General features: G+C 52.5%; 3 protein-coding genes across 3 annotated transcripts in view; 2 read left to right on the top strand and 1 right to left on the bottom strand.

Annotated features, from left to right (window-relative positions):
* Positions 1-46816, top strand: part of LOC140741642 (neurexophilin-2) — a 494901-nt gene extending 448085 nt beyond the window's left edge. The window contains exon 3 of the mRNA XM_073071926.1: positions 43996-46816. Within this exon, the coding sequence (XP_072928027.1) occupies positions 43996-44700 (705 nt within the window). The 3' untranslated portion in view covers positions 44701-46816. The remainder of the gene's footprint in view (positions 1-43995) is intronic.
* Positions 46817-75687: 28871 nt separating this feature from the next.
* On the top strand, positions 75688-124128 carry shmt2 (serine hydroxymethyltransferase 2 (mitochondrial)). The gene is made up of 12 exons (XM_073071234.1): positions 75688-75834; positions 102573-102776; positions 103311-103390; positions 103681-103881; positions 104108-104189; positions 104580-104702; positions 112955-113094; positions 116255-116420; positions 117658-117757; positions 119133-119288; positions 120875-120982; positions 123661-124128. The coding sequence occupies exons 1-12, from the start codon at positions 75781-75783 to the stop codon at positions 123786-123788; spliced, it is 1542 nt and encodes a 513-aa protein (XP_072927335.1). The 5' UTR covers positions 75688-75780; the 3' UTR covers positions 123789-124128.
* Positions 124129-124255: 127 nt separating this feature from the next.
* On the bottom strand, positions 124256-128044 carry LOC140741251 (NADH dehydrogenase [ubiquinone] 1 alpha subcomplex subunit 4-like 2). Its single transcript, XM_073071235.1, has 4 exons — positions 127867-128044; positions 127211-127299; positions 126384-126444; positions 124256-124506 (listed from the first exon to the last, which is right to left on the bottom strand). Exons 1-4 carry the CDS (start codon positions 127906-127908, stop codon positions 124450-124452), a joined length of 249 nt encoding a protein of 82 aa, XP_072927336.1. The 5' UTR covers positions 127909-128044; the 3' UTR covers positions 124256-124449.
* Positions 128045-144179: the final 16135 nt, after the last annotated feature.

Raw genomic sequence — 144179 nt, 5'->3', positions numbered from 1 at the left:
TGTCCTATCACACACTCCCAGCGTCAGACACAGAGAGAAACTCTCTCCACACCATCCCATCACACACTGCCGGGGTCAGACACAAAGTGAAGCTCCCTCCATAATGTCCCGTCACACTCTCCCAGGGTCAGACACAGAGTGAATCTCCCTCCAAACTGTCCCGTCACACTCTCCCAGGGTCAGACACACATTCAATCTACCTCCACACTGTCCCATCACACACCCGGGGTCAGACACAGAGTGAATCTCCCTCCAACCATCCCATCACACACTCCCAGGGTCAGACAATGAGTGAAGCTCCCTCCACACTGTCCTATCACACACTCCCAGGGTCAGTCACAGAGTGAAACTCCCTCCACACCGTCCCAACACACACTCCCGGGGTCAGACACAGAGTGAATGTCCCTCCACACTGTCCCATCCCACACTCCCAGGGTCAGACACAGAGTGATTCTCCCTCCACACCGTCCCATCACACACTCCCAGGGTCAGACACAGAGTGAATGTCCCTCCACACTGTCCCAACCGACACTCCCAGGGTCAGACACAGAGTGAAACTCCCTCCACACCATCCCATCAAACATTCCCGGTGTCAGTCACAGAGTGAAACTCCCTCCACACTGTCCCATCAGTAACTCGGGGTCAGATAGAGTGAATCTTCCTCCACACTGTCCTATCACATACTCCCAGCGTCAGACACAGAGAGAAACTCTCTCCACACCATCCCATCACACACTGCCGGGGTCAGACACAAAGTGAAGCTGCCTCCATAATGTCCCGTCACACTCTCCCAGGGTCAGACACAGAGTGAATCTCCCTCCAAACTGTCCCGTCACACTCTCCCAGGGTCAGACACACATTCAATCTACCTCCACACTGTCCCATCACACTCTCCCGGGGTCAGACACAGATTGAATCTCCCTCCAACCATCCCAACACACACTCCAAGGGTCAGACACAGAGTGAAGCTCCCTCCACACCATCCCATCACACACTCCCGGAGTCAGAAACAGAGTGAATCTCCCCCCCACACTGTCCCATCACACACTCCCGAGGTCAGACACAGAGTGAATCTTCCTCCACACTGTCCCATCAAACACTCCCGGGGTCAGACACAGAGTGAATCTCCCTCCACACTGTCACATCACACACTCCCGGGGTCAGACACAGAGTGAATTTCCCTCGACACTGTCCCATCACTCCCTCCCAGGGTCAGAAACAGAGTCAATGTCCCTCCATACTGTCCCATCACTCACTCCCAGGGTCAGAATTAGAGTCAATGCCCCTCCATACTGTCCCATCACACACTCCCAGGGTCAGACAGAGAGTGAATCTCCCTCCATCTATCCCAAAACTCACTCCTAGGGTCAGACACAGAGTGAATCTCCCTTCACACCGTCCCACCACACACACCCGGGGTCAGACACAGAGTGAATCTCCCTCCACACTGTCCCATCACACACTCCCAGGGTCAGACACAGAGTGAATTTCCCTCCACACTGTCCCATCACATACACCCAGGGTGAGAAACTGAGTGAATCTCCCTCCACAACGTCCCATCACACACTCCCAGGATCAGACACAGAGTGAATCTCCCTCCAGACGGTCCCATCGCACAACCGGGGTCAGACAGAGTCAATCACACTCCACACTGTCCCATCACATACTCCCAGGGTGAGACACAGAGTGAATCTCCCTCCACAACGTCCCATCACACACTCCCAGGGTCAGACACAGAGTGAATCTCCCTCCAACCATCCCATCACACAATCACGACGTCAGACACAGACTGAATCTCCCTCCAACCATCCCATCACACACTCCCGGGGTCAGACACAGAGTGAGTATCTCTCCACACCATCCCGTCACACACTCCTGGGGTCAGAAAAAGAGCGAATCTCCCTCCAACCATCCCAACACAAACTCCCAGGGTCAGACACAGTGTGAATATCCCTCCACACTGTCCCAACCGACACGCCCAGGATCAGACACAGAGTGAATCTCCCTCCACACCGTCCCATCACACACTCACAGGGTCAGACACAGAGTGAATCTCCCTCCACACTGTCCCATCACACACTCCCAGGGTCAGACACAGAGTGAATCTCCCTCCACACAGTCCCATCGCACAACCGGGGTCAGACAGAGTCAAACACCCTCCACACTGTCCCATCACATACACCCAGGGTGAGAAACAGAGTGAATCTCCCTCCACAACGTCCCATCACACACTCCCTCCACAACGTCCCATCACACACTCCCAGGATCAGACACAGAGTGAATCTCCCTCCAGACGGTCCCATCGCACAACCGGGGTCAGACAGAGTCAATCACACTCCACACTGTCCCATCACATACTCCCAGGGTGAGACACAGAGTGAATCTCCCTCCACAACGTCCCATCACACACTCCCAGGGTCAGACACAGAGTGAATCTCCCTCCAACCATCCCATCACACAATCACGACGTCAGACACAGACTGAATCTCCCTCCAACCATCCCATCACACACTCCCGGGGTCAGACACAGAGTGAGTATCTCTCCACACCATCCCGTCACACACTCCTGGGGTCAGAAAAAGAGCGAATCTCCCTCCAACCATCCCAACACAAACTCCCAGGGTCAGACACAGTGTGAATATCCCTCCACACTGTCCCAACCGACACGCCCAGGATCAGACACAGAGTGAATCTCCCTCCACACTGTCCCATCACACACTCCCAGGGTCAGACACAGAGTGAATCTCCCTCCACACGATCCCATCACACACTCCTGGGGTCAGACCCAGAGTGAATCTCCCTCCACACTGTCCCATCACACAGTCCCAGGGTCAGACACAGAGTGAAACTCTCTCCACACCATCTATCACAAACTCCCAGGGTCAGACACAGTGTGAATCTCCCTCCACACTGTCCCAATCGACACTCCCAGGATCAGACACAGAGTGAAACTCTCTCCACACCATCTATCACACACTCCCAGGGTAAGACACAGAGCGAAACTCTCTCCACACCATCCTATCACACACTCCCAGGGTCAGACACAGAGTGAATCTCCCTCCAACCATCCCAACACAAACTCCCAGGGTCAGACACAGTGTGAATCTCCCTCCACACTGTCCCAACCGACACTCCAAGGGTCAGACACAGAGTGAAACTCTCTCCACACCATCTATCACACACTCCCAGGGTCAGACACAGAGTGAAACTCTGTCCACACCATCCTATCACACACTACCAGGGTCAGACACAGAGTGAATCTCCCTCCAACCATCCCAACCGACACTCCCAGGATCAGACGCAGAGTGAATCTCCCTCCACACTTTTCCCTCACTCACCCCGAGGGTCAGACAAAGAGTCAATCTCCCTCCACACTGTCCCATCCCACACCCCCAGGGTCAGACACAGAGTCAATCTCCCTCCACACTGTCCCATCACACACCCACGGTCAAACACAGAGTGAAACTCTCTCCACACCATCTTATCACACACTTCCGGGGTCAGACACAGAGTGAATCTCCCTCCACACTGTCCAATCACACATTCCCAGGGTCAGACGCAGAGTGAAACTTACTCCAACCATCCCATCACACACTCCCGGTGTCAGACGCAGAGTGAATCTCCCTCCAACCTTCCCAACACACACTCCTAGGGTCAGACACAGAGTGAATCTCCCTCCGCACCGTCCCATCACACATTCCTGCGGGCAGACACAGAGTGAATCTCCCTCCACACTGTCCCATCGCACACTCCAGGGGTCAGACACAGAGTGAATCTCCCTCCACACTGTCCCATCACACACTCCCAGGGTCAGACACAGAGTGAATCTCCCTCCACACTGTCCCATCAACACTCACAGCATCAGACACAGAGTGAATCTCCCTCCACACTGTCCCATCACACACTCCCAGGGTCAGACACAGAGTGAATTTCCCTCGACACTGTCCCATCACACACTCCAGGGTCAGACACAGAGTGAATCTCCCTCCACACTGTCCCATCACACACCCACGGTCAAACACAGAGTGAAACTCTCTCCACACCATCCTATCACACACTTCCCGGGTCAGACACAAATGAAGCTTTATCCATTCTGTCCCATCACACATTCCCGGTGTCAGACGCAGAGTGAATCTCCCTCCAACCATCCCAACACACACTCGTAGGGTCAGACACAGAGTGAAGGTCCCTCCTCACTGTCCCATTACACACTCCCAGGGTCAGACACAGAGTTAAACTCTCTCCACACTGTCCCATCACACACTCCTGGGGTCAGACACAGATTGAATCTCCCTCCAACCATCCCAACACACACTCCAAGGGTCAGACACAGAGTGAAGCTCCCTCCACACCATCCCATCACACACTCCCGGGATCAGACACAGAGTGAATCTCCCTCCAACCATCCCAACACACACTCCTAGGGTAAGACACAGAGTGAAGCTCCCTCCATCTATCCCAAAACTCACTCCCAGGGTCAGACACAGAGTGAAACTCCCTCCATACTGTCCCATCACACACTCCCAGGGTCAGACACAGAGTGAAACTCCCTCCACACCATCCCATCAAACATTCCCGGTGTCAGTCACAGAGTGAAACGCCCTCCACACTGTCCCATCAGTAACTTGGGGTCAGATAGAGTGAATCTTCCTCCACACTGTCCTATCACACACTCCCAGCGTCAGACACAGAGAGAAACTCTCTCCACACCATCCCATCACACACTGCCGGGGTCAGACACAAAGTGAAGCTCCCTCCATAATGTCCCGTCACACTCTCCCAGGGTCAGACACAGAGTGAATCTCCCTCCAAACTGTCCCGTCACACTCTCCCAGGGTCAGACACACATTCAATCTACCTCCACACTGTCCCATCACACACCCGGGGTCAGACACAGAGTGAATCTCCCTCCAACCATCCCATCACACACTCCCAGGGTCAGACAATGAGTGAAGCTCCCTCCACACTGTCCTATCACACACTCCCAGGGTCAGTCACAGAGTGAAACTCCCTCCACACCGTCCCAACACACACTCCCGGGGTCAGACACAGAGTGAATGTCCCTCCACACTGTCCCATCCCACACTCCCAGGGTCAGACACAGAGTGATTCTCCCTCCACACCGTCCCATCACACACTCCCAGGGTCAGACACAGAGTGAATGTCCCTCCACACTGTCCCAACCGACACTCCCAGGGTCAGACACAGAGTGAAACTCCCTCCACACCATCCCATCAAACATTCCCGGTGTCAGTCACAGAGTGAAACTCCCTCCACACTGTCCCATCAGTAACTCGGGGTCAGATAGAGTGAATCTTCCTCCACACTGTCCTATCACATACTCCCAGCGTCAGACACAGAGAGAAACTCTCTCCACACCATCCCATCACACACTGCCGGGGTCAGACACAAAGTGAAGCTGCCTCCATAATGTCCCGTCACACTCTCCCAGGGTCAGACACAGAGTGAATCTCCCTCCAAACTGTCCCGTCACACTCTCCCAGGGTCAGACACACATTCAATCTACCTCCACACTGTCCCATCACACTCTCCCGGGGTCAGACACAGATTGAATCTCCCTCCAACCATCCCAACACACACTCCAAGGGTCAGACACAGAGTGAAGCTCCCTCCACACCATCCCATCACACACTCCCGGAGTCAGAAACAGAGTGAATCTCCCCCCCACACTGTCCCATCACACACTCCCGAGGTCAGACACAGAGTGAATCTTCCTCCACACTGTCCCATCAAACACTCCCGGGGTCAGACACAGAGTGAATCTCCCTCCACACTGTCACATCACACACTCCCGGGGTCAGACACAGAGTGAATTTCCCTCGACACTGTCCCATCACTCCCTCCCAGGGTCAGAAACAGAGTCAATGTCCCTCCATACTGTCCCATCACTCACTCCCAGGGTCAGAATTAGAGTCAATGCCCCTCCATACTGTCCCATCACACACTCCCAGGGTCAGACAGAGAGTGAATCTCCCTCCATCTATCCCAAAACTCACTCCTAGGGTCAGACACAGAGTGAATCTCCCTTCACACCGTCCCACCACACACACCCGGGGTCAGACACAGAGTGAATCTCCCTCCACACTGTCCCATCACACACTCCCAGGGTCAGACACAGAGTGAATTTCCCTCCACACTGTCCCATCACATACACCCAGGGTGAGAAACTGAGTGAATCTCCCTCCACAACGTCCCATCACACACTCCCAGGATCAGACACAGAGTGAATCTCCCTCCAGACGGTCCCATCGCACAACCGGGGTCAGACAGAGTCAATCACACTCCACACTGTCCCATCACATACTCCCAGGGTGAGACACAGAGTGAATCTCCCTCCACAACGTCCCATCACACACTCCCAGGGTCAGACACAGAGTGAATCTCCCTCCAACCATCCCATCACACAATCACGACGTCAGACACAGACTGAATCTCCCTCCAACCATCCCATCACACACTCCCGGGGTCAGACACAGAGTGAGTATCTCTCCACACCATCCCGTCACACACTCCTGGGGTCAGAAAAAGAGCGAATCTCCCTCCAACCATCCCAACACAAACTCCCAGGGTCAGACACAGTGTGAATATCCCTCCACACTGTCCCAACCGACACGCCCAGGATCAGACACAGAGTGAATCTCCCTCCACACTGTCCCATCACACACTCCCAGGGTCAGACACAGAGTGAATCTCCCTCCACACGATCCCATCACACACTCCTGGGGTCAGACCCAGAGTGAATCTCCCTCCACACTGTCCCATCACACAGTCCCAGGGTCAGACACAGAGTGAAACTCTCTCCACACCATCTATCACAAACTCCCAGGGTCAGACACAGTGTGAATCTCCCTCCACACTGTCCCAATCGACACTCCCAGGATCAGACACAGAGTGAAACTCTCTCCACACCATCTATCACACACTCCCAGGGTAAGACACAGAGCGAAACTCTCTCCACACCATCCTATCACACACTCCCAGGGTCAGACACAGAGTGAATCTCCCTCCAACCATCCCAACACAAACTCCCAGGGTCAGACACAGTGTGAATCTCCCTCCACACTGTCCCAACCGACACTCCAAGGGTCAGACACAGAGTGAAACTCTCTCCACACCATCTATCACACACTCCCAGGGTCAGACACAGAGTGAAACTCTGTCCACACCATCCTATCACACACTACCAGGGTCAGACACAGAGTGAATCTCCCTCCAACCATCCCAACCGACACTCCCAGGATCAGACGCAGAGTGAATCTCCCTCCACACTTTTCCCTCACTCACCCCGAGGGTCAGACAAAGAGTCAATCTCCCTCCACACTGTCCCATCCCACACCCCCAGGGTCAGACACAGAGTCAATCTCCCTCCACACTGTCCCATCACACACCCACGGTCAAACACAGAGTGAAACTCTCTCCACACCATCTTATCACACACTTCCGGGGTCAGACACAGAGTGAATCTCCCTCCACACTGTCCAATCACACATTCCCAGGGTCAGACGCAGAGTGAAACTTACTCCAACCATCCCATCACACACTCCCGGTGTCAGACGCAGAGTGAATCTCCCTCCAACCTTCCCAACACACACTCCTAGGGTCAGACACAGAGTGAATCTCCCTCCGCACCGTCCCATCACACATTCCTGCGGGCAGACACAGAGTGAATCTCCCTCCACACTGTCCCATCGCACACTCCAGGGGTCAGACACAGAGTGAATCTCCCTCCACACTGTCCCATCACACACTCCCAGGGTCAGACACAGAGTGAATCTCCCTCCACACTGTCCCATCAACACTCACAGCATCAGACACAGAGTGAATCTCCCTCCACACTGTCCCATCACACACTCCCAGGGTCAGACACAGAGTGAATTTCCCTCGACACTGTCCCATCACACACTCCAGGGTCAGACACAGAGTGAATCTCCCTCCACACTGTCCCATCACACACCCACGGTCAAACACAGAGTGAAACTCTCTCCACACCATCCTATCACACACTTCCCGGGTCAGACACAAATGAAGCTTTATCCATTCTGTCCCATCACACATTCCCGGTGTCAGACGCAGAGTGAATCTCCCTCCAACCATCCCAACACACACTCGTAGGGTCAGACACAGAGTGAAGGTCCCTCCTCACTGTCCAATCACACATTCCCAGGGTCAGACGCAGAGTGAAACTTACTCCAACCATCCCATCACACACTCCCGGTGTCAGACGCAGAGTGAATCTCCCTCCAACCTTCCCAACACACACTCCTAGGGTCAGACACAGAGTGAATCTCCCTCCGCACCGTCCCATCACACATTCCTGCGGGCAGACACAGAGTGAATCTCCCTCCACACTGTCCCATCGCACACTCCAGGGGTCAGACACAGAGTGAATCTCCCTCCACACTGTCCCATCACACACTCCCAGGGTCAGACACAGAGTGAATCTCCCTCCACACTGTCCCATCAACACTCACAGCATCAGACACAGAGTGAATCTCCCTCCACACTGTCCCATCACACACTCCCAGGGTCAGACACAGAGTGAATTTCCCTCGACACTGTCCCATCACACACTCCAGGGTCAGACACAGAGTGAATCTCCCTCCACACTGTCCCATCACACACCCACGGTCAAACACAGAGTGAAACTCTCTCCACACCATCCTATCACACACTTCCCGGGTCAGACACAAATGAAGCTTTATCCATTCTGTCCCATCACACATTCACGGTGTCAGACGCAGAGTGAATCTCCCTCCAACCATCCCAACACACACTCGTAGGGTCAGACACAGAGTGAAGGTCCCTCCTCACTGTCCCATTACACACTCCCAGGGTCAGACACAGAGTTAAACTCTCTCCACACTGTCCCATCACACACTCCTGGGGTCAGACACAGATTGAATCTCCCTCCAACCATCCCAACACACACTCCAAGGGTCAGACACAGAGTGAAGCTCCCTCCACACCATCCCATCACACACTCCCGGGATCAGACACAGAGTGAATCTCCCTCCAACCATCCCAACAAACACTCCTAGGGTAAGACACAGAGTGAAGCTCCCTCCATCTATCCCAAAACTCACTCCCAGGGTCAGACACAGAGTGAAACTCCCTCCATACTGTCCCATCACACACTCCCAGGGTCAGACACAGAGTGAAACTCCCTCCACACCATCCCATCAAACATTCCCGGTGTCAGTCACAGAGTGAAACGCCCTCCACACTGTCCCATCAGTAACTTGGGGTCAGATAGAGTGAATCTTCCTCCACACTGTCCTATCACACACTCCCAGCGTCAGACACAGAGAGAAACTCTCTCCACACCATCCCATCACACACTGCCGGGGTCAGACACAAAGTGAAGCTCCCTCCATAATGTCCCGTCACACTCTCCCAGGGTCAGACACAGAGTGAATCTCCCTCCAAACTGTCCCGTCACACTCTCCCAGGGTCAGACACACATTCAATCTACCTCCACACTGTCCCATCACACACCCGGGGTCAGACACAGAGTGAATCTCCCTCCAACCATCCCATCACACACTCCCAGGGTCAGACAATGAGTGAAGCTCCCTCCACACTGTCCTATCACACACTCCCAGGGTCAGTCACAGAGTGAAACTCCCTCCACACCGTCCCAACACACACTCCCGGGGTCAGACACAGAGTGAATGTCCCTCCACACTGTCCCATCCCACACTCCCAGGGTCAGACACAGAGTGATTCTCCCTCCACACCGTCCCATCACACACTCCCAGGGTCAGACACAGAGTGAATGTCCCTCCACACTGTCCCAACCGACACTCCCAGGGTCAGACACAGAGTGAAACTCCCTCCACACCATCCCATCAAACATTCCCGGTGTCAGTCACAGAGTGAAACTCCCTCCACACTGTCCCATCAGTAACTCGGGGTCAGATAGAGTGAATCTTCCTCCACACTGTCCTATCACATACTCCCAGCGTCAGACACAGAGAGAAACTCTCTCCACACCATCCCATCACACACTGCCGGGGTCAGACACAAAGTGAAGCTGCCTCCATAATGTCCCGTCACACTCTCCCAGGGTCAGACACAGAGTGAATCTCCCTCCAAACTGTCCCGTCACACTCTCCCAGGGTCAGACACACATTCAATCTACCTCCACACTGTCCCATCACACTCTCCCGGGGTCAGACACAGATTGAATCTCCCTCCAACCATCCCAACACACACTCCAAGGGTCAGACACAGAGTGAAGCTCCCTCCACACCATCCCATCACACACTCCCGGAGTCAGAAACAGAGTGAATCTCCCCCCCACACTGTCCCATCACACACTCCCGAGGTCAGACACAGAGTGAATCTTCCTCCACACTGTCCCATCAAACACTCCCGGGGTCAGACACAGAGTGAATCTCCCTCCACACTGTCACATCACACACTCCCGGGGTCAGACACAGAGTGAATTTCCCTCGACACTGTCCCATCACTCCCTCCCAGGGTCAGAAACAGAGTCAATGTCCCTCCATACTGTCCCATCACTCACTCCCAGGGTCAGAATTAGAGTCAATGCCCCTCCATACTGTCCCATCACACACTCCCAGGGTCAGACAGAGAGTGAATCTCCCTCCATCTATCCCAAAACTCACTCCTAGGGTCAGACACAGAGTGAATCTCCCTTCACACCGTCCCACCACACACACCCGGGGTCAGACACAGAGTGAATCTCCCTCCACACTGTCCCATCACACACTCCCAGGGTCAGACACAGAGTGAATTTCCCTCCACACTGTCCCATCACACACTCCAGGGTCAGACACAGAGTGAATCTCCCTCCACACTGTCCCATCACACACCCACGGTCAAACACAGAGTGAAACTCTCTCCACACCATCCTATCACACACTTCCCGGGTCAGACACAAATGAAGCTTTATCCATTCTGTCCCATCACACATTCCCGGTGTCAGACGCAGAGTGAATCTCCCTTCAACCATCCCAACACACACTCGTAGGGTCAGACACAGAGTGAAGGTCCCTCCTCACTGTCCCATTACACACTCCCAGGGTCAGACACAGAGTTAAACTCTCTCCACACTGTCCCATCACACTCTCCCGGGGTCAGACACAGATTGAATCTCCCTCCAACCATCCCAACACACACTCCAAGGGTCAGACACAGAGTGAAGCTCCCTCCACACTGTCCCATCACACACTCCCGGGATCAGACACAGAGTGAAGCTCCCTCCACACCATCCCATCACACACTCCCGGAGTCAGAAACAAAGTGAATCTCGCCCCCACACTGTCCCATCACACACTCCCGAGGTCAGACAGAGAGTGAATCTCCCTCCATCTATCCCAAAACTCACTCCTAGGGTCAGACACAGAGTGAATCTCCCTCCACACTGTCCCACCACACACTCCTGGGGTCAGACACTGAGTGAATCTCCCGCCACACCATCCCATCACACAGTCCCGGGGTCAGACACAGAGTGAAACTCCCTCCAACCATCCCATCAAACATTCCTGGTGTCAGTCACAGAGTGAAACGCCCTCCACACTGTCCCATCAGTAACTCGGGGTCAGATAGAGTGAATCTTCCTCCACACTGTCCTATCACACACTCCCAGCGTCAGACACAGAGAGAAACTCTCTCCACACCATCCCATCACACACTGCCGGGGTCAGACACAAAGTGAAGCTCCCTCCATAATGTCCCGTCACACTCTCCCAGGGTCAGACACACATTCAATCTACCTCCACACTGTCCCATCACACACCCGGGGTCAGACACAGATTGAATCTCCCTCCAACCATCCCAACACACACTCCAAGGGTCAGACACAGAGTGAAGCTCCCTCCACACCATCCCATCACACACTCCCGGAGTCAGAAACAGAGTGAATCTCGCCCCCACACTGTCCCATCACACACTCCCGAGGTCAGACAGAGAGTGAATCTCCCTCCATCTATCCCAAAACTCACTCCTAGGGTCAGACACAGAGTGAATCTCCCTCCACACTGTCACACCACACACTCCCGGGGTCAGACTCAGAGTGAATCTCCCTCCACACCGTCACATCACACACTCCCAGGGTCAGACACAGAGTGAATCTCCCTCCATACTGTCCCATCATACTCTCCTAGGGTCAGACACAGAGTGAATCTCCCTCCACACTGTCCCATCACACACTCCCAGGGTCAGACACAGAGAGAATCTCCCTCCATACCATCCCATCACACACTCCCAGGGTCAGACACAGAGTGAATCTCCCTCCACACTGTCCCATCCCACACTCCTAGGGTCAGACACAGAGTGAAACTCCCTCCACACTGTCCCATCACACACTCCGGGGGTCAGACTCAGAGTGAATCTTCCTCCACACCGTCCCATCACACACTCCCGGGGTCAGACTCAGAGTGAATCTCCCTCCACACTGTCCCAACCCACACTCCTGGGGTCAGACTCAGAGTGAATCTCCCTCCACACTGTCCCATCCCACACTCCTGGGGTCAGACTCAGAGTGAATCTCCCTCCACACTGTCCCATCCCACACTCCTAGGGTCAGACACAGAGTGAAACTCTCTCCACACCGTCCTATCACACGCTCCCGGGGTCAGAAACAGAGTGAATCTCCCTCCATACTGTCCCATGAAACACTCCCAGGGTCAGACACAGAGAGAATCTCCCTCCACACTTTTCCGTCACACACTCCCGGGGTTAGACACAAATTGAAGCTCCCTCCATACTGTCCCATCAGACATTCCCAATGTCAGACACAGAGTGAATCTCCCTCCACACCGTCCCATCACACACTCACAGGGTCAGACACAGAGTGAATCTCCCTCCACACTGTCCCATCACACACTCCCAGGGTCAGACACAGAGTGAATCTCCCTCCACACAGTCCCATCGCACAACCGGGGTCAGACAGAGTCAAACACCCTCCACACTGTCCCATCACATACTCCCAGGGTGAGAAACAGAGTGAATCTCCCTCCACAACGTCCCATCACACACTCCCAGGATCAGACACAGAGTGAATCTCCCTCCAGACGGTCCCATCGCACAACCGGGGTCAGACAGAGTCAATCACACTCCACACTGTCCCATCACATACTCCCAGGGTGAGACACAGAGTGAATCTCCCTCCACAACGTCCCATCACACACTCCCAGGGTCAGACACAGAGTGAATCTCCCTCCAACCATCCCATCACACAATCACGACGTCAGACACAGACTGAATCTCCCTCCAACCATCCCATCACACACTCCCGGGGTCAGACACAGAGTGAGTATCTCTCCACACCATCCCGTCACACACTCCTGGGGTCAGAAAAAGAGCGAATCTCCCTCCAACCATCCCAACACAAACTCCCAGGGTCAGACACAGAGTGAAGGTCCCTCCTCACTGTCCCATTACACACTCCCAGGATCAGACACAGAGTGAATCTCCCTCCACACTGTCCCATCACACACTCCCAGGGTCAGACACAGAGTGAATCTCCCTCCACACGATCCCATCACACACTCCTGGGGTCAGACCCAGAGTGAATCTCCCTCCACACTGTCCCATCACACAGTCCCAGGGTCAGACACAGAGTGAAACTCTCTCCACACCATCTATCACAAACTCCCAGGGTCAGACACAGTGTGAATCTCCCTCCACACTGTCCCAATCGACACTCCCAGGATCAGACACAGAGTGAAACTCTCTCCACACCATCTATCACACACTCCCAGGGTAAGACACAGAGCGAAACTCTCTCCACACCATCCTATCACACACTCCCAGGGTCAGACACAGAGTGAATCTCCCTCCAGCCATCCCAACACAAACTCCCAGGGTCAGACACAGTGTGAATCTCCCTCCACACTGTCCCAACCGACACTCCAAGGGTCAGACACAGAGTGAAACTCTCTCCACACCATCTATCACACACTCCCAGGGTCAGACACAGAGTGAAACTCTGTCCACACCATCCTATCACACACTACCAGGGTCAGACACAGAGTGAATCTCCCTCCAACCATCCCAACACAAACTCCCAGGGTCAGACACAGTGTGAATATCCCTCCACACTGTCCCAACCGACACTCCCAGGATCAGACGCAGAGTGAATCTCCCTCCACACTTTTCCCTCACTCACCCCGAGGGTCAGACAAAGAGTCAATCTCCCTCCACACTGTCCCATCCCACACCCCCAGGGTCAGACACAGAGTCAATCTCCCTCCACACTGTCCCATCACACACCCACGGTCAAACACAGAGTGAAACTCTCTCCACACCATCTTATCACACACTTCCGGGGTCAGACACAGAGTGAATCTCCCTCCACACTGTCCCATCGCACACTCCAGGGGTCAGACACAGAGTGAATCTCCCTCCACACTGTCCCATCACACACTCCCAGGGTCAGACACAGAGTGAATCTCCCTCCACACTGTCCCATCAACACTCACAGCATCAGACACAGAGTGAATCTCCCTCCACACTGTCCCATCACACACTCCCAGGGTCAGACACAGAGTGAATTTCCCTCGACACTGTCCCATCACACACTCCAGGGTCAGACACAGAGTGAATCTCCCTCCACACTGTCCCATCACACACCCACGGTCAAACACAGAGTGAAACTCTCTCCACACCATCCTATCACACACTTCCCGGGTCAGACACAAATGAAGCTTTATCCATTCTGTCCCATCACACATTCCCGGTGTCAGACGCAGAGTGAATCTCCCTCCAACCATCCCAACACACACTCGTAGGGTCAGACACAGAGTGAAGGTCCCTCCTCACTGTCCCATTACACACTCCCAGGGTCAGACACAGAGTTAAACTCTCTCCACACTGTCCCATCACACACTCCTGGGGTCAGACACAGATTGAATCTCCCTCCAACCATCCCAACACACACTCCAAGGGTCAGACACAGAGTGAAGCTCCCTCCACACCATCCCATCACACACTCCCGGGATCAGACACAGAGTGAATCTCCCTCCAACCATCCCAACACACACTCCTAGGGTAAGACACAGAGTGAAGCTCCCTCCATCTATCCCAAAACTCACTCCCAGGGTCAGACACAGAGTGAAACTCCCTCCATACTGTCCCATCACACACTCCCAGGGTCAGACACAGAGTGAAACTCCCTCCACACCATCCCATCAAACATTCCCGGTGTCAGTCACAGAGTGAAACGCCCTCCACACTGTCCCATCAGTAACTTGGGGTCAGATAGAGTGAATCTTCCTCCACACTGTCCTATCACACACTCCCAGCGTCAGACACAGAGAGAAACTCTCTCCACACCATCCCATCACACACTGCCGGGGTCAGACACAAAGTGAAGCTCCCTCCATAATGTCCCGTCACACTCTCCCAGGGTCAGACACACATTCAATCTACCTCCACACTGTCCCATCACACACCCGGGGTCAGACACAGAGTGAATCTCCCTCCAACCATCCCATCACACACTCCCAGGGTCAGACAATGAGTGAAGCTCCCTCCACACTGTCCTATCACACACTCCCAGGGTCAGTCACAGAGTGAAACTCCCTCCACACCGTCCCAACACACACTCCCGGGGTCAGACACAGAGTGAATGTCCCTCCACACTGTCCCATCACACACTCCAGGGTCAGACACAGAGTGAATTTCCCTCGACACTGTCCCATCACTCCCTCCCAGGGTCAGAAACAGAGTCAATGTCCCTCCATACTGTCCCATCACTCACTCCCAGGGTCAGAATTAGAGTCAATGCCCCTCCATACTGTCCCATCACACACTCCCAGGGTCAGACAGAGAGTGAATCTCCCTCCATCTATCCCAAAACTCACTCCTAGGGTCAGACACAGAGTGAATCTCCCTTCACACCGTCCCACCACACACACCCGGGGTCAGACACAGAGTGAATCTCCCTCCACACTGTCCCATCAACACTCACAGCATCAGACACAGAGTGAATCTCCCTCCACACTGTCCCATCACACACTCCCAGGGTCAGACACAGAGTGAATTTCCCTCGACACTGTCCCATCACACACTCCAGGGTCAGACACAGAGTGAATCTCCCTCCACACTGTCCCATCACACACCCACGGTCAAACACAGAGTGAAACTCTCTCCACACCATCCTATCACACACTTCCCGGGTCAGACACAAATGAAGCTTTATCCATTCTGTCCCATCACACATTCACGGTGTCAGACGCAGAGTGAATCTCCCTCCAACCATCCCAACACACACTCGTAGGGTCAGACACAGAGTGAAGGTCCCTCCTCACTGTCCCATTACACACTCCCAGGGTCAGACACAGAGTTAAACTCTCTCCACACTGTCCCATCACACACTCCTGGGGTCAGACACAGATTGAATCTCCCTCCAACCATCCCAACACACACTCCAAGGGTCAGACACAGAGTGAAGCTCCCTCCACACCATCCCATCACACACTCCCGGGATCAGACACAGAGTGAATCTCCCTCCAACCATCCCAACACACACTCCTAGGGTAAGACACAGAGTGAAGCTCCCTCCATCTATCCCAAAACTCACTCCCAGGGTCAGACACAGAGTGAAACTCCCTCCATACTGTCCCATCACACACTCCCAGGGTCAGACACAGAGTGAAACTCCCTCCACACCATCCCATCAAACATTCCCGGTGTCAGTCACAGAGTGAAACGCCCTCCACACTGTCCCATCAGTAACTTGGGGTCAGATAGAGTGAGTCTTCCTCCACACTGTCCTATCACACACTCCCAGCGTCAGACACAGAGAGAAACTCTCTCCACACCATCCCATCACACACTGCTGGGGTCAGACACAAAGTGAAGCTCCCTCCATAATGTCCCGTCACACTCTCCCAGGGTCAGACACAGAGTGAATCTCCCTCCAAACTGTCCCGTCACACTCTCCCAGGGTCAGACACACATTCAATCTACCTCCACACTGTCCCATCACACACCCGGGGTCAGACACAGAGTGAATCTCCCTCCAACCATCCCATCACACACTCCCAGGGTCAGACAATGAGTGAAGCTCCCTCCACACTGTCCTATCACACACTCCCAGGGTCAGTCACAGAGTGAAACTCCCTCCACACCGTCCCAACACACACTCCCGGGGTCAGACACAGAGTGAATGTCCCTCCACACTGTCCCATCCCACACTCCCAGGGTCAGACACAGAGTGATTCTCCCTCCACACCGTCCCATCACACACTCCCAGGGTCAGACACAGAGTGAATGTCCCTCCACACTGTCCCAACCGACACTCCCAGGGTCAGACACAGAGTGAAACTCCCTCCACACCATCCCATCAAACATTCCCGGTGTCAGTCACAGAGTGAAACTCCCTCCACACTGTCCCATCAGTAACTCGGGGTCAGATAGAGTGAATCTTCCTCCACACTGTCCTATCACATACTCCCAGCGTCAGACACAGAGAGAAACTCTCTCCACACCATCCCATCACACACTGCCGGGGTCAGACACAAAGTGAAGCTGCCTCCATAATGTCCCGTCACACTCTCCCAGGGTCAGACACAGAGTGAATCTCCCTCCAAACTGTCCCGTCACACTCTCCCAGGGTCAGACACACATTCAATCTACCTCCACACTGTCCCATCACACTCTCCCGGGGTCAGACACAGATTGAATCTCCCTCCAACCATCCCAACACACACTCCAAGGGTCAGACACAGAGTGAAGCTCCCTCCACACCATCCCATCACACACTCCCGGAGTCAGAAACAGAGTGAATCTCCCCCCCACACTGTCCCATCACACACTCCCGAGGTCAGACACAGAGTGAATCTTCCTCCACACTGTCCCATCAAACACTCCCGGGGTCAGACACAGAGTGAATCTCCCTCCACACTGTCACATCACACACTCCCGGGGTCAGACACAGAGTGAATTTCCCTCGACACTGTCCCATCACTCCCTCCCAGGGTCAGAAACAGAGTCAATGTCCCTCCATACTGTCCCATCACTCACTCCCAGGGTCAGAATTAGAGTCAATGCCCCTCCATACTGTCCCATCACACACTCCCAGGGTCAGACAGAGAGTGAATCTCCCTCCATCTATCCCAAAACTCACTCCTAGGGTCAGACACAGAGTGAATCTCCCTTCACACCGTCCCACCACACACACCCGGGGTCAGACACAGAGTGAATCTCCCTCCACACTGTCCCATCACACACTCCCAGGGTCAGACACAGAGTGAATTTCCCTCCACACTGTCCCATCACACACTCCAGGGTCAGACACAGAGTGAATCTCCCTCCACACTGTCCCATCACACACCCACGGTCAAACACAGAGTGAAACTCTCTCCACACCATCCTATCACACACTTCCCGGGTCAGACACAAATGAAGCTTTATCCATTCTGTCCCATCACACATTCCCGGTGTCAGACGCAGAGTGAATCTCCCTTCAACCATCCCAACACACACTCGTAGGGTCAGACACAGAGTGAAGGTCCCTCCTCACTGTCCCATTACACACTCCCAGGGTCAGACACAGAGTTAAACTCTCTCCACACTGTCCCATCACACTCTCCCGGGGTCAGACACAGATTGAATCTCCCTCCAACCATCCCAACACACACTCCAAGGGTCAGACACAGAGTGAAGCTCCCTCCACACTGTCCCATCACACACTCCCGGGATCAGACACAGAGTGAAGCTCCCTCCACACCATCCCATCACACACTCCCGGAGTCAGAAACAAAGTGAATCTCGCCCCCACACTGTCCCATCACACACTCCCGAGGTCAGACAGAGAGTGAATCTCCCTCCATCTATCCCAAAACTCACTCCTAGGGTCAGACACAGAGTGAATCTCCCTCCACACTGTCCCACCACACACTCCTGGGGTCAGACACTGAGTGAATCTCCCGCCACACCATCCCATCACACAGTCCCGGGGTCAGACACAGAGTGAAACTCCCTCCAACCATCCCATCAAACATTCCTGGTGTCAGTCACAGAGTGAAACGCCCTCCACACTGTCCCATCAGTAACTCGGGGTCAGATAGAGTGAATCTTCCTCCACACTGTCCTATCACACACTCCCAGCGTCAGACACAGAGAGAAACTCTCTCCACACCATCCCATCACACACTGCCGGGGTCAGACACAAAGTGAAGCTCCCTCCATAATGTCCCGTCACACTCTCCCAGGGTCAGACACACATTCAATCTACCTCCACACTGTCCCATCACACACCCGGGGTCAGACACAGATTGAATCTCCCTCCAACCATCCCAACACACACTCCAAGGGTCAGACACAGAGTGAAGCTCCCTCCACACCATCCCATCACACACTCCCGGAGTCAGAAACAGAGTGAATCTTGCCCACACACTGTCCCATCACACACTCCCGAGGTCAGACAGAGAGTGAATCTCCCTCCATCTATCCCAAAACTCACTCCTAGGGTCAGACACAGAGTGAATCTCCCTCCACACTGTCCCACCACACACTCCCGGGGTCAGACTCAGAGTGAATCTCCCTCCACACCGTCACATCACACACTCCCAGGGTCAGACACAGAGTGAATCTCCCTCCATACTGTCCCATCATACTCTCCTAGGGTCAGACACAGAGTGAATCTCCCTCCACACTGTCCCATCACACACTCCCAGGGTCAGACACAGAGAGAATCTCCCTCCATACCATCCCATCACACACTCCCAGGGTCAGACACAGAGTGAATCTCCCTCCACACTGTCCCATCCCACACTCCTAGGGTCAGACACAGAGTGAAACTCCCTCCACACTGTCCCATCACACACTCCGGGGGTCAGACTCAGAGTGAATCTTCCTCCACACCGTCCCATCACACACTCCCGGGGTCAGACTCAGAGTGAATCTCCCTCCACACTGTCCCAACCCACACTCCTGGGGTCAGACTCAGAGTGAATCTCCCTACACACTGTCCCATCCCACACTCCTGGGGTCAGACTCAGAGTGAATCTCCCTCCACACTGTCCCATCCCACACTCCTAGGGTCAGACACAGAGTGAAACTCTCTCCACACCGTCCTATCACACGCTCCCGGGGTCAGAAACAGAGTGAAACTCCCTCCATACTGTCCCATGAAACACTCCCAGGGTCAGACACAGAGAGAATCTCCCTCCACACTTTTCCGTCACACACTCCCGGGGTTAGACACAAATTGAAGCTCCCTCCATACTGTCCCATCAGACATTCCCAATGTCAGACACAGAGTGAATCTCCCTCCACACCGTCCCATCACACACTCACAGGGTCAGACACAGAGTGAATCTCCCTCCACACTGTCCCATCACACACTCCCAGGGTCAGACACAGAGTGAATCTCCCTCCACACAGTCCCATCGCACAACCGGGGTCAGACAGAGTCAAACACCCTCCACACTGTCCCATCACATACTCCCAGGGTGAGAAACAGAGTGAATCTCCCTCCACAACGTCCCATCACACACTCCCAGGATCAGACACAGAGTGAATCTCCCTCCAGACGGTCCCATCGCACAACCGGGGTCAGACAGAGTCAATCACACTCCACACTGTCCCATCACATACTCCCAGGGTGAGACACAGAGTGAATCTCCCTCCACAACGTCCCATCACACACTCCCAGGGTCAGACACCGAGTGAATCTCCCTCCAACCATCCCATCACACAATCACGACGTCAGACACAGACTGAATCTCCCTCCAACCATCCCATCACACACTCCCGGGGTCAGACACAGAGTGAGTATCTCTCCACACCATCCCGTCACACACTCCTGGGGTCAGAAAAAGAGCGAATCTCCCTCCAACCATCCCAACACAAACTCCCAGGGTCAGACACAGTGTGAATATCCCTCCACACTGTCCCAACCGACACGCCCAGGATCAGACACAGAGTGAATCTCCCTCCACACTGTCCCATCACACACTCCCAGGGTCAGACACAGAGTGAATCTCCCTCCACACGATCCCATCACACACTCCTGGGGTCAGACCCAGAGTGAATCTCCCTCCACACTGTCCCATCACACAGTCACAGGGTCAGACACAGAGTGAAACTCTCTCCACACCATCTATCACAAACTCCCAGGGTCAGACACAGTGTGAATCTCCCTCCACACTGTCCCAATCGACACTCCCAGGATCAGACACAGAGTGAAACTCTCTCCACACCATCTATCACACACTCCCAGGGTAAGACACAGAGCGAAACTCTCTCCACACCATCCTATCACACACTCCCAGGGTGAGACACAGAGTGAATCTCCCTCCAGCCATCCCAACACAAACTCCCAGGGTCAGACACAGTGTGAATCTCCCTCCACACTGTCCCAACCGACACTCCAAGGGTCAGACACAGAGTGAAACTCTCTCCACACCATCTATCACACACTCCCAGGGTCAGACACAGAGTGAAACTCTGTCCACACCATCCTATCACACACTACCAGGGTCAGACACAGAGTGAATCTCCCTCCAACCATCCCAACACAAACTCCCAGGGTCAGACACAGTGTGAATATCCCTCCACACTGTCCCAACCGACACTCCCAGGATCAGACGCAGAGTGAATCTCCCTCCACACTTTTCCCTCACTCACCCTGAGGGTCAGACAAGAGTCAATCTCCCTCCACACTGTCCCATCCCACACCCCCAGGGTCAGACACAGAGTCAATCTCCCTCCACACTGTCCCATCACACACCCACGGTCAAACACAGAGTGAAACTCTCTCCACACCATCTTATCACACACTTCCGGGGTCAGACACAGAGTGAATCTCCCTCCACACTGTCCAATCACACATTCCCAGGGTCAGACGCAGAGTGAAACTTACTCCAACCATCCCATCACACACTCCCGGTGTCAGACGCAGAGTGAATCTCCCTCCAACCTTCCCAACACACACTCCTAGGGTCAGACACAGAGTGAATCTCCCTCCGCACCGTCCCATCACACATTCCTGCGGGCAGACACAGAGTGAATCTCCCTCCACACTGTCCCATCGCACACTCCAGGGGTCAGACACAGAGTGAATCTCCCTCCACACTGTCCCATCACACACTCCCAGGGTCAGACACAGAGTGAATCTCCCTCCACACTGTCCCATCAACACTCACAGCATCAGACACAGAGTGAATCTCCCTCCACACTGTCCCATCACACACTCCCAGGGTCAGACACAGAGTGAATTTCCCTCCACACTGTCCCATCACACACTCCAGGGTCAGACACAGAGTGAATCTCCCTCCACACTGTCCCATCACACACCCACGGTCAAACACAGAGTGAAACTCTCTCCACACCATCCTATCACACACTTCCCGGGTCAGACACAAATGAAGCTTTATCCATTCTGTCCCATCACACATTCCCGGTGTCAGACGCAGAGTGAATCTCCCTCCAACCATCCCAACACACACTCGTAGGGTCAGACACAGAGTGAAGGTCCCTCCTCACTGTCCCATTACACACTCCCAGGGTCAGACACAGAGTTAAACTCTCTCCACACTGTCCCATCACACACTCCTGGGGTCAGACACAGATTGAATCTCCCTCCAACCATCCCAACACACACTCCAAGGGTCAGACACAGAGTGAAGCTCCCTCCACACCATCCCATCACACACTCCCGGGATCAGACACAGAGTGAATCTCCCTCCAACCATCCCAACACACACTCCTAGGGTAAGACACAGAGTGAAGCTCCCTCCATCTATCCCAAAACTCACTCCCAGGGTCAGACACAGAGTGAAACTCCCTCCATACTGTCCCATCACACACTCCCAGGGTCAGACACAGAGTGAAACTCCCTCCACACCATCCCATCAAACATTCCCGGTGTCAGTCACAGAGTGAAACGCCCTCCACACTGTCCCATCAGTAACTTGGGGTCAGATAGAGTGAATCTTCCTCCACACTGTCCTATCACACACTCCCAGCGTCAGACACAGAGAGAAACTCTCTCCACACCATCCCATCACACACTGCCGGGGTCAGACACAAAGTGAAGCTCCCTCCATAATGTCCCGTCACACTCTCCCAGGGTCAGACACACATTCAATCTACCTCCACACTGTCCCATCACACACCCGGGGTCAGACACAGATTGAATCTCCCTCCAACCATCCCAACACACACTCCAAGGGTCAGACACAGAGTGAAGCTCCCTCCACACCATCCCATCACACACTCCCGGAGTCAGAAACAGAGTGAATCTTGCCCACACACTGTCCCATCACACACTCCCGAGGTCAGACAGAGAGTGAATCTCCCTCCATCTATCCCAAAACTCACTCCTAGGGTCAGACACAGAGTGAATCTCCCTCCACACTGTCCCACCACACACTCCCGGGGTCAGACTCAGAGTGAATCTCCCTCCACACCGTCACATCACACACTCCCAGGGTCAGACACAGAGTGAATCTCCCTCCATACTGTCCCATCATACTCTCCTAGGGTCAGACACAGAGTGAATCTCCCTCCACACTGTCCCATCACACACTCCCAGGGTCAGACACAGAGAGAATCTCCCTCCATACCATCCCATCACACACTCCCAGGGTCAGACACAGAGTGAATCTCCCTCCACACTGTCCCATCCCACACTCCTAGGGTCAGACACAGAGTGAAACTCCCTCCACACTGTCCCATCACACACTCCGGGGGTCAGACTCAGAGTGAATCTTCCTCCACACCGTCCCATCACACACTCCCGGGGTCAGACTCAGAGTGAATCTCCCTCCACACTGTCCCAACCCACACTCCTGGGGTCAGACTCAGAGTGAATCTCCCTACACACTGTCCCATCCCACACTCCTGGGGTCAGACTCAGAGTGAATCTCCCTCCACACTGTCCCATCCCACACTCCTAGGGTCAGACACAGAGTGAAACTCTCTCCACACCGTCCTATCACACGCTCCCGGGGTCAGAAACAGAGTGAAACTCCCTCCATACTGTCCCATGAAACACTCCCAGGGTCAGACACAGAGAGAATCTCCCTCCACACTTTTCCGTCACACACTCCCGGGGTTAGACACAAATTGAAGCTCCCTCCATACTGTCCCATCAGACATTCCCAATGTCAGACACAGAGTGAATCTCCCTCCACACCGTCCCATCACACACTCACAGGGTCAGACACAGAGTGAATCTCCCTCCACACTGTCCCATCACACACTCCCAGGGTCAGACACAGAGTGAATCTCCCTCCACACAGTCCCATCGCACAACCGGGGTCAGACAGAGTCAAACACCCTCCACACTGTCCCATCACATACTCCCAGGGTGAGAAACAGAGTGAATCTCCCTCCACAACGTCCCATCACACACTCCCAGGATCAGACACAGAGTGAATCTCCCTCCAGACGGTCCCATCGCACAACCGGGGTCAGACAGAGTCAATCACACTCCACACTGTCCCATCACATACTCCCAGGGTGAGACACAGAGTGAATCTCCCTCCACAACGTCCCATCACACACTCCCAGGGTCAGACACAGAGTGAATCTCCCTCCAACCATCCCATCACACAATCACGACGTCAGACACAGACTGAATCTCCCTCCAACCATCCCATCACACACTCCCGGGGTCAGACACAGAGTGAGTATCTCTCCACACCATCCCGTCACACACTCCTGGGGTCAGAAAAAGAGCGAATCTCCCTCCAACCATCCCAACACAAACTCCCAGGGTCAGACACAGTGTGAATATCCCTCCACACTGTCCCAACCGACACGCCCAGGATCAGACACAGAGTGAATCTCCCTCCACACTGTCCCATCACACACTCCCAGGGTCAGACACAGAGTGAATCTCCCTCCACACGATCCCATCACACACTCCTGGGGTCAGACCCAGAGTGAATCTCCCTCCACACTGTCCCATCACACAGTCACAGGGTCAGACACAGAGTGAAACTCTCTCCACACCATCTATCACAAACTCCCAGGGTCAGACACAGTGTGAATCTCCCTCCACACTGTCCCAATCGACACTCCCAGGATCAGACACAGAGTGAAACTCTCTCCACACCATCTATCACACACTCCCAGGGTAAGACACAGAGCGAAACTCTCTCCACACCATCCTATCACACACTCCCAGGGTGAGACACAGAGTGAATCTCCCTCCAGCCATCCCAACACAAACTCCCAGGGTCAGACACAGTGTGAATCTCCCTCCACACTGTCCCAACCGACACTCCAAGGGTCAGACACAGAGTGAAACTCTCTCCACACCATCTATCACACACTCCCAGGGTCAGACACAGAGTGAAACTCTGTCCACACCATCCTATCACACACTACCAGGGTCAGACACAGAGTGAATCTCCCTCCAACCATCCCAACACAAACTCCCAGGGTCAGACACAGTGTGAATATCCCTCCACACTGTCCCAACCGACACTCCCAGGATCAGACGCAGAGTGAATCTCCCTCCACACTTTTCCCTCACTCACCCTGAGGGTCAGACAAGAGTCAATCTCCCTCCACACTGTCCCATCCCACACCCCCAGGGTCAGACACAGAGTCAATCTCCCTCCACACTGTCCCATCACACACCCACGGTCAAACACAGAGTGAAACTCTCTCCACACCATCTTATCACACACTTCCGGGGTCAGACACAGAGTGAATCTCCCTCCACACTGTCCAATCACACATTCCCAGGGTCAGACGCAGAGTGAAACTTACTCCAACCATCCCATCACACACTCCCGGTGTCAGACGCAGAGTGAATCTCCCTCCAACCTTCCCAACACACACTCCTAGGGTCAGACACAGAGTGAATCTCCCTCCGCACCGTCCCATCACACATTCCTGCGGGCAGACACAGAGTGAATCTCCCTCCACACTGTCCCATCGCACACTCCAGGGGTCAGACACAGAGTGAATCTCCCTCCACACTGTCCCATCACACACTCCCAGGGTCAGACACAGAGTGAATCTCCCTCCACACTGTCCCATCAACACTCACAGCATCAGACACAGAGTGAATCTCCCTCCACACTGTCCCATCACACACTCCCAGGGTCAGACACAGAGTGAATTTCCCTCCACACTGTCCCATCACACACTCCAGGGTCAGACACAGAGTGAATCTCCCTCCACACTGTCCCATCACACACCCACGGTCAAACACAGAGTGAAACTCTCTCCACACCATCCTATCACACACTTCCCGGGTCAGACACAAATGAAGCTTTATCCATTCTGTCCCATCACACATTCCCGGTGTCAGACGCAGAGTGAATCTCCCTCCAACCATCCCAACACACACTCGTAGGGTCAGACACAGAGTGAAGGTCCCTCCTCACTGTCCCATTACACACTCCCAGGGTCAGACACAGAGTTAAACTCTCTCCACACTGTCCCATCACACACTCCTGGGGTCAGACACAGATTGAATCTCCCTCCAACCATCCCAACACACACTCCAAGGGTCAGACACAGAGTGAAGCTCCCTCCACACCATCCCATCACACACTCCCGGGATCAGACACAGAGTGAATCTCCCTCCAACCATCCCAACACACACTCCTAGGGTAAGACACAGAGTGAAGCTCCCTCCATCTATCCCAAAACTCACTCCCAGGGTCAGACACAGAGTGAAACTCCCTCCATACTGTCCCATCACACACTCCCAGGGTCAGACACAGAGTGAAACTCCCTCCACACCATCCCATCAAACATTCCCGGTGTCAGTCACAGAGTGAAACGCCCTCCACACTGTCCCATCAGTAACTTGGGGTCAGATAGAGTGAATCTTCCTCCACACTGTCCTATCACACACTCCCAGCGTCAGACACAGAGAGAAACTCTCTCCACACCATCCCATCACACACTGCCGGGGTCAGACACAAAGTGAAGCTCCCTCCATAATGTCCCTTCACACTCTCCCAGGGTCAGACACAGAGTGAATCTCCCTCCAAACTGTCCCGTCACACTCTCCCAGGGTCAGACACACATTCAATCTACCTCCACACTGTCCCATCACACACCCGGGATCAGACACAGAGTGAATCTCCCTCCAACCATCCCATCACACACTCCCAGGGTCAGACAATGAGTGAAGCTCCCTCCACACTGTCCTATCACACACTCCCAGGGTCAGTCACAGAGTGAAACTCCCTCCACACCGTCCCAACACACACTCCCGGGGTCAGACACAGAGTGAATGTCCCTCCACACTGTCCCATCCCACACTCCCAGGGTCAGACACAGAGTGATTCTCCCTCCACACCGTCCCATCACACACTCCCGGGGTCAGACACAGAGTGAATGTCCCTCCACACTGTCCAAACCGACACTCCCAGGGTCAGACACAGAGTGAAACTCCCTCCACACCATCCCATCAAACATTCCCGGTGTCAGTCACAGAGTGAAACTCCCTCCACACTGTCCCATCAGTAACTCGGGGTCAGATAGAGTGAATCTTCCTCCACACTGTCCTATCACATACTCCCAGCGTCAGACACAGAGAGAAACTCTCTCCACACCATCCCATCACACACTGCCGGGGTCAGACACAAAGTGAAGCTGCCTCCATAATGTCCCGTCACACTCTCCCAGGGTCAGACACAGAGTGAATCTCCCTCCAAACTGTCCCGTCACACTCTCCCAGGGTCAGACACACATTCAATCTACCTCCACACTGTCCCATCACACTCTCCCGGGGTCAGACACAGATTGAATCTCCCTCCAACCATCCCAACACACACACCAAGGGTCAGACACAGAGTGAAGCTCCCTCCACACCATCCCATCACACACTCCCGGAGTCAGAAACAGAGTGAATCTCCCCCCCACACTGTCCAATCACACACTCCCGAGGTCAGACACAGAGTGAATCTTCCTCCACACTGTCCCATCAAACACTCCCGGGGTCAGACACAGAGTGAATCTCCCTCCACACTGTCACATCACACACTCCCGGGGTCAGACACAGAGTGAATTTCCCTCGACACTGTCCCATCACTCCCTCCCAGGGTCAGAAACAGAGTCAATGTCCCTCCATACTGTCCCATCACTCACTCCCAGGGTCAGAATTAGAGTCAATGCCCCTCCATACTGTCCCATCACACACTCCCAGGGTCAGACAGAGAGTGAATCTCCCTCCATCTATCCCAAAACTCACTCCTAGGGTCAGACACAGAGTGAATCTCCCTTCACACCGTCCCATCACACACACCCGGGGTCAGACACAGAGTGAATCTCCCTCCACACTGTCCCATCACACACTCCCAGGGTCAGACACAGAGTGAATTTCCCTCCACACTGTCCCATCACACACTCCAGGGTCAGACACAGAGTGAATCTCCCTCCACACTGTCCCATCACACACCCACGGTCAAACACAGAGTGAAACTCTCTCCACAGCATCCTATCACACACTTCCCGGGTCAGACACAAATGAAGCTTTATCCATTCTGTCCCATCACACATTCCCGGTGTCAGACGCAGAGTGAATCTCCCTCCAACCATCCCAACACACACTCGTACGGTCAGACACAGAGTGAAGGTCCCTCCTCACTGTCCCATTACACACTCCCAGGGTCAGACACAGAGTTAAACTCTCTCCACACTGTCCCATCACACTCTCCCGGGGTCAGACACAGATTGAATCTCCCTCCAACCATCCCAACACACACTCCAAGGGTCAGACACAGAGTGAAGCTCCCTCCACACTGTCCCATCACACACTCCCGGGATCAGACACAGAGTGAAGCTCCCTCCACACCATCCCATCACACACTCCCGGAGTCAGAAACAAAGTGAATCTCGCCCCCACACTGTCCCATCACACACTCCCGAGGTCAGACAGAGAGTGAATCTCCCTCCATCTATCCCAAAACTCACTCCTAGGGTCAGACACAGAGTGAATCTCCCTCCACACTGTCCCACCACACACTCCTGGGGTCAGACACTGAGTGAATCTCCCGCCACACCATCCCATCACACAGTCCCGGGGTCAGACACAGAGTGAATCTCCCTCCAACCATCCCAACACACACTCCTGGGGTCAGACACAGAGTGAAACTCCCTCCATACTGTCCCATCACACACTCCCAGGGTCAGACACAGAGTGAAACTCCCTCCACACCATCCCATCAAACATTCCTGGTGTCAGTCACAGAGTGAAACGCCCTCCACACTGTCCCATCAGTAACTCGGGGTCAGATAGAGTGAATCTTCCTCCACACTGTCCTATCACACACTCCCAGCGTCAGACACAGAGAGAAACTCTCTCCACACCATCCCATCACACACTGCCGGGGTCAGACACAAAGTGAAGCTCCCTCCATAATGTCCCGTCACACTCTCCCAGGGTCAGACACACATTCAATCTACCTCCACACTGTCCCATCCCACACCCGGGGTCAGACACAGATTGAATCTCCCTCCAACCATCCCAACACACACTCCAAGGGTCAGACACAGAGTGAAGCTCCCTCCACACCATCCCATCACACACTCCCAGGGTCAGACACAGAGTGAATCTCCCTCCACACTTTTCCATCACAAACTCCCAGGGTCAGACAGAGAGTGAATCTCCCTCCAACTATCCCAAAACTCACTCCTAGGGTCAGACACAGAGTGAATCTCCCGCCACACTGTCCCATCACACACTCACAGGGTCAGACACAGAGTGAATCTCCCTCCACACTGTCCCATCACACACTCCCAGGGTCAGACACAGAGTGAATCTCCCTCCACACTGTCCCATTACACACTCCCGGGGTCAGACACAGAGTGAATCTCCCTCCACACCGTCCCATCACACACTCCCAGGGTTAGTCAGAGAGTGAAACTCCCTCCACACTTTTCCATCACACACTCACAGTCAAACACAGAGTGAAACTCTCTCCACACCATCGTATCACATACTCCGGGGGTCAGACACAGAGTGAAGCTCCCTCCCAACCATCCCATCACACACTCCTGGGGTCAAACACAGAGGGAAACTCCCTCGACACTATACCATCTCACACTCCCGGGGTCAGACACAAAGTGAAGCTCCCTCCATCTATCCCAAAACTCACTCCTAGGGTCAGACACAGAGTGAATCTCCCTCCACACTGTCCCAACACACACTCCCGGGGTCAGACACTGAGTGAATCTCCCGCCACACCATCCCATCACACAGTCCCGGGGTCAGACACAGAGTGAATCTCCCTCCAACCATCCCAACACACACTGCTAGGGTAAGACACAGAGTGAAGCTCCCTCCATCTATCCCAAAACTCACTCCCAGGGTCAGACACAGAGTGAAACTCCCTCCATACTGTCCCATCACACACTCCCAGGGTCAGACACAGAGTGAAACTCCCTCCACACCATCCCATCAAACATTCCTGGTGTCAGTCACAGAGTTAAACGCCCTCCACACTGTCCCATCAGTAACTCGGGGTCAGATAGAGTGAATCTTCCTCCACACTGTCCTATCACACACTCCCAGCGTCAGACACAGAGAGAAACTCCCTCCACACTGTCCCATCACACACTCCCAGCGTCAGACACAGAGAGAAACTCTCTCCACACCATCCCATCACACACTGCCGGGGTCAGACACAAAGTGAAGCTCCCTCCATAATGTCCCGTCACACTCTCCCAGGGTCAGACACAGAGTGAATCTCCCTCCAAACTGTCCCGTCACACTCTCCCAGGGTCAGACACACATTCAATCTACCTCCACACTGTCCCATCACACACCCGGGGTCAGACAGATTCAATCTCCCTCCACACCATCCCATCACACACTCCCAGGGACAGACACAGAGTGAAGCTCCCTCCACACCATCCCATCACACACTCCCAGGGTCAGACACAAAGTGAATCTCCACACCATCCCATCACACACTCCCGGGATCAGACACAGACAGAATCAACCTCCAACCATCCCATCACAAACTCCCGGGTTCAGACACAGAGTGTAACTCCCTCCAGACTGTCCCATCACACACTCCTCGGGTCAGACACAGAGTGAATCTCCCTCCACACCATCCCATCACAACCTCCGGGGTCAGACACAGAGTGAATCTCCCTCCACACTTTTCCATCACAAACTCCCAGGGTCAGACAGAGAGTGAATCTCCCTCCAACTATCCCAAAACTCACTCCTAGGGTCAGACACAGAGTGAATCTCCCGCCACACTGTCCCATCACACACTCACAGGGTCAGACACAGAGTGAATCTCTCTCCACACTGTCCCATCACACACTCCCAGGGTCAGACACAGAGTCAATGTCCCTCCACACTGTCCCATCACACTCTCCCAGGATCAGACACAGAGTGAATCTCCCTCCACACTGTCCCATCACACACTCCCAGCATCAGACACAGAGAGAAACTCCCTCCACACTGTCCCATCACACACTCCCAGGGTCAGACACAGAGTGAATCTCCCTCCACACTGTCCCATTACACACTCCCGGGGTCAGACACAGAGTGAATCTCCCTCCACACCGTCCCATCACACACTCCCAGGGTTAGTCAGAGAGTGAAACTCCCTCCACACTTTTCCATCACACACTCACGGTCAAACACAGAGTGAAACTCTCTCCACACCATCGTATCACATACTCCGGGGGTCAGACACAGAGTGAAGCTCCCTCCCAACCATCCCATCACACACTCCTGGGGTCAAACACAGAGGGAAACTCCCTCCACACTATACCATCTCACACTCCCGGGGTCAGACACAGAGTGAAACTCCCTCCTCACCATCCCATCACACACTGCCGGGGTCAGACACAAAGTGAAGCTCCCTCCATAATGTCCCGTCACACTCTCCCAGGGTCAGACACAGAGTGAATCTCCCTCCAAACTGTCCCGTCACACACTCCCGGAGTCAGAAACAGAGTGAATCTCGCCCCCACACTGTCCCATCACACACTCCCGAGGTCAGACAGAGAGTGAATCTCCCTCCATCTATCCCAAAACTCACTCCTAGGGTCAGACACAGAGTGAATCTCCCTCCACACTGTCCCACCACACACTCCCGGGGTCAGACACTGAGTGAATCTCCCGCCACACCATCCCATCACACAGTCCCGGGGTCAGACACAGAGTGAATCTCCCTCCAACCATCCCAACACACACTGCTAGGGTAAGACACAGAGTGAAGCTCCCTCCATCTATCCCAAAACTCACTCCCAGGGTCAGACACAGAGTGAAACTCCCTCCATACTGTCCCATCACACACTCCCAGGGTCAGACACAGAGTGAAACTCCCTCCACACCATCCCATCAAACATTCCTGGTGTCAGTCACAGAGTTAAACGCCCTCCACACTGTCCCATCAGTAACTCGGGGTCAGATAGAGTGAATCTTCCTCCACACTGTCCTATCACACACTCCCAGCGTCAGACACAGAGAGAAACTCTCTCCACACCATCCCATCACACACTGCCGGGGTCAGACACAAAGTGAAGCTCCCTCCATAATGTCCCGTCACACTCTCCCAGGGTCAGACACAGAGTGAATCTCCCTCCAAACTGTCCCGTCACACTCTCCCAGGGTCAGACACACATTCAATCTACCTCCACACTGTCCCATCACACACCCGGGGTCAGACAGATTCAATCTCCCTCCACACCATCCCATCACACACTCCCAGGGACAGACACAGAGTGAAGCTCCCTCCACACCATCCCATCACACACTCCCAGGGTCAGACACAAAGTGAATCTCCACACCATCCCATCACACACTCCCGGGTTCAGACACAGAGTGTAACTCCCTCCAGACTGTCCCATCACACACTCCTCGGGTCAGACACAGAGTGAATCTACCTCCACACTGTCCCATCACACACTCCCGGGGTCAGACACAGAGTGTAACTCCCTCCAGACTGTCCCATCACACACTCCTCGGGTCAGACACAGAGTGAATCTACCTCCACACTGTCCCATCACACACTCCCGGGGTCAGACACAGAGTGAATCTCCCTCCACACTGTCCCATCACACACTCCCGGGGTCAGACACAGAGTGAATCTCCCTCCACACCATCCCATCACAACCTCCGGGGTCAGACACAGAGTGAATCTCCCTCCACACTTTTCCATCACAAACTCCCAGGGTCAGACAGAGAGTGAATCTCCCTCCAACTATCCCAAAACTCACTCCTAGGGTCAGACACAGAGTGAATCTCCCGCCACACTGTCCCATCACACACTCACAGGGTCAGACACAGAGTGAATCTCTCTCCACACTGTCCCATCACACACTCCCAGGGTCAGACACAGAGTCAATGTCCCTCCACACTGTCCCATCACACTCTCCCAGGATCAGACACAGAGTGAATCTCCCTCCACACTGTCCCATCACACACTCCCAGCATCAGACACAGAGAGAAACTCCCTCCACACTGTCCCATCACACACTCCCAGGGTCAGACACAGAGTGAATCTCCCTCCACACTGTCCCATTACACACTCCCGGGGTCAGACACAGAGTGAATCTCCCTCCACACCGTCCCATCACACACTCCCAGGGTTAGTCAGAGAGTGAAACTCCCTCCACACTTTTCCATCACACACTCACGGTCAAACACAGAGTGAAACTCTCTCCACACCATCGTATCACATACTCCGGGGGTCAGACACAGAGTGAAGCTCCCTCCCAACCATCCCATCACACACTCCTGGGGTCAAACACAGAGGGAAACTCCCTCCACACTATACCATCTCACACTCCCGGGGTCAGACACAGAGTGAAACTCCCTCCTCACCATCCCATCACACACTGCCGGGGTCAGACACAAAGTGAAGCTCCCTCCATAATGTCCCGTCACACTCTCCCAGGGTCAGACACAGAGTGAATCTCCCTCCAAACTGTCCCGTCACACACTCCCGGAGTCAGAAACAGAGTGAATCTCGCCCCCACACTGTCCCATCACACACTCCCGAGGTCAGACAGAGAGTGAATCTCCCTCCATCTATCCCAAAACTCACTCCTAGGGTCAGACACAGAGTGAATCTCCCTCCACACTGTCCCACCACACACTCCCGGGGTCAGACACTGAGTGAATCTCCCGCCACACCATCCCATCACACAGTCCCGGGGTCAGACACAGAGTGAATCTCCCTCCAACCATCCCAACACACACTGCTAGGGTAAGACACAGAGTGAAGCTCCCTCCATCTATCCCAAAACTCACTCCCAGGGTCAGACACAGAGTGAAACTCCCTCCATACTGTCCCATCACACACTCCCAGGGTCAGACACAGAGTGAAACTCCCTCCACACCATCCCATCAAACATTCCTGGTGTCAGTCACAGAGTTAAACGCCCTCCACACTGTCCCATCAGTAACTCGGGGTCAGATAGAGTGAATCTTCCTCCACACTGTCCTATCACACACTCCCAGCGTCAGACACAGAGAGAAACTCTCTCCACACCATCCCATCACACACTGCCGGGGTCAGACACAAAGTGAAGCTCCCTCCATAATGTCCCGTCACACTCTCCCAGGGTCAGACACACATTCAATCTACCTCCACACTGTCCCATCACACACCCGGGGTCAGACACAGATTGAATCTCCCTCCAACCATCCCAACACACACTCCAAGGGTCAGACACAGAGTGAAGCTCCCTCCACACCATCCCATCACACACTCCCGGAGTCAGAAACAGAGTGAATCTCGCCCCCACACTGTCCCATCACACACTCCCGAGGTCAGACAGAGAGTGAATCTCCCTCCATCTATCCCAAAACTCACTCCTAGGGTCAGACACAGAGTGAATCTCCCTCCACACTGTCCCACCACACACTCCCGGGGTCAGACACTGAGTGAATCTCCCGCCACACCATCCCATCACACAGTCCCGGGGTCAGACACAGAGTGAATCTCCCTCCAACCATCCCAACACACACTCCTAGGGTAAGACACAGAGTGAAGCTCCCTCCATACTGTCCCATCACACATTCCCGGTGTCAGACGCAGAGTGAATGTCCCTCCACACTGTCCCAACCGACACTCCCAGGGTCAGACACAGAGTGAAACTCCCTCCACACCATCCCATCAAACATTCCCGGTGTCAGTCACAGAGTGAAACTCCCTCCACACTGTCCCATCAGTAACTCGGGGTCAGATAGAGTGAATCTTCCTCCACACTGTCCTATCACACACTCCCAGCGTCAGACACAGAGAGAAACTCTCTCCACACCATCCCATCACACACTGCCGGGGTCAGACACAAAGTGAAGCTCCCTCCATAATGTCCCGTCACACTCTCCCAGGGTCAGACACAGAGTGAATCTCCCTCCAAACTGTCCCGTCACACTCTCCCAGGGTCAGACACACATTCAATCTACCTCCACACTGTCCCATCACACACCCGGGGTCAGACAGATTCAATCTCCCTCCACACCATCCCATCACACACTCCCAGGGACAGACACAGAGTGAAGCTCCCTCCACACCATCCCATCACACACTCCCAGGGTCAGACACAAAGTGAATCTCCACACCATCCCATCACACACTCCCGGGATCAGACACAGACAGAATCAACCTCCAACCATCCCATCACAAACTCCCGGGTTCAGACACAGAGTGTAACTCCCTCCAGACTGTCCCATCACACACTCCTCGGGTCAGACACAGAGTGAATCTACCTCCACACTGTCCCATCACACACTCCCGGGGTCAGACACAGAGTGAATCTCCCTCCACACTGTCCCATCACACACTCCCGGGGTCAGACACAGAGTGAATCTCCCTCCACACCATCCCATCACAACCTCCGGGGTCAGACACAGAGTGAATCTCCCTCCACACTTTTCCATCACAAACTCCCAGGGTCAGACAGAGAGTGAATCTCCCTCCAACTATCCCAAAACTCACTCCTAGGGTCAGACACAGAGTGAATCTCCCGCCACACTGTCCCATCACACACTCACAGGGTCAGACACAGAGTGAATCTCTCTCCACACTGTCCCATCACACACTCCCAGGGTCAGACACAGAGTCAATGTCCCTCCACACTGTCCCATCACACTCTCCCAGGATCAGACACAGAGTGAATCTCCCTCCACACTGTCCCATCACACACTCCCAGCATCAGACACAGAGAGAAACTCCCTCCACACTGTCCCATCACACACTCCCAGGGTCAGACACAGAGTGAATCTCCCTCCACACTGTCCCATTACACACTCCCGGGGTCAGACACAGAGTGAATCTCCCTCCACACCGTCCCATCACACACTCCCAGGGTTAGTCAGAGAGTGAAACTCCCTCCACACTTTTCCATCACACACTCACGGTCAAACACAGAGTGAAACTCTCTCCACACCATCGTATCACATACTCCGGGGGTCAGACACAGAGTGAAGCTCCCTCCCAACCATCCCATCACACACTCCTGGGGTCAAACACAGAGGGAAACTCCCTCCACACCATCCCATCACAGACTGCCGGGGTCAGACACAAAGTGAAGCTCCCTCCATAATGTTCCATCACACATTGCTGGTGTCAGACGCAGAGTGATTCTCCCTCCACACTGTCCCAACCGACACTCCCAGGGTCAGACACAAAGTGAAGCTCCCTCCATAATGTCCCATCACACACATCCGGTGTCAGAGACAGAGTGAATCTCCCTCCACACTGTCTCATCACACACTCCCGTGGTCAGACACAGAGTGAGTCTCTCTCCACACCATCCTATCACACATTCCCGGGGTCAGACACAGACAGAATTTACCTCCAACCATCCCATCACAAACTCCCGGGGTCAGACACAGAGTGTAACTCCCTCCACGCTGTCTCATCACACACTCCTCGGGTCAGACACAGAGTGAATCTCCCTCCAACCATCCCAACACACACTTCTAGGGTAAGACACAAAGTGAAGCTCCCTCCAACCATCCAGTCACACACTCCCAGGGTCAGACACAGAGTGAATCTCCCTCCAACCATCCCATCACACACTCCCAGGGTCAGACACAGAGTGAATCTCCCACCACACCATCCCATCACACACTCCCAGGGTCAGACACAGAGTGAATCTCCCGCCACACCATCCCATCACACAGTCCCGGGGTCAGACACAGAGTGAATCTCCCTCCAACCATCCCAAAACCTACTCCTAGGGTCAGACACAGAGTCAATATCCCTCCACACTGTCAATCACACACCCCCAGGGTCAGACACTGAGTGAATCTCCCGCCACACCATCCCATCACACACCCCCAGGGTCAGACACTGAGTGAATCTCCCGCCACACCATCCCATCACACAGTCCCGGGGTCAGACACAGAGTGAAGCTCCCTCCAACCATCCCATCACACACTCCCGGGGTCAGACACAGAGTGAATCTCCCTCCACACTGTCCCATCACACACTCCCAGGGTCAGACAGAGAGTGAATCACCCTCCACACTGTCCCATCACACACTCCCAGGGTCAGAAACAGAGTCAATGTCCCTCCATACTGTCTCATCACTCACTCCCAGGGTCAGATAGAGAGAGTGAATCTCCCTCCATCTATCCCAAAACTCACTCCTAGGGTCAGACACAGAGTGAATCTCCCTCCACACTGTCCCATCACACACTCCTAGGGTCAGACACAGAGTGAATCTCACTCCACACCGTCCCATCACACACTCCCGGGGTCAGACACAGAGTGAATCTCCCTCCGCACTGTCCCATCACACACTCCTGGAGTCAGACACAGAGTGGATCTCCCTCCACACTGTCCCATCACACACTCCCGGAGTCAGACACAGAGTGAATCTCCCTCCACACTGTCCCATCACACACTCACAGGGTCAGACACAGAGTGAATCTCCCTCCACACTGTCCCATCACACACTCACAGGGTCAGACACAGAGTGAATCTCCCTCAACACTGTCCCATCACACACTCCCGGAGTCAGACATAGAGTGAATCTCCCTCAACACTGTCCCATCACACACAAGCGGGGTCTGGTTAGCCTGACATCAGTGGTGGGAAAGATGCTGGAGTCAATTATAAAATAGGAAATTACAACACATTTGGATAGCAGTAGAAGGATCAGTCCAAGTCAGCATGGATTTATGAAGGGAAAATCATGCTTGACTAATCTTCTGGAGTTTTTTGAGGATATAACTATGAAAATGGACAAGGGAGAGCCAGTGGATGTAGTGCACCTGGACTTCCAGAAAGCTTTTGATAAAGTCCCACATAGGAGATTAGTGGGCAAAATTAGGGCACATGGTATTGGGGGCAGAGTACTGACATGGATTGAAAATTGGCTGGCTGACAGGAAACAAAGAGTAGGGATTAACGGGTCCCTTTCGGAATGGCAGGCTGCGACCAGTGGGGTACCGCAAGTTTCGGTGCTGGGACCGCAGCTGTTTACAATATACATTAATGATTTAGATGAAGGGATTAAAAGTAACATTAACAAATTTGCTGATGACACAAAGCTGGGTGGCAGTGTGAAATGTCAGGAGGATGTTATGAGAATGCAGGGTGACTTGGACAGGTTGGGTGAGTGGGCAAATGTATGGCAGATGCAGTTTAATGTGGATAAATGTGAGGTTATCCACTTTGGTGGCAAGAACAGGAAGGCAGATTACTATCTAAATGGAGTCAAGTTAGGAAAAGGGGAAGTACAACGAATTCTAGGTGTTCTTGTACGTCAGTCAATGAAAGCAAGCATGCAGGTACAGCAGGCAGTGAAGAAAGCTAATGGCATGCTGGCCTTTATAACAAGAGGAATTGAGTATAGGAGTAAAGAGGTCCTTCTGCAGCTGTACAGGGCCCTGGTGAGACCCCACCTGGAGTATTGTGTGCAGTTTTGGTCTCCAAATTTGAGGAAGGACATTCTTGCTATTGAGGGAGTGCAGCGTAGGTTCACAAGGTTAATTCCCGGAATGGCGGGACTGTCATATGTTGAAAGATTGGAGCGACTGGGCTTGTATACACTGGAATTTAGAAGGATGAGAGGGGATCTGATTGAAACATATAAGATTATTAAGGGATTGGACACACTGGAAGCAGGAAGCATGTTCCCACTGATGGGTGAGTCCAGAACTAGAGGCCACAGTTTAAGAATAAGGGGTAGGCCATTTAGAACAGAGATGCAGAAAAACTTTTTCACCCAGGGAGTGGTGGATATGTGGAATGCTCTGCCCCAGAAGGCAGTGGAGGCCAAGTCTCTGGATGCATTCAAGAGAGAGTTAGATAGAGCTCTTATAGATAGTGGGGTCAAGGGATATGGGGAGAGGGCAGGAACGGGGTACTGATTGTGTATGATCAGCCATGATCACAGTGAATGGCGGTGCTGGCTAGAAGGGCCAAATGGCCTACTCCTGCACCTACAGTCTATTGTCAGACACAGAGTGAATCTCCCTCCACCCCGTCCCAACACACACTCCTGGGTTCAGACACAGAGTGAAGTTCCCTCCACACCGTCCCATCACACACTCCCGGGGTCAGACACAGAGTGAAGCTCCCTCCACACCGTCCCATCACATACTCCCGGGGTCAGACACAGAGTGAAACTCCCTCCACACCATCCCATCACAGACTGCCGGGGTCAGACACAAAGTGAAGCTCCCTCCATAATGTTCCATCACACATTGCTGGTGTCAGACGCAGAGTGATTCTCCCTCCACACTGTCCCAACCGACACTCCCAGGGTCAGACACAAAGTGAAGCTCCCTCCATAATGTCCCATCACACACATCCGGTGTCAGAGACAGAGTGAATCTCCCTCCACACTGTCTCATCACACACTCCCGTGGTCAGACACAGAGTGAGTCTCTCTCCACACCATCCTATCACACATTCCCGGGGTCAGACACAGACAGAATTTACCTCCAACCATCCCATCACAAACTCCCGGGGTCAGACACAGAGTGTAACTCCCTCCACGCTGTCTCATCACACACTCCTCGGGTCAGACACAGAGTGAATCTCCCTCCAACCATCCCAACACACACTTCTAGGGTAAGACACAAAGTGAAGCTCCCTCCAACCATCCAGTCACACACTCCCAGGGTCAGACACAGAGTGAATCTCCCGCCACACCATCCCATCACACAGTCCCGGGGTCAGACACAGAGTGAATCTCCCTCCAACCATCCCAAAACCTACTCCTAGGGTCAGACACAGAGTCAATATCCCTCCACACTGTCAATCACACACCCCCAGGGTCAGACACTGAGTGAATCTCCCGCCACACCATCCCATCACACAGTCCCGGGGTCAGACACAGAGTGAATCTCCCTCCAACCATCCCAACACACACTCCTAGAGTAAGACACAGAGTGAAGCTCCCTCCAACCATCCCATCACAAACTCCCAGGGTCAGAAACAGAGTCAATGTCCCTCCATACTGTCCCATCACTCACTCCCAGGGTCAGATAGAGAGAGTGAATCTCCCTCCATCTATCCCAAAACTCACTCCTAGGGTCAGACACAGAGTGAATCTCCCTCCACACTGTCCCATCACACACTCCTAGGGTCAGACACAGAGTGAATTTGCCTCCACACTGTCCCATCACACACTCCTGGAGTCAGACACAGAGTGGATCTCCCTCCACACTGTCCCATCACACACTCACAGGGTCAGACACAGAGTGAATCTCCCTCCACACTGTCCCATCACACACTCACAGGGTCAGACACAGAGTGAATCTCCCTCAACACTGTCCCATCACACACTCCCGGAGTCAGACATAGAGTGAATCTACCTCCGCACTGTCCCATCACACACTCACAGTGTCAGAGACAGAGTGAATCTCCCTCAACACTGTCCCATCACACACAAGCGGGGTCTGGTTAGCCTGACATCAGTGGTGGGAAAGATGCTGGAGTCAATTATAAAATAGGAAATTACAACACATTTGGATAGCAGTAGAAGGATCAGTCCAAGTCAGCATGGATTTATGAAGGGAAAATCATGCTTGACTAATCTTCTGGAGTTTTTTGAGGATATAACTATGAAAATGGACAAGGGAGAGCCAGTGGATGTAGTGCACCTGGACTTCCAGAAAGCTTTTGATAAAGTCCCACATAGGAGATTAGTGGGCAAAATTAGGGCACATGGTATTGGGGGCAGAGTACTGACATGGATTGAAAATTGGCTGGCTGACAGGAAACAAAGAGTAGGGATTAACGGGTCCCTTTCGGAATGGCAGGCTGCGACCAGTGGGGTACCGCAAGTTTCGGTGCTGGGACCGCAGCTGTTTACAATATACATTAATGATTTAGATGAAGGGATTAAAAGTAACATTAACAAATTTGCTGATGACACAAAGCTGGGTGGCAGTGTGAAATGTCAGGAGGATGTTATGAGAATGCAGGGTGACTTGGACAGGTTGGGTGAGTGGGCAAATGTATGGCAGATGCAGTTTAATGTGGATAAATGTGAGGTTATCCACTTTGGTGGCAAGAACAGGAAGGCAGATTACTATCTAAATGGAGTCAAGTTAGGAAAAGGGGAAGTACAACGAATTCTAGGTGTTCTTGTACGTCAGTCAATGAAAGCAAGCATGCAGGTACAGCAGGCAGTGAAGAAAGCTAATGGCATGCTGGCCTTTATAACAAGAGGAATTGAGTATAGGAGTAAAGAGGTCCTTCTGCAGCTGTACAGGGCCCTGGTGAGACCCCACCTGGAGTATTGTGTGCAGTTTTGGTCTCCAAATTTGAGGAAGGACATTCTTGCTATTGAGGGAGTGCAGCGTAGGTTCACAAGGTTAATTCCCGGAATGGCGGGACTGTCATATGTTGAAAGATTGGAGCGACTGGGCTTGTATACACTGGAATTTAGAAGGATGAGAGGGGATCTGATTGAAACATATAAGATTATTAAGGGATTGGACACACTGGAAGCAGGAAGCATGTTCCCGCTGATGGGTGAGTCCAGAACTAGAGGCCACAGTTTAAGAATAAGGGGTAGGCCATTTAGAACAGAGATGCAGAAAAACTTTTTCACCCAGGGAGTGGTGGATATGTGGAATGCTCTGCCCCAGAAGGCAGTGGAGGCCAAGTCTCTGGATGCATTCAAGAGAGAGTTAGATAGAGCTCTTATAGATAGTGGGGTCAAGGGATATGGGGAGAGGGCAGGAACGGGGTACTGATTGTGTATGATCAGCCATGATCACAGTGAATGGCGGTGCTGGCTAGAAGGGCCAAATGGCCTACTCCTGCACCTACAGTCTATTGTCAGACACAGAGTGAATCTCCCTCCACCCCGTCCCAACACATACTCCTGGGTTCAGACACAGAGTGAAGTTCCCTCCACACCGTCCCATCACACACTCCCGGGGTCAGACACAGAGTGAAGCTCCCTCCACACCGTCCCATCACATACTCCCGGGGTCAGACACAGAGTGAAACTCCCTCCACACTGTCCCATCACACACTCCCGGGTTCAGACACAGAGTGAATCTCCCTCCACACTGTCTCATCACACACTCCCGGGGTCAGACACAGAGTGAATCTCCCTCCACACTGTCCCGTCACACACTCCCAGGGTCAGACACAGAGTGAATCTCCCTCCACACTGTCCCATCACACACTCCCAGGGTCAGACACAGAGTGAATCTCCCTCCACACTGTTCCATCACACACTCCCAGGGTCAGACACAGTGAATCTCCCTTTGCACTGTCCCATCACACACTCCCAGGGTCAGACACAGAGTGAAGCTCCTTCCACACTGTCCCATCACACTCTCCCAGGGTCAGACAGAGAGTGAATCTCCCTCCACACTGTCCCATCACACACTCCCGGGGTCAGACACAGAGTGAATCTCCCTCCACACTGTCCCATCACACACTCCCGGGTTCAGACACAGAGTGAATCTCCCTCCACACTGTCTCATCACACACTCCCGGGGTCAGACACAGAGTGAATCTCCCTCCACACTGTCCCGTCACACACTCCCAGGGTCAGACACAGAGTGAATCTCCCTCCACACTGTCCCATCACACACTCCCAGGGTCAGACACAGAGTGAATCTCCCTCCACACTGTTCCATCACACACTCCCAGGGTCAGACACAGTGAATCTCCCTTTGCACTGTCCCATCACACACTCCCAGGGTCAGACAGAGAGTGAATCTCCCTCCACACTGTCCCATCACACACTCCCGGGGTCAGACACAGAGTGAAGCTCCCTCCAACCTGTCCCATCACACACTCCCAGGGTGAGACACCGAATGAATCTCCCTCCATACCATCCCATCACACACTCCCAGGGTCAGATACAGAGTGAAGCTCCCTCCACACCGTCCCATCACACACTCCCAGGGTCAGACACAGTGAATCTCCTTCCACACTGTCCCATCACACACTCCCAGGGTCAGACACAGAGTGAATCTCCCTCCACACCGTCCCATCACACACTCCCAGGGTCAGACAGAGAGTGAATCTCCCTCCACACTGTCCCATCACACAATCCCAGGGTCAGATACAGAGTGAAGCTCCCTCCACGCTGTCCCATCACACACTCCCAGGGTCAGACACAGAGTGAAGCTCCCTCCACACCTCATGCATGGAGGTAAATGGATTGCTCTAATTTGTTGTGTGATGATGATGAATAATTTCCCACATAGTGATGAAGATTGGACCTGCTGTTTGATGTGTTCTAGATGTTGGGAGGCTGGGAATGTTTCTTTTACACCTGATGTTATTCTGTCTCTCCTCCCTTTTCCCTCTCTCTCCCTCTCTTTCATGCATCTCTTCATCCCCTATTTCTCTATGCCTTTGACCTTATTTCTGTCACTCCCTCCGTCTCCAACTCTTCATTTTTCCCACTCTTTCCCTGTCCCCCTCTTGTCCCTCCCCTTGCACTTCGCACTCTCCCTCATCCCACCCCCCTTCCTTGTCATTCCCTCCTCCCTTCCTGGCTTCTCCCTCTCCCTTTCCTCCCCTCTCCCCATCTCCCTATCATCCCTCTCTGTCCTCCCATCTCTGTCTCTCCCCTCCCTGCTCCCCTTCTGTCCATCACCTGCCCCAGCTCACCCCCACACAAAGCCAACTCTCACGGACCCTTGACCTCCTGGACCTGACCTCCGGCCCGCGGTCGCTCTCTCTCTCATACGGGGGAGGCAGCGTTGTCCTGCATCCTCCCTCCTCTGCCTCCCTGCGGGAGAGTCCAGGGGGCCCCTCCGTCTTGCCTGACTGGCCTCCATTGCCCCTCGACCCCCTCCCGCGCCGGCGGCGCCGCCTCCAACTGAAGCCCGGCCGGGGCCGCAAGCTATTTGGCTGGGGTGACTTCTACGTGAATGTGCGGACGGTGAAGTTCAGCGTGCTGCTGACCGGGAAGGTCGTGGACCACGTGAACGGCACCTTCAGTGTCTTCTTCCGGCACAACTCCTCCAGCCTGGGTAATGTCTCTGTTAGCATTGTGCCCCCGACTCGCCTGGTGGGTTTCAACCTCCTCCAGGAGACGGCACCGGAGCTGGCCGCCGTGGGTCACCGTCTCTTCAACTGCCGGGTGGAGTATGAGAAGACGGACCGGGCGCGCAAGACCCGCCCCTGCCTCTATGACCCCTCACGCCTCTGTTACTCGGAGCACACCCAGAGCCAGGCGTCCTGGATGTGCACCAAACCCTTCAAGGTCATCTGCATCTTTCTGGCCTTCTACAGCACCGACTACAAGCTGGTCCAGAAGGTTTGCCCTGACTATAACTTCCACAACGAGCTGCCCTACCTTGGCTGAGGAGGTGGCCGTCAAGTTCAAGTCTGCTCTGCCCCTTCGTTATCCCCTCTTCTCTTATCCTCAGCTTCCATCTTGTACAAAATGTCTATTGTTCATTTCCCTTCGTAGATGCTGCCTGACCCACTGAGCTCCTCCAGCATTTTTTGTGTCCTGCCCTACCCTCATCTTGCTGTACCCCATCGAGTACACACCTAGAGACATAAAATGCTTCTTGTACATCGACCCTTTCATTTCCGGGATTGTTCTGGTGATCCTCCTCTCGATGCTCTCCATGGACAGCACATCCTTCCGTAGATATGGGAAGCAAGACTCCTCAAAATATTCCAAATGTAGTCTGTCCAACTTTCCCAATTCAGTTCTCCCACTGTCTCACTGTAACCCCTCACCCCTTCACCAATTAAAAACCCATTCATATTCTTCTTCAGTACATCCAATGTCTCGGCCTCCACTGCCCCTGGTGGCAACAAATCCCACAGATTCACCATCTTCTGGTTGAAGAAATTCCTCCCCATCCCAGTTCCAAAGGGATGTCCCTACATTCTGAGGCTGTGACATTTGATCCTGGACTGTCCTACTGGTGGAGATTTCCTCTCCACATCTGCTCTCAGTATTTGGGAGGATTCAGTGGGACCTACCCCTCATCCTATTCCTGCTGCCCTCGTCCTCCTGGGTGGGAGAGATGTCAGAATAGCCTCTACAAGACACCATGGTGCATTTTGATGGTGGTGCACACTGCATTCACTGTGTGCCATTGGTGAACAGAGGGGTTGTTTAGATGGGGAGGTGGATGGGCTTCCATTTGAGCAGGATGCTTTGTCCCAGGTGGTGTTGAGCTTCTCACACTCCTGACCTGTAGACGGTGGAGAGGTAATGTGGTGGATGTGGAGTACGTGGACTAACTCCACCTGGGCAAGTGGGGAGTGTTCCATCACACTCCTGACCTGTAGACGGTGGAGAGTTAATGTGGTGGATGTGGAGTACATGGACTAACTCCACCCAGGCAAGTGGGGAGTGTTCCATCACACTCCTGACCTGTAGACAGTGGAGAGTTAATGTGGTGGATGTGGAGTACATGGACTAACTCCACCCAGGCAAGTGGGGAGTGTTCCATCACACTCCTGACCTGTAGACGGTGGAGAGGTAATGTGGTGGATGTGGAGTGTATGGACTAACTCCACCTGGGCAAGTGGAGAGTGTTCCATCACACTCCTGACCTGTCGACGGTGGAGAGGTAATGTGGTGGATGTGGAGTGTATGGACTAACTCCACCCAGGCAAGTGGGGAGTGTTCCATCACACTCCTGACCTGTAGGCAATGGAGAGGTAATGTGGTGGATGTGGAGTACATGGACATTGGAGAACTAATGTGGTGTCAAAAGGGCAGTCAGTCACCACAGGATCCTTTGTGTCTGACCTCCTCCTGCTGTCAGGAGGTCTGATTGGTCTGATTGGGTTTCTGGTCAATGGTGACCATCCAGGATGCTGAGGGAATGGGACAGGGCAATGGGAATGTCATTGAACTCTCAAGAGGAGGTAGCAAAATTGCTGGAGGTGAATGTTTCCTGACCGTGAGTGGACAAATGGGCACTAGGCAGTGTTAGTGTCATTTAGCCCGAGTCTGAATGTTTCCCGTGTCTTCCTACATGCCGGCACGAGCTGGAGTGTGAAAGGAACTGAACATAGTCCAATGGTCAGGGAAATGTCACTACTCCTGGAGAGAAGGTCACACATAAAAGATAAGCTCAGGAGACAGCCCACAGGGTCTCCCTTAACTCCAGCACACATTGAGAGGAGAGAGCTAGAAAGGGACCGGACTAAGCTGTCATCAGATCACACTTTACAGGAAAGAGGTCATTAAACTGGAAGGAGTGCAGAAAAGATTCATCAGTATGTTACGTGGCCTGAGTTGCAAAGAGAGATGATGTCGACTAGGATTTTATTCCCTGGAACAGAGGTGATTGAGAGGGGACCTGATAAAGGAAAATACGATCACGAGAGGCAGACTGGGTGAAAGTACACAGCACGGCTCTCCCTCCTCACCGACCCTCCGACAGCGGGGCGCCCCCTCCTCACCGTCCCCCCTACAGCACGGCACTCCCTCCTCACCGCCCCTCCCACAGCACGGCTCTCCCTCCTCACCGACCCTCCGACAGCGGGGCGCCCCCTCCTCACCGTCCCCCCTACAGCACGGCACTCCCTCCTCACCGCCCCTCCCACAGCACGGCTCTCCCTCCTCACTGCCCCTCCCACAACACGGCTCTCCCTCCTCACCTCCCCTCCCACAGCGGGGCGCTCCCTCCTCACCGCCCCTCCCACAGCACGGCTCTCCCTCCTCACCACCCCTCCCACAGCACGGCGCTCCCTCCGCACTGCCCCTCCCACAGCACGGCTCTCCCTCCTCATCGTCCCTCCCACAGCACGGCGCCCCCTCCTCACCGACCCTCCCACAGCACGGCGCTCCCTCCTCACCGCCCCTCCCACAGCGGGGCACTCCCTCATCATCGCCCCTCCCACAGCACGGCTCCCCTCCTCACCGCCCCTCCCACAACGGGGTGCCCCCTCCTCACCGCCCCTCCCACAGCACGGCGCCCCTCCTCACCGCCCCTCCCACAGCACGGCGCCCCCTCCTCACCGTCCCTCCCACAGCACGGCTCTCCCTCCTCACCATCACTCCCACAGCACGGCGCCCCCTCCTCACCGCCCCTCCCACAGCGGGGCGCTCCCTCCTCACCGCCCGTCCCACAGCACGGCTCCCCTCCTCACCGCCCCTCCCACAGCACGGCGCTCCCTCCTCACCGCCCCTCCCACAGCACGGCTCCCCTCCTCACCGCCCCTCCCACAGCACGGCGCTCCCTCCTCACCGCCCCTCCCACAGCACGGCGCTCCCTCCTCACCGACCCTCCCACAGCACGGCTCTCCCTCCTCACCACCCCTCCCTCAGCACATCACTCCCTCCTCACCGACCCTCCCACAGCACGGCGCCCCTCCTCACCGCCCCCCCTACAGCATGGCGCCCCCTCCTCACTGCCCCTCCCACAGCACGGTGCCCCCTCCTCACTGCCCCTCCCACAGCACGGTGCTCCCTCATCACCGCCCCTCCCACAGCGGGGCGCTCCCTCCTCACCGCCCCTCCCACAGCGGGGCGCTCCCTCCTCACCGCCCCTCCCACAGCACGGCTCTCCCTCCTCACCACCCCTCCCTCAGCACATCACTCCCTCCTCACTGCCCCTCCCACAGCACGGTGCCCCCTCCTCACCGCCCCTCCCACAGCACGGTGCTCCCTCCTCACCGCCCCTCCCACAACACGGCACTCCCTCCTCACCGCCCCTCCCACAGCACGGCTCTCCCTCCTCACCGTCCCTCCCACAGCACGGCGCTCCCTCCGCACCGCCCCTCCCACAACACGGCTCTCCCTCCTCACCGTCCCTCCCACAGCACGGTGCTCCCTCCTCACCGTCCCTCCCACAGCACGGCTCTCCCTCCTCACCGCCCCTCCCACAGCACGGCACTCCCTCCTCACCGTCCCTCCCACAGCACGGTGCTCCCTCCTCACCGCCCCTCCCACAGCACGGTGCTCCCTCCGCACCGCCCCTCCCACAACACGGCTCTCCCTCCTCACCGTCCCTCCCACAACACGGCTCTCCCTCCTCACCGCCCCTCCCACAGCACGGCGCCCCCTCCTCACCGACCCTCCCACAGCACGGCGCTCCCTCCTCACCGCCCGTCCCACAGCACGGTGCTCCCTCCTCACCACCCCTCCCTCAGCACATCACTCCCTCCTCACCGACCCTCCCACAGCACGGCGCCCCTCCTCACCGCCCCTCCCACAGCACGGCGCCCCCTCCTCACCGACCCTCCCACAGCACGGCGCTCCCTCCTCACCGCCCGTCCCACAACACGGCTCCCCTCCTCACCGCCCCTCCCACAGCACGGCTCTCCCTCCTCACCACCCCTCCCTCAGCACATCACTCCCTCCTCACCGACCCTCCCACAGCACGGCGCCCCTCCTCACCGCCCCTCCCACAACACGGCACTCCCTCCTCACCGCCCCTCCCACAACACGGCACTCCCTCCTCACCGCCCCTCCCACAACACGGCTCTCTCTCATCACCGCCCCTCCCACAGCGGGGCGCTCCCTCCTCACCGCCCCACCCACAACACGGCACTCCCTCCTCACCGCCCCTCCCACAGCACGGCGCTCCCTCCTCACCGCCCCTCCCACAGCACGGTACTCCCTCCTCACCGCCCCTCCCACAACACGGCGCCCCCTCCTCACCGACCCTCCCACAGCACGGCGCTCCCTCCTCACCTCCCCTCCCACAGCACGGCGCTCCCTCCTCACCTCCCCTCCCACAGCACGGCGCTCCCTCATCACCGCCCCTCCCACAGCACGGCGCTCCCTCCTCACCACACCTCCCACACCACGGTGCTCCCTCATCACCCCTTCCACAACGTGACGTACTGCCCTCAGCGACCCTCCAACAGCACGGAACTCCCTCTTCACCACCCCCTACAGTGCTCCCGCTGCACTGCCCCTTCACAATGCAGTGTTATCTGGCATCTCCCCTTTTCTCAGTCCCTGTATGTCACTATCTCTCTTTCTCCACGCTCTCCCTTGCTCCACATGTGTGTGTCTCTCTCCGGAGGTATATATACATTGTGTGTGTGTGTGTGTGTGTGTGTGTGTGTGTGTGTGTGTGTGTGTGTGTGTGTGTGTGTGTGTGTGTGTGTGTGTGTGTGTGTGTGTGTGTGTGTACATCTCTCTCCATGTCTCTGTATGTGTGTGTGTCTCTCTCTCTCTCTGTTTATGTGCATGTCTCTGTGAGTGATGTGTATACGTGTCGATCTTTGTGTCTGTGTCTATTTGAGTGATGTGTATACGTGTGAGTGTGTGTGTGTGTGTACGTAATCTGCTGATGCATGGATTCCAGCCTGCGCAATATTTCCGAAACACTGCCTGTGCTTTGCAATAAAACTTCTGTCCCAGGGAACGCGCTGATGAGTGCTGACAGTTACTTAATGAAACACAGTTTTCCCCTGAGACGCCAGCTTCATTACCACAGAGAATGCCGTTCCAAAAATTTCACCTCGGCTAGCAATACAGGACGGAGGGAGGGAGAGGTGGGAGGTTGGGAGAGATGGAGGTAGAGAGCAGTAGGGAGGGAGAGGTGGGAGAGGGGGAGAGAGAGCACATAGGGATGGAGAAGATGAAAGGAGGGAGGGAGAGAAGGAAGGTTGGAGAGGGAGGTGGGAGCGAGAAGAGGGCAGGGTGGAGGGAGTATGAGAGAGAGAGAGGCAGAGTGGTGGATGTTGTGTCAACAGAAAAACCCGCTTCCCACCATTTTACCCTGTCTCAGTCCTCCAAGCACCTCCATCCCGCTGTCCCCCACATGTCCTCGTCCCTTATTTACTTACTTGTCCATCTATCCCACGTGCACCGAAACACACAGTGAAATGCATCGTTTATGTTAAACAACCCCTGGGGTGTGCTGGGGGCAGCCCGCAAGTGTTGTCACACATTCCAGCGCCAACATAGCATACCCACAATGCTCAGCAGAACAACACAGAACACAACGAGCAACTAAACAGCAGTAAAAAAGCCCCTTCCCCACCCTCCCACTCACCCAGTCAGGACTCCAGCCCTATGACTGGCCACCTCTGGCCCTCCATCCCTCCACCCCTCCATTCACTCCATCCCTCTATCCACTCCATCAATTCCACCCCTCTGACTCCTCCATCCACTCCATGCCTCCATCAACTCCATCCCTCAGTCCCTCCGTCCCCTCCATCCATCCACCCCTCTGCCGACTCCACACCTTCATCCTCTACACTCTTCCATCCACTCTATCCCTTCATCCACTCCACCCTTCCATCCATCTACCCCTCTGTCCAATACACACCTCCATCCCCTCCACTCCTGCATACCTCTGTCCCCTCCATCCACTCCATACCTCCATCCCCTCTGTCCACTCCACCCCTCCATTCCCTCCGTCACCTCCATCAACTTCACCGTACCGTCCTCTCCATCCACCACACCCCTTCATCCACTCCACCCCTCAGTCACCTCCATTCATCTACTCCTCTGCCCACTCCACAACTCCATCCCCTCCATTCCATCTCTCTATCCCACCAACCACTCCATCCCTCCATCCCTCTGTCCTTTCCATCCACTCCAACCCTTCATCTCCTCCTTCCACTCTACTCCTCCAAACCTCCATCTCCTCTGTCCATTCCACCCCTACATGCACTCCATTCCATCCTTCCATCCCCTCCATCCACTCCACCCCTCTGTCCACTCCATCCACTCCACACCCTCCATCCACTCCATCCCTAAAATCCCTTCCATCTCTCCAATCATTTCCACTGTTCTACCTCCTGCATTCCTCTGTCCCTCCATCCCCTCCACCTCTTCCAATCTCAGATCCCCTCTCTCACCTACGCCCACCATGATGCACCCACCATGGAAGAAATAAATTCTGACTGTCTGCACCTCTCAAATTCCTATAAACCTCGATCAGATCTCCCCTCAGCCTCCGTCGCTCTAGAGAAAACAACCCAAGTTTGTCCAGCCTCTCCTCGTAGCTCACGCCCTCTAATCCAGACACATCCTGGTGAACTTCCTCTGCACCCTCTCCAAAGCCCCCACACCCTTCCTGTGATGGGGTGAGCGGAACTGAACGCAATACTCCAGATGGTTTTAGACATTACAACTCTGAGAAGAAAGATACCGGCTGTCTCCTCTATCTATGCCTCTCATAATCTTATAAACCTCTTTCAGGTCTCCCCTCGGCCTCCACTGCTCCACTGTGTTACGAGTCAGAAGTCTGCGAAGGTTAACTAGAGTAGGTTGTGTGTCGACAAAGGGGCCATGGGCAAATGGGAGACTTTTAAATGTGAGACAGTGTCAAGGTCTGTACATTCCTGTTCCTGAGTGAAGGGCAAAGCTGGTAGGAGTAGGGAACTCTGGATGACTAGGGATATGAAGGCACTGGCTATGAAAATGAAGGTACCATGGGTTAGCTACAGATCAAGTGAATCCCTGGAGGAGTATAGTGTACTCAAGAAGGAAACCCAGAGGGCAAAAAGGTATATGAGAGAACTTAGAACATACGTAGAACAGTGCCCTTCAGGCCATAATGTTTCGCTGGCCCTTTAACGTACCCCAAGATCAATCTAATCCTTCCTTTCTCCATAGCCCTACATTTTTCTATCACTCATGTGCTTATCTAAGAGTCTCTTAAATGTCTCTAATGTATCTGTCTGTACCAACACCTCCAGCAGGGCATTCCATGCACCTGTAACTCTCTGTGTAAAAAACCAACCTCCATTCCCCATTCTCATTGACTTCTCACCCCTTCTCTCCTCACCTGACCAATACCTCTCTCAGGTTCCCACCTCCTCCCCTTTGTCCCACAGTCCACTGTCCTCTCCTGTCAGATTCCTCCTTCTTCAGCCCTTCACCTCTTCCACCTGTCACCTCCCAGTTTCTTCCTTCATTCCCCCTTCCCCACCCACCTTGCACCTCACCTGGTCTCACTTACCTTGTATTCCTCTCCCCTCCCCCCACCTAATTCTGGATTCTGCTCCCCTTCCCTTCCACTCCTGATGAAGGGTCTCAGCCCGAAACGTAGCTTGTTTATTCCCCACCATAGATGCTGCCTGACCTGCTGAGGTCCTCCAGCATTTTGTGTGTGTTACTCTCTTCGACAACTTTGCTCAATGTGTCCAGCAGCTTGACAGGGGAAGCCTAATTATTGAGAAGCGCATTCCTCATAGGGAGAGTGACAGGACAGCTCGGGAAAGGGACCGCCAACACAGCGATTTAGCGGGCAATTTTTCCCTGAGCAGCAGACAGCATGTCCAAGAGATATAAAATAAAATGGGATTGGAAGGAAACTGACAGTGTCAGTAGAGTTGTTAAGAGTGGGGGTGGAGGGGAAGGTGAGAAATGAAGATAACCCAATTCTCACCGCCCCTCCCACAGCGCGGTGTTCCCTCCTCACCGTCCCTCCCACAGCACAACGATCCCTCCTCACTGCCATTCCTACAGCACGGTACTCCCTCCTCAGCACTCCTCCCACAGCGTGGCAATCGTTCCTCACCAGCGCTCCCTCCTCACCACCCCTCCCACAGAGTGGCACTCTCTCCTCACCATCCCTCCCCATTCACTGTTCATACAGCTCAGATCATTACACAGCGTATTGAGGTAGAATGCAGAATAAAGTGTCACAGTTACAGAGAGAGTGCAGAGCAGGCAGACAATGTGGTGCAAGGGCCATAACGAGGTAGATTGCGAAGTCAGGAGTACGTCTTATTGCAATAGAGAACCGTTTAATAGTCTGATAACACTGGGGTAGGAGGTGTACAAACCTGGTGGAACGTGTTTTCAGGTTTTTGTATCTTCTGACCGATGGGGGCAGGAGAAGAGAGAATGTCTGGGGTGCGTAGGGTGTATACAGGTCATTTCATCACATAGGTCCATCGAGTTAGAACAAGGTAAAACAATAACAGAATGCAGAATAAAGTGTCACAGTCACAGAGAAAGTGCAGAGCAGGCAGACAATAAGTTGTCAGGGCTACAACGAGGTAGATGTGAGCTCAAGAGTCTTTCTTATTGTTCCAGAGGACTCGAGAGACTGAGTTATAGGAAGAGGTTGAGCAGTCTGGGACATTTTTCATTGGTGCATTGGAGACTGAAGGGTGACCTTTTCAAGGTGAATGAAACTATGAAGGACATAGACAGGGTCAACTTGCACAGTCTTTCACCCCCAGGAAGTGGAACTGAAAACTAGAAGGTCCAAGTTTAAGGTGAGAGGAGAAAGATTTATCAGGAACCTGAGGAGCAACATTTTCACCCAGAAGATGGTCTGAGCTGCCAGAGGAAGAGGTTAAGGCAGGTTAAGACAGTTACAACATTAATAAGGCCCCTGGACAGATGGGAAAGGTTTAGAGGGATATGGCCCAAACATGAGTAGTTGGGAACCCTAGTCGATGTGGACCAGTTGAACCGAAGGGCCTGCTTCAATGCTGTATGACTCCATGATTTTCAGGGTCAGGTGCCCCCAAGTGGTCGGGGGGGGGGGGGTGATCCATCTCCTCGAATTATCGCAACATATATTCCTCAGCACCATAGCCCTCATTCTCCTGGGTGGGAGAGGAGGGGGTTTCTGTGGGGTTTTGGAGTTGCCCGGGCGAGAGTCTGCAGTGTGATTTGTAGACGGTGCGCACCGCATTTACTGTGTGTCACTGGTGGAGGGAGGGGGGTGTTCAGGGGGGAGGTAGAATTGGGTTCCGATCGAATGGGATGTTTTGTCCCAGCAGTATAAAGATTATCGATACTTGTTATAGTCACACTCATCCCAGGCAAGTGGGGAGTGTTCCATCACACTCCTGACCTGTAGACAGTGGAGAGGTAATGTGGTGGATGTGGAGTACATGGACTAACTCCACCCGGGCAAGTGGGGAGTGTTCCATCACACTCCTGACCTGTAGACGGTGGAGAGGTAATGTGGTGGATGTGCAGTGTATGGACTAACTCCACCTGGGCAAGTGGGGAGTGTTCCATCACACTCCTGACCTGTAGACAGTGGAGAGGTAATGTGGTGGATGTGGAGTGTATGGACTAACTCCACCCGAGCAAGTGGGGAGTGTTCCATCACACTCCTGACCTGTAGACGGTGGAGAGGTAATGTGGTGGATGTGGAGTGTATGGACTAACTCCACCTGGGCAAGTGGGGAGTGTTCCATCACACTCCTGACCTGTAGATGGTGGAGAGGTAATGTGGTGGATGTGGAGTACATGGACTAACTCCACCCCGGCAAGTAGGAAGTGTTCCGTCACACCATTAATCTATGGATGATGGAGGGATTTTGGGGGGTCACCCAAATGTCCTATAGGATTGAATATACCCAGCGATCCAGTCTCTAGGGTAGAGGATTCTTAAGATCCACCTACCTCCCAGAGAAGGGATCCCCCCCTCTACTTATTCTGAAACCATCCCTTCGACCTACCCCACACACCCAGTTCTGAAATCCCCCTACCAGGGGAAACATCCTCTCCCCACCCACTCTGCCCAGCTCCTACCATGTTGCCTCTTACTCCTCCTAAACCTTTAACGGGTACATGGTCCCAACTTTGTCAACTCTTCCCCTCAAGGCAATGAGGGGAGATCTTAGAGGTACACAAAATTATGAGGGGTATAGGGGCCTTCAATTTAGGGTGAAAAATGAACAATTTGAGGGGAATCTGAAGGGGAACTTCTTCACTCAGAGTGGAAAGGGTGTGGAATGTGCTGCCAGTAGAAGTGGTGGATGTGGGTTCAACTGCGAGATTTAAGAGAAGTTTGGATAAGTACACGGACGGGCAGGGGTATGGAAGGCTATAGTTCAGGTGTGGGTTGATGGGACTCGGCAGAATAACTGTTTGGCACAGACTAAATGGGCCGAAGGGAGTGTTTCTGTGCTGTAGTGCTCTGTGACTATAACCCAGGCAAGAAAGGTCCTTGAGAGTGTCATAAGGGACAGCAGCCATTTGGCAAACAGAGGCAAGATAAAGATGGAGATGAATGATTCTCGGATGACGTTCACTATTTATTGGATATTTTACTAAATCTGAAATATTACTGGCCTTTAATGTGTAGAGTTGTTTGGTTATTAATGCCTGTGTGATTGGTGATTGATTATGTAAATAAAGAATATGAACATCCACAAGGTTACTAATTGGTCAATATCTTTATCCAACTCATCTAGTTCTGTATAAAAATGGCATTTTGTTCAAACTTTCGGACAGCGTGGTGACAGGGGCCGCCGGGCTGTTCGCCTTGTGCACAAATAAAATGTAATTCAGGACGAGTGTGAGTTTTTCGAGTCCAGTTAATCAGGGATGACAGAGGGATGTGCCGGGGAGATCTGGGTGATTCCAGCACATCCCCAGGGAGAGATGGGGGGAGAATGTGAGATTGGAGAGAGAGAGGAACAGGCAGTGAGTGAAGTTGTGGAGGATAGGCAGATGGTCAGAGTGTGAAAGGACTGGAGACAGGGTGTGGGAGAGGTGAGAGAGAGATGGACAGTGTGTGAGAGAGATGACTAAGCATGTGGGAGAGAGAGGAATGGATCAAGTGTGGAAAAGGTGACCAAAATGGACAGTGTGTGAGAGAGGGGGGAGAGAGACTGTGGGAGAAAGGGATGGACAGAATGTGATAGAGAGGGATGGGCCAAGTTTGAAAGAGGTGGCAGAGAGAATTCAACAGAGAATGAGAGAGGTGGAAGAGAGAGTGAGATGGACAGAGTGTAGGAGATGTGGACAGAGTAGGAAAGGGAGAATGTTAATGAGAGAAAGATGAGTGAAAGGTGGGAGAGAAGATGGAAGGGGGATGGGTGAGAGAGATGGACAGTGTGGGAGAGGTCAAAGAGGAGATAATAGAGGGAGTGAGGGGGGAGAGAAATGACAGAGTGAGAATGACAGCTGTCATTGGGGACTCTATAGTCAGGGGAGCAGACAGGAGATTTTGTGGACGTGAGAAGGACACCCGCATGGTTTGTTGCCTCCCGGGTGCCAGGGTCCGGGATGTCTCTGACCGGGTGCATGACATCCTGGTACGAGAGGGAAAGCAACCAGAAGTCGTGACACATGTTGGTACCAACAACATAGGCAGGAAGAGGGATGAGGTCCTGAAGTGAGATTATCGGGAACTAGGCAGAAGGCTGTAGAACAGGACATCAAGGGTGGCGTTCTCAGGATTGCTGCCAGTGCTACGTGATAGTGATGGTAAGAATTGGAGGAGATGGCAGCTGAATGCGTGGCTGAGGAGTTGGTGCAGGGGGCAGGGTTTTAGATTTTTGGAGCATTAGGATGTCTTCTGGGGAAGGTGGAACCTGTACAGATTGGATGGGTTGCACCTGAACTCGAGGGGGAAGCAATATCCTTGCAGGTAGGTTTGCTAGCATAGTTCGGGAGGGTTTAAACTAATTTGCAAGGGGATGGGACCTGGAGCGATAGAGCAGTGAAAGAAATGCATGGAGTAAAGCCAGATCTAACATGTAGAGAGGCTTTGAGGAAAGAGCAGCAGAATAAAGGGTGTAAAGGTAGTAAGGTAGAAGGGCTAAAGTGCGTGTACTTCAATGCAAGAAGCATCAGGAACAAAGGTGATGAACTGAGAGCTTGGATACATACATGGAATTATGATGTAGTGGCCATTACAGAGACTTGGCTGGGACCAGAGCAGGAATTGATTCTCAATATCCTGGATTTCAGTGCTTTAAAAGGGATAGAGAGTGGGGGGAAAAGGGGAGGAGGGGTGGCATTACTGGTCAGGGTTACTATTACAGCTGCAGAAAGGGTGGGTAATGTAGCAGGATCCTCTTTTGAGTCAGTATGGGTGGAAGTCAGGAACAGGAAGGGAGCAGTTACTCTACTGGTGGTATTCTATAGGCCCCCTGGTAGCAGCAGAGATACTAAGGAGCAGATTGGGAGGCAGATTTTGGAAAGGTGCAAAAATAACAGGGTTGTTATCATGGGTGACTTTAACTTCCCTAATATTGACTGGCACCTGATTATTTCCAAGGGTTTAGATGGGGCAGAATTTGATAAGTGTGTCCAGGATGGATTCCTGTCACAGTATGTTGACAGGCCAACTAGGGGGAATGCCATACTAGGTCTAGTATTAGGTAATGAACCGGGTCAGGTCACAGATCTGTCAGTGGGTGAGCATCTGGGGGACAGTGATCACCGCTCCCTGGCCTTTAGCATTATCATGGAAAAGGATAGAATCAGAGAGGACAGTAAAATTTTTAATTGGGGTAGGGCAAATCAGGAGGCTATAAGGCTGGAACTTGTGGGTGTGAATTGGGATGATGTTTCTGCAGGGAAATGTACTATGGACATGTGGTTGATGTTTAGGGATCTCTTGCAGGATGTTAGGGATAAATTTGTCCCGGTGAGGAAGATAAAGAATGGCAGGGTGAAGGAACCATGGGTGACAAGTGAAGTGGAAAATCTAGTCAGGTGGAAGAAGGCAGCATACATGAGGATTAGGAAGCAGAGATCAGATGGGTCTATTGAGGAATATAGGGTAGCAAGAAAGGAGCTTAAGAAGGGGCTGAGGAGAGCAAGAAGGGGGCATGAGAAGGCCTTGGCAAGTAGGGTAAAGTAAAACCCCAAGGCATTCTTCAATTATGTGAAGAACAAAAGAATGACAGGAGTGAAGGTAGGACCGATTAGAGATAAAGGTGGGAAGATGTGCCTGGAGGCTGTGGAAGTGAGCAAGGTCCTCAATGAATACTTCTCCTCGGTATTCACCACTGAGAGGGAACTTGATGACGGTGAGGACAATATGAGAGAGGTTGATGTTCTGGAGCATGTTGATATTAAGGGAGAGGAGGTGTTGGAGTTGTTAAAATACATTAGGATGGATAAGTCCCCGGGGCCTGATGGAATATTCCCCAGGCTGCTCCACGAGGTGAGGGAAGAGATTGCTGAGCCTCTGGCTAGGATCTTTATGTCCTCGTTGTCCACGGGAATGGTACCAGAGGATTGGAAGGAGGCAAATGTTGTCCGTTTGTTCAAAAAAGGTAGTAGGGATAGTCCGGGTAATTATAGACTGGTGAGCCTTACATCTGTGGTGTAAAAGCTGTTGGAAAAGATTCTTAGAGATAGGATCTATGGGCATTTAGAGAATCATGGTCTGATCAGGGACAGTCAGCATGGCTTTGTGAAGGGCAGATCGTGCCTAACAAGCCTGATAGAGTTCTTTGAGGAGGTGACCAGGCATATAGATGAGGGTAGTGCAGTGGATGTGATCTACATGGATTTTAGTAAAGCATTTGACAAGGTTCCACATGGTAGGCTTATTCAGAAAGTCAGAAGGCACGGGATCCAGGGAAGTTTGGCCAGGTGGATTCAGAATTGGCTTGCCTGCAGAAGGCAGAGGGTTGTGGTGGAGGGAGTACATTCAGATTGGAGGGTTGTGACTAGTGGTGTTCCACAAGGATCTGATCTGGGACCTCTACTTTTTGTGATTTTTATTAACGACCTGGACGTGGGGGTAGAAGGGTGGGTTGGCAAGTTTGCAGACGACACAAAGGTTGGTGGTGTTGTAGATAGTGTAGAGGATTGTTGAAGATTGCAGAGAGACATTGATAGGATGCAGAAGTGGGCTGAGAAGTGGCAGATGGAGTTCAACCCAGAGAAGTGTGAGGTGGTACACTTTGGAAGGACAAACTCCAAGGCAGAGTACAAAGTAAATGGCAGGATACTTGGTAGTGTGGAGGAGCAGAGGGATCTGGGGGTACATGTCCATGGATCCCTGAAAGTTGCCTCACAGGTAGATAGGGTAGTTAAGAAAGCTTATGGGGTTTTAGCTTTCATAAGTCGAGGGATAGAGTTTAAGAGACACGGTGTAATGATGCAGCTCTATAAAATTCTGGTTAGGCCACTCTTGGAGTACTGTGTCCAGTTCTGGTCGCCTCACTATAGGAAGGATGTGGAAGCATTGGAAAGGGTACAGAGGAGATTTACCAAGATGCTGCCTGGTTTAGAGAGTATGCATTATGATCAGAGATTACTCTTTGGAGAGAAGGAGGATGAGAGGAGACATGATAGAGGTATACAAAATATTAAGAGGAATAGATACAGTGGACAGCCAGCGCCTCTTCCCCAGGGCACCACTGCTCAGTACAAGAGGACATGGCTTTAAGGTAAGGGGAGGGAAGTTCAAGGGAGATATTAGAGGAAGGTTTTTCACTCAGAGAGTGGTTGGTGCGTGGAATGCACTGCCTGAGTCAGTGGTGGAGGCAGATACACTATTGAAATTTAAGAGACTACTAGACAGGTATATGGAGGAATTTAAGGTGGGTGGGGGTTATATGGGAGGCAGGGTTTGAGGGTCGGCACAACATTGTGGGCCGAAGGGCCTGTAATGTGCTGTACTATTCTATGTTCTATGAGAGAGAGGGGTCTGAACAGTGAGAGGGAACGAGAGACAGCAGGGTGGGGCAGAGAGATGGACAGTGTGTGAAAGGTGAAGAGAGATGCAAAGAGGGAGACAGGGATGTACAGAGTGTGAGAGAGAGATGGGCAGCGAGAGGAGGGAGGGAAAGAGCTGGACAGTGTGTGAAAGGTGAAATTGACAGAGTGAGAGAGTGGGATGAAGAGTGTGAGAGAAAGAGAGAGATGAACAGTGTGTGAGACAGGTGAGAATAGAGGGATGGAGAGTGTGAGAGAGAGGAGGATGAATAGAAAGTGTGTCAGATGAAGAGAAGGATGTAGAGAGTGTGGGAGAGCTGAGGAGAAAGAGCGGGCAGTTGCAGGATGGTAATATTCGGGGCGAGGGGTCTTCACTGGGGGTTCTGGTGGGGGAGAGTGCTCTTGGGCTGCCCCCCCCCACCGCCAGTCTTCAATCAGCAACTGTCCTGTGGCTGAGTGGCATTTGCGTCAGAGAGCTGTGCAGATTTGTCAGCTTGAAGTGTAGGCAGATGGAGGCAAAGTGTGGATATCCATATCCCCCCCACCACACTCTCCATCGGTGAACACATCACCTGTCAGGGAGCCGTCTGCCTGTCCGAGTGAAGGGAAGACAGATGGCGAAGACTCCGGAGAACCACAGCCTCAGCTCTGAATCCTGGCCAGGTGGGCATGTGGAGAGTGCTGACATAGCCACAGCTGGAGTACTGTGTGCTGGTTCTGGGCACCACACCACAGGGAGGACGTGACCACACCGGGGAGGTGCAGCAGGAAATGGTACTGGTATTGGAATTGGTTTATTATTGTCACACGTACTGAGATACGGTGAAAATCTTGTCTCCCATACTGTCCATTCAGATCAGATCATTCCACAGTGTATTGAGGTAGAACAAGGTAAAACAATAACAGAACGTAGAATAAAGTGTCACCGTTACAGAGAAAGTACAGTACGGGCAGACAGTAAGGTACAAGATCATAATGAGGTAGATTATGAGGTCAGGAGTCAATCTTAATGTGCTGGGATACCATTCAATAGTTTGATAACAGTGGGGTAGAAGCTGTCCCTGAGCCTGGTGGTTACATGCTTTCAGGCTTTTGTATCTTCCACCCGATGGGAGGGGGGAAGAGAGAACGTCTGGGGTGGGAGGGGTCTTTGATGATTCTGGCTGCTTTGCCGAGACAGTGAGAAGTGTGGACAGAGTCCATGGAGGGGAGGCTGGTTTCTCTGATGTGCTGAGCTGTGCCCACAACTCTCTGAAGTTCCTTGTGGTCACAGGCAGAGTGGTTGTCACACCAAACCGATGTGCATCCAGACAGGATGCTTTCTGTGGTGCATCAATAAAAAATGGTGAAGGTCAACAGGGACATGCCAAATTTCTTTAGTCTCCTGAGGAAGTAGACATTGCCTGGATTAGTTATGGGGAGGGATCAGAGAGGCTGGATCTGTTCTCCCTGGAGTCCTAGGGTTGCACAACACAGAAACAAATCCTTCAGCCCAGCTGGTCCATGCCAACCAGGATTGCCATCTAAGCTGGTCTAATTTACCATGTTTGCTATTCAGATGCTGTTAATGCATCAGGACTGGTGAGCTTGAGCTAGAAAAGGAGGCTGGACAAGCTGATACTCTTTTACCTGGAGCAAATGAGGCTGAGGGGTTTATAAAAACATGAGGAGCATAGATAAGATGGATGGTCACATCTTTTCCCCAGGGTAGGGGAGTATGAAACCTTTCCAAATACGTACCTGTCCAACTGTCTTCTAAATGATATTATGTTAATTCAAGTCATGTTGAGTTTGTTGTCATGTGCACAAGTGTGGTGAGGTACAGGGACAGTGAAAAACTCACGCAGCATCAGGGGTACGTAGGTACAGACAACCCACAGAATATAAATTATACAGAAATTATACCAGACAGTGTACAAAATCAAGATCTTAGTGCAAAAGCAAAGGCACAATTAGAGACGACTCCCTGGGAGTGCAAGAGGAGGTCACGGTGTTTCTGTACTGAGGTGGTGATCAGGGTTGTGCCGGTTAGTTCAGGAACCGAATGTTTGAAGGGAAGTAGCTGTTCCTGAACCTGGTGATGTGGGACTTCAGGCTTCTGTACCTCCTGCCTGATGGGAGCTGTGAGAAGATGGGATGGCCCGGATGGTGGGGATCTCTGATGATGGACGATGCTTTCTTGAGGCAGCACCTCCTGTAGATACTACCCATGGTGGGGAGGGATGTGTCTGTGATGTATTGGGCAGAGTCCACTGCTCTCTGCTGTTTGTGATGTTCTTGTGTAGTCGAATTGCCTCATCAGACTGAACCAGTCAGGACACTTCCAACAGTTTAGTGTTCAGTGACAAGCTGAACCTCCTGAGAAAGACGCTGGTGTGCCTTCCTTGTGATTATATTTGTGTGCTGGGCCCAGGACAGGTCCTCGAGGTATTAACCTCCAGGGATTTAAAGCTGATGACTCTCTCCACCACCAATTTCCCAATGTCAGGGTCACCGAACCTCCCCTTCCTGAAGTCAGTTATCAGCTCCTTTGATTGTACCCACCTCAACCACTTATTCCATATACCCTCTGCATAAGGAAGTTGTCCCTCATGTCCCCGTCAAGTCTCTCACCTTCAACCTGTGTCCTCTAGTTTTAGAACTCCCACCCCCCCCCCCACCCTTTGACTATCTACCCACCTTATCTACGCCCCTTGAGATTTCATAACCTTCGGCGCAGAGATGAGTGCAGTTTGAATATTTGGAACTCTCACTTTGAGAGAATTTTGGAGAATGGAGGAATCCGAGGATTGGGGGTCAGTGCAGGGATGTGGGATAGACTGAGATGCATTTTGGGAAAACATGCCACAGTAGGACTTTCACAGTGAAAAGTGGGGCCCTTAGGAGTGTTGTAGAACAGAGGGACCTCGGAATATAAGTACATGGCTCCCTGAAGGTGGCATTGCAGGTGGACAGGTGTTTGGCACACTGACCTTCATAATTCAGGATATTGAGTGCAGGAGATGGGAGATTATGTTGTAGTTGTACAAGATGTTAATGACGCTGCATTTGGAATATTGTGTTCGGTTTTGGTCACCCTGCTGTAGGAAAAATGCCATTAAGCAGGAAGGAGTGCAAAGGAGATTTGGATTTGGGAACTGGAATTGGAATTCGTTTATTATTGTCACACATACCAAGATAAAGTGAAAAGCTTATCTTGCATTATTTTCATTCAGATCAAATCATTACACAATGCATTGAGACAGAACAAGGTAAAACAGTAACAACAAAGTGCAAGATTATAACAAGGTAGATTGCGAGGTCAAGAGTCCATTTTATGATACTGGGGGACAGCAAAGCGGTTAGCACAATTGCTTTACAGCCCAAGTGATTACTGATCAGGATGCAATTTCAACTGCTGTCTGTAAGGGGTTTACGCATCCCCCCCCCCCCCCACGACTACATATGTTTCCTCCAGGTGCTCTGGTCTCCACCCCCCCACATTCAAAAGATATACAGGTTAGGGTTCGTAAGCTGTGGGATGGAGTGTTGGTGCTGGAAGTATCCTCAGACTGTGTTAGTCATTGATGCAAAGTGACACACTTCACTGTATGTTTCGATAAATAAAACTAGTTTTTAACATTTCAATATCTGATAGCATCAGGGAAGAAACTGTCCTTGAGCCTGATGTTATGTGCTTTCAGGCTTTTACAAGAATGTTGCTAGGACTGAGTTAAAGAGAGAGATGGACAAATCGGGATCTTATTCCTTGGGAGACTGAGGGGCGAACTAACAGAGGTGTATCAAACCATGAGGGGAATTAGTTTCCCAAGCAATAAAGTATTTTTTCTCAAAGTTGGGGAATTAAGAACTAGAGGGCACAGGTTTAAGATGAGAGGGGAGAAATTTAATAGTGATCTGAGGGAAATTTTTTCACCTGGAGGTGAAACCACACCCACGTGGATGAGGAAGTGGTTGAGGCAGGTACATTAAGAACATTTAAAAGACATTTGGTTATGGGCCAAATGTGGGCAAATGGAACTGACTTGAAAGGGCATCTTGGTCAACAGAGACCAGTTGGGCTGAAGGGCCTGTTCTTATGCTGTGAGTCTCTACAGGGCGTAACAGGAGAAAGCAGCCCGCTCGGTCAGCACCCCATCTCACCTCCCCTCCTCAACATGCCCCCTCTCCACCACCATGTGTGCACCATCTGCAAAGCTCACCACGGTCACTCGTCTGGGCTACACAGAGAGCATCTCCACTTCTCCCCGACCAAACGGACAATGGCAAGAGTGCAGGGGAACAACAAGACCCCCCCACATGGAATTTCCCCTCCTCCCCCACACCGTCCCAAATGAGAGATACATCAGCCGCCCCTTCCCCATTTAAATCCCGGGAATACCCTACCCTGACAGCACCACTGCAGCAGCCTCATGAAGCGGAATGTAGGGGGTTCAAGGAGACGGCTCATGAACCCCCCCCCTCACCTTCCCTATATGGGGGTGAGGGGAGCAAAGGTGATCATTCCAAATCATTCCCCCTCCCCCGCGAAGCAAAAAAAAAAGAATAAAGTGATTTCCAAGTCAGTTATTGTGTCTGTGTGGTGTTTCAAGATGGGGGGTGCGGGTGTCCTGCTCGCTCTCATGGTTGCTCATCCACTGGCGCGGGGCAGCCAAGGGTGGAGGGAGGGAGGGGATAGGAGGGAAGGGTTGCCTCTGGGTTATGATGTTGGGGAAAATCTGTTGTTTCGCTGCAAAGGAGGTCAAAGTCAGAGTGGAGTTCATTGTCACCTGTACAAGTCCCTGTGTGGACAGGTGCAATGAAAAACTTACCTACAGCAGCATCACAGGCACAGAGCATCAGAAACACAACACTCACAAAGAAACATAGATTAAACAAACAATAGACAATTTTTACAAGACAGAATACATTTGGAACTAAAACCAAGTCCATCATAGTGCAGAGTGGTCACGGTGTTTCTGTACTGAGGTGGTGATCAGGGTTGTGCCGGTTGGTTCAGGAACCGAATGTTTGAAGGGAAGTAGCTGTTCCTGAACCTGGTGGTGTGGGACTTCAGGCTTCTGTACCTCCTGCCCGATGGGAGCTGTGAGAAGATGGGATGGCCCGGATGGTGGGGATCTCTGATTTTGATACTACCAATGGTGGGGAGGGAGGGATGTGCTTGTGACTTACTGGGCAACATTCACTACTCTGCAGCCCCTGACATTCCTGTGCATTCGAATTGCCATACCAGCCCGTGATACAAACAGTCACTGTGTGTATATACATTTGTGTATGTATATATATATATATATATATATTGTTACATACCCCGTAACTGGGTGTCTTACCAGCAAAGATAGAAGTATCCTTTGGAGTCTGGTACTATTTTCAAAACAGTGTTTATTAGTAAAATATACAAATCAATATCAACAATGCAAATATACAGATAATACACGTTAGCAATACTAAACCTAAAAGTGTGGGTATAATAATAATCAATAATAAACAAGCTCTATCGATGTCTAGGGGATAATGAATTGTCATATGTGAATATAAAGTTCAGTTCAGTTCATACAGGCTGAGGTAGTTGTTGGTCGATGTGTTGTAATTGTTGGAGAGAGAGAGAGAGAGCGAGCAAACAGCTACAGCCAGTCAAACCTTCCTTTACGATTTCGATCCGTCGATGTGTCGTTGCCGTGGCCATTCAAGTGTGACTCCTCCGTCCTTTAGCAAGACCGTTCTTCCATGGTGGACTCGTCACCCAGGCAAGGGTGGACACACACACAAGCCCCCACCGGCCTCGCTATAAACACTGTGAGTGAAATTAACCGATCCTTCGCTCGGTCTCCGATGCCCCACACTTTCTCGTGGGTGTCTGATGCTCACTAGTGTGTCTCCTGGTGCGTCTGAGGGGTGTCTCCCCAGACCTCACTTTTATCCCCACTCACGGGGTCTCAGGTTTGAATGACTTAACCCATCAAACCAGCCCACTCCAGCTGTCCACTGAGGAATTTTAATGTGCAGGATGGTACCACATAAACAGCCCTCTCCGCAGCCATTAGTCTTTCGGGAGTCATAACATGGTGGATAAACATAACTCTCTCTCAGGCTGTTATCTCGCCCTTGTCTGAAGCAAATGTTCCAGTCCCAATATGTTTTCGTTCCATCTCTTTCTCTCTCATTAGCAGCCTGGAACAGTAATGGTTTGTGATTCTCCCAGGGGAGGGGACATGGGCAACTCTGCACCCTTCTGCCCATCAGAGTTGTTCATCCTTCGTAACAATATATATACACACACACACACACATATATATATAAACAGTATGTATAGCACAACTCACAAGTGTGAGACCATTGGTGGGTGCACGCCTCCTCCCCCCCCCCCACACACACACACACACACTCTGCACCAATTGCCTCTCCCTCCCTCATCTCACCCTCCCCTCTCTCTCTTCCCCCTCACTCCCCATCCCCCATCCATCCTCCCCATGTACCTCAGCCCTCTTTTTCCTCTCCTCTCTCTCCCACCCCTGTAGCAAGCTGTCAGTGATGCTCACAGACACACACAACACGAGCTGCAGCCTCTCACATTCCACACTGGGTTTGACCTTGGTGACTCAGCCGCTCTCCCAGTTCCAATTAAAACCATTCCCAGCTTCGCCAGTGCCCCCCCCCCCCACCCTGCCACCTTGGCGGCCAGGCACAGCTAATGACTGAGACTTGCCTGTCTTAGAACCGCCCTCCACCTCATTTTCTCTCTGTGCCTCAGAGCTCCTGCTTCCCTAATGACATCCAATCACTGACAGTCAACACCTCATGAATGTGTGCTTAGCCCATTGCTCTGCTTTCTCTACAGCCACGACGGTGTGGCTAGGCGCAGCACAAACGCCATATGTAAACTTGCTGATGACACAACTATTATTGGCAGAATTTCAGATGGTGATGAGATAGATCAGCTGGTTGAGTGGTGTCACAACAACGACCTTGCCCTCAATGTCAGTAAGACTAAGGAATCGATTGTGGATATCAATAAGGGGAAGCTGAGGGAACACACACCAGTCCTCACTGAGGTGTCATAAGACATAGGAGCAGAATTGGGCCATCTGACCCATCGAGTCTGCTCGGCCATTCAATCATGGCTGATCCTTTTTTTTCTCCTCCTCAACCCCAGTTCCCGGCCTTCTCCCTGTAACCTTTGGTGCCATGTCCAATCAAGAACCTATCAACCTTTGCCTTAAATACACCCAATAATCTGGCCTCCACAGCTGAATGTGGCACAAATTCCACAAATTTGGCTAAAGAAATTTCTCCCCATCTCTGTTTTGAAAGGGCGTCCCTCTATCCTGAGGCTGTGCCCTCTTGTCCTAGACACTCCCACCATGGGAAACATCCTTTCCACATCTACTCTTTCAACATTCGAAAGGTTTCAATCAGATCCCCCCCCCCACCCCAACCTTCTGAATTCCAGTGAGTACAGACCCAGAGCCATCAAACATTCCTTGTATGATAACCCTTTCATTCCTGGAATCATCCTTGTGAATCTCATCTGAACCCCTCTCCAATGTCTGCACATCTTTTCCAGAACTGTTCACAATACTCAAGGTGAGGCCTCACCAGTGCCTTAGAAAGCCTCAGCAACACAATCGTGGAAAGGGTGGGTAGTTTCAAGTTTCTGGGTGTCAACGTCTCTGAGGATCTCTCCTGGGCCCAACACATTGATGCAATTACAAAGAAGGCACACCAGCAGCTCTACTTCATTAGGAGTTTTGGTATGTCCATGTTTTGGTATGCAAATTTCTATAGACATACCATGGAGAGAATTCAGGCTGGTGGCATCACTGTCTGGTGTGGAGTCTCCAATGCAAAGGATTGGTAGAGACTGCAGAGGGTTGTAGACTCAGTCAGCTCCATCCAAGATACAACCTTCCCCACCGGTGGGACCACCTTCGAGAGGTGGTGCTTCAAGAAGGTGGCATCCATCACTAAGGACCCTCACCACCTGGGACATGCCCTCTTCTCATTGTGCCCATTGGGGAGGAGATACAGGAGCCTGAAGACCCATACTCAATGATTCAGGAACAGCTTCTTCCCCTCCCCACCATCAGATTTCTGAACAGACCACAAACCTATGAATACTGCCTAGTCATTCGTTTTCTATTGCACCATTTATTTATTCAGTAGTTTATAGTCATTTTGTATTTGCACTACTGCTGCAAAGCAACCCATTTCAGTGATAATAAGCCTGATTCTGATCCTGAATCCGGTCCTGATGAAGGATCTCGGCCCAAAACATTAACTCTATAGATGCTGCCTGACCTGCCGAGTTCCTCCAACATTTTGTGTGTGTGTTGCTCAAGATTTCCGGCATCTGCAGAATCTCCTGTGCTTCTGATTCTGATTCACTGGACCGTATGTCAGTGCCAACATTCCCTACAGCTAAGCTACTCCCCCCTTCACCCACACACAAACCAGAGGCCAGAGGTTTAATGTGAGCAGGAAAAAATTCAAAAGGGGACCTAAGAGGCAAGTTTTTCCACACGTAAGGTGGTAAGTATATGGAACAAACTGCTAGAGGAAAGTCAAAATTGAATAGTTGGGGGAGTGAGTTCAAGTCTCGTGAGGTAACGTTGCAGATCTATAAAACCCTGGTTAGACCAAACTTGGAGTGTTGTGTTCAGTTCTGGACTGAGGCGGAAGCTTCAGAGAGGTTGCTGAGGAGATTTACTAGGATAGAGAGCATATCTTACAAGGAAAGGTTGAGCGAGCTAGGGCTTCTTTCTCTGGAGTGAAGGAGGATGAGAGGTGACTTGATAGAGCTGTACAAGATAATGAGGCACAGATAGAGTAGAAAGTCCTACCTTTTTCCCAGAGTGTCAATGATTAAGACAAGGGGACATACTTCTAATGTTTTCTTATACACGTTGACTGTTTGTCCATCTTTGCTGTGTGTAATTTATCATTCATTCTATTGTGCTTCTTTGTTCCACTGTGAATGCCCGCAAGAACCTTACGAAAGGTTCAAAAAACTAGGTAATGATAGAGATCTAGAAAATTATGAGGCTAGCAGAAAGGAGCTTAAGAATGAAATTAGGAGAGCCAGAAGGGGCCATGAGAAGGCCTTGACAGACAAGATTAAGGAAAATCCCAATGTATGTGAAGAGCAAGAGGATAAGATGTGAGAGAATAGGACTAATCAAGTGTGACAGTGGAAAAAATTTGTATGGAACCAGAGGAGATAGTGGAGGTACTTAATGAATACTTTACTTCAGTATTCACTATGGAAAAGGATCTTGGCGATTGTAGGGATGGATGACTAACAGCAGACTGAAAAGCTTGAGCGTATAGACATTAAGAAAGAGGATGTGCTGGAGCTTCTGGAAAGCATCAAGTTGGATAAGTTGCCGGGACCAGACGAGATGTACCCCAGGCTACTGTGGGAGGTGAGGGAGGAGATTGCTGAGCCTCTGGCGATGATCTTTACATCATCAATGGCGACAGAAGAGGTTCCCGAGGATTGGAGGGTTGTGGATGTTATTCCTTTATTCAAGAAAAGGAGTAGAGATAGCCCAGGAAATTATTGACCAGTGAGTCTTACCTCAGTGGTTGGTAAGTTGATGGAGAAGGTCCTGAGAGGCAGGATTTATGAACATTTGGAGAGGTATAATATGATTAGGAATAGTCACGAAGAACACAATTAGAACAAACAAAGAGTCCATCGTAGTGCAGAGTGGTCACGGTGTTGCTGTACTGAGGTGGTGATCAGGGTTGTGCCGGTTGGTTCAGGAACCGAATGTTTGAAGGGAAGTAGCTGTTCCTGAACCTGGTGGTGTGGGACTTCAGGCTTCTGTACCTCCTGCCCGATGGGAGCTGTGAAAAGCTGGCATGGCCTGGATGATGGGGATTTCTGAAGATGGACGTTGCCTTCCTGAGTACCTCCTGTAGATGCTACTGATGATGGGGAGGGATGTGCCCGTGATGTACTGGGCAGAGTCCACTGCTCTCTGCAACTTCTGTTTCCACACATTCAAATTACTGTACCAACCCCTGATGCAATCAGTCAGGACACTGCCAATAGGAAGTTGTACAGGTGGATACAATTAATTGGTAAATTGATTTATTATTGTCACATATACTGAGGTTCAGAGAAAAACTTTGTTTTGCATGCCTCCATTCAGATCATTTTACCACATCAGTACGTTGAGGTAGTACAAGGGGAAAGTAATAACAGAATGCAGAATAAAGTGTAACAGTTACAGAGAAAGTGCAGTGCAGGTAGGCATTAACGTGCAAAGTCACAATAAGGTAGATTGTAAGGTCAAGAGTCAAACTTTTCTTACTAAGGAATTACCTTTTTACAATATTTTTAGTCAGAAGAAAAAAACAAGATTTACAGAGTGCAACACATAGATACATCTCAACATAACTTGTGTACATTCATATATTGTGATAAAATTGATCAAAAATGTTATAGCATAATCACATAAAGGTATACCACTCTGTAATCAAAAATTTAAAAATAGGTCATACCTCATAAAAGAAATTTTTTATATAAAAAAAAGTCAACCCCCTACCAACTACCAAAGAAAAAAAGCTGATGGATGACAATGGATAATTAGAAAAAAAACCATATTCACTTAAGAAGAGAAGATAAAAATATACATAAAAGTCTGTGCACTGTTAAACTTTATAAATTGGAAAAGTAATTTAGGAAAGGTCCCCAAATATCATAAAAGGATTGTTTTGAATTTAAGACTGAGCAGCGGATCTTTTCCAAATTTAAATACGACATAATATCACGTAGCCATTGAAGATGTGTAGGAGGGGTAGACTCCTTCCATTTAAGCAAGATTGCTCTTCTTGCTAAGAGAGAGGTAAAAACTAAAACCTGTAGGTTAGGAGTATTTAAAGTTATATCTTCATTTGCAATAATACCAAACAAGGCAGTAAGGGGATTTGGGTCAAATTGGACCCTAAAAAGTTGTGAAAAGGTATGGAATACTTCCCGCCAAAAGTTTTCAATTTTAGGGCAAAACCAAACATATGAATTAAAGAGGCATCAGCAGAGTTGCATTTATTACAAAGTGGAGAATCATTCGGGTAAAAACTGGACAGCTTCTGTTTAGAAATGTAAGCTCTATGAACCACTTTAAATTGTAGAAGAGAATGACGAGCACAGAAAGATGATTTATTAACCCGTTTAAGAATTTTATTCCATCTTTCATCAGAAATCTGACAATTTAGGTCATCCTCCCAAGCTTTTTTTATTTTATCTAAAAAGTCTTGTCTAGAATCAATCAACAAGTTACAGATACCGGTAATAGAACCATTAACAAAAGGTTTTAAATTTAAAAGATCGTCCAGTAAATTTTTATCAGGATCTATGGGGAAAAGTAGTTAATTGGAAATGTACAAAAGCTCTAATTTGAAGGTATCTGTAAAAATGTGTTCTTGGCAATGCAAATTTAGTTGACAATTGGTCAAATGAAGCAAGAGATCCTGAGATAAACAGGTCCCAAAAACACTTAATACCTAGTTCATCCCAATCCTTAAAGACTAAGGAATTATCTAATAGTCTTAATGATAACAGTGGGGTAGAAGCTGTCCTTGAGGCCTGGTGCAACATGCTTTCACGTTGGCTGTTTTCACTGAGGCAGTGAGAAGTGTGGACAGAGTCCATGGAGGGGAGGCTGGTTTCTCCGATGTGCTGAGCCGTGTCCACAACTCTCCGCAATTTCAACATTCAAAAAGATGTTTGGACAGGTGCATGGATAGGAAAGGCTTAGAGGGTATGGGCCAAAGGTGAGCAGATGAGTCTGGTTCAGGTGGACAACACACCTATATTACCCATGAAGATGCCACGACCAGGAAAGCTCACCAATGCCTCTACTTCCTCAGGAGGCTGCATGTCCCCGTAGACCCTCACCAATTTCTATTGCTGCACCACAAAAAGTATCCTATCTGGATGCATCATGGCTTGGGATGGTAACTGCTCTGCCCCGGGATCACAAGAAATTGCAAAAAGTTGTGGACACAGTTCATCACATCACAGAACTTGTCTATACTTCCCACCACCTCGGTAAAACAGCCAACAGAATCAAAGACCCCCACCCACCTGGCCATTCACTTTTCTCCCCTCTCCCGTCGGGCAGAAGACACAATAGCCTGAAAGCACGTTCCACCAGGCTCAGGGACAGATTCTACCCCCGTTGTGATCAGGACCATTGAATGGTCCCCTAGTACGATAGGATGGATTCTTAACCTCACAATATTCTGAATTGTTGTAATCTTATCTTAATCAAAATTCAAAGTATTTATTAACAAAATACATATATGTCACCATATACAACCCTGAGATTCATTTTCTCATGGGCATACACAGTAAATCCAAGAAACACAGTAGAAGTCAATAATCAGCTCTTAGGTCTTGCTGACATTGAGAAAGAGGTTGTTGTTATGACACCACTCAACCAGATTTTCAGTCTCCCCTCCTGAATGCTGATTCATCACTTCCTTTGATTGAGGCAACAACAGTGGTGACATCAGCAAACTTAAATATGGCATTGGAGCTGTGCTTCTAGTCACACAGTCATGAGTGTAAAGTGAGTAGAGCAGGGAGCTAAGCACACAGTCTTGTGGTGAAACTGTGCTGATGGAGATTGTGGAGGAGATGTCCAAAAGTTTTCAAAGGTACATTTAGTGTCAGAGAAATATACACAATATACATCCTGAAATGCTTTTTCTTCACAAACATCCACAAAAACAGAGGAGTGCCCCCAAAGAATGAACGACAGTTAAATGTTAGAACCCCCAGAGTCCCCCCCAGCTCCCCCCTCCCTCACCGTGCAGAAGCAGCAGCAAGCAACGATCCCCCCTCCCCCCACTGGCAGAATAAAGCATCAGCACCCACCACTGAACACTCGAGCGTGCAGCAAAGACACAGACTTGCAGTACCCCAAAGACTACTCATTCACCCGGTATTCAACATACCACAGTGTCTCTGTCTCTCTCTCTCTCCTCTCTCCTCTCCTCTCTCTCTCCTCTCTCTCTCTCTCTCTCTCTCTCTCCTCATCTCTCTCTCCTCTCTCTCTCTCTCTCTCCCTCTCTCTCATCTCTCTCTCTCTCTCTCTCTCTCTCTCTCTCTCTCTCTCTCTCTCTCTCTCTCCCTCCCCTCCCTCCCTCCCCTCCCTCCCTCCCCTCCCTCCCTCCCTCCCTCCCTAATAAGGGAGAAAGAGGTGTCTCCGTTTCACAGTGAGAGGGGGGAGACATAACAAACAACTCGCTGGTTTATGATGTTAAAAGTCCGTTGCATCGGTTTTTCCGAGCTCTGTGCCCAAAGATCTCAGGTCTCTGGGCAAACAGTCATAGATCTTCCAGCTCCCACAACACAGCGATCTCCTGCCGTGACACCGACCTTCAATCCACCTGTCTCCAGAGCCTCGAGGTCTCGGACCTCCGAAGGTGAGCTTGGCTCTTAGGTTGTGTCCTTGGCATGTCAAATAGCGGTGAGTCGTGGGTTCCATTCCCACAAAGACCAAAGTCAGCGTGTAACTCCAGGTCAGGGTCTTCAAAAGAACCCTCAAAAGGAAAAATAAATATTAAAGACGGAAATAGAGCTGTTTCCAAAGATGCAAGCAAAGGAGTCACCGTTTAGCACCATCATGACTAAGCTCTGCCCTCCAGATGTTGTTGCCAGTCTGAACTGACTTGGGTCTTCACGTGAGGAAATCAAGGATCCAATTGCACGTAGGTATTGAAGCCTGCTTGAAGCAGGTGGTACCACAGTCTGCAGAAGCGAGAGGTTAAAGATCTCAGTGAACACTCCAGCCAGGTGATCAGAACAGGTCTTTAGTTCTTGGCCAGGTACCCCCGACGGGCTGAGGGATGCTTTCGGTGGGTCACCCTCCTGAAGGTTACTCTCACATCACCCTCAGAGACATGGATCATCGGGGGGCTGTGAGATTTCATTAAGGATCCTCCATGTTTTTAAGGTCAAAAGCGAGCATCAAAGACATTGAGCTCCTCTGGGAGCAAAGCCTTGCTGTCTCCTCTGTCGCTTGATTTAACTTTGTAGAAGGTGACGGTATTCACCCCTGACACAGCTGTTGAGCATCCCTTGTTGATTCGATTTGGAATTGCCACTTGGCCTATGAGATGGCTCTCCGGAGATGATACCTAGACCTCTTGGAACTTTCTTGCTGACAGACCTGAATGCCTCCGATCTGGCCTGTTTTTGCGCTCTGGTAACTCTCTGGAGCTGGTTGCACAGGTTGACAGTTTACTAAAGGAGGCACACAACACTCTTGCCTTTATTAGTCAAGGCAATGAACTCAAGAAAGTTATGTTAAGTTATATAGATTTTCATTTTATCTTTATGCAAAGACAAGATGAGGCCAGCAAGCAATAATTCCTTGGGCAACAACTTCCAGATAGTCATTATTTCACTTTTTCCACATCTTCTACTTATTCATTTTATCTTAATTGTGTTTTGGAAATTGTTGGAGCCCAAGGCTTACGGTTTGGAGTTTGCTCTCTGCTGTCCCCAAGAAAATTCCAGGAGGGGGAGCTTAAGCACCAGCTGCTTTGAGGAGAAGACCAGAGACGGGGGCGCGACCATCTCGCTGATCAAACAATCGAGGAAGATTGAAACATCGAGGTGAATCTGGAGGAGGCCAGGTCAGCAGTTGCTTCCCACAGAAGGACTGAATTCAAGTGGTTGAATGTCCTCGATGCTGATGGAGGATGCTTTTGAAATTCTTAAATTGATGTGATTATTGGACTGCTCCCTCAGTTTTCTGTCTTTTCCTTCTTGTTGTCGATGGGCAAGTTGGGGGTATGGGGGGTTTTGATGACATTGTGGGGTGATATGTTAGTGTTTGTGTGAGGGGGTCTGTGTTTTTCTGTGTGGGGGGATCTGTTAAATTTTTGCATGTGAGAAAGGGGTTGGGGGTTGATGTTATTATCGCTGTTTTTTCCCTTGGGGGCAATACATTAGTTTTTTTGTGAGGGAGGGACTTGGGGGGGGGACGTTGGGATTTGCAAGTTTCTGTTCCTTTTTCTTTTTTTTGTGGGTGGGGGGTTGATGCCTTTTTTCAATGATTCCATGGTTTTTCTGTATTTTTGGCTATCTAAAGAAGATGAATCTCAAGAGATGTGTTCTTGCATACTTTGATAATCAAATAAACCTTTGAACCTTTGATCTGGAGTATTGCATTCATTTCTGGTCACCCCATTACAGGAAGGGTGTGGGGGCTTTGGAGAGGGAGCAGAGGAGGTTCACCAGGATGCTGCCTGGATTAGAGGGCATGAGCTACAAGGAGAGGCTGGACAAACCTGGGTTGTTTTCTCTGGAGTGGCGAAGGCTGAGGGGAGAACTGAGAGAGGTTTATAAGATTATGAGAGGCACAAATAGGCAAGATATCTTTTCTCCATAGGTAAAGGTGATTTCTCCAGTTTCAGTTTCTTGGAGTTTAAGGCCAACATGAGGGGAAACTTCTTCACTCAGAGAGTTGTGAGAGTGTGGAATGAGCTGCCAGCACAAGTGGTGTCTGCAAGCTTGATTTCAATGTTTAAGAGAAATTTGGAGTGGTACGTGGATGGTTGGGGTATGGAAGGCTATGGTTCTGGTGCAGGTCGATTGGAGTAGGCAGTTTAAATGGTTTGGCACAGACTGGATGGGCCAAATGGCCTGCTTCTGTACTCTACTATTCTGACTCTATGACACAGCAGGGGAGACAGACCCTTTGGCTCATCTGCTCCATGTCGATCAAGATGCTCACCTAAGCTGGTCCCATTTGCCCCATAACCCTCTAAACCTTTCCTATCCATGTACCTGCCCAAGTTTTTAAAAAATGTTAATATACCCCCGTCAACCACTTCCTCTGGAAGCTCATTCCATTCACGGACCACCCCTCTGGGTGAAAGAGATGCCTCTCAGGTTCCTATTATATCTCTCCAAGCGGGACTGCTGTGGGAAGGGCTCTGAAGTGAGTCCAGTCTCACCTCTCCCCGCAGGCAGGGACGGTGAACTACATCTCCCGGCCTGCCTCAGCCAGCGGGTTAGGAGGCGGGGGTTGGGACCGGGCCTGCCCCTGTCCCAGCCCCGGATGAGCAGGGTGTCGAAGCGGGAAGCTGGCGGCGATGTTGGGACTGGGGTTGCGGCTGCGAGTGGCGCTGGGACCAGGCCTTGGGTTGGTGAGTTAAAGAGTGGGGCCGACCGGAGTTGCAGGGAGTAGGCAGCGGCACCGTGTCCCCGGGAACGGATACAGTGTGTCCCGGGGAATGGATACACCGTGTCCCCGGGAACGGATACAGTGTGTCCCGGGGAATGGATACACCGTGTCCCCGGGAACGGATACAGTGTGTCCCGGGGAATGGATACACCGTGTCCCCGGGAACAGATACAGTGTGTCCCGGGGAATGGATACACCGTGTCCCCGGGAACTGATACAGTGTGTCCCGGGGAATGGATACACCGTGTCCCCGGGAACTGATACAGTGTGTCCCGGGAGCCGATACCTTATATCTTCTGGAACGATATAATGTGTCCCACGAGTGGAGATGTGTCCCCGGGAACCGATACACCGTGTCCAGTTAATGAATACAGTGTGTTGCCTGGAACTGACACGTTGCGTGCCGATGGCTCGGCTAAGCGGAGCAGTGCCGAGTTCACATGCTGGCAGTGGGTAGATTGTGATTGATGTTTGACCCTGCGTGTGCGTGTGAACTGCCCGTGCGACCCTGTGTCCACCTGTCAGACACACGATTGACCACTTTGACTGGACTGTCGGTGTGTGTACGTGCGTGAGCTGGCGTGCACGTGTGATCAAGTGTCACGCTGCCGATCGAGAGGCCTGGGCTGGCTGATAGAAAGAGAGCGTGTGTAAGGGAGATCGTGACGAGACAGAAACGTACTGTGAGTGATGACACCGGAGCCCCAGGAAACAGTGATTTCACAACCCTCCCTTGATTACCCCCCTCCCCCATCCCACCTCCATCTCCCCCCGTCCGCCTCCACCCCCTCTCTCTCCCAAACCCCCCTCACCCCTATCCCTCCCCCTCTCTCTCCCCCTTTCCCTCTCCCACCTCCCACTCCTCCCCTCCCATCCTCGCCACATGGCCTCATCACTCCCACCCCTACTCCACCATTGTCAGCTCCCAACTGTGTCCCTCTTTTCCAAGATGTCTCTGAACCACTTGTTGCCGGCCCTATGTGGGGACCCTGGACAAGGACTGTTGGGTGTCAGTTTTCATGTGCAGGTCAAATGTTAGAGATACACTTGGAGACTTTCCAGGGAACTTCCTGTGGATGAGTTTCATTTGATTAAAAATAGTTTGATATAAAATATAGCCCCAAATTGCAATTATATTTACATTTTAGTTAAATCTTATTTAAAATTTTAATAATAAAATTGAACTTTAAAATGAAGTTTAGTATAATTCTACACCTTCACGTGACCATGTGTAGATATGAGATGTTCCAAAATATTGGGTACAGAGACAGGGAGGGGTGTAGGGGAGGAAGGGGGGTCACAGAGACAGGAGGGTGGGGAGGGTCACAGAGAGGGATGTAGGTGAGAGAGACTGGCAGAGACAGGGAAGGGTGAAGGTGAGGGAAGGGGTCACAGAGAGGGCTGTAGGGGAGGGAGTAGGTCACATAGATGGGGAGGTATTTATGGTCCAGAGGGGTATGTAGAGATGGGATGGGGTGTAGGGGAGGAAGAGGAGTTACAGAGGCAAAAGATGTAGGGCAGAGAGTGGGGGTCGCAGAGATGGGAAGGGATGAGTGGCTGTAGGAGGTCACAGAGATGGTTGGAGGGTGATTTCACAGTGGAGAAGTGCAGGAAAGGGAGTGGGTTCACAATGATGGAGAGGGGTTTTGTGGAGGCATTAGGAGGGTGAGGAGTTCACAGAGGAGAGGGGTGTAGATGCATTTATAACTTTCCCTTTCACAATCTCCGCCAGAGGAGAGTTGCTGATATAGCAACTTGCCTTTAGACTCTGGAATATTTTGCCCCTTGTTATCTTATCTCCAAATGTTGTACAAACAACAGCAGTGCAATAATTTCTCCTGTACCCTGGGTCTCACTGGGTGGGAGGGGGGAGACAAAGTTCAGGCTTCTGTACCTCATACCCAGTGGGAGCTGTGAGAAGATGGTGGGGACTGTTTGTCCCACTTGTATCAGGGAGGAGGCTACGTAGCATCCATGCCAGGACCCCAGACTCAAAAACAGTTACTTTTCCCAAGCAGTAAAACTGATCAACACCTCCAACCACTAACCCACCCCTCCACAACCCCCAACCACCACTACTTTATCATTTTCTGACAGTCAGCTAATGTACAGACACTCCTGTGCCTAGCGTCACTTTATGGACACACAATCAATCTTTTTATAGAAGCTATCTTATATGTTGATATTTATTGTTTCCTTTATCTTACTGTGTTTTTTTTTGTGCTGCATCAGATCCGGAGTAACAATCATTTTGTTCTCTTTTGCACTCGTGTACTGGAAATGACATCCTATAACTAGAATCTTTGAATCTGGAATATTGATGAATAACAACCAGCCTTGGGAGGGAAATAGTCCTTGAGACAGAGAAGATGGGAATGAGTGGTTGAGATGGAGATAGATTGGTTCTCAATGAGTAAGGGGTTTGGTGTTTGTACAAGGTTGCATTTACAGTCGGGTCAGAGGTATAGGATGGGGTAACAGGACTGAGTGGCCTTGTTTCATTCCTGATTCCTCTGCTCCTGTCTCACCAGTGACTGAATCTTTAATTGTGTGTGCTAAGGGATGAACTTCAGATCTCCCAGTCTGCCTCATGGTGGCCCTTGCACCTTGGTTTTCTACCATCACGCCACTGGGAGTGTTGAGAAGCAGGGGGACTTCGGTGTCCAAGTTCAATGATGCTTGAAGGTGGCAGCACGGGGGGTGAGGGAGGGACCCTGACTTTCATTGGTTGCAGCAGTAAGCACAGGCACAGAGAGGTCATGTTCCAACAATATAAAAATTTATCCATCATCAGAGATCCCCACCATCCGGGCCATCCCATCTTCTCACAGCTCCCATCGGGCAGGAGGTACAGAAGCCTGAAGTCCCACATCACCAGGTTCAGGAACAGCTACTTCCCTTCAAACATTCAGAACCAACCGCACAACCCTGATCACCACCTCAGTACAGAAACACCGTGACCAGTTTACAGTGTAAAGTTTACACTGCAAAGCAACACACACAAAATGTTGGAAGAACTCAGCAGGCCAGACAGCATCTATAGAAAAGAGTAAACAGTAATTGTGCGTAATTTCTGTATAATGTGTGTGTTGTTCTCATGAACGTTGTGTATCTGATACTCTGTGGCTGTGACGCTGCTTCAATTAAGTTTCTCATTGTACTTGTGCACCCATGGACTTTAAAGATTTAAAGATGAACTTTATTTGTCACATGTACAATGAAGCATACAGTGAAATGCATCATTACCCCATTCTCCTACCTTCTCCCTATAACCTTTGACACACTAAGAACCTGTCAACCTCCGCTTTAAATATACCCAACGACTTGGCCTCCACAGCTACCTCTGACAATGAATTCCACAGATTCATCACCCTCTGGGCTAAAAAATTCCTCCTCATCTCTGTTCTAAAGGGACGACTTTGTATTCTGTGCGGTGCCCTCTATTCCTAGACTTTCCCACTTTTGCAAATGTGCTTTCCACTTCCACTCTATCTCGGCCTTTCATTCCAGGATCATTCTCATAAACCTCTCAACCCTCTCCAATACCGATACATCCTTTCTTAGGTATGGAGCCCAGAATGTGGAGGTGTGGTTTGTGAGGTAGAATTCAAGAGATTGTCAAACCTTCCCCACTTCCCTGAGGGAAGAGATTCCTCCTTAATGCCTTAGTGAAAGTGAATCTCCTCAGAGTTGAGAGGAAGGCTGGAGATGTTGTAATCCCCCATAACCGATAAAGGTTGAAGTACACAACACACCAAGTTCCCAGGCACCGCTTCCAGAACAATTGACCTTTCATCTGTGTGCAAAACAGTTCTGAACATTGACCCAACCACATCCCAGAGTCACAGAAACAGGCTCTTTGGCCCAACATGTGTCTGCTGACTTTGCCTACCTACACTGATCTGCCCCCATTTGGACCCTGTCCTTCTACCCCTTTAATCCTCTTCCCTCTCACCTCAAACCTATCCCCTCTTATTTCTGATACGTCTACAGGAAGGGTGTGGGGGCTTTGGAGAGGGTGTAGAAGAGGTTCACCGGGATGCTGCCTGGATTAGAGGGTTTGAACTATATAAGCAGAGGTTGGACAAACCTGGGTTGTTTTCTCTGGAGCAGCAGAGGTTGATAGGATTACCTCTCGGATAGAGTAGACAGACAGTATCTTTCTCCCAGAATGGAAATGTCTAAAAGGACAGAGCATGCATTTAAAGTGAGAGGGGGAAGTTCAAAGCAGATGCAAGGGGTTAATCTTGTACACAGAGAGTGGTAGGTGCTTGGAATATGCTGCCTGGGGTGGTGGTGAAGGCAGATACGACAGAGGCATTTAAGAGGTTCTTAGATAAACATATGGCGGCCAGTTGTGTAGTGGCATCAGCACCAGACTTCGAGGCGAGTGGTCCGGCTCCGTCTCTGCTGGGTTGAGTGTCAAGCCACCCAATGCACCACAAGGCACGGAGAGGAATTTTTTAGATGGTTGTGGAGGGTTGCGTGGGCAGAAGAGAGCAGCTTAATTTCTAGTTGACTTCGTTTGGCACAACATTGTGGGCTGAAAATCAAAGTTGAGCTCATTGTCGTGCACACAAGTACAATGAAAATACAAAAAAATTGTGAGGTCACATTTATTCCCCTCCATAGATGCTGCCTGATGTGCTGAATTCCTCCAGCATTTTGTATATATTGCAATAAAAAATTTGATTGCAACATCACAGGCACATAGCACCAGAGACACAACATTCACAGGAAAAACATGAAGTATACCCAATTTTGAATGTCAGGGGTGGATGCTTTACCGAGGCAGTGAGAAGTACAGAAAAGCAGGTCACCCCTCAGTCTCCTTCGCTCCAGGGAGAACAAGACCAGCCTGTGCAATTTCTTCCCGTTAATGAAGTTCTCCAATCCAGGACAATACCCTGCTGAATCTCCTCTGCTCCCTCTCCAGTGTGTTGAAGGGTCACTCCCTTTCTGTCACGTGACGACTACAGCTGTGCGCAGAAACCTCTCAAGTGTGGCCTAATCAGTGTTTGATAAAGTTGCAATGTGAATGATAACTTTGTTCACATCACAGCCTTGGACCCTAGTGAACGTCCCAGCCTTTTTGTCACATGAATGAGTTCATTTGTTGACATCTTGTGAGATCACTTCAGTGTGAATGACTATTCAAGATTTTCAGCAAGATCCCACGCAGAGTCCTGATTCGCTGTCGAGTGGTTCTGCTGACAGTGTGTCTTCCCTGACAACCTCTCTCTCTCATTCTCTGAGCTGTGTGTGGGAGCTGAGCTGGGACTGACGGGAGAGTGAAGATTGGGTTTTGGAAGAGGTGGCATAGGAGGGGTGAGGGAGCAGGGATAGGGAGGAGCAGAAAAAGGGAGAGAGGAGGGAGTGGGTGACAAGTGGAGGCAGGGTCGGAGGAAGAAGCAGGAAGTAGAGGGTGGAGGAGAGAAGGAGAGGGAGCAGAAGGGAGGGAGAAGCTATAGAAGAGAGGAGAGAGGTGCAAGATGGAGGGAATGGAGAGGCAGGAGAAAAAATGTGAACAGTTACTCCCCACCCTAACCCTGCGGGATCAGTGGGTTAATTAGCTGCTCACTTGTATGGGTGCAGGAAAAGAATCTGGGAGAATTGAATAGAAAGGGATTGGTATGGATGGGAGGTTAGCACAGACTTGATGGGCTGAAGGGCCTGTTTCCCCGCTGTTTCACTCTACTCCTTGCAGATATTTGGAGAGAGCCCATAAAATTCAGTGTGAGAGTGATTTTGGAGTAGGTTGAAAAGTCAGCATAACGTCATGAGCTGAAGAGTTTGTACTGTCCTATGTTCCGTGAAAATCAAGTTTATTGTCACACACACGCCCCTGTATGCACGGGTGCAATGAAAAACTTACAGCAGCTCCACAGGCACAGAGCATCAGAGACACACTATTCGGAAGGAAAATATAAATCAAACTTAAATTATACACAATTTTTCCAAGAAAGAACACAGTTTGAACAAAGAGTCCATTGTAGTGCAGAGTGGTCACGGTGTTGCTGTACTGAGGTGGTGATCAGGGTTGTGCCGGTTGGTTCAGGAACCGAATGGTTGAAGGAAGTAGCTGTTCCTGAACCTGGTGGTGTGGGACTTCAGGCTTCTGTACCTCCTGCCCGATGGGAGCTGTGAGAAGATGGGATGGCCCGGATGGTGGGGATCTCTGATGATGGACGTTGCCTTCTTGAGGCAGCGCCTCCTGTAGACACTACCCACGGTGGGGAGGGATGGGGGTACCCATAATGTACGGGGCAGATTCCACAACTCTCTGCAGCTCTACAACAAGTAGTTAAAATTGCCCACATATCACTGGCACCATTCTACCCACTCTGCTCTCCGGGGAGTTACTTGTATATTGTGTTATATAGGATTGCTTTTATATTTATTCTGTTTGTTTTGGTTTTTTTTATTGTGTTCTTTATCCTTCTTGTGTTTTCTATGCTGCATTGAAACTGGAGTAACAATCTTTTTGTTCTCCTTTCTACTGGTGTACTGACAAATGCCAATAAACAATCTTGAATCTTCTTACATTTCTGTGCATTTGAATTGTGTACCAGACCGTGATGCAACCAATAAGGACATTTCCAACTATACATCTGTAGAAGTTTGTTAAAGTGTTTTGGTGACAAGATGGATCTCCTCAACCTCCTTGATGGGCTGAATGGCAGTGGAGAGAAGTTATGGGCATATGCTATCATTGTGTTCACAGACCTGGTGGTGTGGGACACAGAGGAGAATTTTACATCCCAAACTGCCGATGAGATTTGTTACTAAGTGGCAGGGATTTTTTCTTTGTGATGGTGTTTAATCTGCAGACCCTGGCAGTGGGCGATTTATCCTCTGTCAGGATATGGGAACAGAAATGAATCGCATTAAGGATCTGACAAGCTTTGAGTGGAAAGCTGATGAACTGGAACTGCGCTGAGACAGGGTCTCTGCCGGGTGATTCCCACCTGTCTCCCCGTCAGCTGGGAGGTGCGAGGAAGGCGGGAAGGAATCGCCTGAAATCCAGAACATAGAACAATACTGGTCCTTGGGCCCTTGATTTTATGTTGACCTTTTAGCCTGCTCCAAGATCAATCTAACCCTTCCCTCTCGCATCGCCCTCCAACTCGGAACTGTTCTCGACCCCTTCCACAGTACCTCCCTGGGGAGAGAAATTCCCAGAGGAGGAATCCCCACCTCGTTTCCATCCGAAGGCTCCTCACCACTTATTCTGAAACGATATCACACTCCCCCCCCTCACCCCACCCCCTCATTCTGGATTCCACACCCCCTCCCCACCCAGCAGTGGAGACACTCACCCTGTCCAGCACTCCCCTAACCCCAGAACCTAATGTTGCCTCATTCCTCCAAAGCCCTCAATGGGTACAGGTCCCCACTTACCCCCACCCCACTGCAACCCCCAGTTAATCGAACCGGGGAATCTACTCCACACTGACCCCCCAATGGGAGGATGGACTAGAGTCTCACAGCATAGAAACAGATCCTTCGGCACAACCACTTCCTGCTGACCAAGATTCCCATCTAAGCCAGTCCCAGTCCCAGTCGCCTGTGTTTGTCCCATATCCCTCTGAACATTTCCTATCCAAGTGACTTAAATGTTTGTTACTGTACCTACCTCAACCACTTCCTCTGGCAGCTCATTCCATATATAGACTCCTCAGAGTGAGAAGGTTGCCCATCGGGTCCCTATTAAATCTTTCTCCTCTCACCTTAAACATGGATCCTCTGGTATTTGATTCTCCAATCCTGGGGGGGGGGAACTGTGTGCATTCACCCTATGGCCCTCAATGATCTTATACACCACTGTTAGGTCACCCCTCAGTCTCCTACGCTCTAAGGAACAAAGTCCCATCCTGCCCAACCTTTCTCTGTAACTCAGTCCCTAGAGTCTCAGCACCATCCTCTTAAATCTCCTTTGCATTCTTTCTAGCTTAATGGCATCTTTCCTATAGCAGGGTGACCAAAACTATACACAATATTTCAAATGCGGCCTAACCAACATCTTGTACAACCTCCAACTCCTGTACTCAGTGCCCTGACTGATGAAGGCCAGTGTACCAAACCACCCTGTCTACCTGTGTCACCACTTTCAGGGAATCCATGGACCTGTAACTGTAGGTGCCCCTGTTTTACAACACAATTCAGGGCCCTCCTGAAAGGAGACCAGGAACTGTAGACAGTACTCTTAGAAACATAGAAAACCTACAGCACAATACAGGCCCTTCGGCCCACGATGCTGTGCTGAACATGTTCCTACCTTAGAAATTACCTAGGGTTACCCATGGCCCTCTATTTTTCTAAGCTCCATGTGCCTATCCAGGAGACTCTTAAAAGACCCTATCGTATCCTGATGTGGGCTCACCAAGAGGGTCCCAACTTCTGAAGTCCTAACACCCCTTGGAATAAAGCAATAGATGTCAAATTATCTCCTACCTCCCCCCAATACCCTCACCTGTCCATCTCTCTTTCTCCTCTTCCCTTCATCCTTCCCCCAACCCCCTCATCTCCATCTCCATCACACCCTCCTCTCTTCAGTCCTACGTACAATCCCAGGAGTTGAGGTGTGGGGAGAATTCATGGAAGGTGTGCTCCAGGGAGGTGGAACACCCCACTCAGGGAGGGTTCTCTCTACCCCACCCCCATATAGTGAAGGGTGTGGCATTGTGATCCTCCCCCCCACTGTCGAGCTCCCTGATGTTCCAGGAATATTTCCGGGGGGGGGGGGGGGGGGAGGAGTCATTGTCAAAAGAAGGCAGGTATGTCAGGGTCCCTACTTTCATAGGTGGTTGCATCATAATCTGGTACGGCAATTCGAATGCACAGGAATGTAAGAAGCTGCAGAGAGTTGTGGAATCTGCCCCGTACATTATGGGTACCCCATCCCTCCCCACCGTGGGTAGTGTCTACAGGAGGTGCTGCCTCAAGAAGGCAACGTCCATCATCAGAGATCCCCACCATCCGGGCCATCCCATCTTCTCACAGCTCCCATCGGGCAGGAGGTACAGAAGCCTGAAGTCCCACATCACCCAGGTTCAGGAACAGCTACTTCCCTTCAAACATTCGGTTCCTGAACCAACCGGCACAACCCTGATCACCACCTCAGTACAGAAACACCGTGACCACTCTGCCGATATGATGGACTTGGTTTTAGTTCCAAATGTATTCTGTCTTGTAAAAATTGTCTATTGTTTGTTTAATCTATGTTTCTTTGTGAGTGTTGTGTTTCTGATGCTCTGTGCCTGTGATGCTGCTGTGAGTGAGTTTTTCACTGCACCTGTCCACACAGGGACCTGTACAGGTGACAATAAATTCAACTTTGACTTTGGTGTTGCAGCGAGAGGGTGAGTTATCCATCTCATTAGCACCATGGGACCACCCCCTCTGGCTGAACTTGAATCAGGGCTCTGCATGGGATCTTCCTGTGTAGACATTGGCAGCGTACTAAAAAGTCTGAATATTCATTCATCTGACAAAGTGAGCTTTATTAACGGGAAGAAATTGCACAGGTTTTCCCTAGAGCAAAGGAGGCTGAGGAGTGACTTGATTTTCTACACTTCTCACTGCCTTGGTAAAGCAGACAGCATCATCGAAGACCCCCACCCCGCCCCCAGACATTCTCTCTCCTCCCCTCTCCCATCGGGCAGAAGATACAAAAGCCTGAAAGCACATTCCACCAGGCTCAGGGGACAGCTTCTCTCCTGTTATCAGACTATTGAATGAACCTCATACGATAAGATGGACTGTTAACTTAATAATCTACCTCATTGTGACCCTTGCAACCTTATCATTTACCTGCTCTGTACTTTCTCTGTCACTGTGACACTTCATTCTGCATTCTGTTATTGTTTTACCTTGTTCTACCTCGATGCACTGTGTAATGATCTGATCTGAATGAACAGTATGAAAGACAAGCTTTTCACTGTACATGTGACAATAATAACATCCGATCAGTGATAGGGGGTATTATTCTGTGTTAGTGGTTTATTATTGCCACATGTACAAAGATACAGTAAAAATTTGTGTAGTTCTGGAACAATTACTTCCCTTTCGGCCATAAACACAAGAGATTCTGCAGATGCTGGAAATCTAGAGCAGCACACACAAAATGCTGGAGGAACTCAGCAGGTCAGGCAGCATCTATGGAGGGAAAAAAGAGTTGATAGTTTGGCCGAGATCTTTCATCAGATCTGGAAAGGAAGGGGGGCAGCAGTGGGTGGAGGGGTCGAGTACAAGGCTGGCAGGTGATAGGCGAGAGCAGGTGAGGGGAAAGGTAGGTGGGTGGGTGGGTGGGTGGTGGAGGGGGGGGTCAAAGTTAAAAAGCAGGGAGGGGGACAGGTGGAAGAGGTGAAGTGCTGAAGAAGAAGGAATCTGATAGGAAGAGTGGACTATGGGGGAAAGTAAAGGAGGAGTTGGGCATGTGAGGAGAAGGAAGTGAGAGGGGGACAAGAATAGGGAATGGTAAAAAAGAGAAGGGGGAGGGAGGCAAAATTACCAGAAGGTGGAGAAGTCGATGTTCATGCCATCAGGTTGAAGGCTACCGAGATGGAATATGAGGTGTTGCTCCTCCAACTTCATTGCGGCAGTCAAGGAGGCCATGGACTGACATGTCGGATCAGGAATGGGGATAGGAATTAAAATTGTTAGCCACCAGGAAACCCTACCTTGGTGGATGGAGCAAAGGTGCTCGATGGAGCAGACCCCACTCTACGTTGGGTCTCAGCAGTGTAGAGGAGGCCACACCAACAGCACCAGATACAGAAGACGACCCCAACAGACTTGCAGGTTAAGTGTTGCCTGACCTGGAAGGACTGACTGGGGCCCTAAATGGTGGTGAGGGAGGAGGTGAGCAGGGCTGCTTGCCAGGAGGGAGATCAGCAGGGAGGGACAAATGGAGTCACATAGATAGCGATCCCTACAGATGGCCGAGTATGGAAGGAGGGAAAGATGGCCTTTGTGGATCCTGTTGAAGATGGCAGAAGTTGCAGGGAATAATGTGCTGGATGCGGAGGCTCGTAGGATGGTAGGTACTCTATCCCTGTTATGGCTGTGGGAAGATGGGACTAGGGCAGATGTGTGGGAAACAGAGGAGATGTGGGTGAGGGGAGCATCGATGGTAGTGGAAAGGATGCCCCATTCTTTGAAGAAGGAAATCATGTCAGATGTTCTGGAATGAAAAGCCTTTTTTTTGTTCTAACTGTGTTCTTTTTTGTGACTGTGCTGGAGGGGGAACAGAGGGAGATGTCCAGACTGGAAGACTTTAGATACAGGAGCAATCAGCCAGGCTGAGACTTTTCCCCTGGAGCAAAAGAGGCTCAGGGGAGAGCTGGTAGATGTTCATAAGATTATAAGTGAACTGGGTAGGGAATCAGAATCAGATTTATTATCACTGACTTATATGATGTGAAATTTGTTATTTTGCAACAGCAGCTCAGTGCAAAGACGTAAAAATCTATAGATTACAAAAATAAATACAGAGCCTTGTAAAAGTATTCAGCCCCCAACCCTTTGATCACATAAATGAGTATTACAACCAAGGATTTTGATCAATTTAACTGAGGATTTTTATTTGTGCATCACATGCTCCATTTTTCACAGTAGAGCCAGAAAAAACACAGGGAAAATTGTAAAGCATGAAAAACTAAAAATTCAAAACTGAAATGTCAGCAGTTTAAAAGTATTCATCACCCCTTTGCTCAGTACTTGGTTGAACCACCTCTCACAGCTATTACAGCCAGTAATCTTTTTGGATAAATGTCTGTTAGCTTTGCACAACTTTGATGGAGCAAGATTTGCCCATTTCTCCTTGCGAAATTGCCTCAAGCTGTGCCAGATTAGTTGGGGAGCAGCAGTGGACAGCAACCTTGCCAGAGATGTTCGACTGGGTTAAGGTCAGGACTCTGGCCACTCAAGGACATCAATTTTCTTCATCTGAAGCCACTCCATGGTTGCTCTGGCAGTGTGATTTGGGTCGTTGTCCTGCTGAAAGACAAACTTCCTCCCCAGTTTAAGCTTTCTGACAGAGGCCAACAGGTTTTTACCAGGATCTCTCTGTATTTAGCAGCATTTCCCATCAATCCTGACCAGATTTCCAGTCCCTGCTGCTGAAAGCATTCCCATGACATGATGCAACCTCCACCACCACTTCACAGTAGGGATGGTCTTACCTGGCTGATGTGCGTGTAACGCTTACCCAACAGGCTGGTATATGTCTAGGGGAAAAGGAGATCCAGCCACTCACCAACCCCCACCTCCCGTACACACAGGTGCTGTGAGAATCAGGTTTATGCCGCGCGCACACACACACCATATCAAACTCACACCAGATACCGTTATGGAATACACTTTAAAGATTTTACTAAAACTAAAAGTACTATGCAATACAGTATATATGAAGGAAAAGAAAATAAAGCAAAAGGCCACCAACTTATCAAAGTTCAGTCAGTTTAGTGCACACCGTTGGAGCTCAACCATCGAACCATTCAACCCCTCGTCGCTTGCCTCCGACCTCCACGTCCTCGCACCTGGGACCACACCCGGGTGGGTCGACCGAGCAGTGCAGCGCACGTCCACCTTCCTCGGCGTCTTCCTCCCGACTCCCCTGAAAAGACCACAAAACTCCCCAAGCTCCCAGACCCACAAGACAAAATAACATTCCCCATTGGTTAAAAAATGAATACAATCCCGATATCAGCAAGTCTAAAGCTAAACAACTGCGAGAGAAAGCACTTATCAGACATAAAAGCATTCCTACTCTTAACAAACCAAAGAAGCCATTTTGATTCTCAGTATCAGATTTACGCCACACATACTGCTAGAACCTTAGTGGAACTTTTTGGTGGTGGGTGTTGATAGTATAAAAGGTTGTTGTAAGTTACAATAGGACATTCATTGATAGGATGCAGGGCTGGGCTGAGAAGTGGCAGATGAAGTTCACCCAGAAAAGTGTGAAGTGATTCACTTTGGAAGGGGCAACCTGAAAGGCAGAATACAGGGTTATTGGCGGGATTCTGAGCCGTGTGTAGGAACAGACGGATCTTGGGGGTCCATGTCCAGAGATCACTCAAAGGTACTGCTCACGTTCATAAGGTGATGGAGTGTTGGGCTTCGTTAGGAGATAGAGTTCAAGCCGTGAAGTAATGTTGCAGCTCCATAAAACTCGGGTTAGACCACATTTGTGTTCATCTCATTGTAGGAAAGGATGTGGAAGCTTTAGAGAGAGTGAAGAGGAGATTTAACAGGGTGCTGTCTGGATGAGAGAGCATGACTTATGAGAATAGGTTAAGTGAGCTAGGGCCTTTCTCTTTGGAGTGAGGGAGGAAGGAGTCCAAAAAAGTAGATTGTGAGACTGCTCCCATCTTACGTACAAGAGGTCCTTCCAAGAGTGTGTTAACAGCGGGGTAGCAGCTGTCCTTCAGCCTGTTGGTACATGCTTTCAGGTTTAGATAGGTTCTGTCAAGACCCATGGGGTTCAGAGATGTTCCAATCCCTTCACACTCGCTCATCCCTAAATCCCAGGTACGTAAGTCCCCGCTGTGTGACCATTCCACGTGAGACAACCTACCCCGTTCCAGGGGTGAGTCCAATAAACCTCTCAACGGCTCCCAATGCACCAAAGTCCAACTCTGAGGCATGCAAAAACAAGAGAGAGGGAGAGAACAGCGAGCGAGGAGGAATGGAGAGAGAGTAAAGGAGAAGGGATGAGGAGGGAGAGGGAAATGAGGGCAGGGAGTAAGCGGGGAGAGAGAGAGAGAAACAGCAGGGGGTGAGAGATGAGTGACATACAGAGTGACATGAAGTGGAACGGGAGGAACAGAGAGATGGCAGACAGAAGGGGAGCAGCGAGAAAGATGAATGAGAGACAAATGACGGAGATGCCGCGTGAGGGAGGAAGGGAAAAAAAGAAGAGAAGAGAAAAGGGGACGAGAGAGGGGGCAAAGGAGAAGAGAGAGGAGTGAGCAAGACGATTGAGAGAGGAGGGATGGAGAGAGTAAAGGAAGAGAAAGAGGGAAAAGGAGAAGGAAAGGGGAGGGAGGGAAATGAAAAAGGGACAGGTAAGAGGGAGAGAAAGGGAAGAAGACATTTAGAAACAGAGAGAGAGATATGGAGGGAGACACAAAAGGAGAAAGAAAGTTACACAGAGAGAGAGAGAGAGAGAGAGAGAGAGAGAGGAACAAGGGAGAGTGAAGAGACTGTCGGGCAAATCAATGGATTCACCCAGTGATCACTCACACTGACAGGAGCCAGAACACCATTTAGCTGAGAGGTTTGCAGAGGAAATATGTGCTGCCTGCTGATAGCAATCTCCCTGTTCATCTCTCATCATCACCAATCACTGCCTGACCTAACCCCCCCCAACACACCCCAGGAGCCTGACAGATCATCAGCTCCACTCTGTCACGCATCCTCTATCCAACAAAGACACAAACATCCGCAAACATGCAGAGCAAATGCGGAAACACTCCATCTATCCAGACAATACTAACCATCCCAGTGATTCCCAATATCTCCATTCCCCTTATCCTCCCCAAACACCCAGTGATTTGCAGTGTCCCCATTCGGTCTCCCCCTTAACCTCCCCAACACCCGGTGATTTCCAACGTCCCCATTCGGTCTCCCCCTTAACCTCCCCAACACCCGGTGATTTCCAACGTCCCCATTCAGTGTCCCCCTTAACCTCCCCAACACCCGGTGATTTCCAACGTCCCCCATTCAGTCTCCCCCTTAACCTCCCCAACACCCGGTGATTTCCAGCGTCCCATTCAGTGTCCCCTTAACCTCCCCAACACCCGGTGATTTCCAACGTCCCCATTCAGTGTCCCCCTTAACCTCCCCCCAACACCCGGTGATTTCCAGCGTCCCCATTCAGTCTCCCCCTTAACCTCCCCAACACCCGGTGATTTCCAACGTCCCCATTCAGTGTCCCCCTTAACCTCCCCAACACCCCGGTGATTTCCAACGTCCCCATTCAGTGTCCCCCTTAACCACCCCAACACCCGGTGATTTCCAACGTCCCCATTCAGTGTCCCCCTTAACCTCCCCAACACCCGGTGATTTCCAACGTCCCCATTCAGTCTCCCCCTTAACCTCCCCAACACCCGGTGATTTCCAACGTCCCCATTCGGTCTCCCCCTTAACCTCCCCAACACCCGGTGATTTCCAAAGTCCCCATTCAGTGTCCCCCTTAACCTCCCCCAACACCCGGTGATTTCCAACGTCCCCATTCAGTGTCCCCCTTAACCTCCCCCAACACCCGGTGATTTCCAACGTCCCCATTCAGTGTCCCCCCTTAACCTCCCCCAACACCCGGTGATTTCCAACGTCCCCATTCAGTGTCCCCCTTAACCTCCCCAACACCCGGTGATTTCCAACGTCCCCATTCAGTCTCCCCCCTTAACCTCCCCAACACCCGGTTGATTTCCAACGTCCCCATTCAGTCTCCCCCTTAACCTCCCCAACACCCGGTGATTTCCAACGTCCCCATTCAGTGTCCCCCTTAACCTCCCCCAACACCCGGTGATTTGCAACGTCCCCATTCAGTGTCCCCCTTAACCTCCCCAACACCCGGTGATTTCCAACGTCCCCATTCAGTCTCCCCCTTAACCTCCCCAACAGCCGGTGATTTCCAACGTCCCCATTCAGTGTCCCCCCTTAACCTCCCCAACACCCGGTGATTTCCAACGTCCCCATTCAGTCTCCCCCTTAACCTCCCCAACACCCGGTGATTTCCAACGTCCCCATTCGGTCTCCCCCCTTAAAACTCCCCCAACACCCGGTTGATTTCCAACGTCCCCATTCAGTGTCCCCCTTAACCTCCCCAATACCCAGTGATTTCCAACATCCCCATTCAGTGTCCCCCTTAACCTCCCCAACACCCGGTGATTTCCAACGTCCCCATTCAGTCTCCCCCTTAACCTCCCCAACACCCGGTGATTTCCAACGTCCCCATTCAGTGTCCCCCTTAACCTCCCCAACACCCGGTGATTTCCAACGTCCCCATTCAGTTTCCCCCCTTAACCTCCCCAACACCCGGTGATTTCCAACGTCCCCATTCAGTCTCCCCCTTAACCTCCCCAACACCCGGTGATTTCCAACGTCCCCATTTAACCTCCCCAACACCCGGTGATTTCCAACGTCCCCATTCAGAGACCCCTTAACCTCCCCAACACCCGGTGATTTCCAACGTCCCCATTCAGTCTCCCCCTTAACCTCCCCAACACCCGGTGATTTCCAACGTCCCCATTCAGTCTCCCCCTTAACCTCCCCAACACCCGGTGATTTCCAACGTCCCCATTCAGTGTCCCCCTTAACCTCCCCAACACCCGGTGATTTCCAACGTCCCCATTCCGTGTCCCCCTTAACCTCCCCAACACCCGGTGATTTCCAACGTCCCCATTCAGTGTCCCCTTAACATCCCCAACACCCGGTGATTTCCAACGTCCCCATTCAGTGTCCCCCTTAACCTCCCCAATACCCAGTGATTTCCAACGTCCCCATTCAGTCTCCCCCCCAACACCCGGTGATTTCCAACGTCCCCATTCAGTGTCCCCCCTTAACCTCTCCAACACCCGGTGATTTCAACGTCCCATTCAGTGTCCCCCTTAACCTCTCCAACACCCGGTGATTTCCAACGTCCCCATTCAGTGTCCCCCTTAACCTCTCCAACACCCGGTGATTTCCAACGTCCCCATTCAGTGTCCCCCTTAACCTCCCCAACACCCGGTGATTTCCAACGTCCCCATTCAGTCTCCCCCTTAACCTCCCCAACACCCGGTGATTTCCAACGTCCCCATTCAGTGTCCCCTTAACCTCCCCAACACCCGGTGATTTCCAATGTCCCCATTCAGTCTCCCCCTTAACCTCCCCAACACCCGGTGATTTCCAACGTCCCCATTCAGTGTCCCCCTTAACCTCCCCAACACCCGGTGATTTCCAACGTCCCCATTCAGTCTCCCCCTTAACCTCCCCAACACCCGGTGATTTCCAACGTCCCCATTCAGTGTCCCCCTTAACCTCCCCAACACCCGGTGATTTCCAACGTCCCCATTCAGTCTCCCCCTTAACCTCCCCAACACCCGGTGATTTCCAACGTCCCATTCAGTGTCCCCCTTAACCTCCCCAACACCCGGTGATTTCCAACGTCCCCATTCAGTGTCCCCCTTAACCTCCCCAACACCCGGTGATTTCCAACGTCCCCATTCAGTGTCCCCCTTAACCTCCCCCAACACCCGGTGATTTCCAACGTCCCCATTCAGTCTCCCCCTTAACCTCCCCAACACCCGGTGATTTCCAACGTCCCCATTCAGTGTCCCCCTTAACCTCCCCAACACCCGGTGATTTCCAACGTCCCCATTCAGTGTCCCCCTTAACCTCCCCAACACCCGGTGATTTCCAACGTCCCATTCAGTCTCCCCCTTAACCTCCCCCAACACCCGGTGATTTCCAACGTCCCCATTCAGTGTCCCCCTTAACCTCCCCAACACCCGGTGATTTCCAACGTCCCCATTCAGTCTCCCCCTTAACCTCCCAACACCCGGTGATTTCCAACATCCCCATTCAGTCTCCCCCTTAACCTCCCCAACACCCGGTGATTTCCAACGTCCCCATTCAGTGTCCCCCTTAACCTCCCCCAACACCCGGTGATTTCCAACGTCCCCATTCAGTCTCCCCCTTAACCTCCCCAACACCCGGTGATTTCCAACGTCCCCATTCAGTGTCCCCCTTAACCTCCCCAACACCCGGTGATTTCCAACGTCCCCATTCAGTGTCCCCCTTAACCTCCCCAACACCCGGTGATTTCCAACGTCCCCATTCAGTCTCCCCCTTAACCTCCCCCAACACCCGGTGATTTCCAACGTCCCCATTCAGTGTCCCCCTTAACCTCCCAACACCCGGTGATTTCCAACGTCCCCATTCAGTCTCCCCCTTAACCTCCCCAACACCCGGTGATTTCCAACATCCCCATTCAGTCTCCCCTTAACCTCCCCAACACCCGGTGATTTCCAACGTCCCCATTCAGTGTCCCCCTTAACCTCCCCAACACCCGGTGATTTCCAACGTCCCCATTCAGTCTCCCCCTTAATCTCCCCAACACCCGGTGATTTCCAACGTCCCATTCAGTCTCCCCCTTAAGCTCCCCAACACCCGGTGATTTCCAGCGTCCCCATTCAGTGTCCCCCTTAACCTCCCCAACACCCGGTGATTTCCAACGTCCCCATTCAGTGTCCCCCTTAACCTCCCCAACACCCGGTGATTTCCAACGTCCCCATTCAGTCTCCCCCTTAACCACCCCAACACCCGGTGATTTCCAACGTCCCCATTCAGTGTCCCCCTTAACCTCCCCAACACCCGGTGATTTCCAACGTCCCCATTCAGTCTCCCCCTTAACCTCCCCAACACCCGGTGATTTCCAACGCCCCCATTCAGTGTCCCCCTTAACCTCCCCAACACCCGGTGATTTCCAACGTCCCCATTCAGTCTCCCCCTTAACCTCCCCAACACCCGGTGATTTCCAACGTCCCCATTCAGTGTCCCCCTTAACCTCCCCAACACCCGGTGATTTCCAACGTCCCCATTCAGTGTCCCCCTTAACCTCCCCAACACCCGGTGATTTCCAACGTCCCCATTCAGTGTCCCCCTTAACCTCCCCAACACCCGGTGATTTCCAACGTCCCCATTCAGTCTTCCCCCTTAACCCCCCCAACACCCGGTGATTTCCAACGTCCCCATTCAGTGTCCCCCTTAACCTCCCCAACACCCGGTGATTTCCAACGTCCCCATTCAGTCTCCCCCTTAACCTCCCCAACACCCGGTGATTTCCAACGTCCCCATTCAGTGTCCCCCTTAACCTCCCCAACACCCGGTGATTTCCAACGTCCCCATTCAGTGTCCCCCTTAACCTCCCCAACACCCGGTGATTTCCAACGTCCCCATTCAGTCTCCCCCTTAACCTCCCCAACACCCGGTGATTTCCAACGTCCCCATTCAGTCTCCCCCTTAACCTTCCCAACACCCGGTGATTTCCAACGCCCCCATTCAGTCTCCTTAAACTACCACAAATAAAATATTTTAAATGCAATCTACAAAAGAGGAACATTTTATTTGTTTGCAGGAAGATGCCAGCTTCAGCAAACTTATTGCAAGTGTGGCATGTGTTCTTAGCTGGGAGGGTTCTTGCTGTCCTGTCTCCTCATTGCCCCCTCTCTTTCCGCCTCGTATCACAGCCACTAGCGCCACTCAGACTAGAGAGGAATTTGAGGTGCCAGGTTTGAACTGACACGTTGTGATCTGCAAACGAATGACCTTCTGATTCCCAGTTGGAGTTGCTTGGTGCCCGTCTTTCTTGGGGAGGGTGAGGTAGCGTTAACTGACGTGCGAGGTCGACCTTCAAAGACAAGGCTGCCTGTGCGCCCTGGTAATTACTGTCAACACCAGTCGCCCAGCACCTGCCACTGACACTGCTCAGGGACAGCTCAGCTGCAGTGACAGTGTGAGGTCGGTGAGTGAGAGAGGGGCGGACAGTGGGATGGGGTAGTGCAGAGAGAGGGAGGGTGAGGATGGGAAAGGCAGAAAGGATGGGAAGAGTAAGGAGAGGCGGGGAGTTGAGGCATAGAGACTGGGAGAAAGAAAAAAGAAAACTGTGAGGAAGGAGGGATGGTGAAATAGCAGATAAAAGTGATGGAGGAGGAGCGACGAGTGGAAGGAAGGAGGGGATGGGAAAAACTGAAGAGGGAAAGAGGAATAGAGAGGGGGAAGAAGGGTAGAGTCGGGAAGAAGTGCGCAGAGGGGAAGGGAGAGTGACAGTAAATTGTAGCTGTGAAGGATAGGCATGGTGGGCTGTGGGGGTAGGGATGTAGGTGAGGAAGGAGGGAGTCATAGAGAAGGGGAGGGAGGGAATCAGATGGAAGGGGAGGTGAGGAAAGGGGTTACAGAGATGGGGAGGACTGTTGAGTGTTACGGAGCAGAGGAAGGATGTAAGGGAGATGGAGACGGGCATGGAGACAGGTTGGGGGAGAGATGCAGTGGAGGGAGGAGCAGTGGTCGCAGTTCGAACTCCACCTGTTCAACCCTTTCCTCGGACTCTAGCCGCTGTAGAACATTACCCAGTTGGTCTTCTCCTGTTTGATTGACAGCTCAGTCAACTGATTGCTCAGATATACTCAGTGATCTCCCAACTCCTCCCACCCTTCCACACAATGCTGATGCATGCAATAAAGAAAATTCAGCAATAAAGTCTTTCACCCATCATGACCATGATGAGCACAATCCCAAATGAAGTCAAACACTTAAGGGGGAGACTGAATGGGGACGTTGGAATCACCGGGTGTTGGGGAGATTAAGGGGGAGACTGAATGGGGACGTTGGAAATCACCGGGTGTTGGGGAGGTTAAGGGGGACACTGAATGGGGACGTTGGAAATCACCGGGTGTTGGGGAGATTAAGGGGGAGACTGAATGGGACGTTGGAAATCACCGGGTGTTGGGGAGGTTAAGGGGGAGACTGAATGGGGACGTTGGAAATCACCGGGTGTTGGGGAGGTTAAGGGGGACACTGAATGGGGACGTTGGAAATCACCGGGTGTTGGGGAGGTTAAGGGGGACACTGAATGGGGACGTTGGAAATCACCGGGTGTTGGGGAGGTTAAGGGGGACACTGAATGGGGACATTGGAAATCACCGGGTGTTGGGGGAGGTTAAGGGGGAGACCGAATGGGGACGTTGGAAATCACCGGGTGTTGGGGAGGTTAAGGGGGAGACCGAATGGGGACGTTGGAAATCACAGGTGTTGGGGGAGGTTAAGGGGGACACTGAATGGGGACGTTGGAAATCACCGGGTGTTGGGGAGGTTAAGGGGGAGACTGAATGGGGACGTTGGAAATCACCGGGTGTTGGGGGAGGTTAAGGGGGACACTGAATGGGGACGTTGAAATCACCGGTTTGAGCAGGGCTGAAGGAGTTGTGATGTGGTGGAGAACGAGCTGTGCTCTCAGTCGACTTCCTCCCTCCCTCCATCTCAGGCAACGTGTCACCTTGGTTTGTCCACAGGAGAAGGCTGACAGCCCACGTGGCTTGTCTTAGCATCTGGCAGGTCAGTGTCCCCCTGCCGAGAGGTGACCTTGCCAGAACGCAGTACGTGAGTGGGGTGCAGAGTAGTCTCTCCTCGGTCACTCATACAGAGGGAGGAAGAATTTTCCTTCCTGTCTGCTGTACCTGTCACTCAAGATTATACTGTTTGCTGCGTACTTCTCTGTGTTGTCCTTTGCCACTCACTCCCCACCATCCTGTGTCAGTCCCCAAACTAATCCCACTGTCCCACTCTCTCCCCACAGCCCTGTGTCAGTCCCCAAACTAATCCCACTGTCCCACTCTCTACCCACAGTCCCCTTTCAGTCCCCAAAGTAATCCCACTGTCCCACTCTCTCCCCACAGTCCCCTTTCAGTCCCCAAAGTAATCCCACTGTCCCACTCTCTCCCCACAGTCCCCTTTCAGTCCCCAAACTAATCCCACTGCCCCACTCTCTCCCACAGCCCTGTGTCAGTCCCCAAACTAATCCCACTGTCCCGCTCTCTACCCACAGCCCTGTGTCAGTCCCTAAACTAATCCCACTGTCCCACTCTCTCCCCACAGTCCTGTGTCAGTCCCCAAACTAATCCCACTGTCCACTCTTTCCCCACAGCCCTCATCAGTCCCCAAACTAATCCCACTGTCCCACTCTCTCCCCACAGCCCTGTGTCAGTCCCCAAACTAATCCCACTGTCCCACTCTCTCCCCACAGCCCTGTGTCAGTCCCCAAACTAATCCCACTGTCCCACTCTCTACACACAGCCCTGTGTCAGTCCCCAAACTAATCCCACTGTCCCACTCTCTACCCACAGCCCTGTGTCAGTCCCCAAACTAATCCCACTGTCCCGCTCTCTACCACAGCCCTGTGTCAGTCCCCAAACTAATCCCACTGTCCCACTCTCTCCCCACAGTCCTGTGTCAGTCCCAAACTAATCCCACTGTCCCACTCTTTCCCCACAGCCCTGTGTCAGTCCCCAAACTAATCCCACTGTCCCACTCTTTCCCCACAGCCCTGTGTCAGTCCCCAAACTAATCCCACTGTCCCACACTCTCCCCACAGCCCTCATCAGTCCCCAAACTAATCCCACTGTCCCACTCTCTCCCCACAGCCCTGTGTCAGTCCCCAAACTAATCCCACTGTCCCACTCTCTCCCCACAGCCCTGTGTCAGTCCCCAAACTAATCCCACTGTCCCACTCTCTCCCCACAGCCCTCATCAGTCCCCAAACTAATCCCACTGTCCCACTCTCTCCCCACAGCCCTCATCAGTCCCCAAACTAATCCCACTGTCCTACTCTCTCCCCACAGCCCTGTGTCAGTCCCCAAACTAATCCCACTGTCCCGCTCTCTACCCACAGCCCTGTGTCAGTCCCCAAACTAATCCCACTGTCCCACTCTCTCCCCACAGCCCTGTGTCAGTCCCCAAACTAATCCCACTGTCCCACACTCTCCCCACAGCCCTGTGTCAGTCCCCAAACTAATCCCACTGTCCCACTCACTCCCCACAGCCCTGTGTCAGTCCCCAAACTAATCCCACTGTCCCACTCTCTCCCCACAGCCCTGTGTCAGTCCCCAAACTAATCCCACTGTCCCACTCTCTCCCCACAGTCCCCTTTCAGTCCCCAAACTAATCCCACTGCCCCACTCTCTCCCCACAGTCCCCTTTCAGTCCCCAAACTAATCCCACTGCCCCACTCTCTCCCCACAGCCCTGTGTCAGTCCCCAAACTAATCCCACTGTCCCGCTCTCTACCCACAGCCCTGTGTCAGTCCCTAAACTAATCCCACTGTCCCACTCTCTCCCCACAGCCCTGTGTCAGTCCCCAAACTAATCCCACTGTCCCACTCTCTCCCCACAGCCCTGTGTCAGTCCCCAAACTAATCCCACTGTCCCGCTCTCTACCCACAGCCCTGTGTCAGTCCCCAAACTAATCCCACTGTCCCACTCTCTCCCCACAGCCCTGTGTCAGTCCCCAAACTAATCCCACTGTCCCACACTCTCCCCACAGCCCTGTGTCAGTCCCCAAACTAATCCCACTGTCCCACTCACTCCCCACAGCCCTGTGTCAGTCCCCAAACTAATCCCACTGCCCCACTCTCTCCCCACAGCCCTGTGTCAGTCCACAAACTAATCCCACTGTCCCACTCTCTCCCCACAGCCCTGTGTCAGTCCCCAAACTAATCCCACTGTCCCACTCTCTCCCCACAGTCCCCTTTCAGTCCCCAAACTAATCCCACTGCCCCACTCTCTCCCCACAGTCCCCTTTCAGTCCCCAAACTAATCCCACTGCCCCACTCTCTCCCCACAGCCCTGTGTCAGTCCCCAAACTAATCCCACTGTCCCGCTCTCTACCCACAGCCCTGTGTCAGTCCCTAAACTAATCCCACTGTCCCACTCTCTCCCCACAGCCCTGTGTCAGTCCCCAAACTAATCCCACTGTCCCACTCTCTCCCCACAGTCCCCTTTCAGTCCCCAAACTAATCCCACTGTCCCACTCTCTCCCCACAGCCCTCATCAGTCCCCAAACTAATTCCACTGTCCCACTCACTCCCCACAGCCCTGTGTCAGTCCCCAGACTAATCCCACTGTCGCACTCTCTCCCCACAGTCCTGTGTCAGTCCCCAAACTAATCCCACTGTCCCACTCTCTCCCCACAGTCCCCTTTCAGTCCCCAAACTAATCCCACTGTCCTACTCTCTCCCCACAGCCCTGTGTCAGTCCCCAAACTAATCCCACTGCCCTGCTCTCTCCCCACAGCCCAGTGTCAGTCCCCAAACTAATCCCACTGTCCTACTCTCTCCCCACAGCCCTCATCAGTCCCCAAACTAATCCCACAGTCCCACTCTCTCCCCACAGCCCTCATCAGTCCCCAAACTAATCCCACAGTCCCACTCTCTCCCCACAGCCCAGTGTCAGTCCCCAAACTAATCCCACTGTCCTACTCTCTCCCCACAGCCCTCATCAGTCCCCAAACTAATCCCACCGTCCCACTCTCTCCCCACAGTCCTGTGTCAGTCCCCACACTAATCCCACCGTCCCACTCTCTCCCCACAGTCCTCTGTCAGTCCCCACACTAATCCCACTCTCTCCCCACAGTCCTGTGTCAGTCCCCACACTAATCCCACTGTTCCACTCTCTCCCCACAGTCCTGTGTCAGTCCCCACACTAATCGCACTCTCACTCTCTCCCCACAGCCCTGTGTCAGTCCCAAACTAATCCCACTGTCCCACTCTCTCCCCACAGTCCTGTGTCAGTCCCCACTCTCTCCCCACAGTCCTGTGTCAGTCCCCACAGTAATCCCACTGTCCCACTCTCTCCCCACAGCCCTGTGTCAGTCCCCAAACTAATCCCACTGTCCCACTCTCTCCCCACAGCCCTGTGTCAGTCCCCAAACTAATCCCACTGTCCCACTCTCTCCCCACAGCCCTCATCAGTCCCCAAACTAATCCCACTGCCCCACTCTCTCCCCACAGTCCCCTTTCAGTCTCCAAACTAATCCCACTGCCCCACTCTCTCCCCACAGCCCTGTGTCAGTCCCCAAACTAATCCCACTGTCCCACTCTCTACCCACAGTCCCCTTTCAGTCCCCAAAGTAATCCCACTGTCCCACTCTCTCCCCACAGCCCTGTGTCAGTCCCCAAACTAATCCCACTGTCCCACTCTCTCCCCACAGCCCTGTGTCAGTCCCCAAACTAATCCCACTGTCCCACTCTCTCCCCACAGCCCTCATCAGTCCCCAAACTAATCCCACTGTCCCACTCTCTCCCCACAGCCCTCATCAGTCCCCAAACTAATCCCACTGTCCCACTCTCACCCCATAGTGTTGACGTATCTTTTGAAAATTCGGGGTCAGACAGAGAGTGAATGTCCCTCCACACCGTCCCATCACACACTCCCAGGGGTCAGACACAGAGTGAATCTCCCTCCACACCGTCCCATCACACACTCCCAGGGGTCAGACACAGAGTGAATCTCCCTGCACACCGTCCCATCACACACTCCCAGGGGTCAGACACAGAGTGAATCTCCCTCCACACCGTCCCATCACACACTCCCGGGGTCAGACACAGTGTGAATCTCCCTCCACACCGTCCCATCACACACTCCCAGGGTCAGACACAGAGTGAATCTCCCTCCACACCGTCCCATCACACACTCCCGTGGTCAGACAGAGAGTGAATCTCCCTCCACACTGTCCCATCACACACTCCCAAGGTCAGACACAGAGTGAAACTCCCTCCACACTGTCCCATCACACACTCTCAGGGTCAGACACAGAGTGAATCTCCCTCCACACCGTCCCATCACACACTCCCAGGGTCAGACACAGAGTGAATCTCCCTCCACACTGTCCCATCACACAGTCCCAGGGTCAGACACAGAGTGAAACTCCCTCCACACTGTCCCATCACACACTCTCAGGGTCAGACACAGAGTGAATCTCCCTCCACACTGTCCCATCACACACTCCCAGGGTCAGACACAGAGTGAATCTCCCTCCACACCATCCCATCACACACTCCCAGGGTCAGACACAGAGTGGATCTCCCTCCACAACGTCCCATCACACACTCTCAGGGTCAGACACAGAGTGAATCTCCCTCCACACTGTCCCATCACACAATCCCAGGGTCAGACACAGAGTCAACCTCCCTCCACACTGTCCCATCACACACTCCCAGGGTCAGACACAGAGTGAATCTCCCTCCACACTGTCCCATCACACACTCTCAGGGTCAGACACAGAGTGAATCTCCCTCCACACTGTTCCATCACACACTCCCAGGGTCAGACACAGAGTGGATCTCCCTCCACACCGTCCCATCACACACTCCCAGGGTCAGACACAGAGTGAATCTCCCTCCACACCGTCCCATCACACAGTCCCAGGGTCAGACACAGAGTGAAACTCCCTCCACACTGTCCCATCACACAGTCCCAGGGTCAGACACAGATTGAAACTCCCTCCACACCGTCCCATCACACACTCCCAGGGTCAGACACAGAGTGAAACTCCCTCCACACTGTCCCATCACACAGTCCCAGGGTCAGACACAGATTGAAACTCCCTCCACACCGTCCCATCACACACTCCCAGGGTCAGACACAGAGTGAATCTCCCTCCACACCATCCCATCACACACTCCCAGGGTCAGACACAGAGTGAATCTCCCTCCACACCATCCCATCACACACTCCCAGGGTCAGACACAGAGTGGATCTCCCTCCACACCATCCCATCACACACTCCCAGGGTCAGACACAGAGTGGATCTCCCTCCACACCGTCCCATCACACACTCCCAGGGTCAGATACAGTGTGAATCTCCCTCCACACTGTCCCATCACACACTCCCAGGGTCAGACACAGAGTGAATCTCCCTCCACACTGTCCCATCACACACTCCCAGGGTCAGACACAGAGTGAATCTCCCTCCACACTGTCCCATCACACACTCCCAGGGTCAGACACAGAGTGAATTTCCCTCCACACTGTCCCATCACACACTCCCAGGGTCAGACACAGAGTGAATTTCCCTCCACACTGTCCCATCACACACAGTGTTTCACTCTCTCTCACTCTCACTCACTTGCTCTCCCTTCTCCTGCTTCTCCTCTAGCCTGTGAAGGATGCCTTTCAAAGTGCGGCAGTTGTTTTAGGGGTCCGCACAGGTCGCTATGAGAACGCGGTGGGGACAGGGCGCTGCCATTCCTCGCAGTGGACGGGTCAGGAGTCAATGGCGGACAGCGACCCTGAGCTGTGGAAACTCATGCAGAAGGAGAAAGACAGGCAGTGCCGAGGGCTTGAATTGATCGCCTCTGAGGTGAGGGAGTGAACAGGAACCTGTGTGTGTCAGCTACTCCCCCATGCAGTTCTTTGTCCTCCATCCCTCCCCCTTTCCCTTTCTCATCGACTTCCCCATCTCTCCCCCTCCTGTCTCTCCTGCCTCACCACCTCTCGCAATCCCTCCCTTCCAAATCGCCAACTTTCCTTCCCTTTCTCACCTCCCTTTCACCCTCTCCCCTCTCCCTGATCTTTCTTGCCATCATTTATTTTACCCCTTTCTCCTTCTCTCCTCTCTGCTCTCTTTATCTTCTCCTTTCTGTATCGCGCGCTCTCTGTCTGAACCCTCTCTTTCCGTTACGCTCTCCCTCTCCTGCTCCCCTCCGTCTCTTAACTCGCTCCCTCCTCCCTGTTCCCCTAACCCCCCACCGCCAATGACACTCTTTCTGTTTTCTCTCTCTCCGCTCCCTCTCCTCCCCCTCCCCTTCTCTTTCCCCTTTCTCCCTTCCATCTCCCCCATCCAGTACATCCCCCTCCATTGAGACTCTCTAACCCCCTCTCCCTTGCCTTGCAGAATTTCTGCAGCCGAGCCTGTCTCGAGGCCCTTGGTTCCTGCCTCCAGAACAAGTATTCCGAAGGATACCCAGGGACGAGGTGAGCGGATCTTTGGTAACGTGATCTGGGTAGGGTCCCCAATTAACCAGATCTTTGCCAGTTCTATGCCTCCCCCCAAGTCTCCTAACTGTCTGTCTGAGGAGGGAGGGGCAGTGAGGAGGGAGCACTCTGGGATGGGCAGTGCCTTTCTTTAATATGTTTCCTTCTCTCCCCACCCCACCCCACTCTCCCCTCACCCCTCTCCCATCAACTCACTCTCTCTCTCTCTCTCCCCTCTCTCCCCTCCCCCTCTCTCCTCTCCTCTCTTCCCCCCACCCCCTCCCCAACAGGTACTATGGAGGGACGGAAATCATCGATGAGGTGGAACGCCTTTGCCAGCGCCGGGCACTGGAGGCCTTTCACCTCGACCCCAGCCTGTGGGGTGTGAATGTCCAGCCCTACTCGGGATCTCCTGCCAACTTCGCCGCCTACACCGCCGTGCTGAGCCCACACGATCGGATTATGGGGCTGGATCTTCCTGAGGGGGGACAGTGAGTGCCACTTGTTTCCCCATCTCACCAGTGTCTGGCCTGTGCTGTCTCCTCAGTCTTCCCACCTTCACTCTCTGTCTTTTTGTGCGTCTTATTCTATCCGAGTGTGCCTCTCTCTTTCCCTCTCCATTTTACCCTTCTCTCCCTCTCCCTGTCTCTTTCCTTACCTTTCTCTCTCACTCTCACTCCATTCTCTTGCTCCTGACCCCTCCTCCTTCTCTTACAGTCTCACACACGGTTACATGTCTGACGTGAAGCGGATTTCAGCAACATCCATCTACTTTGAATCAATGCCATACAAACTGAACGTGAGTGTGTGTCCCCCTGTATCACCCACCATTCTCCCCTCTCTCCCTCACTCCCTCCTGGCCCTCTTCTCACCCTTTCCTCCTAAACCTTTGCCTCCCTTACTCCCATCCAACCTCCCCACACTTTCACTCCCCCTCCGCACCCCCTTTCCCTCCCTCACTCACATTGCTCCCCTTCCTCCCTCCCCATTGCCTCCTACCCTCTCCTCTCCACTCTCTCCTCGCTCCTCTCCCCCCACCCCTAATTCCCATGCCCTCAACACCATTTCACCCCTTCCCCTTTCTCCCCCTCCCATTCCCCTCTCTCCCCCTCTCCTCTCCCTCTCTTCCCGTCCTTCCCTTCTCTCATAGGGCAGTGACTTTCACCTTGCCCCTCCTTCCTTCCGACAGCCCACCACCGGACTGATCGACTACGACCAGCTGGCCCTGACCGCCCGCCTCTTCCGTCCACGACTGATCATCGCTGGAACCAGCGCCTACTCACGGCTCATCGACTACAGCCGTTTCCGACAGGTATGTCTCATCAGCCTGTTCCAGCACAGGAGGGGACACAGTGACAGGTAGGGGTGAGGGGGAGGTCACTGAGATGGGATGGGGTGTAGCGGTGAGAGGGCTTCACAGACACAGGGAGGGGTGTAGAGGAGGGAGGGGGGTCACAGAGACGGTGAATGGTGTAGGGGTGGGGGGTCACAGACACAGGGAGGGGTGTAGAGGAGGGAGGGGGTCACAGAGACGGTGAATGGTGTAGGGGTGGGGGGTCACAGACACAGGGAGGGGTGTAGAGGAGGGAGGGGGTCACAGAGACGGTGAATAGTGTAGGGGTGGGGGGTCACAGACACAGGGAGGGGTGTAGAGGAGGGAGGGGTCACAGAGACGGTGAATAGTGTAGGGGTGGGGGGTCACAGACACAGGGAAGGGTGTAGAGGAGGGAGGGGTCACAGAGACGGTGAATGGTGTAGGGGTGGGGGGTCACAGACACAGGGAGGGGTGTAGGGGAGGGAGGGGGTCACAGAGACGGTGAATAGTGTAGGGGTGGGGGGTCACAGACACAGGGAAGGGTGTAGGGGAGGGAGGGGGTCACAGAGATGGTGAATGGTGTAGGGGTGGGGGGTCACAGACACAGGGAGGGGTGTAGAGGAGGGAGGGGGTCACAGAGATGGTGAATGGTGTAGGGGTGGGGGGTCACAGACACAGGGAGGGGTGTAGAGGAGGGAGGGGGTCACAGAGACGGTGAATGGTGTAGGGGTGGGGGGTCACAGACACAGGGAGGGGTGTAGAGGAGGGAGGGGGTCACAGAGACGGTGAATAGTGTAGGGGTGGGGGGTCACAGACACAGGGAGGGGTGTAGAGGAGGGAGGGGGTCACAGAGACGGTGAATGGTGTAGGGGTGGGGGGTCACAGACACAGGGAGGGGTGTAGAGGAGGGAGGGGGTCACAGAGACAGGGAGGGGTGTAGAGGAGGGAGGGGGTCACAGAGACGGTGAATGGTGTAGGGGTGGGGGGTCACAGACACAGGGAGGGGTGTAGAGGAGGGAGGGGGTCACAGAGACAGGGAGGGGTGTAGAGGAGGGAGGGGGGTCACAGAGACAGGGAGGGGTGTAGAGGAGGGAGGGGGTCACAGACACAGGGAGGGGTGTAGAGGAGGGAGGGGGTCACAGAGACGGTGAATGGTGTAGGGGTGGGGGGTCACAGACACAGGGAGGGGTGTAGAGGAGGGAGGGGGTCACAGAGACAGGGAGGGGTGTAGAGGAGGGAGGGGGTCACAGACACAGGGAGGGGTGTAGAGGAGGGAGGGGGTCACAGAGACGGTGAATGGTGTAGGGGTGGGGGGTCACAGACACAGGGAGGGGTGTAGAGGAGGGAGGGGGTCACAGAGACGGTGAATGGTGTAGGGGTGGGGGGTCACAGACACAGGGAAGGGTGTAGAGGAGGGAGGGGTCACAGAGACGGTGAATAGTGTAGGGGTGGGGGGTCACAGACACAGGGAGGGGTGTAGAGGAGGGAGGGGGTCACAGAGATGGTGAATGGTGTAGGGGTGGGGGGTCACAGACACAGGGAGGGGTGTAGAGGAGGGAGGGGGTCACAGAAACGGTGAATAGTGTAGGGGTGGGGGGTCACAGACACAGGGAGGGGTGTAGAGGAGGGAGGGGGTCACAGAGACAGGGAGGGGTGTAGAGGAGGGAGGGGGTCACAGACACAGGGAGGGGTGTAGAGGAGGGAGGGGGTCACAGAGACGGTGAATGGTGTAGGGGTGGGGGGTCACAGACACAGGGAGGGGTGTAGAGGAGGGAGGGGGTCACAGAGACGGTGAATGGTGTAGGGGTGGGGGGTCACAGACACAGGGAGGGGTGTAGAGGAGGGAGGGGGTCACAGAGACGGTGAATAGTGTAGGGGTGGGGGGTCACAGACACAGGGAAGGGTGTAGAGGAGGGAGGGGTCACAGAGACGGTGAATAGTGTAGAGGAGGGAGGGGGTCACAGAGACGGTGAATAGTGTAGGGGTGGGGGGTCACAGACACAGGGAAGGGTGTAGAGGAGGGAGGGGTCACAGAGACGGTGAATAGTGTAGAGGAGGGAGGGGTCACAGAGATGGTGAATGGTGTAGGGGTGGGGGGTCACAGACACAGGGAGGGGTGTAGAGGAGGGAGGGGGTCACAGAAACGGTGAATAGTGTAGGGGTGGGGGGGTCACAGACACAGGGAGGGGTGTAGAGGAGGGAGGGGGTCACAGAGAGGGTGAATGGTGTAGGGGTGGGGGGTCACAGACACAGGGAGGGGTGTAGAGGAGGGAGGGGGTCACAGACACAGGGAGGGGTGTAGAGGAGGGAGGGGGTCACAGAGACGGTGAATGGTGTAGGGGTGGGGGGTCACAGACACAGGGAGGGGTGTAGAGGAGGGAGGGGTCACAGAGACGGTGAATAGTGTAGAGGAGGGAGGGGTCACAGAGATGGTGAATGGTGTAGGGGTGGGGGGTCACAGACACAGGGAGGGGTGTAGAGGAGGGAGGGGGTCACAGAAACGGTGAATAGTGTAGGGGTGGGGGGTCACAGACACAGGGAGGGGTGTAGAGGAGGGAGGGGGTCACAGAGACGGTGAATGGTGTAGGGGTGGGGGGTCACAGACACAGGGAGGGGTGTAGAGGAGGGAGGGGGTCACAGAGACGGTGAATAGTGTAGGGGTGGGGGGTCACAGACACAGGGAGGGGTGTAGAGGAGGGAGGGGGTCACAGAGACGGTGAATAGTGTAGGGGTGGGGGGTCACAGACACAGGGAGGGGTGTAGAGGAGGGAGGGGGTCACAGACACAGGGAGGGGTGTAGAGGAGGGAGGGGGTCACAGACACAGGGAGGGGTGTAGAGGAGGGAGGGGGTCACAGAGACGGTGAATAGTGTAGGGGTGGGGGGTCACAGACACAGGGAGGGGTGTAGAGGAGGGAGGGGGTCACAGACACAGGGAGGGGTGTAGAGGAGGGAGGGGGTCACAGAGACGGTGAATGGTGTAGGGGTGGGGGGTCACAGACACAGGGAGGGGTGTAGAGGAGGGAGGGGGTCACAGAGACGGTAATAGTGTAGGGGTGGGGGGTCACAGACACAGGGAGGGGTGTAGAGGAGGGAGGGGGTCACAGAGACGGTGAATAGTGTAGGGGTGGGAGGGGGTCACAGACACAGGGAGGGGTGTAGAGGAGGGAGGGGGTCACAGAGACGGTGAATAGTGTAGGGGTGGGAGGGGGTCACAGACACAGGGAGGGGTGTAGAGGAGGGAGGGGTCACAGAGACGGTGAATAGTGTAGGGGAGGGAGGGGGTCACAGAGACGGTGAATGGTGTAGGGGTGGGGGGTCACAGACACAGGGAGGGGTGTAGAGGAGGGAGGGGTCACAGAGATGGTGAATGGTGTAGGGGTGGGGGGTCACAGACACAGGGAGGGGTGTAGAGGAGGGAGGGGGTCACAGAGACGGTGAATAGTGTAGGGGTGGGGGGTCACAGACACAGGGAGGGGTGTAGAGGAGGGAGGGGGTCACAGAGACAGGGAGGGGTGTAGAGGAGGGAGGGGGTCACAGAGACAGGGAGGGGTGTAGAGGAGGGAGGGGGTCACAGAGACAGGGAGGGGTGTAGAGGAGGGAGGGGGTCACAGACACAGGGAGGGGTGTAGAGGAGGGAGGGGGTCACAGAGACGGTGAATGGTGTAGGGGTGGGGGGTCACAGAGACAGGGAGGGGTGTAGAGGAGGGAGGGGGTCACAGAGATGGTGAATAGTGTAGGGGTGGGGGGTCACAGACACAGGGAAGGGTGTAGGGGAGGGAGGGGTCACAGAGACGGTGAATAGTGTAGGGGTGGGGGGTCACAGACACAGGGAGGGGTGTAGAGGAGGGAGGGGGTCACAGAGACGGTGAATGGTGTAGGGGTGGGGGGTCACAGACACAGGGAGGGGTGTAGAGGAGGGAGGGGTCACAGAGATGGTGAATGGTGTAGGGGTGGGGGGTCACAGACACAGGGAGGGGTGTAGAGGAGGGAGGGGGTCACAGAGACAGGGAGGGGTGTAGAGGAGGGAGGGGGTCACAGAGATGGGGAGGGGTGTAGAGGAGGGAGGGGGTCACAGAGACGGTGAATGGTGTAGAGGAGGGAGGGGGTCACAGACACAGGGAGGGGTGTAGAGGAGGGAGGGGGTCACAGAGACGGTGAATGGTGTAGGGGTGGGGGGTCACAGAGACAGGGAGGGGTGTAGAGGAGGGAGGGGGTCACAGAGACGGTGAATAGTGTAGGGGTGGGGGGTCACAGACACAGGGAGGGGTGTAGAGGAGGGAGGGGTCACAGAGATGGTGAATGGTGTAGGGGTGGGGGGTCACAGACACAGGGAGGGGTGTAGAGGAGGGAGGGGGTCACAGAGATGGTGAATAGTGTAGGGGTGGGGGGTCACAGACACAGGGAGGGGTGTAGAGGAGGGAGGGGGTCACAGAGACGGTGAATAGTGTAGGGGTGGGGGGTCACAGAGACAGGGAGGGGTGTAGAGGAGGGAGGGGGTCACAGAGACAGGGAGGGGTGTAGAGGAGGGAGGGGGTCACAGACACAGGGAGGGGTGTAGAGGAGGGAGGGGGTCACAGAGACGGTGAATGGTGTAGGGGTGGGGGGTCACAGACACAGGGAGGGGTGTAGAGGAGGGAGGGGGTCACAGACACAGGGAGGGGTGTAGAGGAGGGAGGGGGTCACAGAGACAGGGAGGGGTGTAGAGGAGGGAGGGGGTCACAGAGACAGGGAGGGGTGTAGAGGAGGGAGGGGGTCACAGACACAGGGAGGGGTGTAGAGGAGGGAGGGGGTCACAGAGACGGTGAATGGTGTAGGGGTGGGGGGTCACAGAGACAGGGAGGGGTGTAGAGGAGGGAGGGGGTCACAGAGATGGTGAATAGTGTAGGGGTGGGGGGTCACAGAGACAGGGAGGGGTGTAGAGGAGGGAGGGGGTCACAGAGACGGTGAATGGTGTAGGGCTGGGGGGTCACAGACACAGGGAAGGGTGTAGAGGAGGGAGGGGTCACAGAGACGGTGAATAGTGTAGGGGTGGGGGGTCACAGAGACAGGGAGGGGTGTAGAGGAGGGAGGGGTCACAGAGATGGTGAATGGTGTAGGGGTGGGGGGTCACAGACACAGGGAGGGGTGTAGAGGAGGGAGGGGGTCACAGAGACGGTGAATAGTGTAGGGGTGGGGGGTCACAGACACAGGGAGGGGTGTAGAGGAGGGAGGGGGTCACAGAGACGGTGAATAGTGTAGGGGTGGGGGGTCACAGACACAGGGAGGGGTGTAGAGGAGGGAGGGGGTCACAGAGACGGTGAATAGTGTAGAGGTGGGGGGTCACAGACACGGAGGGGTGTAGAGGAGGGAGGGGGTCACAGAGACGGTGAATGGTGTAGGGGTGGGGGGTCACAGACACAGGGAGGGGTGTAGAGGAGGGAGGGGGTCACAGACACAGGGAGGGGTGTAGAGGAGGGAGGGGGTCACAGAGACGGTGAATAGTGTAGGGGTGGGGGGTCACAGACACAGGGAGGGGTGTAGAGGAGGGAGGGGGTCACAGAGACGGTGAATAGTGTAGGGGTGGGGGGTCACAGACACAGGGAGGGGTGTAGAGGAGGGAGGGGGTCACAGAGACAGGGAGGGGTGTAGAGGAGGGAGGGGGTCACAGAGACAGGGAGGGGTGTAGAGGAGGGAGGGGGTCACAGAGACAGGGAGGGGTGTAGAGGAGGGAGGGGGTCACAGACACAGGGAGGGGTGTAGAGGAGGGAGGGGGTCACAGAGACGGTGAATGGTGTAGGGGTGGGGGGTCACAGAGACAGGGAGGGGTGTAGAGGAGGGAGGGGGTCACAGAGATGGTGAATAGTGTAGGGGTGGGGGGTCACAGACACAGGGAAGGGTGTAGGGGAGGGAGGGGTCACAGAGACGGTGAATAGTGTAGGGGTGGGGGGTCACAGACACAGGGAGGGGTGTAGAGGAGGGAGGGGGTCACAGAGACGGTGAATGGTGTAGGGGTGGGGGGTCACAGACACAGGGAGGGGTGTAGAGGAGGGAGGGGTCACAGAGATGGTGAATGGTGTAGGGGTGGGGGGTCACAGACACAGGGAGGGGTGTAGAGGAGGGAGGGGGTCACAGAGACAGGGAGGGGTGTAGAGGAGGGAGGGGGTCACAGAGATGGGGAGGGGTGTAGAGGAGGGAGGGGGTCACAGAGACGGTGAATGGTGTAGAGGAGGGAGGGGGTCACAGACACAGGGAGGGGTGTAGAGGAGGGAGGGGGTCACAGAGACGGTGAATGGTGTAGGGGTGGGGGGTCACAGAGACAGGGAGGGGTGTAGAGGAGGGAGGGGGTCACAGAGACGGTGAATAGTGTAGGGGTGGGGGGTCACAGACACAGGGAGGGGTGTAGAGGAGGGAGGGGTCACAGAGATGGTGAATGGTGTAGGGGTGGGGGGTCACAGACACAGGGAGGGGTGTAGAGGAGGGAGGGGGTCACAGAGATGGTGAATAGTGTAGGGGTGGGGGGTCACAGACACAGGGAGGGGTGTAGAGGAGGGAGGGGGTCACAGAGACGGTGAATAGTGTAGGGGTGGGGGGTCACAGACACAGGGAGGGGTGTAGAGGAGGGAGGGGGTCACAGAGACAGGGAGGGGTGTAGAGGAGGGAGGGGGTCACAGAGACAGGGAGGGGTGTAGAGGAGGGAGGGGGGTCACAGACACAGGGAGGGGTGTAGAGGAGGGAGGGGGTCACAGAGACGGTGAATGGTGTAGGGGTGGGGGGTCACAGACACAGGGAGGGGTGTAGAGGAGGGAGGGGGGTCACAGACACAGGGAGGGGTGTAGAGGAGGGAGGGGGTCACAGAGACAGGGAGGGGTGTAGAGGAGGGAGGGGGTCACAGAGACAGGGAGGGGTGTAGAGGAGGGAGGGGGTCACAGACACAGGGAGGGGTGTAGAGGAGGGAGGGGGTCACAGAGACGGTGAATGGTGTAGGGGTGGGGGGTCACAGAGACAGGGAGGGGTGTAGAGGAGGGAGGGGGTCACAGAGATGGTGAATAGTGTAGGGGTGGGGGGTCACAGAGACAGGGAGGGGTGTAGAGGAGGGAGGGGGTCACAGAGACGGTGAATGGTGTAGGGGTGGGGGGTCACAGACACAGGGAAGGGTGTAGAGGAGGGAGGGGTCACAGAGACGGTGAATAGTGTAGGGGTGGGGGGTCACAGAGACAGGGAGGGGTGTAGAGGAGGGAGGGGTCACAGAGATGGTGAATGGTGTAGGGGTGGGGGGTCACAGACACAGGGAGGGGTGTAGAGGAGGGAGGGGGTCACAGAGACGGTGAATAGTGTAGGGGTGGGGGGGTCACAGACACAGGGAGGGGTGTAGAGGAGGGAGGGGGTCACAGAGACGGTGAATAGTGTAGGGGTGGGGGGTCACAGACACAGGGAGGGGTGTAGAGGAGGGAGGGGGTCACAGAGACGGTGAATAGTGTAGAGGTGGGGGGTCACAGACACGGAGGGGTGTAGAGGAGGGAGGGGGTCACAGAGACGGTGAATGGTGTAGGGGTGGGGGGGTCACAGACACAGGGAGGGGTGTAGAGGAGGGAGGGGGTCACAGACACAGGGAGGGGTGTAGAGGAGGGAGGGGGTCACAGAGACGGTGAATAGTGTAGGGGTGGGGGGTCACAGACACAGGGAGGGGTGTAGAGGAGGGAGGGGGTCACAGAGACGGTGAATAGTGTAGGGGTGGGGGGTCACAGACACAGGGAGGGGTGTAGAGGAGGGAGGGGGTCACAGAGACGGTGAATGGTGTAGGGGTGGGGGGGTCACAGACACAGGGAGGGGTGTAGAGGAGGGAGGGGGTCACAGAGACGGTGAATAGTGTAGGGGTGGGGGGTCACAGACACAGGGAGGGGTGTAGAGGAGGGAGGGGGTCACAGAGACAGGGAGGGGTGTAGAGGAGGGAGGGGGTCACAGAGACAGGGAGGGGTGTAGAGGAGGGAGGGGGTCACAGACACAGGGAGGGGTGTAGAGGAGGGAGGGGGTCACAGAGACGGTGAATGGTGTAGGGGTGGGGGGTCACAGACACACGGAGGGGTGTAGAGGAGGGAGGGGGTCACAGAGACAGGGAGGGGTGTAGAGGAGGGAGGGGTCACAGAGACGGTGAATGGTGTAGGGGTGGGGGGTCACAGACACACGGAGGGGTGTAGAGGAGGGAGGGGGTCACAGAGACAGGGTGGGGAGAGCGTTACAGAGTTTGGACCTGATTTCTCCCCCCAAACAGATCTGTGATGAGGTGAAGGCATACTTACTGTCCGACATGGCCCACATCAGTGGGCTGGTGGCAGCCAAGGTGATTCCTTCTCCTTTCGAGTACTCGGACCTGGTCACCAGTACCACGCACAAGACACTCCGCGGAGCCCGGTGAGAAATTATCGCCCTTCTCCTCACCGTCCCTGCCACAGCGTGGCGCTCCCTCTTCACCGCCCCCTCCCTCACCATCGCACTCCCTCCTCACTGCTCCTTCCGCAATGTGGTGCTCAGTGCTCGCTACCCCTCCCTCATTTCAATGGCTGCAGAACCTTTGCCTGAGCTGGGGTGGATCGTCAGAGTGATACAACACGGAAACTGGCCCTTCGGCCCTTTTAGTCCGTGTCAACTCACCTGGTCCCCTCCATCCCTGTTTGGCCCATATCCCTCTACACCTTTCCCATCATTGGACCTGCCCAACACACGCAAAATGCTGGAGGTACTCAGCAGGTCAGGCAGCATCTACAGAGGGGAATAAACCGTCAGCACTTCAGGCCGAGCTCTTTCATCAGGACTGGAAAGGAAGGGGGCAGAAGCAAAAGTAAGAAGGTGAGGGGAGAGGAAATATTACAAACTGGTAAGTGATAGGTGAAACAAGGTAGAGGGAGGAAGGTGTAAAATTCCTTCTTCAGGCCTTTATCTCTTCCACTGATTGCCTCCTAGCTTCACAACATCCACACACACCCCCACCTCCTAATGAAGAGTGTCAGCCCAAAACATCAACTTATTGGAATTGGTTTATTACTGTCACCCGTACTGTGATACAGTGAAAAGCTTGTCTTGCATACTGTCCATACAGATCAGATCGTTGGCATCGAGGTAGAACAAGGTAAAACATAACAGAATAAAGTGTCACAGTTCTCGGAGAGTTCACAGGAATCTCGGAGAGAAGTCATTTTTTTACACTGCTCGGGTAAAAGAGGCTAGACTGCACAGGCCCGTGACGTAGAGCGCCAAAGGTTTAAAAAAGAAAGACCACCGTATCCAGCGGGCAGTGGAGTGAGAGGGAGCAGAGTGGGACGGCTTTGGCTCAACAGGCTTCGGTGTGAACAGGCAGAGGCGAGGGTGGGTTCCGGTAAGTTTTGTTTGTTTAGAGTAGAGAGAATGCCAGGCAGGATGTTGGAATGCTCCTCTTGCAGGATGTGGGAAGTCAGTGAGATCTCCGGTGTCCCTGACAACAATATCTGCAAGAAGTGCATCCAGCTGCAGCTCCTAACAAATCGTGTTAGGGAACTGGAGCAGGAGCTGGATGACCTCCGGATCATTCGGGAGAATGAGGAGTTTGTAGATAGTAGCTACAGGGAGGCAGTCACGCCAAAGGAGAATTGGATTACCGTCAGGCGAGGGAAGGGGAAAGGGCAGGCAGAGCAGGGTTCCCCTGTGGCCATTCCCCTCAGCAACAAGTATACCGATTTGGATGCTGTTGGGGGGGGTGACTTACCTGGGACAAGCTGCGGCAGCCGGATCTCTGGCACTGAGTCTGATTCTGCAGTGCGGAAGGGAGGGAGGAAGAAGAGGAGAGCGGTAGTGACAGGGGACTCGATAGTTAGAGGTACAGACAGGAGGTTCTGTGGTCGTGACAGAGACTCCCAATGGTTTGTTGCCTCCCGGGTGCCAGGGTCAGGGATGTCTCTGATCGTGTGCACAGCATTCTGAAATGGGAGAGTGATCAGCCAGATGTCGTGGTACACATCGGTACCAATGACGTAGGAAGGAAGAGTGATGAGGTCCTGAAGAGTGAGTATAGAGAGCTTGGTAGGAAGTTAAAAAGCAAGACCTCGAGGGTGGTAATCTCAGGATTGCTACCTGTGCCACGTGCCAGTGAGGGTAAGGACAGGATGCTCTGGCGGATGAACACGTGGCTGAGGAACTGGTGTAGGGGGCAGGGTTTCAGATTTCAGGATCATTGGGACCTCTTCTGGGGCAGGTGGGACCTATACAAGAGAGACAGGTTACACCTGAACTACAAGGGGACCAATATACTTGCAGGGAGGTTTGCTAGTGTTATTGGGGAGGGTTTAAACTAGATTTGCAGGGGGATGGGAACCCAAAGTGCCAGAGCAGATAGTGGAACGGGGGTGAAAATAAATGATGTTAAAGATTCATGCAAAGTCACAAATAGAAAGGTTGTGTGTGATGGTAATAATCTTCTGAGGTGTGTCTATTTCAATACGAGGAGTATTGTGGGGAAGGCTGACGAGCTGAGGGTGTGGATTGACACGTGGAATTATGACATCATAGCCATTACTGAAACTTGGCTACAGGAGGGGCAGGACTGGCAGCTCAATGTTCCAGGGTTCCGATGTTTCAGACGTGATACAGGCAGAGCGATGAAGGGTGGGGGAGTGGCATTGCTAGTCAGGGAAAATGTTACAGCAGTACTCAGGCAGGACAGATTAGAGGACTTGTCTATAGAGGCCATATGGGTGGAGCTGAGAAACAGGAAAGGTATGATCACATTAATAGGGTTGTATTATAGACCACTAACAGTGTGCCAGAGGTCTGTGAGTGTCAGGGAGCAGGAGTGAGTGCCATTGCTATTACAAAGGAAAAAGTGTTAGGTAAACTCAAAGGTCTTAAGGTGGATAAGTCACCTGGACCAGATGGAGTCATCCCAGAGTCCACGTGGAGGAGTCTGCTTTTCGTGATGTTCTGAGCTGTGTCCACAACTCTCTGCAGTTTCTTGCGGTCACGGGCAGAGCTGTTGCCGTACCAAACCCTGATGCATCCAGGTAGCATGCTTTTTGTGTGCATCAATAAAAATTGGTGAGGGTCAGGGGGACATGCTGAATTTCTTTATTTCCATTCAGTTCCTTACAGAGATAGTGCCTAACCTGCTGAATGCCTCCAGTATTTTGGGTGTCTGTTATATCCACTGTCAAAGACCCACCACACACCCACCCCTTCAAACAACACTGCAAAAGGGCCAGCTTCCTGGCAAAGGGTCTCAATCAGAAATGTCCTTTTTCTCCAGCCTCCGCTGTCTTTCTTTCTCTTTCTGTCTCCCTCTCCCCCCCCTTGTCCCTCGCCCATCTCCCTCCTACCTCACTCCCCCCGCTCCCTCCTTCTCTCCCTCCCTGTCTCCATCCCTCTCTCATTCACTCTCTCATTCACTCTCTCGCACAACACTGGAATCTATCAGGGCACCTGGGATCGGTCACCTTCCCAGACGCCGACTGTCTTGTCTGACTCCCTCGAGTCCCTCCGAGTTCCCAACAACTACCGTACGCTGTGTCTGCAATGCCTGACCTCTGCTCACCACCTTCTCCCAAAGCGCGGGCCTTATCTTCTACCGCAAGGGAGTGCGTTCAGTGGACAAGAAGACGGGAGCTAAGGTCATGTACGATCTGGAAGAGAGGGTCAACTTTGCCGTCTTCCCTTCGCTGCAAGGTGGCCCGCACAACCACGCCATCGCAAGCGTGGCAGCAGCCCTGAAACAGGTAACCTGCTCCCACTCCCCTCAACACCTCCAGCAGCCCTGAAACAGGTAACCTGCTCCCACTCCCCTCAACACCTCCAGCAGCCCTGAAACAGGTAACCTGCTCCCACTCCCCTCAACACCTCCAGCAGCCCTGAAACAGGTAACCTGCTCCCACTCCCCTCAACACCTCCAGCAGCCCTGAAACAGGTAACCTGCTCCCACTCCCCTCAACACCTCCAGCAGCCCTGAAACAGGTAACCTGCTCCCACTCCCCTCAACACCTCCAGCAGCCCTGAAACAGGTAACCTGCTCCCACTCCCCTCAACACCTCTCACCTTAAACTAACTCACCTTTTCTAACCCCTCATGATTTTATTGACCCCTATCAAGTCACCCCTTCAGCCTCGTTCACTCCAGAGAAAACAGTTCCGGCCTGTCCAGTCTCTCCTTATACCACAAGCCCTCCAATCCTGGCAGCATCCCAGTGAATCTTTCCTGCACTGCCTTCAGCTCAATCCCATCCCATCCTTCCAGAACTGCACACAGTACTCTCCAACATCTGGTACAACAGTTAGCTCAACACCATTATTGCTCGGGGCATTGGAGGTCCAGGGTTCAATTCCGATGTGTCTCTGTACGGAGTTTGTATGTCCTTCCCCATGAACGCATGGATTTCCTCCAGATGCTCTGGTTTCCTCCCACAATCCAAAGATGCACCGGTGAGTACGGTTAATTGCCCATTGTAAATTGTCCTGTAAATTGGGCTAGTCTTACAAAGAGGTCCCAACTTCTGAAGTCCTAACACCCCTTGGAATAAAGCAATAGCTGTCAAATTATCTCCTACCTCCCCCCAATACCCTCACCTGTCCATCTCTCTCCTCTTCCCTCCCTTTATCCCTTCCCAACCCCCTCACCCATCCCTCTCTTTCCCCTCTTCCCCCTCCATCCTGCCAAATCCCTCTCTCTTTCTCCTCTTCCCCTCCACCCCAACACCTTGACCCATCCCTCTCTTTTCCGCTTTCCTCCATCCTCCATCCCCTCACCCATCCTTCCTCTTCCCTCCATCCCTTCCCCAGCTCCCTCACTGAATTCGCACAACCTTCCCACAGCTCCATACAACCTCCTCTCTCCAGTCCTACATACAATCCCATGAGTTGGGGAGGGGAGAGGATTCACAAGACAGGTGTGACTCAGGGAGGCTCTCTCTACTCCCACCCTGGTGTAGTGAAAGGTTTGACACTGTTCCTCCCCCGACAGGCGAACTCCCCGATGTTCAAAGAATATTCCCAGCAGGTCCTAAAAAATGCAAAGGCCATGGCAAATGCCCTGCTGAAGAGAGGCTACACCTTGGTATCTGGTGAGTGGCATCTTCCTTCATCCTTCCCCCTCGCCCTCTTCCCCTACCCTTCCTGTCTTCATGACCCTATCCATCCCTCCCGGGCTCTGTGAACTCCTCCCTTCACTACACACCACCCCGTCTCGATGACCTTTTCCACCCCCTGCACCCCTCTGTGACCCTCTCCATCTCTTGCACCTCTCCTTGTCTCTGTCACATTACCAGGTCCAGTTGTTGAAGAACCGAGTGACACATCTGTCCTGTAGCAAACTGCTCTTGTTACATTTATTTTCAACCCAGCCCTGTCACCCCCTCGTGGTGGGATGGCTGCCGTTACAACGTGATGTGGTTGAACATTCCAGTGACTGTGGAGAACGTCGGGCAAGGGGGTTGTAGGGCGATAAGCTAGAGTGTATCAGCGAATTGTTGGAGGATTTGTAATACAGATAGATGGATAAATCAGTAAATGGGCTTATCGTTGTGACATGTACTGGGGCAGTGAGAAGCTTGTTTTGCGTGCTGTACACACAGATCATCACACAGTGCACTGAGGTAGAACAAGGTAAAACAATAAAAGAATGCAGAATAAAGTGTCACAGTCACAGAGAAAGTGCAGAGCAGGCAGACAATAAGGTGGATTGTGAGGTCAAGAGTCCGTCTTATCGTACTAAGGGACTGTTCAATAGTCTTATTAAAGTGGAGTAGAAGCTGTGCTTTCAGGCTTTTGTGTCTTCTGCCTGATGGGAGAGGGTGAGGGGAAGAGAGAACGTCTGGGGTGGGTGGTGGCTTTGATGATGTTGTCTGTTTTACTAAGGCAGTGAGAAGTGTAGACAGAGTCCATGGAGGGGAGGCTGGTTTTCATGATGTGCTGAGCTGTGCCCACAACTCTCAGCCGTTTCTTGTGGTCACAGGCAGAGCAGTTGCCGTACTAAGCCACTGTGTATCCAGACAGAATGGTTTCTATGGTGCACCAGTAAAAATTGGTGAGGGTCAAAGGGGACGTACAGAATTTCTTTAGCCTCCTGATAAAGTAGAGGCATTGGTCAGCTTTCTTGGCTGTGAATTCAATGTGGTTGGACCAGGACAGGCTTTTGGAGATATTCACACCTATAGGAACTTGAAGCTACACCTGTAGGTGTAGACAGGACTATGTGCACAATTCCCCTTCCTGAAGACAACAGCCAGCTCTGTTGTTGATGTTGAGGACAAGGTTGTTGTCATGACACCATGTCACTAAGCTCTCAGTCCCCTTCCTGTGATCTGCATCGGCATTTGACATAGTGACTGTGACCGGTACGGACAGGATGGGCTGATGGGCCGGCTTCCCTGCTGCTGGTTTTCAGTCATTGTGTGTTGTGAGGGGTGATATTGTAACTGCACAACACCCATGTTACAGGTGGAACGGACAATCACCTGGTCCTGGTGAATCTGCGACCAAAAGGGCTGGATGGAGCCAGAGCAGAGAGAGCATTAGAGCTGGTGTCCATCACGGCCAACAAGAACACCTGTCCTGGGGACAAGAGTGCCCTCTCACCCGGCGGCCTCAGGCTGGGTAAGTATTCAACCCCTGAGTCACTGTGGAGGGAGCTTCACTCTGTGTCTGACCCTGGGAGTGTGTGATGGGACAGTGTGGAGGGAGATTCACTCTGTGTCTGACCCTGGGAGTGTGTAATGGGACAGTGTGGAGGGAGTTTCACTCTGTGTCTGACCCTGGGAGTGTGTGATGGGACAGTGTGGAGGGAGATTCACTCTGTGTCTGACCCTGGGAGTGTGTGATGGGACGGTGTAGAGGGAGATTCACTCTGTGTCTGACCCTGGGAGTGTGTGATGGGACAGTGTGGAGGCAGATTCACTCTGTGTCTGATCCCGGGAGTGTGTGATGGGACAGTGTGGAGGGAGATTCACTCTGTGTCTGACCCTGTGAGTGTGTGATGAGACAGTGTGGAGGGAGATTCACTCTGTGTCTGACCCTGGGAGTGTGTGATGGGACAGTGTGGAGGGAGATTCACTCTGTGTCTGTCCCTGGGAGTGTGTGATGGGACAGTGTGGAGGGAGATTGACTCTGTGTCTGACCCTGGGAGTGTGTGATGGGACAGTGTGGAGGGAGATTGACTCTGTGTCTGACCCCGGGAGTGTGTGATGGGACTGTGTGGAGGGAGATTCACTCTGTGTCTGACCCTGGGAGTGTGTGATAGGACAGTGTGGAGGGAGATTGACTCTGTGTCTGACCCCGGGAGTGTGTGATGGGACTGTGTGGAGGGAGATTCACTCTGTGTCTGACCCTGGGATTGTGTGATGGGACAGTGTGGGGGGAGCTTCACTCTGTGTCTGACCCTGGGAGTGTGTGATGGGACAGTGTGGAGGGAGATTCACTCTGTGTCTGACCCTGGGAGTGTGCGATGGGACGGTGTGGAGGGAGATTCACTCTGTGTCTGACCCTGGGAGTGTGCGATGGGACGGTGTGGAGGGAGATTCACTCTGTGTCTGACCCTGGGAGTGTGTGATGGGACAGTGTGGAGGGAGATTCACTCTGTGTCTGACCCCGGGAGTGTGTGATGGGACGGTGTGGAGGGAGATTCACTCTGTGTCTGACCCTGGGAGTGTGTGATGGGACAGTGTGGAGGGAGATTCACTCTGTGTCTGACCCCGGGAGTGTGTGATGGGACGGTGTGGAGGGAGATTCACTCTGTGTCTGACCCTGGGAGTGTGTGATGGGACAGTGTGGAGGGAGATTCACTCTGTGTCTGACCCTGGGAGTGTGTGATGGGACAGTGTGGGGGGAGATTCACTCTGTGTCTGACCCCGGGAGTGTGTGATGGGATGGTGCGGAGGGAGGTTCACTCTGTCTCTGACCCCGGGAGTGTGTGATGGGACGGTGTGGAGGGAGCTTCACTCTGTGTCTGACCCTGGGAGTGTGTGATGGGATGGTGTGGAGGGAGCTTCACTCTGTGTCTGACCCTGGGAGTGTGTGATGGGATGGTGTGGAGGGAGATTCACTCTGTGTCTGATGGTGGGGTACTGGGGAGGATATGGTTTTTGTCACACATTCATTTCTTGATCTTTCTGTATCGGGGTGGTTGAGTTGGTAAAGGGCCTTTGAAACATTTCTGAAACTTACGTGTGTGTCCACTCTCTCAGGAGCCCCTGCCCTGACATCAAGGCAATTCAAGGAGACTGACTTTGAGAAGGTGGTGGCATTTATCGACGAGGGAATCTCCATTGCCTTAGACGTCAAGAAGAAAACAGGTAAAAGTTATGGTTGGTCGGGAGACCTTGCAGCAAGTCTGAGGTGTTGGGGGTTGTGTTCAATCTCCCTGACCCTGGGAGTGTGTGATGGGACGGTGTGGAAGGAGCTTCACCCTTTGTCTGACCCCAGGAGCGTGTGACGGACGGTGTGGAAGGAGCTTCACCCTTTGTCTGACCCCAGGAGCGTGTGACGGACGGTGTGGAAGGTGCTTCACCCTTTGTCTGACCCCAGGAGCGTGTGACGGACGGTGTGGAGGGAGTTATATGTCATATATTGCACTGTACTGCTACCGCAAAACAAGTTTCATGACATCAGTGATAATAAACTTGATTTTGATTCTGATTATTCTGGATATAGTGAGGTTAGACTGAAGGAAGCTTGCCACTCTTGAGAGTTTGCACTTTTGGAGGTCAAATGTAAGAGGAACTGCAGGAGTCTCAAGAGTGTTGATATACAAAGGGATTCAGGGGTCCAAGTCCCTGAAAGTAGATGTAACGATTGACAATCTGTAAAGGAGGCAATGGCATGCTTGCGTCATTAGTCGAGGCATTGAGTTCAAGGATTAGGAAGTTATGTTGCAACTTTATAAAACTCTGTTTAGGTCACATTTAGAGTATCAAATTCAAATCTGGTCGTCCCATTACAGGAAGGGTGTGGGGACTTTGGAGAGGGTGTAGAAGAGGTTCACCAGGATGCTGCCTGGATTAGAGGGCATGCAAGAGCTACAAGGAGAGGCTGGACAAACCTGGGTTGTTTTCTCTGGAGCAGCGGAGGCTGAGGGGAGATCTGATAGAGGTTTGTAAGATTGTGAGACAGAGTAGACAGATGGGTCAAAATATATACTAGAGGGCATGCATTTAAGGTGAGAGGAGGTAAGTTTTGAATCAGAATCAGGTTTATTATCACCAACATACCGTGAAATTTGTCGTTTTGCAGCAGTACTTCAATGCAATGCGTATGAGTTACAAAGATTAAGAAGTGCCAAAGTGGAATAGCGAGGTGGAGTTCATGGGTTCTGGACCGTTCAGGAATATGCTGTTCCTGAATCGCTGAGTGTGGGTCTTCAGGCTGCTGTACTTCCTCCGTGATGATAGTAACGAGAAGGGGACATGTCTTGGGTGGTGGGGATCCTTAGTGATGGATGCCGCCATCTTGAGACCCTGCCTCTTGAAGGAGCCTCTGTACCAGACTGTGATGCACCCAGTTAGAATGTTCTCCACCGTACATCTATAGGAATTTGCTAGTTTTTGGTAACATATTGAATCTCCTCAAACTCCCAACAAAGTAGAAATACTGTTGTGCCGCCTCTTTCATTACATCAGTGTGTTGGGTTCAGGATGTTGACACCAAAAACTTTAAGCTGCTCACACTTCTAATCCCTCGATGAGACTTGGTGTGTGTGCGCTCGACTTCCCCTTCCTGAAGTCCGCTGTCAGTTTGTTGGTCTGGCGATGTGTGGGGCACCTTTTTCACGGAAAAGTCTTCTTTTCCACAGAGTGGTGGGTGCCTGGAATGTGCTGCCAGGGGTGGTGGTGAAAGCAGCTACAATAAGAGTTTAAGAGTGTTACGAAACCCCATAACTGGGTCACTTACCAGCAAAGATAGAGAGGTCCGTTGAAGTCTGATGGTACTATTTTTAAACGTTTTTATTTATAAAGGGGCACAAAAGTAAGGTTAATACAAACATTCAGATAATATACGTCGTCTACTCAATCTAGAGCGCGGGTATAGTAATAATCAACAATAAGAAGTAGCTCTATCGTTTGTCTAGGGGTAAAAATATTGTCCGATGGAAATATCAAAGTCTCTGGAGTTCATGCAGGCTTTTAGCCTTTTGGGGACCGCTGGGTTTCACGTGTTGGAGAGAGAGAGATTTTTGGTGAGAAAATAAACTTGCCAGCCTTTTGGACTCAAATCGTTGAATCGGGAACGTGGGTTCCCCGTTGTCAGTTCGAAGTCCTTTTCAGTGTTATCAGCCACTCGCTCCCCAGGCTAGGGGAAACGAATCACACGTGGCTCCCGAATAGCTTCCCGTCATCACGGGAGCGATGAGCGATGGTGTCTCCTTCTGGTGCGTCGCTGGGGTACTGCCTCCTGCAGTCCCTTTTTATCTTGACTTGCAGAGTTGTAGATGTCAATCAAGGTGGGGTGATACAATCCCCACCCCACATTGTCCGAGGGTGTGCACGCAGCACTGATAGCTGGCACATAGCATAGAGTCGCAATCCACAAAGGTGTCTCCAAGTAACAATGGTCAAAATCCGTTGCATTGTCTCTCATTTCCTGGGTCCAAGACCCGAATTAATAGCGATCTTGCGATTCTCAGGAAGGAGGGGGCTGGTATCATAACAAGAGGCTCTTAGATAGACATGTGTATGTGCAGAGAATGGAGGGATATGGACATTGTGTAGACAGAAGGCAGTAGTTTAGTTAGGTGACATTAGGTTAGTTTGGCACAACATGGTGGGTCGAGGAGCCTGCTTTCCTTGCTATCCCATTCTGGGATCTGGACCATCCTTGTCTGGAATCTTTAGGGTCCTGTTAAGATACCCCCTACGCCGTCATCACAACACACCAGCTGGGGCCAGGAAGCTCAGGTTGGTCCCTCTCATAACCGTTTTTGTGTTCTAACCACACTCACCTCCTTTCTGTTTCCCCCACCTCTACAACCCTGCAGGGAACCTGAAGGAGTTCAAGGAGGCTCTCCTCGCAGATCCTGACGCCACAGCCAAACTCGCCGATCTTCGGGGGCGCGTTGAGGAATTTGCCAGGAGCTTCCCCATGCCAGGCTTCAAGGACCATTGATGAAGGGTGGAGATCCAGGGGAGAGGGTCACAGAGGGAGGAGGGACCAACCATTAGAACCCACTGATGGAGGCCAACAACCGAGGGATGGGTGATAACTGGCTGAATATCCCTTTTGGATAATTGACATCCCAACTTCCCTCCCTCATTCCCTTCCCTCTCCAACTTCCATGACCCCACTCTCCCTCCACATACCTCTCTCTCTCCCACCTCCTCCCTCTCCTTCCCCATATCCCTCTTCTTCCCCCTCCCTCTCTCTCTCCAACCCCCTCACTCTCCCCCTGTTTCTGTACACAAAGGTCCAGAAATAAAATCAAAATTGCATTTTCCCCCGCATTAAATGACTCGAGGGCTGATTCTCTGACATAGCGCGGTGCTAACCCCTCACCCCTCTCCCCCTCACTGACCCCACCCCTCCCATAACACAAACCTCCCCCACCAGCCCCTCCCCGAAAATACACACAGGAGTTTGCTGAAAACTTTATTCTAGTTGTACAATAAAAGCTTGGATACAAATTCCCTAGAACTCTGTTCAAGGCCAAGGCACTACGATGTGGTTTTATGTGAGGGGTGGGAGTGTCTACAATAGCTGAGGGGGTGCGGGTGTAAGGCTCCTTCGATGCACCCACCCCTTCTGTCTTCCTCGCTGGACATGGAAGGCTCTAGAAGTCTGGACGTTCCTTCTTTAGCTTGCTGTAGTCAGTCTCAACGGCCATGAACTGAGGAGAGGGGAGGAGAGAATCAGTGAGGTCAGGTGAAATGGGGGGGGGCAAGTAGCTCAAAGGGTTCCCCCCAGATACCACCTGCTTTGCTTCTAATGTTCTACAAATGATCTGGACAGCTGAGGAAGATTTCCACTAGATGTGGACTATAAGACATAGGAACAGAATTAGGCTGTGGCTGATTTATTTTATTTATCAACCTCACTCTCTTGCCGTCTCCTCGTATCCTTTGATGCCCTTATTAATCAAGAACATCTCAATATCCACTTTGAATATACCCAATGACTTGGCCTCCACAGTCATCCGTGACAATGGACTCCACCCTTTGGGCTAAAGAACTCTTATCTCTGATCTAAATGAATGGGCATCCTTCCATTCTGAGGCTGTGCCCTCTGGTCCTAGACTCCCCCACAATCAAAACAATATTCTCTACATCCACTCTGTCTAGGCCTTTCAAAATTCAATATGTTTCAATGATATCCCCACTCATTCTCCTAAACTCCAGCGGGTACAGGCCCCCCATTCTCATAAGCTTCCTCTGGACCGGTTGTAAACATAGACATAGCGATGGAGCTTAATCGGGCAAGTATGATGTGTTGTACTTGACAGGAGTCCAAGAACGATTACGTACAGAGGGATCCTGGGCTTCAAGTCCATGGCCCCCTGAATGTGGCCACACAAGTAGATAGCGTGGTCGAGGAGGCATATGACATGCTTGCCTACATCGGTCAGGATAAGAATCGTGAAGCTGCAGCTACAAAGATGGGTGGTGTTTTAGACAGTATAGAAGGTTGCCAATGGATACAGTGGGATATAGACCAGATATATGGCAAAGAAAAGCAGATGGAGTTTAATCTGGGCAAGTGAGAGGTGTTGAAACTTGGACCATCTAATGTAAAGGGACAGGACACAGTTAATGACAGTTTTGGGAGCATCAATATACAGGGGACCTTAGGGTCAAGGTCCACAGCTCCCTGTAAGTGGCTATACAAGTTAATAAAGAAGGCATACAGTCTGCTTGCCTTTATTAGTCAAAACAGTGAGTTCAAGGGTAGGGAAGTTATATAGCAGTTTTATAAGGCTCTGGTTAGGCTGCATGTGAAGTACTGTATTCAGTTCTGGTCGCAGCATTACAGGAAGAGTGTGAAGGATTTGGAAAGGGTGCAGAAGAGATTCACCAAGATGCTGCCTGGATGTACAGGTTGGACAAGCTTGAGTTGTCTTCTTTAGAGTGATGGAGGCTGAGGAGAGGCCTGATAAGAGATTTATAACATTATGAGAAACCTAGACAGACAGCTTGTATCATTCTCCCCAGGCTTGAAATGTTTAATACAGAGGAAATGTATTTAAGACAAGAGGGTTAAGTTCAAAGGAGATTTGTGTGATAAGTTTATTTACACACAAAGTGGTGGATGCCAGGAATGCTGGTGGAGGCAAATACGACAGGGGTGTTTAAGAGGCTCCTATGTGCATAAATGTACTGGGAATGGAGGGATATGGACATTGTGTAGGCAGAAAGGAATTACTTTAGTAAGTCAATTACGAGTTTAATTAGTTTAGCGCAATATTGTGGGCCAAAGGGCCTGTTCTTCTGTTGTACTGCTCTACATTCAGAGATTCAGCTACAGCTGAGTGGCAGAACAGCCTTGATGGGCCAAATGGCCTAATTCTTATTCCTTCATTGATCTGGGGCAGCTCCAGAGTCTGGATTGTGCCAGGGAAGGACATGGGGGCCATGGGATGAAGTTGGCTGAGCGCCCACATATTCTGCTGAGAGGATATCAATACACTCGGTGTGACTCCTGGTCCAAATGAACTTCAGGGCGATTGACTCATGGGGCTGTCAGCCGGGTTGTTAGGGGCTACCATCTTACCTTGTACTGGTGGGTGGGACTGAGATTGTTCCAGGGTTCTGGGTTATTCTTCCTGTCCCAGCTAGGAGAGACAGAGACACAGGCAGGTTAGTTTAGGCCATTTGATTTTCCACCACCCCACTCCACCCCTTCTCAAATTGCAACAAGACAGAGAGATCTGGGGAGATCAGAGCTCCCTGAAAGAGCTGCTATGAACAGGTTGTCATGGCAGTGAAGAAAGCGTACGGCAAGTTTGCCTTTGTTAGTCGAGGCACTGAGTTTGAGTCAGGAAGTTATGTTGCAGCTTCACGAAACTCAGATCAGGCCGCTTCTGAAGTATAGCATTCAGTTCTGATCACAGGAAGGGTGTGGGGGCTTTGGAGAGGGTGCAGAGGAGGTTCACCAGGATTAGAGGGCATATACAAGGAGAGGCTGGACAAACCTGGGTTGTTTTCTCTGGAGCGGCGGAGGCTGAGGGGAGACCTGGTCGAGGTTTATAAGATTGTGAGGGGCACAGAATCTTTTATGCCAGAGGGTGTGCATTTCAGTTTGAGAGGATACAAGTTCAAAGGAGATGTGAGGGGCAAGTTTTTTTTTACTCAGTGAGCGGATAACGTGCTGCCGAGGGTGGTGGGAGAGGCGGATACAATGACAGGGAGGGGGGAGATCAAAGGCTGTAGACAGGCACATGGATATGCACAGAATAGAGATGGCAGGAGGGGGCACCACACTGTGCAAGGGGTGGCCAGGAGCGAAGCATTCCACATCTTGCTCTGCAGATCCTGTTAAAACGCAAGCACTAAATTAAACCCCCCCCCCCCTCCCAACACATCACCAACAATACCTACATGACTTCCGGATTCCGCACGGCCAGACGGAGGAGGTACAGAGATGCAGATCCCATCCCCAATCCAATGAAAAAGAACAGGGGGATAAGCTGTACCAAGAAAAGGCAAATATGAAGTAAGCACGAGGAGACCCTCTCCCCATCTCCTCCCTCCAATCCCACCCCACTCCCAGAGGGAGACAGGTATTAGGGAGGTTAAGGGGGACACTGAATGGGGACGTTGGAAATCACCGGGTGTTGGGGAGGTTAAGGGGGAGACCGAATGGGGATAGTGCCTCTTCGCCATCCTTGTGAGGAAGAAAGGAGTTGAGGGAGGGAGTAAAGGCGGCTTTGAGAGGGTGTGAGCAGGAAAGGTGAGGGAGGATTGAGTCTGAAGGTGGGAACAGGGAATTTTAAATAAGGTTTGAGAAGTGTGAGGAGAGATGGTGAAAGGAAGAACGGGAGGGATGGGTGAGGAAAGGAAGATGGCAAGGGGGAAGGAGAGGCGTGGGAAAAAGGGAGGTAAGAGGGAGAGTTTGCTTCGTGGCTGCTCCAGTATCCCGCCAGCGTCTCATGACTCCCCCCTCCGTTGCTTCACCTTCCCTCCATCTCGTCTCCCTCCCCTCTCTCCCACGCTACCTCTCTCCATCTCCCCCCGCCCGTCGCCCCGTGACTCACTCCGCGGTGTCTCCGCGCTTGTTTGACCAAAAGCCGGAACATGTTCCCAATCCGAGCTGCCTCGTCCCGTCTCGTTACGTCCCAGTGACCGGTGTCCGGAGCCGAGACACAGGGAGCTCTGTGTGTGTGTGCGTGCGTGTGGCAAAAGGGAGGAGGGCTCAGCGCTGGGAACGGAGCCCGGGTTTTGGACAAAGGGGAGGGAGGCAGGGTGAAAAGAGATTAGGGGGAGGGGGAAGGTAGGAGAGAAAGAGAGTGGGGGAGGGGGAGCGAAAGAAAGCGAGGGGGTGAAGGAAGCAAACTTTGAGAGCAGAGCTGGGTGGGGGGAGGGAGAGAGGGGCGAAGAGGTGGCAATGGAGAAGGAGAGAGGGAGAGAAGAGGTTGAAAGTAAATTTATCATGGAAGTATGTTAGTTACCATATACTACTTTGAGATTCATTTTCATGCAGGGAGCAGAAATACTATATAATTTACAAAATAAACTATAGATAAACAGGCTAAGACTGACAAACAATCAGTTTGTGCAAAAGAAGAGAAGGTGAGCAAATAAAAATAATACTTTTGAAAGTATTCTGTAGATTGTGGAGTCAGTTCAGAATAGTGGTAATTGAAGTCATCCATACGGTTTTGAGAGCCTGGTTATAGAGAAAGGCGGAGGGGAAGGAGAGGGAGCTGGTGGGAGAGAGCAGAAAGTAGAGAAAGAGAGAGACGGCAGGGAAGAAAAAGGGACAGAGAACGGGGGGGGGGGAGGGAGGGATGAGAGAGGTGGAGAGAGATGGTGAGAGAGAGAGAAAGGAAGGCAAAAGGGGAGAGAGCAGGAAAGTGGTAGAGGTGAGAGGGGGCAGGAGAGAGAGAGGGGAAAGGGAGAAAGCAGGAAGTAGTGACAGAGTGGGAGAGAGAGACAAATGGGAGACAAGTGGAGTGAGAACACATGAATGGTGTAAACTAGGAAAAGAGCAAGTACTGTGAGTTCTTTGAGCAGGGAGCTGAAATGGGAAGCAGAGTCTCTCCAGATGTTCTGTCTCAACTCCTGAGAACTGGGACGATTCCCCACTTCCGCAGAGCATCTGGAATATTATTGTTTTGGATAGTTATCTGTTTCTGCCCTCTCCTGGGGAAAAGGGAGAGAGAGAGAGCCATGGAGGGGACATTTGTCACAGAATCCATAGGCCCTTCAACCCAACTCATCCACGTTGACTAAATGTAAAGAAAATATTTAAAGTGTGTTCCTTGTTCTTTTCTGATTTAGTAGCAAGTGGGATCCACAAACAAAGGATGCACTGTACATATAAAAGTTATAAGAAATTACTTTATTGGAGATACAGAAAGAAAGAAAAATGATTAATGACAAAGTGGCTGGCTGCTGATTTAGTGGCGTCAGCAATGGGCTTCGAGGCGAACGGTCCCAGGTTTGAATCCAGCCAGTCCCTTGCATACTTTCCATCCATGCTGGGTTGAGCGTTGAGTTTGGTACTCGGCCTCATTAAAAAACATTGCTAAAGAAACAGCAAAACTGCTGCCCAAGGCGAGGAAAAAAATACAATTAACTAGAGACAAAATAATACTTATCAACCAATCACTAAGCCACACCCCAGACGGAACAGCAAGTGCCCAACAGCTTTTCCTGTCTCTCCCTCTCAATGACTTTGTCTCTGTCTCCAGCTCTTAGCACTAGTTGTGACCAAGCCTAAGAGAAGGTTTCTTCTCGCACAAGGTAATTGCCCCTTTTTATACCCTTCAAAAATCTAACTTAACTTCTACCCCAGTACTTTTCCATCCCTTATCTGGTGTGACCTTCAGCCTAGACACATAACTTGGAAACATGGTCAACAGGTCAGCAGGGAGGAAAACATGCTATATCAGCATTTAATCTCAAGAATGCGTCTTCATACACATCTCCAGGCTAGTCCCATATTCCAAGCTGGCACGATTTTATCAGACAGACTTCCATTTTGTGTCACACATCTTGGCATATACCAAGGAGGAATCAAATTTAACTCTTTCTTTTCACCAAGGTACCTTCCTCAGCTAGTCTCATTGTTATAATCCTATTGAATGGTCCCCTAGTATGATATATTGGACTCAATCTAACTCTTTATGATCTTGCACCTTATTATCTGCCTGCACAGCACTTTCTCTGGAACTGTAACCGATTTCTGAATGGACAGTGAATACTATCTCAATACGTTTTTATTTCTATTTGACATAAATTTACTGTAATTCACTTTTTTCCTATTACTATGTATTGCATTGTACTGCTGTCACAAAAACAATAAATTTCACAACATACGCCAATGATGTTAAGCTGATTCTGATTTATTCTGCATTGTTACTGTTTTACCTTGTTCCCACCTCAATGCACCGTGTAATGATCTGATCTGTATGAACAGTGTGTAAGACAAGTGTTTAACTCTATCTCAGCACATGTGACAATAATAAACCAATTCCAGTTCCATTTCCAATTCCAATTTGTCTGCATTTTGCCCATATGCTTCTAAACATTCCCTATCCATGTCCCTGACCAAAAATGTCCTTTAAATGTTGGAATTCTCTACCACTTCCTCTGGCAGTTCATTCCACATACTCACCAGTCTTTGTGTGAAAATGTTGCTCCTTGTGTCCTCTATAAACCTTTCCCCTTAAACCTATTCCCTCTGGCTTTAGATTCCTCAACCCTGGGGAAAAGACTGTAACCAATCCCTGTTACAGAAAATGACTGTAAAAAGCTCTGTACAACTACTAGTTATGTTTTTCTTGTGAATGGTGTGTACTTTATGCTGTCACAGGCACATAGAAACAGATAAGGAGCATTCACAAGAAAATCATTAACTGAACATTAATTATGCACAATTATTTTACCAAAAAAACCACAAAAATAACACCAATTCCATTTTAGCACAGAGTGATCACAGTCTTGCTGTACTGAGGGTTGTGCCGGGTGGTTCAGGAACCGAATGTTTGAAGGGAAGTAGCTGTTCCTGAACCTGGTGATGTGGGACTTCAGGCTTCTGTACCTCCTGCCCGATGGGAGCTGTGAGAAGATGGGATGGCCCGGATGGTGGGGATCTCTGATGATGGACGTTGCCTTCTTGAGGCAGCACCTCCTGTAGACACTACCCATGGTGGGGAGGGATGGGGTACCCATAATGTACGGGGCAGATTCCACAACTCTCTGCAGCTTCTTGCATTCCTCTTAATTATACAAAATTATACAAGAAAGAACACAATTAAAACAAAAACAAAACCAAGTCCATCATAGTGCAGAGTGGTCACGGTGTTGCTGTACTGAGGTGGTGATCAGGGTTGTGCCGGTTGGTTCAGGAACCGAATGTTTGAAGGGAAGTAGCTGTTCCTGAACCTGGTGGTGTGGGACTTCAGGCTTCTGTACCTCCTGCCCAGTGGTTTCTTCAGTTGAACAAGAATGTCCAGTGGAAGTTTATAAAAATTATCCCAGGAATGAAAGGGTTAATGTATGTGAGTGTTTGATGTCTTTGGGCCTATACTTGCTGGAGTTTAGAAGAATGGAGGTGGGGGGTGGAATCTTATTGAAACCTACCGGATATTGAAAGGCCTAGATAGAGTGGACATAGAGAGAATGTATCCTATAGTGGGGGAGTCTAGGACCAGAGCGTACAGCCTCAGAATAGAAGGATGTCCCTTTAGAACAGAGATGAGGAGGAATTTCTTTAATTAGAGGGTGGTGAATCTGTGGAATTTGTGAAGGCCAAGTCATTGGGTATAATAGAGTCATAGAGCTCAGAAACAGGTCCTTTGGCCCATCCAATATCTAGTCCAAGCCAAACTATTAATCTGCTTAGACCCATGCACCATAGCCCTCCATACCCCTCCCAACCATGTACTTATCCAAGCTTCCCTTAAATATTGAAATAAACCTGTTCCACTGCTGAGTGAAGAAGTTCTGCTTAAATATTTCACCTCTCACCCTTGACACATGACCTCTGGTTCGAGACTTACCCGACTTTTGGGGGGATAAACCTGTTTGCATTTACCTATCTATGACCCTCATAATTTTGCATGCATCTATTAAATCGCTCCTCGTTCTGCTACGCTCCAGGGAAAAAAAGTCCTAAACTATTTAACCCTCCCCGGTAACTCAGGTCCTCAAGTCCCGTCAAACATCCTTGTAAATTTTCTCTGCACTCTTTCAATCTTATTTACATCTTTCCTGTAGGTAAGTCACCAAAACTGCACATAATACTCCAAATTAGGCCTCACCAGCGTCCTATACAACTGCAACATAACATCCCATCTCCTGTAGGCAATACTTTGATTTACGAAGGCCAAAATGCCAAAAGCGTTCTTTATGGCCTTATCTACCACTTTCAACGAATTACATACCTGTATTCCAGATCCCTTTGTTCTACCACGTTCGTCAGTGCCCTACCTTGGTTTGTTCTCCCAAAGTGCAACACCTCACACTTGTCTGCATTAAATTGAAGGCGAACAGCTGGAAATTGCGATGCATGTTGGTATCAGCAACATTGGTAGGAAAAGGGAGGAGATCCTGAAGAGAGAATCTAGGGAGTTAGGCAGAAAGGTGAAAAGCAGGATCTCCAGGGTGGTGATCTCTAGATTGCTGTCTATGCCATGTGCTAGTGAGAGTAGAACTGTGTTGTCATTGCTAAAGACAATGAGATTGCCGTGCTACTCCAGACCATGCAAAACAGATAGTCACAATGCAAGTGGTATTGCTTATTTAGTAAATAGATAAATAAATGTTTCCATATTTACATGCAACAAGAGACTTTGATAGTGAATGACACTCCAAGGCCATTGGCAAGCTGGTGTGCAGCATTATTCAGCTGCACACCAGCCCTCGGGATGAAGCTGACTTTCAGTCTCACTGTCTTGGCAAAGATGTTTCTGAATCTCCTACCAGATGGCAGAGATTGAACAGACAGTGTCTGGGATGGGATGGGTCTTTACTGATGTTACGAGCGTGCCGCAGGCATCGAGAGTCGTAGATTGTCTCAAGTTCTGTAGTTGAGTCCCAGCGATGTGCTGAGCCGTCCTAATCACCCACTGGAGTGCTGTGTGATCTGCCTTGCGGCAGCTGGAGTGCCACACCGTCATTCTGTATGTCAGTAGGCTCTCCATTATACATTGATAAAAGCTGGCCTGCAATTTTCGAGGCACCTCAGGTAGTGTAGTCGCTGTTGTGCCTTCCCTACTGTCGAGCTGGGTAGGACGCTGGCCGAATGGACGAGGGGGTTGTGTAGGGAGCAGAAAGTGGGGGGAGGGAAAGATGTGGTTGGTGGTGGGATCCCCTTGGAGATGGCAGAAGTTGCGGAGAATTGTGTGCTGGACACAGAGGCTGGTGGGGTGGTAGGTGAGGACAAGAGGAACCCTCTCCTTGGTAGGGTGGCGGGAGGATGGGGATGAGAGCAGAGATCAGTAGATAAGATGTCTCCAGGAATAGAGACAGTGAGATCGAGAAAGGGGAGGGAGGTGTTGAAAATAGAGCAGGCAAATTTGAGGGCATCTAGTATTTTGTGTGTGTCCCTAATATCAAGGTTGTGTTGATAGACCAAGAGAGCTCCTCAGTGATGTTCATCCCCCAAAACTTGAAACTAGAGACCCTTTCCACTGCCTCACCATTTAGTGGGGATTGTTCAGGACCTCTTGCCTTCCTGAAATCAATTATCATTTCTTTTGTCTTCTTGATATTAAATGACAGGTTGTGCTTCCTGCCCCAGTTGGACAGTTTCACCACCTCCTCTCTATGTGCAGACTCGTTATTGTTTGTGATTAGGCCAATCACGGTTGTGTTGTCTTCAGATTTGATATCTGAGTTAGTAGCATGAGCAGGAGTGGAAGGGGACACTAGCAGGGGTGATGGCAGAAAAGCAATGGCTGGTGTTTCTGGGAGAAATTCGGAAGATGCAACCCAAAGGTGAAGAAGTATCCTAAAGGAAGGGCAATGAGGCAACCATGGCTGACAAGGGAAGTCAAAGACAGCATAAAAGCTAAAGAGAGGGCATATACAAACAAGATTAGTGGAAAGGTAGAGGACTGGGAAGCTTTTAAAAACCAATAGAAGGCGACTAAAAAAGCATAAATAGAAAAAAGATGAAATATGAAGGTAAACTAGCCAATAATATAAAAGAGGATGCAATTTTTTTTCAGATACAATAAAAGAGAGGCAAGAGTGGATATCTGAGTGGATACTTCTCTGACACATCTATTGGAATTCTTTGAGGAAATAACAGGCAGAATAGACAAAGGAGAGTCAGTGAATGTTGTGTACTTGAATTTTCAGATGACCTTTGACAAGGTGCAACACATGCCGCTGCTTCACAAGATAAGAGCCCATGGTATCACAGGAAAGATACTAACATGGATAGAAGGTTGACTGACTGGCTGGAGGCAAAGAGTGGGAATAAAGGGTGACTTTTCTGGTTGGCTGCCCGTGACCAGTGGTGTGCCGCAGGGTTTGGCATTGGAATTGCTTCTTTTCCCGTTATTTGTCAATAATTTAGATGAAGGAATTGATGGCTTTGTGGACGATAGAAAGTTAAGTGAAGGGGCAGGTAGTGTTGAGGAAACAGTGAGTCTGCAGAAGGCCTTGGACAGATTGGGGGAACGGGCAAAGAAGTGGCAGATAGAATATAGTGTATGGAAATACATGGTCATGCACTTTGGCATAAGGAATAAAGGCGTGGACTATTTTATAAATGAGAAAATTCAAAAATCATTTACGCAAAGAGACATGGGAGTCCTTGTGCATATTCCCTAAAGGTTAACTTGCGGGTTGAGTTTGTAGTAAGGAAGGCAAATGCAATGTTAGCATTCATTTCGAGAGGATTAGAATTTAAAAACAAGGATGTAATGCTGACCAAGAGAAAATCTGCAGATGCTGGAAATCTGAGCACCGCACAAAATGCCGGAGGAACTCAGCGGGCCAGGCGGCATCTACGGCTAAAAACATTTCAGGCCGAAACCCTTCAGAGAAAAAAAGCTGAGGAGTAGATTTGAAAGGTGGCAGGAGGGGAGAGGTGAAACCTGGAGAGGAAGGGATGAAATAAAGAGCTGGGAAGTTGATTGGTGAGATGAGGTGAGAGAGGGAAGAAGGGATGGGAAATGGAGATGTGGGGGGCGGGGGGCATTACCAGAAGTTTGAGAAATCAATGTTCATGCCACCAGATTGGAGGCTGCCCTAACGGAGTATAAAGTGTTGCTCCTCCAACCTGGTGTCAGGTTGCGACAGTAGAGGAGGCCATGGACTGACGTGTTGGAATGGGAATTAAAATGGGTGGCCACTGGGAGATCCCGCTTTTTCTGGTAGGTGCTCGGTGAAGCAGTCTCCCAATCTACATCGGGTCTCACCGATGTACAGGAGGCCACACCGGGAGCACCAGACACTGTAGATGACCCCAACAGACTCACAGGTGAAGTGTCGCCTCACCTGGAAGGAGTGTTTGGGGCTCTGAATGGTAGTGAGGGAGGAGGTGTAGTGCCAGGAGGGAGATTAACAGTGCCCTCAACCACATCTCTTCAATTTCACGCACATCTGCTCTTACCCCATCCTCCCTCCACCCTACCAGGGATAGGGTTCCTCTTGTCCTCACCTACCACCCCAACAGCCTCCGCATCCAGCATACAATTCTCCGGAACTTCCGCCACCTCCTACGGGATCCCTCCAACAAGCACATCTTTCCCTCCCTCCCACTTTCTGCTTTCCGCAGGGATCACTCCCTACGCGACTCCCTTGTCCGTTTGTCCCTCCCCACTGATCTCTCTCCTGGCACTTATCCTTGCAAGTGGAGAGGATGTTTCCTATAGTGGGGGAGCTTCAGAGTTGAGGGACATCTAGTTAGAACAGAGATGATGAAATATTTCTTTAGCCAGAGGGTGGTGAATCTGTGGAATTCATTGCCACAGATGACTGTGTAGGCCAAGTCATTGGGTGTATTTAAGGCAGAGGTTGATGGGTTCTTGGTTACTCAAGATGTCAAAGGTTACAGGGAGAAGGCAAAAGATTAGGATTGAGAGGGATAATAAATCAGCTGTGATGGAATGGTGGAGCAGACTCGGTGGGCCAAATGGCCTCATTCCGCTCCTATGTCTTATTGTCTTATGGTCTAAATTCCAATTGGCATTTTTCAATCCATTTTTCCAGCTGGTCCAGATCCCACTGCAAGCTTCTCTGTCCACTATGTCCTCAAGTCTTGGTGTCATTCACAAATGTGTTGATAGGTTCTTGATTGGGCAAACGTCACAGGAAAATTGGATTTAAATCAGCCATGGTGGAATGGCGAAGCAGACTCGATGGGCCAAATGGCCTAATTCTGCTCCTGTGCCCACATGGACTTGTGCACGTGATAATCAACTCAAATCCAGTCCCAGCAACATCATTGTGCATGATTCTGCACCATCGTATCTTTCCTGCAGTATGACGATCAGAACCTTACGCTGTGTTGTCCACCTCATCTCTGCCCATCATCCAGAAGGTGGAGATATGTCTCTACCAAAGTAGGTGTAACGTGTAAGGTGCATCTTCCCTCCGCTAGTCTGCAGGCTGCCTTTGGGCAAGGTGTCGCACCTGCTTAGTCCCCTGATCAGAGTGGATGGAGATATGAGCAACTGGTGCATATCACAAGTCCTGGTTATGTGACCACTGACACCAGATAGCCAATCTCTGAAAAGTATTGATGACGACTGGGGTCACCCGTCTTGTAAAGACACTGCCCAAAAGAAGGCAATGGCAAACTACTTCTGTAGAAAAATTTGCCGAGAACAATCACGGTCCTGGAAATACCATGGTCGCCCACGTTATATGACACAAAGCAAAACGAACGAGCATCCAGAGACACGGAGAGGAAGATTATTGTTCCTTTTTTCATAGAATATAGAACAGTACAGCCCCTTTGGCCCTCATTATTGTGCCAACTTTTTAACCTACTCTAAAATAAATCTGATCCTTCTCTCCCACATAACCCTTCATTTTCTCACATCCATGTGCCTTTCTCAGTTTTAAATGTCCCTAATGCATCTCCCTCTACCGCCACGACTGGCAGAATGTTACACCCTTCCACTCTCTATGGGAAAAACTTATCTCTGACATCTGCCCACCCCCCCCCAATATGTTCCTCCAATCACCTTAACATTTACGTGCTGTCGTATTAGAAATTGCTGCCCAGAGAAAAAGTCTCTGACTGTCCACTCTGTCTCTGCCTCTTATTATCTTGTACACCTCTATCAAGTCACTTCTCATCCTCCTTTGCTCCAAAGAGAAAATCTCTAGCTTGCTCAACCGATCATTATAAGACATGGTCTATAATCCAGACAGAATCCTTCCTGGTAAATCTCCTCTGCGCCCTCTCTAAAGCTTCCACATCCTTGCTATAATGAGATGACCGGAACTGAACACAAGTGTGGTTTTCTGGAGCTGCAACATTACCTCATGGCTCTTGAACTCAATCCCCTGACTAATGAAGACCAACACACCATATATCTTCTTAACAACCCTATTAACTTGCGCAGCAACATTGAGGGATTTATGAATGTGGCCCCCAAGATCCCCCTGTTCCTCCACACTGCTTCAAATCCTGCCACTTCTAAGTGAATTACTCACACTTTTCTGGGTTGAACTCCATCTACCACTTCTCATTCCAGCTCTGTTTCCTGTCAATGTCTCGTCGTAACCTACGACAACCTTCCACACTATCTGCAAGCTTACTAACCCTCCCTCTTCCAAGTTATTTATGGAAGGCAAGAGGACATCAATCCAGGCATTGAGTGCAGGAGTTGAGAGGTTATATTACTGTTGTACAAGACATTGATGAGATGGAAGAGATTTAATGGGAACCTGAGGGACCACTTTTCACCCAGAGGGTGGAACGAGCTGCCAGAGGAAATGGCTGAGGCAGGTATATCAACAACATTTAAAAACTACGTGGATAGGTCCATGGATTGGAAAGTTTTGGATATGGGACAAACACAGGCTTAGTTGGACAATAAGTGGTCTCTTGAGCTCACAACCTTCCTCGTTGTGGCCCTCGCACCTTATTGTCTGCCTGCTCTGCACTTTCTCTGTGACTGTGACACTTTATTCTGCATTCTGTTATTGTTTTACCTTGTTCTACCTCAATGCACCGTGTAATGATCTGATCTGTGTGAACAGTATGGAAGACAAGCTTTTCACTGTACCTTGGTACCTGTTACAATAATATACCAATTCCAAAGCTGAGCGTACTGGCCTGAGAGAGGACAGTCTCCTTGGCTTGCTCACTCTTTAAAGGTTTTGCGGAACACAGCAGGGGCAGAGTCACAGGACGCATTGGAGAGGATGTAAAAAAGTTCATATAAAGTAACCAGGAAGGCTTGTTCCTTGAATTGAGAAGAAAGGAAGTTACCTTGGGTCAGCTGAACCTTGGTTAGATCACGAAGCTGAAGAGTGCAGTTCCACAGGGCGTGATTTAGAAAAAAAGGATCTAGAGGTAGTGGAGAGGGTGCACAGGGTGATCCTAGAAACAGAGAAAGAGGGCCCTGCTTCTTCACCCCCCATCTCCACCCTTAGGCAGAGGATACAAAAACTCATACCACGAGGCTCAAGGACAGGTTCTATCCCACTTTCGACTTGCACAATAAGGATAGATGCATACAGATACATACACACGCACACACAGGCACACGTTCAAAGAGACACACACAAATAGACAGACAGACACAGACACATACAGATACAGATATGCACAGACACAGACATGCACACACATATGCACACAGAGACACACACAGAGACACACAGAAACACACAGACAGGGATACACATATACACACACACACACACACACACACACACACACACACACACTCATTCAGGCATATACATGTACACAATACACACATGCACAGACACACTCAAACACATACACACACACACACACACACACACACACACTCACTCAGGCATATACATGTACACAATACACACATGCACAGACACACTCAAACACATACACACACACACACACACACATACACACATACACAGGGACACAGACACACATAACACAAATACACACACATTCACATATGCACAGGCATGTGCGCGCACACACACATATACACACACATGCACATAGACACACACACAATCACACACTGAAACAGACACAGACACACACACACACACACTCGCACACAAAGGCACACACAGCCAGACACACAAATACACACACACACACACAGTCACTCAGACACCTCACACTAACACTCAGCTGTTCCTCGAGTCATTTCTGAGGAACTGCTATCATTCCCAAATTTCTGCCTTGGCTGAAAACTTTGTAGCAAGTGCGATGGGTCTGTCCCCTGGGTTACACACTGCGATCTGCAAGTGGATTACCTGTGTAGATAAGCACTTCAGAACGGCAAAGACGAATCGAGGTATATAGCAACCAAATGGGGTGTGTTTCATGCATATAATTGGAAATTCTGATATGCAGAAGGTTGAAATTGTTCTCTATAGAGCCGTTTCTCTCAGTGGTGCTGGGAACAGTTAAATTTCTATCTGCAGAGGGCTAGTTGGGATCACTTAACGCGATCAGTTCAGGGTCAGAATCAGAGTCAGGTTTATTATCAGTGACATATGTTGTGAAATGTGTTGCTGTACAGTGCAAGACATAAAAATTACGGGAAGTTACAATTAAAATAAAGAGTGCAAAAGAGTAATAGTGAGGTAGTTTGTTCATCGTGACAAACACTGTCCCCTCAAACCCACCCCATTTCCGTTCCCCCCTCCCTCCCCTACACCACTCTGCATTGCTCTGAGCTCCCTCCCTCCCCTACATCTCTCTCCGTCTCTGTGCCCCCCCTCCCTATCCAACACCCCTCCCCATCTCTGTGACTCCTCTCCCTCCCCGTACTGTGAGATCCTTCCCTCCTCTCTAACACTTCCAGTCTCCTAAACCCATCCTGGTATCATTGATACCTCATTCCATCCCGTACACCCCTCCCCGTCTCTGTCACCTCCTCTTGGAACTACATCCCTTCTTATCTATCAGGTTTTGAGAGGATGCCATTCTATGGGAGGGGCGGTGAGGAGGGAGCATAACACTGTGGGAGGGGTGTGGAGGAGGGAGTGCCGTGCTGTGGGAGGTGGAGGGAGGAGGGAACACTCCGCTATGGGAGGGGCGGTGAGGAGGGAGTGCCGTGCTGTGGGAGGGTCGGTGAGGAGGGAGCACCCTGCTGTGGGAGGGGCGGTGAGGAGGGGGCACCCTGCTGTGGGAGGGGCGGTGAGGAGGGAGCACCCTGCTGTGGGAGGGGCGGTGAGGAGGGGGCACCCTGCTGTGGGAGGGGCGGTGAGGAGGGGGCGCCGTGCTGTGGGAGGGGCGGTGAGGAGGGAGCATCTCGCTGTGGGAGGGACGGTGAGGAGGGAGTGCCGTGCTGTAGGAGGGGTGGTGAGGAGGGAGCACCGTGCTGTGGGAGGGGCGGTGAGGAGGGGGTGCCGTGCTGTGGGAGGGGCAGTGAGGAGGGAGCGCCGTGCTGTGGGAGGGGCGGTGAGGAGGGAGCATCTCGCTGTGGGAGGGACGGTGAGGAGGGAGCGCCGTGCTGTGGGAGGGTCGGTGAGGAGGGAGTGCCGTGCTGTGGGGGGGGCCATGAGGAGGGAGCATCGTTTTGTGGGAGGGGCGGTGAGGAGGGAATGCCGTGCTGTGGGAGGGGCGGTGATGAGGGAGTGCCGTGCTGTGGGAGGGGCGGTGATGAGGGAGCGCCGTGCTGTGGGAGGGGCGGTGAGGAGGGAGCGCCGTGCTGTGGGAGGGGAGGTGAGGAGGGGGCGCCGTGCTGTGGGAGGGGCGGTGAGGAGGGATCGCCGTGCTGTGGGAGGGGCGGTGAGGAGGGAGTGCCGTGCTGTGGGAGGGACGGTGAGGAGGGAGTGATGTGCTGTGGGAGGGGCGGTGAGGAGGGAGCGCCGTGTTGTGGGAGGGACGGTGAGGAGGGAGAGCCGTGCTGTGGGAGGGGCGGTGAGGAGGGGGCGCCGTGCTGTGGGACGGGCGGTGAGGAGGGAGCACCGTGCTGTGGGAGGGACGGTGAGGAGGGATCGCCGTGCTGTGGGAGGGGCGGTGAGGAGGGAGTGCCGTGCTGTGGGAGGGACGGTGAGGAGGGGGGCACCGTGCTGTGGGAGGGGCGGTGATGAGGGAGCGCCGTGCTGTGGGAGGGGCGGTGAGGAGAGAGTATCGTGTTGTGGGAGGGGCGGTGAGGAGGGAGCGCCGTGCTGTGGGAGGGGCGGAGAGGAGGGGGCACCGTGCTGTGGGAGGGACGGAGAGGAGGGAGAGCCGTGCTGTGGGAGGGACGGAGAGGAGGGAGAGCCGTGCTGTGGGAGGGTCGGTGAGGAGGGAGCGCCGTGCTGTGGGAGGGACGGTGAGGAGGGAGCACCGTGCTGTGGGAGGGACGGTGAGGAGGGAGTGCCGTGCTGTGGGAGGGTCGGAGAGGAGGGATCGCCGTGCTGTGGGAGGGTCGGTGAGGAGGGAGCGCCGTGCTGTGGGAGGGTCGGAGAGGAGGGAGAGCCGTGCTGTGGGAGGGACGGTGAGGAGGGAGCACCGTGCTGTGGGAGGGGCGGTGAGGAGGGAGCGCCGCGCTGTGGGAGGGGCGGTGAGGAGGGAACGCCGTGCTGTGGGCGGGGCAGTGAGGAGGGGGCACCGTGTTGTGGGAGGGGCGGTGAGGAGGGGGCGCCGTGCTGTCGGAGGGACGGTGAGGAGGGAGTGCCGTGCTGTGGGAGGGGCGGTGAGGAGGGAGCGCCGTGCTGTGGGAGGGGCGGTGAGGAAGGGGCGCCGTGTTGTGGGAGGGGCGGTGAGGAGGGAGCGCCGTGCTGTGGGAGGGTCGGTGAGGAGGATTAGCCGTGTTGTGGGAGGGGCGGTGAGGAGGGAGCGCCGTGCTGTGGGAGGGTCGGTGAGGAGGATTAGCCGTGTTGTGGGAGGGGCGGTGAGGAGGGAGCGCCGTGCTGTGGGAGGGTCGGTGAGGAGGGAGCGCCGTGCTGTGGGAGGGATGGTGAGGAGGGAGCACCGTGCTGTGGGAGGGGTGGTGAGGAGGGAACACCGTGCTGTGGGAGGGTCGGAGAGGAGGGAGTGCCGTGCTGTGGGAGGGGCGGTGAGGAGGGAGCGCCGTGCTGTGGGAGGTGCAGTGAGGAGGGAGCGCCGTGTTGTGGGAGGGGTGGTGAGGAGGGGGCGCAGTGCTGTGGGAGGGGCGGTGAGGAGGGAGCGCCGTGTTGTGGGAGGGGTGGTGAGGAGGGGGCGCAGTGCTGTGGGAGGGGCGGTGAGGAGGGAGCGCCGTGTTGTGGGAGGGGTGGTGAGGAGGGGGCGCAGTGCTGTGGGAGGGACAGTGAGGAGGGAGTGCCGTGCTGTGGGAGGGTCGGAGAGGAGGGATCGCCGTGCTGTGGGAGGGTCGGTGAGGAGGGGAGCGTCGTGCTGTGGGAGGGGCGGGTGACGAGGGAGCGCCGTGCTGTGGGAGGGTCGGAGAGGAGGGAGAGCCGTGCTGTGGGAGGGACGGTGAGGAGGGAGCACCGTGCTGTGGGAGGGGCGGTGAGGAGGGAGCGCCGCGCTGTGGGAGGGGCGGTGAGGAGGGAACGCCGTGCTGTGGGAGGGGCGGTGAGGAGGGAGCGCCGTGCTGTGGGAGGGGCTGTGAGGAGGGAGCGCCGTGCTGCGGGAGGGGCGGTGAGGAGGGGGCGCCGTGCTGTGGGAGGGTCGGTGAGGAGGGAGCACCGTGCTGTGGGAGGGACGGTGAGGAGGGAGTGATGTGCTGTGGGAGGGGCGGTGAGGAGGGAGCGCCGTGTTGTGGGAGGGACGGTGAGGAGGGAGAGCCGTGCTGTGGGGAGGGGCGGTGAGGAGGGGGCGCCGTGCTGTGGGACGGGCGGTGAGGAGGGAGCACCGTGCTGTGGGAGGGACGGTGAGGAGGGATCGCCGTGCTGTGGGAGGGGCGGTGAGGAGGGAGTGCCGTGCTGTGGGAGGGACGGTGAGGAGGGGGGGCACCGTGCTGTGGGAGGGGCGGTGATGAGGGAGCGCCGTGCTGTGGGAGGGGCGGTGAGGAGAGAGTATCGTGTTGTGGGAGGGGCGGTGAGGAGGGAGCGCCGTGCTGTGGGAGGGGCGGAGAGGAGGGGGCACCGTGCTGTGGGAGGGACGGAGAGGAGGGAGAGCCGTGCTGTGGGAGGGACGGAGAGGAGGGAGAGCCGTGCTGTGGGAGGGTCGGTGAGGAGGGAGCGCCGTGCTGTGGGAGGGACGGTGAGGAGGGAGCGCCGTGCTGTGGGAGGGACGGTGAGGAGGGAGCGCCGTGCTGTGGGAGGGGCGGTGAGGAGGGAGAGCCGTGCTGCGGGAGGGGCGGTGAGGAGGGGGCGCCGTGCTGTGGGAGGGTCGGTGAGGAGGGAGCGCCGTGCTGTGGGAGGGACGGTGAGGAGGGAGCGCCGTGCTGTGGGAGGGACGGTGAGGAGGGAGCGCCGTGCTGTGGGAGGGGCGGTGAGGAGGGAGAGCCGTGCTGTGGGAGGGGCGGTGAGGAGGGAGCACCGTGCTGTGGGAGGGGCGGTGATGAGGGAGCGCCGTGCTGTGGGAGGGGCAGTGAGGAAGGGAGTGCCGTGCTGTGGGGAGGGGTGGTGAGGAGGGAACACCGTGCTGTGGGAGGGTCGGTGAGGAGGGGGCGCCCCGCTGTGGGAGGGGCAGTGAGGAAGGGAGTGCCGTGCTGTGGGAGGGGTGGTGAGGAGGGAACACCGTGCTGTGGGAGGGTCGGAGAGGAGGGAGTGCCGTGCTGTGGGAGGGGCGGTGAGGAGGGAGCGCCGTGCTGTGGGAGGTGCAGTGAGGAGGGAGCGCCGTGTTGTGGGAGGGGTGGTGAGGAGGGGGCGCAGTGCTGTGGGAGGGACAGTGAGGAGGGAGTGCCGTGCTGTGGGAGGGTCGGAGAGGAGGGATCGCCGTGCTGTGGGAGGGTCGGTGAGGAGGGAGCGCCGTGCTGTGGGAGGGTCGGAGAGGAGGGAGAGCCGTGCTGTGGGAGGGACGGTGAGGAGGGAGCACCGTGCTGTGGGAGGGGCGGTGAGGAGGGAGCGCCGCGCTGTGGGAGGGGCGGTGAGGAGGGAACGCCGTGCTGTGGGCGGGGCAGTGAGGAGGGGGCACCGTGTTGTGGGAGGGGCGGTGAGGAGGGGGCGCCGTGCTGTCGGAGGGACGGTGAGGAGGGAGTGCCGTGCTGTGGGAGGGGCGGTGAGGAGGGAGCGCCGTGCTGTGGGAGGGGCGGTGAGGAAGGGGCGCCGTGTTGTGGGAGGGGCGGTGAGGAGGGAGCGCCGTGCTGTGGGAGGGTCGGTGAGGAGGATTAGCCGTGTTGTG

This window comes from Hemitrygon akajei, chromosome 18 (assembly GCF_048418815.1).
Source record: "Hemitrygon akajei chromosome 18, sHemAka1.3, whole genome shotgun sequence".
Taxonomy (NCBI): Eukaryota; Metazoa; Chordata; class Chondrichthyes; order Myliobatiformes; family Dasyatidae; genus Hemitrygon; species Hemitrygon akajei.
This window is presented reverse-complemented; position numbering and strand designations above follow the sequence as displayed.

Coding starts and splice junctions, on each gene's coding strand:
- shmt2 (XM_073071234.1), top strand. CDS start 75,781: ATGTTGGGACTGGGGTTGCGGCTGCGAGTGGCGCTGGGACCAGGCCTT. Junction 103,882..104,107: donor GATCTTCCTGAGGGGGGACA/GTGAGTGCCACT, acceptor CTTCTCTTACAG/TCTCACACACGGTTACATGT. Junction 104,703..112,954: donor ACTACAGCCGTTTCCGACAG/GTATGTCTCATC, acceptor CCCCCCAAACAG/ATCTGTGATGAGGTGAAGGC.
- LOC140741251 (XM_073071235.1), bottom strand. CDS start 127,908: ATGTTCCGGCTTTTGGTCAAACAAGCGCGGAGACACCGCGGA. Junction 127,300..127,866: donor AAGCGCGGAGACACCGCGGA/GTGAGTCACGGG, acceptor TTCTTGGTACAG/CTTATCCCCCTGTTCTTTTT. Junction 126,445..127,210: donor GTGCGGAATCCGGAAGTCAT/GTAGGTATTGTT, acceptor TGTCTCTCCTAG/CTGGGACAGGAAGAATAACC.